The sequence below is a fragment of the Tenrec ecaudatus genome, chromosome 12 (assembly GCF_050624435.1).
Source record: "Tenrec ecaudatus isolate mTenEca1 chromosome 12, mTenEca1.hap1, whole genome shotgun sequence".
NCBI classification, from domain to species: domain Eukaryota; kingdom Metazoa; phylum Chordata; class Mammalia; order Afrosoricida; family Tenrecidae; genus Tenrec; species Tenrec ecaudatus.
This window is the reverse complement of record NC_134541.1, coordinates 107472329-107616507: the sequence shown is the minus strand read 5'-3', so window position 1 is coordinate 107616507 and position 144179 is coordinate 107472329. Positions and strand designations below refer to the sequence as shown.

At 49.7% G+C, this 144179-nt stretch overlaps 1 protein-coding gene across 1 annotated transcript; it reads right to left on the bottom strand.

The window, feature by feature from the left end:
• Positions 1-36984: 36984 nt before the first annotated feature.
• ADCY9 (adenylate cyclase 9) lies at positions 36985-134864 on the bottom strand. Its single transcript, XM_075564357.1, has 10 exons — positions 132925-134864; positions 70042-70232; positions 56717-56821; positions 55564-55781; positions 51307-51409; positions 50469-50677; positions 49826-49985; positions 48307-48455; positions 45968-46009; positions 36985-43855 (listed from the first exon to the last, which is right to left on the bottom strand). The coding sequence occupies exons 1-10, from the start codon at positions 134624-134626 to the stop codon at positions 42679-42681; spliced, it is 4056 nt and encodes a 1351-aa protein (XP_075420472.1). The 5' UTR covers positions 134627-134864; the 3' UTR covers positions 36985-42678.
• Between the last annotated feature and the right edge of the window lie 9315 nt (positions 134865-144179).

The following is a 144179-nucleotide window of genomic DNA, read 5'->3' as shown; positions in this document are numbered from 1 at the left end:
CATCATCTGGTGTCAATTTGAGAGGATTGCAAGTGAAGTGGTGGAGTCTATCAATCAAGATATAACCAATGAGGCCTCTATGTGGGCCTGGCCTTCCTCTGAGAATTCTGGGCACTGCTGTATTTTCCTGCGTGGAGGCGAGAGACACTTCTCTCTCTCTACTGACTTCCTTGAAGACTCGCTACTGACAAGGCTGACTCCTTGCAAGAAGACATCCCTGAGAAGCCACATGGACCTACCCTGATGCAGGCCTAGGTGCTGGAGAAGCCCCTTCCAGCGCTGAAATGCTTACGCCACTGGATCCAAAGACTTCTATCCACTGACCTGTGATTGTCCTGCATTTGGCATCATTGCATGTGTTTCATAAGTCTGAAGAGGACTTTATAGATTGGTATCGGACATATGGGCTAATATCAGACTTATGGGCTTGGACTGGACTGGGTTGGGATGCTTTCTTAATGTACAATTACCCTTTAAATATAACTCTCTCTTACACACCTATGAGTTTCCATGGATTTGCTTCTCTAGTCTAACACATCTACTTCTATTTTTTTGGGTCAGGGGAAATTCAATATTTGTCACTAACTTGGAACTTATTGGTTGGTATTTTGGTTGTCAAAGCCACTACAGCCACCTGCAAGCTATAGCTCCACAGGAAGAAGTGAGCCAGGGACACACACAGCCTGGGGCTCTCCCCATCCCATCTGACTTCCACTCACCACTGCTGATGGTGGCACCAGGTCACGGCGGAGTTTGAACCGTTCTCTCTAGAGTACCACACTGTGCAACAGTTTCTGGTTGATCGAGTTATAAAGTCTCTTATTTTTTTTCTGGAAGAGGTGTAAAGGTCATGTTTAAAGTTGTATAATTTCTAGAATCATTACAAAAAATAATAGTAAAAGCCTAAAAACCTGTCGAAAGCAGGTGCATAAACAAATGTGGGGGAGAAAGCTGATGGTGCCCAGTTATCAAAAGATATAGCATCTGGGGTCTTAAAGGCTTGAAGATAAACAAGCAGCCATCTAGCTCAGAAGCAACAAAGCCCACATGGAAGAAGCCCACTAGCCTGTGTGATCACAAGGTGTCGATGGGATCGGGTATCAGGCATCAAAGAACAAAAAATCTTATCATTGTGAATGAGGTGGAGTACAGAGTGGAGACCCAAAGCTCATCTGTAGGCAACTGAACATCCCCTTACAGAAGGGTCTTGGGGAGGAAACGAGTCAGTTAGAATGCAGTATAGCAATGATAAAACATACAACTTTCCTCTAGTTCTTAAATACTTCCTCCTCCACACTATTGTGATCCCAATTCTACCTTACAAATCTGGCTAGACCAGAGGACATACACTGGTACAGATAGGAACTGGAAATACAGGGGATCCAGGACAGATGAACCCCTCAGGACCAGTGGTGAGAGTGGTGATAGCAGGAGGGTGGAGGGAAGGTGGGGTAGAAAGGGGGAATCGATATGGACAACAGAAAAAGGGGGTGAAGGGAGATGCTGAACAGTGTAACACATGACAAAATAATAATTTATAAATTATCACGGGTTCATGAGGGAGTGGGGAGCAGGGAGGGAGGGGGAAAATGAGCTGATACCAAGGACTCATGTAGAAAGCAAATGTTTTGAGAAAGATGATGGCAACAAATGTTCTTGACACAATGGATGTATGTATGGATTGTGATAAGAGTTGTATGAGCCCCCAATGAAATGATTTATAAAAACAAACAAACCTGTCTAGAGAGCTCTGAAGAAAGACTGAAAAGGAAAACGTAAAGAGTGGTCTACATAGAAACACTAATAGGACAGCTGATATACCTCTCCTAGTATTGAATAAATATGCTTGCATGGTAACTAAAGGGATCACTCCAAAATCATAAAACATTTCTCTAAGTTGTACCCAATAATATGACATCTAGAGCAAATGTAGACAATTATGTCGATAATGAGATACATTCATAATCACAGTGGGGTATTCCGATGCACTTCTCACAGTGATTAATAGAACAAGAAATCAGTAGCACTGAAGATTGGAAAGAACACAGTTAACAAACTTGGCCTATAACATGTAGAACAGTAAGCCCAACAACTGAAGCATACGTTTTTCTAAGAAGATTCAATCTCTTTTAAAGATAAACTGTATGCTGAGCTAGAATGAAAGTTCCAACAAATGTCAAAGGATTGAGACCAAACAGATAATGTTCTTTAAACATGGTGTAAATACATTGAGAAATCAAAAACAGATATATAATTAGAAAATCTTTATAATGTTAAAAACACTACTTCTGGTTAACATACTACTAAAACACACTTCTAAATAAACAATGCATAGGTAATAGCAGAAATCAGAATGGAAATTGGAAGTTATTTTGAACTAAATTATAATGAAGAAATAGCATAGCACGTCATGTGGAATAAGGCTGATGCAAAACTTGGAGAGAAAATTATTTCCCTAATTATATATTTTAGGGAGTGAAAAGTTGAAATATAATACATCAAACATGTATTTCAAGAGATTAGGAAAGAAACAGCCAAACAAACACAAAAATTATAGACAGAAAAAGTAATTTAAAAGTATGATTAACTAAATATCAAGGAAAACATGTAGGTGAAGGGTTAAAAAATAAAGGAAAACATACCACAAAGTCAACAAAGCCAAAAAAAGAGAAGAATAAAATTGGTAAACCTCTAGTAAGAAACAATGCTAGAGATCCTATGATAGAATTTAGTGAGACCAATGGCTTACTTATTGCAAATATTTATTCAACAACGTATTTGGCAATGATACATATTTGTCAATCAATTACATCTGTGGAAAGAGATGATGGAGAAGCCAAAAATTACCACTAGTAACAAATCTCTCCTAGAGAGACACAATGAAAGCGAATGTAAAACAAATAGCGTGATGCGGTCAGAGGGAAGGAAGCAGCCTGGGCAGTCTCGGAAAAGGATCGCTGGAGGCCGAGACTTTGCTGCTGCTGCCTGCTCGGCACTAACACGCCTGTGGCTGGCACAGGCCACTCTCCAGGAATGAGCATGACCCCAAGTCTCACCGCCACTGAACAAAACAAACAGACTGCACAGCTCTCTGAGCTCTTCCCTGTCTTCCTGTAGGATCTGTGATGTTGGCTCAGAATGGCAAAGCTGGGTGCCCTGGGACAAGTTGTGCATCCTTTCTAAGCCGCGGTTTCCTCGTCTGTAGAATGGGGGCATCAGGGCTAAATACTTTCACCATACTTGTTCAATCTGCATGATGAGCAAATCATCAGAGTAGCTGGATTATATGAAAAAAAATATGTGGTGGGGGTAGAGTGAGGGAAAAAATTTTTAAAAATGTGGCATCAGGATTGGAGGAAGGCTTATTAACAACCCGTGATATGCAGATGACACCAGCTTGCTTGCTGAAAGTGAGGAAGACTTGAAGCCCTTGCTGATGAGGATCAAGGATGGCAGCCTTCAGTGTGGATGACAACTCAGTGTAAAGACCCAAATCCTCACCACTGGACCAATAAGTAACCTCATGATCAAGAGAGAAAAGGTTGAAATCGTCCAGGATTTTGTCTTACTTGGATCCATAATCAATGCTCGTGGAAGCAGCAGTCAAGAGAACAAAAGACAATTGCAAAAGGTCAATCTGCTGCACAGGACACTTTAGAGAATTGAAGACCAGGACGAAGGTGCGCCTGACCCATGCCGTACTGCTCTCCACGGCCTCACAGGCATGTGGACTGTGGACACTGAGTAAGGAAGCCCAAAGGGGCATGGGTGCATTTGAGTTGTGGTGCTGGAGAAGAGCATTAACAGGACCACGCACTGCTAAGAGGGCAAACTGATCTGTCTCCGGTCAGAGAGCTCTTAGTGGCAAGGATGGCCAGACGTCATCTTCCATACTTGGACGCGTTGTCAAGCGCGGCCAGCCTCTGGAGAAGGACATCGTATTTGATACAGTGGCGGGGCGGCCAAAAAGAGGCAGGTCCTGCAGAAGATGAATTGCCGATGTGTCTGCAACATGGGGCTCAAGGGTGAGAACAACTGTGAAGACGGCACAGGGCCACGCAGTGTTTCCGTCTGTTGTGCACAGGGTCGCTTTGGGTTGGAACCCACTTGACAGCACCTAATAACAACAACAACCACAGTATGGGGCTAGGGCTCAGATGAGTATATGGCTTGTGGTACACGGCACTAAGCGGAGGACTTTGCACCAAAGGACAGCAGAGGGATTGAATGGGAACGAGCCAGGGGTGGGTCGAGGTGTGACATGTCTTGAGAGGAGTGTCTAATAACATGGACTTCATCCCTTGACTCATTAGAAAGCAGCTCTGAACACATAATAGAAAGATGAGGTCACGCGACCATTTTCAGGCACTTAGTCATTAGATTTGACTGACACGTTCCCTATCCATAACAGGGCGTGGTTTTATCTCAGAGGGTTGTTGGGATGAGCAAATCAGAGCATCATTAATATGAGTTAAAAAGATTGGGTGCCCACGTCAACCCCCTTCCCCAGAAGAATGCACTACAGAGGACCGCACTGAAGACACAGCCCTGGGAGAGGGGCAGGTCTGCCCGGACCACACGGGACCAAACTAAGAGAGAGAAAGCGAGAGAAAATAGCATCCTGTCCCATGCAGCTTCGAGGACGATATTCCCCCTTGGAGCAGCCAATGTACAGAGAGGACTGTAGGGTCGGACCCGCCACAAGACATGACATCTCCTTACTGACCCACAGCACTCCAGGGGGTTATACTGGGGACACAATGCGGGAACTGTGCCTGGTCTGACGTCCCGCCCCCCACTGGACACCAGGGTGTAACACGAAGTACAACAGAGCAGCAAGTCCCCGAGGAATTCTGAAAATAGACTTCGGACTCGGGGGTCCAGGACTTGGCACTGTATCAGATCTGATCCGAATACATTCGTAAGAATCAGCAGACAGACACCTGGGACTATTCATAAGCTATTTCTTTTTCTTCATGTTGATCTATATAAGATAGGCAGGGATGTTAGACAGGGTTATCTAGAGAAACAAGACCAGGACATTTAGGACTTTATATCTATTTATGTAGATAGATATATACCATATAAGCAATAAACAGTTAATTAGTCTATAGAGCAGTACAAATGGCTCAGTGCAACTCACTTCCGTGAGACAGCTATACACTGGCAGTCCTTCAAGTCACAAGGGCAAGTCAAGGAAGCAGACAGCTGAGTCTTCTGTAGAACAATTCAGGCAATCTGTGTACAAGCAGCAAACAGCAAAGCATGTCACCAACCGTCAGCCAGATGACAGGGTCTGACAGTCCCCAGCTCAAGCAATGTATACTCTAATAGGCAGGCAAAGCAGGTCTTGAAGGAACCTCAAACTACCGCGACACTGTCCATGGGTTAGGTGTCCCACAGGTAGTGTAGCTCGCAAGTTGAGGCAGAGAACTAGCTAAGGCACCAGTGCACTGGTCTGATCATCAGAAAGCAAGAGACAAGAAAGGCAAGGCTCGCCAAGCCATTTATCTCTTTGCCCTTCAATTAAACTGCCCGTCAATTAATCTCACATGTGTTCATTGGCCAGATTGGCACAATAAACCTACTTATCACAACAGGATAAACAATCCTGAGGAGAAAACAATATTCTGGGGGGACAAGGGAGAGGAGGAGGTGGGGGAAAAGGAGTGGGGAGCCAACAAACCCAGGGACAACAGAACAAGATACCTGAAATCAATGGGGAGGAGGCAGAGAAATCCTGGTGGGGCTCGATCAAGTTCAATGTAGCCAAGAGGAAGTACAGAGAGTTGAATGAAGGTTGAACATGATAGGGAGATAGTAGGAAAGTAAAAGGAAATAGAGGAAAGAACTAGGAGGCAAAAGACATTTATACAGGTATAAACATAGGCAGGAACATATGCAAATATACTAATATATAATGATAGGGATACGGTCTATATACATATATTTTTAGGTTAAGTATTAAGGTAGCAGACGGACATTGGGCCTCTACTCAAGTACTCCCTCAATGCAAGAACATTTTGTTCTAATAACCTGGCATTCTGTGATGCTCACCTTTCCCTCACAATCGCTGAAGACTAAAAGGGTGCATAAGCTAATGTGGTGAAGAAAGCAGATGGTGCCTGGCTATTACAAGATATAGTGTCTGGGTCTTAAAGGCTTGAAGTTAAACAAGCAGCCATCTAGCAGGGAAGCAACAAAGCCCACATGGAAGAAACACACAAACCCATGTGATCACAAGGTGTCAATGGGATCAAGTATCAGACATCAGAAGATCCAAAACAAACCATTTTAATTGGAACAAGAATTGGAGTGGAGACCCAAAGGCCATCTGTAAACAACTGGACACCCCTCACAGAAGGGTCACAAGGAAGAGACAAGCCAGTCTGGGTGCAGTATAGCACCAATGAAACACACAAGTTTCCTCTAGTTCTTTAATGCTTCCCCCCAGTACCATTACCCCAGCTCTATCTTAAAAATCCAGCTAGACCAGAGCATGTACACTGGTACAGATAAGAGCTCTCGACACACAGAATCCAGGGCAGATAAACCCCTTAGGACCATTACTGAGAGTAGCGATACCATGAGTGTAGGGGAAAGTTGTGGGGAGAAAGAGGGAACCGATCGCAATGATGGTTGTACAAGTCCCCCACCAGGGGGACGAACAACAGAAATGTGAGTGAAGGGAGACAGCAGATGGTGTGAACTATGAAAATAAAATAATGAATAAATTATGAAGGGTTCACAAGGGTGGAAAGCAGGGGAGGGAGGAGAAAAACGAGGAGTTGATCCCAAGGGCTCAAGCAGGAAAACAAGTTTTGGAAACGATAAAGGCAACATATGTACAAATGTGTTTGACACAATTGATGTATGGATTGTTATAAGAGCTGTAAGAGCCCCACTGAAATGATTTATTAAAATTTAAAAAAAGATTGGTTGGTTGGAAAATATGGCCTCCACAATAAGATTTTACAAGACCAATTGCTCATTCACTGCAGATACATTTTTTCCCTGAACAACACAAATGATGACTGTACATATGGACCTCATGGGATGGGCTAGCCAAGAATCAACTGGACTCCGTCTGTGGAAAGAAATGATGAAGAAGCTCAAAATCATCGGACAGAACGAGGCCAAGATCCAGCTTTGGACGAGATCATCAAATGGCTCATACGCAAGTTCAAGTTGAAGCTGAAGAAAATGAGAACAAGTCCACGAGAGCCAAAGGATGACCTTGAATATAGGCCATCTGAGGTTAGAGGCCATTCAGAAACCAGTGACCAAGGTCCTGATGACTTGTGGGATATGTCACATCAAGTACATCCTAGAGGAAGAAAGCAAAAGGTCATTAAGAAGAGAGGAAAGAATTAAAATACAAAATGGATATCAGAAGAGCCCCTGGACCTTGATCTTGAACATAGAGTACTAAAACAAATGGAAGAAATTAAGAGGTGAATAGAATTTTTCAAAGGGTGAATTGGGATGATGAAATAAAATATCAGAATAAAATGTACAAAGACCTGGAGCTAGAAAACCCAACAGGAAGAAAATGCCTGACATTCCTCAAGTTGAAAGAGGTGAAGAGAAAAATTCAAGCCTCGAGTTACAATAATGAAAAATTAGATGGGCAAAATATTGAGTGATTCAGGAAGCATCCACAGGAAATGGGAGGAATGCACACAAAAAAAGTGGTCAGCGTTCAACTATTTCAGAAGGTAACACGGAATCAAGGACTTATGACACTGCAGGAGGACGTTCAATCTACATGGAAAAGGCTGGTGAGAACCAGGCTCCAGGAATCGACAGCAATCGTTGCGATATTTCCACAAGTGAAGGCAACACTGGAAGGGCTCACTCATGTATGCAGAAAATCTGGAAATTTGGCCAACTGACTTGAAAAGATCTCTATGGGACCCAAAAGAATGTGGAAATAATATCATTCATGCCACACACAAGGGAAAAACACACAGCAGAAATGTTGAAATGGTTGTAATACATCGACAGGTGGAACTGACAGAAATCCGATCTGGATTCAGAAGAGGATGTGGAATGAAGAGCAGCATTGCTGATGTCAGATGAATTTTGCTCAAAATCAGAGCATCCTAGAAGTATGTTTATTTGTACCTCTGACTAAGCATAGGCATTCAACTATGTGAATCAGAGCAAAATATGGATAACACTGTGGAGAATGAGAATTCCTGAGCACTTCCTTGTGTTCTGCGACACCTGTACATCGACCAAGAGGAGTCGTTCCAGTAAATAAGGACAACTGGAAGGTTTAAAACCAGGAAAGGTGTGCATTGGAGTGGAATTCTTTTTTTTTTTCAATCATTTTTATTGGGAGCTCTTACAGATATCACAACAGTCTGTTATACAATCACATCAAGCAGTATTGTACAATTGCTACCACAGTCAGCTTCAATTTCTTTCTTCTTGAATTCCTTAATATCAGCTCCCCTTTACCCCCTCCTTTCCCTACTCACCTCCCAGGAACCTTCATTTATTAATATTTTTTGCCGCATTTTACACCATCCATGTGCATACACCATGCACATGCAATTCTTTTGTTCACTCTCCGCAAGTAAGGTTATACAATCATCAATGCAATCGGCTCCCCACCTCACATGCTGTTCGCTCAGGGAGCCATTATGGAGCTGAATCCTTTCACTAAGCATATTCTCTGCCAGAAAACAGTCCAAGTAGCTAGACTGTATAAAAAGGTAACATCGGGAATGGAGGAAGGTTCATGAACAAGATAAGAGTATGATACAATCTTCCTTCCTGAAATCAAAGAAAACTTGAAGCACTTACTGATAAAGACCAAAGACAACAGTCTTCAGTATGGGCTTCACTTCAAATTAAGCAAAACCACCAAGCAAGCGTCCTTACAGTGGGACCAATGCGCAGCACCATGATACACGGAGAAAAACTGGAACTTGTCACAGATATTGCCTTGGATCTACAACCAACGCTTATGGAAGCAGCAGTCAAGAAATCACACTTGTTGTTTTGGGGCAAATTGCTGCAAAAGATCTCTGTAAAATGCAAAAAAGTAAAGATGGTATTAAGCCCACATGGAAGAAGCACACCAGCCTGTGTGATCATGAGGTGTTGAAGGGATCAGGCATCAAAGAAGAAAAAAAAAAATCCTCTTTCGTTGTGGCTCACTTTCCCACTGTGATTGCTGAAGACAAATGATGCATAAGCAAATGTGGTGAAGAAAGCTGATGGTGCCCGGCTATCAAAAGATACAGCATCTGGGGTCTTAAAGGCTTGAAGGTAAACAAGAAGCCATCTAGCTGAGAAGCAACAAAGCCCACATGGAAGAAACACACCAACCCATGTGATCACGAGGTGTCAAAGGGACCAGGGATCAGACATCAAGAAACAAAAAATCTTATCATTGTGAATGAGGGGGAATGCAGACTGGGGACCCAAGACCCATCCTCTTACAGAAGGGTAGTAGGGAGAAGACGAGCAAATCAGGGTGCAGTACAGCAACGATGAAACATACAACTTTCCTCTAGTTCTTAAATGCTTCCTCCCCACCACTATCATAATCCCAATTCTCTTTCAAATCTGGCTAGACCAGAGGATGTACACTGGTACAGATAGGAACTGAAAACACAGGGACTCCAGGGCAGATGATTCCTTCAGGACCAGTGATGAGAGTGGCATACCAGAAGATGGAAGTAAGGTGGGATAGAAAAGGGGAACTGATTACAAGGATCTACATATAACCTTCTCTCTGGGGAATGGACAACAGAAAAGTGGGTGAAGGGAGATGTCAGACAGTGTAAGATATGACAAAACAATAATTTATAAATTATCAAGGGTTCGTGAGGCGGGGGATGAGCGGGTAGGGGAAAAAAAGAGAAGCTGATACTAAGGGCTCAAATAGAAATCAAATGTTTTAAGAATGATGATGGCAGCAATGTACAAATGTGCCTGACACAATGGATGGATGTATGGATTATGATAAAGAGTTGTATGAGCCCCCAGTAAAATGATTAAGAAATAAAACGTAAAGATGTTATTTTGCGGACTAAAGGTGAGTCTAAGTCCAGCGTGGTTTTTTCAACCACAAAGGAAAAAAGGATACGGATGACCAAAAGTGAATTGTCGTATTTGTCCTTGGTAAATCAGACTGCTCTTTTGATCTCAGATGGCAGGTTTTTCTAAGGCCTGTGCACTTCCCCAGCAATGTTGTTCCCTTTATAGACTATCTATGCTTGGCTGGAAACTGAGCCCAGGGGACAAATTCCTTTCCAGACCTGAAGTATATCTCAAGGGCAAGGCTGTAAATCTTTGGAGGGACAGACAGCCTCATCTTTCTCCTGAGGAGTTGGTGGGTTTGAATGGCTGCTCCTGCCTTTAGAAGCCCCACACCTAACCCACAGCATGGCTGGGGCTCCTTGGGCCAGTCTACGAAGTTCAAGAGGGGTGTGTCTCTGCGTTGGAGTCAACTCAATAGCAAAGGGTTTTGTCTTTTATACTTTGGGATACAGCAGAACTGTGCTAAACAATCTGAAGGCACCAACTCCCTGAATCCTAATGCAAATGGTGGATTTTAGTCAAGAATCATCCATTCAGATTGGGTTGTCAGTCTTAGCACACGTATCACACAGATGCAAGGTGACGGTGATAAAAGCAACTGTATGTATGCTGGGGGGTGGGAGATAGAGGAGCTCTGTGTGGTCCATTCAACTTCCTGCAAGCCCAAATCACTCTAAAATAAAGAGAGTGGATTTTTTTTTAAAACCTAGAAGTAGTAGACCATTGGTGGGGGGTGATATTTAGGGTCTTTCAATGGCACAGTTTCTTTGACCCTAGGGTGCTCGATTTCCGGTTGCACTGAGCCCTGCATATTTCTGGCTGCTGCTGGTCTCAGGGAACTGGAAATGAATGTGCATTGAGTGGAAGTCTGCAAAGTGGGGCCACGTTGCCAGAAGCTGTCCATTTCAACTGATGTCACTTGCAGTAGCCCTGTCATCCTGCCTGGTTCCCGGCTCCTCCCAAGGAGTTTCCAGGGAGAAGCTGCATTGCGCAATCCACTCTCCTTGGAGTTCAGGGCAGGAGATCAAGTTCTCAGGTGATAGGGTGGGAAAGGTGGGAAGACCCAGGCATACCAACAAGCACCCTTTGCAGTGTCAGCTGTTGGCACTCCATCCTTGGCATGGGTGTCCACAGGCCCAGGGAGCAGGGTAGCTGTTGAAGAACAGCCCCAGGCAGAGGGTGGCCTGATAAAATTCAGAATGACCAGCTGAATTCAAATGTCAGATAATAATCAGTAACTATTTAGTATAAGTAGATCCCAGGCTAGGCACTGTTTGGGATATACTTGTTTGTTTGTTTTTTTAAAAGGTATTGGGCTGCTAACTGCAAAGTCAGTTGTTCAAACCCACCAATTCTTTGGAGAAAAATGAGATTGTGTGCTTCCGTAGAGATTTGTTGTCCTGAGAATCCGTCACCCTTTAGGTCTGGGACCCAACTCACCCAGGGGTTCAGTTTTCAGTCCAACAAAAGGCAGGTCTATGAGGGGAACAATAACACTAGCGAGATAGGTACACCTTAGAATCATCAACCATTTGAGATCAAACAGGTGACATTTGCCCAAGGACAAGTTTCAGAGGGTTCTGAGAGAAGGAGGAATGGAAACCGGAGCCGCAGGGAGGCAGCGGGATAAGCATGCAGGAGAGGGCAACCAATGACATGAAACAAACGTGTAGGAATTGCTGAATGGGAGAACTGATCTGTAAACCTGGACCTGAAACACGATAAAAAGTGAAAAGAAAAACAGAAAAGGCTCCTAGTCTCAGAAACCCTACATGAGTCAGAATCAACCCAGTGGCAGTGGTGAGTCCACTGAAAAACGACCCGTTGTCTATCTGAAACACGAATTTAACTGGGCGTCCAGTGTTTTTATTTGCTAAATCTGGCTTTCCCCCACCGAACAGAAAGTTCTAGTCCTGGATCTGTGATTTACCAGGGGTCGGAACTAAGGCAGGTTACGACTTGTGTTCATTTCCAAGGGAGGCTTAGAAGAACAGAGGGTTACTGACTCACCATTCTGGAGCTGGGAGTCTGAATCAGGTGCCAGCAGGGCGGGGTGTGTGTGTGGGGGGGCTCCCCAAGGGTTATAGAAAAAGTTCCTTCCTCGCCTCTTCCCATTGCTGGTGGCCCCAGGCATTCTGTGGAGTCTTCCCTCTGTTTCCTCCTCTTTGAAGGAACTCTGGTGGTCCCTGGAGAAGGACACAGTTGAGCATTGGAGTGCTAGCTGAAAGGTCAGAGGCTCGAACAAAGACGAGGCAGTCTTCTTCCGAGACCACAGCCAGTACATGCTATGGTGCAGTCAGAATGGACTCAATGTCAGCGAGTTTGGTTTGGGTTTATCTCCTCTTTCATTAGGACACCACTCAGATTGGATTATGATTCATCCTACTCCAGCTGAAGCCCTGGTGGCATAGTAGTGACATTCTGGGCTGCTATGCACAAGGTCAGTAGTTTGAAACCACCAGCCTCTCCTCAGGAGAAAGATGAGGCTTTCTACTCCTCTAAAGAGCTACAGTCTCAACAGATGCACAAATGTGCGTGACACAATGGGTAGATGGGTGGATGGCGGTAAGAGCTGTAAGAGCCCCCAATAAAATGATTTTTTCCCTCTTATCTCGATGCCACAATCTTTCAGTTTCTCAATTTATTTGCTCAGCCTACATATTGACTAAGTTTTGTGAAGGCATATGACCTTGATGCACGCCATTCCTGGTTTGTTTTTTTTTTAAACGTTTTATTAGGGGCTCATACAACTCTTATCACAGTCCATACATATACATACATCAATTGTATAAAGCACATCTGTACATTCTTTGCCCTAATCATTTTCTTTTCTTTCTTTCTTTTCCCTTTTCTTTTTTTTACATTTTATTAGGGACTCATACAACTCTTATCACAATCCATACATATACATACATCAATTGTATAAAGCACATCCATACATTCCCCGCCCCAATCATTCTCAAAGCATTTGCTCTCCACTTAAGCCCTTTGCATCAGGTCCTCTTTTTTTTTTTCCCCTCCCTCCCCGCTCCCCCCTCCCTCATGTGCCCTTTGTAATTTATACATCATTATTTTGTCATATCTTGCTCTATCCGGAGTCTCCCCCCCCCCTTCTCTGTCGTCCCTCTCCCAGGGAGGAGATCACAATGATTTTTTAAAAAAGAGTTACAGTCTCAGAAACCCCCAGGGGCAGTTGGGCCCTGTCTTAAAGGGTCACGATGAGTTGACATTGACTCAGTGGCAGTGAGTGAATTACTCCAGCATGACCTTGTGAACCCACTGCATCTGCAAGGGCACTGTTTGCAAACAAGGTCATGTTCCCAGGTGCCAAGGGTTAGGATTTCAACCTAGTACCCACTGGTGCTGAGTGGGAAGATGCAGTCGTCTTTTAAAAACTGATTATTAATTGGGAGTTAAATACCATATATACTTGTGTATAAGCGGAGTTTTTCAGCACATTTTTTGTGCATTTCTTGTGGTACCAACTTAGCTGCCTCGGCTGATATTCGGTTCAGCTTATACTTGAGTATATGCAGTATGTCATTTCATAGTTCAATCACATCAAGCAGAATTGTACAATTACTACCACTATCAGTTTACAAACATTCTTTTTCTTCCTGGACTCCTTGACCCTGTCTTGTTTTTGCACATAAAGTCTCAAACGGATCTATAGAGAATGCATCTTTCTGCCCACCATCATCCAGGGAGAAAGGAGGGTACACTGAGACACCGCCAGCGTTGGACCCTGAGCCGATGTGTCCAGGGAGAGCACTGGATAGAGAGGAACCAGAGACTACAAGAGCCCTCAGGGGTTAGCAGCACAACAGCATGAACTCGGGGTGGGGGTGGGGGGTGGAGAGGTGAGGGGGGGAAGAGTACTGTCCCTCCCTCCAGCCCAGGCCTCCCAGAGATTCCAATTCAGTTGCTTTGAGGCGGGGCCGAGGATGGACCTGTGAAATGCTCCCCCAGGTGATTCTAATGACTACTGGAGTCAGAGCAGACTACTCAACCCGCCAGGACCCACCAGAGCACAGACAAACCTTTGTTGGGAGAACAGCCAGCAAGCTCTTCAGACGTGAAGTTGGTGAGCCTTCTTCTCACATACTTGGGACATGCTGCCAGCAGAGAGCAGTCCCTGGAGAAGGCCGTCGTGCTGGGTTAAGTATCGTGGCAGTGACCAAGAGGACGCCCCTCAAGGACTGACACAGTGGCTGCAGCAATGGTGAATGAGTCCAGGTGGACTAGAGAAACAAACCCAGGGACACTCGTGTGTGTAAGAGAGCGCATTATATCACAAGGACTGGATATTAAGAAAACATTCCAGCCAAATCCAGATCACATCTATTAGGTCCGATATTAGGCCGTATATCCGATACCAGTCTGTAAATTCCTCTGCAGACTCATGCAGCACATGCAATGATGCCAAATGCAGGAAGATCCCAGGCCGGTGGGTGGAAAGTCTGTAGGTTTCTAAGTCGGTAAGACCTCGGTTCTTGGCTTCACACGAGGAAAGCATTCACGCCGAAGCCCGTTTTGTAATCCACGTGGGTTTAATGAAGGACAGGACAAGTGTCAGGCTTTACAGTCTTCAAAGGATTCAGAACTGGCCCCGAACAAGCACGTGGAAAAGACCACCCGTGCGCGTGGATCTTGGGGGGATTCCGGGAGGCCAGAGACCCAAGAACCCTAGAGGCAGAGAGCATGTGGGCCAAGAGGCTGTGGGCCACAAGTAGGCCCTGAGCGGGTTCATGTGTGCCCTCAGGGAAGAAAGACCCTCTCCCCTCTACCTGCCACTGACCACAAGCAGAGTAGAGAGCGTCCCCAGCCTGCTCCCTGCCTTTGTGCTAGCACACCCCCTGGCTGGGGGAAGGCGTGGTTGATGGTACTGGTTGACCCCATTGGCTGAGTTAGGCCCACCTAAGTGATATCATGAGCCCGGGCCTAGTTTGGCCTGCCCAGGTGTACCTCCCACCTGGTTTGGGGGCTTGAGTATGAGCATGCTCAGTTTGGGATCTTCATAGGTATCTAATGGCTGCCTGATTTTTTTCCATCCTCCTGGGGCCTTTGCAGACATGGGAAGGACCACCCCGTCTCCCAGCTAGTTACCTACCAGATCCAGTGGTTGTGGAAACATCTCAGCGCTGGCAGGGGTCTCCGCGTGGCTCCTCCAGCTCCAGGGCTCTGGCTGCCGGCAGCATAGCTCCATGTGACTTATCAACGGGAATGTGAAGCAGAGAGAGCAGGTGGTCTTCCTCCCAGGAGAAAAAGAGGAAGTTCCCAGAATCTTCCTGGCGGTTGTTACCTTGTGACCTGATTGACAGGCTAGCCTCCACCCCTACATTCTATTTATTACGTTGACATGAAATGATGTAACGACCACACATAAAGACATGGTGCGGATGGCGCAGGGCCGGAGAGATGCAGGGTTGCCATGAGTTGAACGGACTCTACTGGGCACCCACCGCCGCCGCCACCACCACCACTGCCACCACCACCACCACCACCACCACCACCACTACCACCACCACCACCACCACCACCAAGGCTCAGAGGCTGTGGAGGGATGAGGGCGGTTTCCATGGGTGGGTGAGGGTCGGGCATCTTCTGAGCACTTGGAAACAGACCTGCAGAGCCTTTCGGCACCACACCCCTTTGCTGTCAAGCCCAACCATCGTGACTCACAGCGACCCCCCCTCCTCATGTGTCAGAGAAGACTGCTCCGTGGGGTCTTTAGTGCCCCACGGATACTTTGGGAGAAGAATGCTGGTCCTTTCCGTTGGCAGCTGTCTAGATTGGCCCTTTGCCCCACTGAGGTACTCCCCTCTGCTCTGACCCATGAAGACACGAGGTCTCGAGAGACAAGGGGACTGAGAAGGGACCAGGGCACTCTCAGTATTTCCGATTCATTGCTCTTCCCACGCAAGACACCAAACTCACTGTCGTACCCCCACCCCCCAGCAATCTATTCTGAATCACAGAGACCCCGTAGGACAGAGTAGAAAACCTCCCTAGGGTCCAAGATTACACGCTATTACACTGGCCACACACATCTGCATGCCCCAAACGCTAGCCTTGTTTCTGGGTCTATTTGACCTGCTGATAAAGAAGAAAAAAAAAGGTACCTGTTTTCCCCTTATCAGCTCTAGTTTTTGAGATACAGAACCTACATCACATACCGCTCTTTAATCTGCTCCCCATAAAACACACCAGGATATTTTAATGTAGTCTTAGCTAGCCTGAGCTAGAGGAAGTGCACGCTGGCTTTATTTAAAGTAGTTTGTATTATACTAAATATTTACGTTGTTATACTTCACACGGTGTCCTTTGATCCAAAGATATATGTGAACAGTGCAAATTACGTGAATGTGAAGCTTCCCCCAAGTATCACATCCACATTTATTAGCAACCGAATAGCAGGCCGTTCTAATTTGTTATCTTACAGTGGGCCTGACACAGGACTGACTGTATAATCAGTAAGAAGCCCTGATGGCAAAGTTGGGTATGTGTTTGACTGCTAACCACAAGGTCAATGGTTTGAGCCCACCAACTTCTCCAAAAGAAAAAGAGGAGACTTTCTGCTCCCACCGAGATTCACAGGCTCAGAAACCCACAGGAGAAGTTCCACCCTGTCCTGTAGGAAGGAGGGTCCCTAAGAGTCATATCAACAGACTAGTAGTGGGTTTGGAACAAGAGAGAGTCAAATGTTCTGAAACCCACACTCCGTTGTTAAAATGAAAGTGTCCTGGTTTTGTTATAAGATGGCACAGTTCAGGGAACGCCCGAGCCATGAGGTGGAAATAGGAGGAAGGCAGCGCTCACATGGCTGCAAAGGCCGTGACGTCCAAGACACCTGTGTCTACCGCCCGGGGACTTGCTGTGGGTCATCCGATCACCTTCTCTGGTCACCAACAAATTCGAGTCCTCCAAGGACTCCCTGGCAGTAACCTGCTTGGAGAGGCGGCACCGGCTGAAAGTCCTTGGCAGGCAGAGGGGCCCGTGGACCCCCACTGGCACTTCCAGCCGGACTCCCACTTCAACATGAAGCTGAGTCACTGAAGTGCAAGTCCACTTCCTTGGGACAGCCCGGTTTCCCTGACCAGAAATGAGGAAACATCTCCTCACAGACGACTCTTCATTCCTGATTATTGGCCACAGGTAGAGTCGTGGGAAAGACAGTCAGAGTGGGCCGGCTGCTTCCGCCAACAGTGGCCGTAAACCACCATCTCCCTAGACCTTGTACTGCGAGCCCGGGTCAGGCAGGACTAAGCATACACATACATGCACGCACTCGAGCGCGCGCACACACACCCCCTTGCGTTGAAGGCCTGGATGTTACTATGCATGAGACACTGATTGAGTTAGGCTTTTGTGCAGCAGGGCACCTGTAAGAAGATAAGGGTGGGGTTTAGTCTGTCCATTAGGTTGCAGCTTGATGACCTCATTCAGAGGTGCCACCAAGATCAATGGCTCCCTGGAGGTGGCCACTTTCTCTCTGCCCTTACCTTCCTGTGGAAGAGCCACTCAGAGACTGGCGTGAACCCTGCCAGAGCTCTGTCATGCTTCGACCGCCATTGGTTCACAAGACTGCACCCACCAGCCAGTGCAGTCCCTGCAGTCGGCATCACTGCACGTGGCTCCGTGAGTCTGAAGAGAGGCTATGGACTAATATGACATCTTATTGTAAGGCTTTCTCTTACACATAAAAAAAAGATGGCACAATTTCTCCACCTGTGCACAGACACTCTGAAGAGATAAGTTAGAACTTTTGTTCTAAAAAAGCTTGGAGTCCACCTCGTCTCTGAAAATACTTAACATGAATTATCCATTAACTTTTGTGTATTAAAATGTGTCCTGGAAGGTTTATTGCATCATTTGAGGAAAAATGTCAATCTTCAAAATATTTCCAAATATTGTGAAATATTTATGAAAACACTCTAAATCGCCCTCCCACCTTCCACATATGTGGATTTTCTTATCTTTTTAAAAAAATTTTGAGCATAGGCTAATTAATTTTTCTGAGACAAGAAGGCAATCTTAATTAAACTTCACTTTTTCTGAAAATATTGTTTTTTACATATGTGGTTTTTCAGTGTTCTTTTTCTTTCCCACTCTTCTCAAGCTGTGTCCTGGCTTTGCAGTAACCAATTTGCAGTGTCTCTCTCTCTGGCACAGCCCTCCGTGCCAGCAAGAAAAGCCCACTGCAATCTAATCAGTTCTAACTCGCAGTGACCTTATAGGACAGAGAAGAACTTGGGTTTCCAAACTTTTTAATCTTTTCAATGTCGCAGAGTGACTGGTGGTTCGAACCACTGACCTTATGATTGGCAGCTCAATGAATAACCAACTAGACCACATGGGTCCATCTAGAACTTCCCTGGGAAGGATCTAACTCTTTTTCAAATATCTCTTTATCTTCTTATACTTATGCTGTAATTTGTGAGTCTGAATTCTTGTATTTAAAACTAGAATGGTAAATTAATATATTAGTATAACTCAGGGTGTCAAACTGGTGGCCTTCAAGGTAATTTTTTGTGGCCCGCGATGGTCTGAAATAAAATGAAAATAGAAAAAATTATTATGAAGAAAATAGCGCTTAGGGGAGATGGAGGCAATACCGTACAAACAACTCCCTCACTAACCCTTTAACTACTGGAGACGAGTATGCACGTGGCCCAGTGCCTTTCCTGGGAGCCTGTGGACGTGTATAAACGCGCTGACTCAGCTTCGGTGAAGTTTGGAAGTGATATGTCTGCCACTCTCAGTGTCACGTAATGTAAGCAGATCCCAATAGGGAAAAGGTTAAAAAGAGCACTCTGGGTTGTGCTGTTATGAATCAGATCTAGCGGCAGCGCGAGTTAACATTCTTAGCGGGAAGCCGTTAGGATTGTGCATCACGTTTGTCAGCTGTCCAACATCTTGTGTTTTTTATTAGTTACTTTGTTATATTTTCTGGTCACAACATAAGAGGTAAGTGAAAACTAGTAGGAGGAAAGTGCTGGCAAGTTTCAGGTAAAAAGAATCATTTGTTTTATAAATACATTAAATAAAATAAATATTTAAATAAAAGCAATTACATAGTGTTTTAATTATCCTATCCATATTCCTGAATCCTCACGTCAAAATATAAATTTAACAAAATTCATAAATGTGGTGTGGCCCGCGTGAATCTTGCCTGTTGCACCAAACGGCCTGAGTTTTAATTGAGTTTGACAGCCCTGGTCTAACTTCATAGTTGAAATCGCATGGACCATCATATCTGAGAAACTAAACCGATGCAGTCTAGCGAATGCAGTTTTCTGAATGAGTGCCCCAGGAACGGGCCTGCAAACCAAGACACCCAGAAAACAAAGTTTTGGTGGTTGGGTTGTGTGTACCGAGGGACTGGTGGGATTGAACCACTGATTTTGTAGTTAGCAGCTCAATGAGGCTCATTATGCCAGTCATGCTCCTCACCTAAGGCACTCCATCACTCCATCGTGTCAGTGCTGACTTATAAGGACCCTCTAGCAGGGACGAGAACTGCTTCTGAGGGTCTCCAAGGCTGTAAGACTTCATGGGCGCAGGCAGCCCATCTTTCTCCTAAGGAGTGGCCGGTACCCACACTCCCCCCCCCACCCCCAGGCACTCAAAACAGGGTCACTGCCCTCCAGTCGATGCCGACTCATAGCGACCCTGCAGGACGGGGCTAGAACTGCCCCTGTGAGTTTCCAAGACTAACTCACCGTTTATCGGAGTAGAAAGCCCGGTCTTTCATCTGCTTCACCCACCACCTCGCCAGGGCTCCCACCCAAGGGCTCCCCAAAGTCAGCCCACCCTCTCACGGTGCGTGCTCCGCGCTGGGGTGAAGGCAGCTGCCGTGCCGGCTGCACGTGTTTCCGTCCTGCTCACGGCCAGCGGCTGACGCAGATCCAAGCGCTTCTCTCGCCTTAATTTGTTCCAGGCGCCCGCAAACCCCGGAGCCGCCGAGCCCGGAAGGCGCATTCGGGACCCGCTCGGGACGGGTGGGCGCTGGGTGGCGGCAGAGAGCGGGAGATCCACTCCCGGGAGCCAGCGCCGGAACGTGGCTCCACCCACCTGCGGGAAGCAACTTCGTGCCTCCTGGGGGGCCCCTTCCCCAGCTCCCCCCTGCAGGGGTTCTGGCGCAGGTAATAACCTCTCGAGGTCCAACGGGCTGCCCTCACTGTTGCTGTTGCCTTTGAGTCGGTTCTGACCCATAGTGACCCTAAGTACAAAATACTGCCCCACCCTGCCCCACCCTACCCCATCCTCGCCACCATTGCAGCCAGTGTCAGTCCATCTCCCAAGGGGCTTGCTTTTTCCCTGGCCCTTTCCTTTACCGAAGGTGATGTCCCCCTGGAGGACATGTCTGTGGAACACGATGCCAGGTCTCGCCGCCGTTGCTGCTGAGGACCTTTCTGGCTGCACTTCGTGCAAGATAGTTGTGTTTGTTCTTCTGACGGTCCATGACGCCGTCAATGTGCCTCACCCACACCACAAAGCAAGGGCATCGACTCTTCTCCCTTCTTCATTTCGCGTTGTTCAGCTTTCGCATGCATGGAAAATACCATGGCCTGGGTCAAGTACACCTTAGTCCTCAGTGACATCTTCTGAACATTTTAATGAACAGTAATTGGAAAACATGGATTTGGTGATAGAAATGCAGTTGGACATCGCGTGACAAAATTTTGCAAAACCGATGAGTTGTTGATAGAAATTCCTTTCTTCAACAACACAAAAGGATACACATGGATTTCACCAGATGGAAGACACAGAAATCAAATTCCGTGGGAAGAGACGACCGAGAAGCTCAATGTTAGCCATTGAAACTAGGCCAGGGGCTGACTGCAACAGACCATCAATTGTGCGTATGTAAGTTCAAGTTGGAGCTGAAGGAAATGAAAACAAGTCTGAGAGAACCAAAATATGACCTTGAATCAATCCCAACTGAATTTGAAGAACATCTAACCCAAAACATTTCGGGAGTAGCAGATGAGCAAGAACCAATGGCACCGAAGGAAGAAATCCAAGCTGCACTGGAAGCAGGAGCCCCAAACAAGGCTCCAGGAGTTGTTGGAGCACCATCAGAAATGTCTCAACACGTGGATGAAATACTGGGAACACTTGCTCTCCTGGGCCAAGAGACATGGAAGACAGCTGCTAGGCCAGCTGACTGCAGGAGATCCATATTCGTATCCATGCCAAAGAAAGGTGACCCAAAAGAATGCCAGAATTATAGAACAATGTCATCGATAATGCATGGAAGTAAAATGTTGATGAAGATCACCCAACACAGGCTGCAGCTGGACATGGACAGGGAGCTGCCAGAGGGTCAGGCTGGACACAAACGAGGATGGGAAACAAGGGACGCCATTACTGACGACAGATGGATCTTGGCTGAAAGCAGAGAACACCAGAAAGATGTTTACTTGTATTGACCATGGAGCACAACAAACTATGAGTGGCCTTGAAAGGAATGGAAATTCTAGAACATGATATTGTGCACAGCAGCCCTGATGGTGTAGAGGTTACATGTTGGGCTGCTAACTCCAAGGTCAGCAGTTCGAAATCATCAGCTGCTCCTTGGGAGAAAGATCAGGCTTTCTACTCCCATAGAGAGCTATAGGATCGGAAACCCACAGGGTGGTTCTACTCTGTTCCATAAGTTCTCTATGGGTTAGAATTAACTTTATGGCAGTGAGTATATTGAACTCAGGCAGAACCTGCACATGGCTCCGGAGGCATTTGTGGGAACAGAACAAGGGGATACTGTATGGTTTAAAATCAGGAAAGGAGTGTGTTCAGGTGTCTTAGTCTGGGTACATTAGAGAAACAAATCCACAGAAACTTATCTGTATAAAAGAGAGTTTTATAAAGAGGGTAAGTGCACATCAAGAAAACATCCCAACCCAGTGCTGCCCAAGCCCACAAGTCCAACATTAGCCCATAAGTCTGACACCAATTCACAAAGTCCTCCTCCATCTCACAAAACACACGCAATGACGCCGACTGCAGGAGGAAAGCCGAATCACTGAACGTGTAGCGCTTCAGCGCTGGCAGGGGTCTCCACGAGTCGATGCTTACCGAGCCATTTATCTCTCCACCCTTTAATTAACCCCACATGTGTTTATTGGCCAGGTTGGCACAATAAACTTTAACTATCTCATCAGGGTTGTAGCTTCTCATCATATTTGTTCAATCTGTATACTGAGCAAATCATCAGAGTAGCTGGATTGTCTGAAGAAGAATGTGGCCTCACGATTGGAGGAAGGCTTATCAACAACCTGCCACATGCATCTCCTTCATAGCTCAACAAAAAGATCAACCTTGAGGCTTCTTTACGCCCCCTCTCATGACCCCAGCCCTGCCTTTCACTGCAGGCTAGACTGGAGCATGCACACAGGTACAGATAAGAGCTCCTGATGCACGAATCCAAGTCAGATAAACCCCTCAGGAACAGAAATGGGAGTAGTGATACCAGGAGGGTAGGAGAAAGGTGGGGGGGGGGAGGCAAGGAAGGGGGAACCAATCACAGTGATTGACACGTAACCACTCCCACACCTCCCAGGGGGATGAACAACAGAAACCATGAGGGAAGGGAAACAGCGGTTGGTGTAAGATATGAAAATAATAATAATTTATAATTTATCAAGGGGTCACAAGAGTGGGAAGGGGGAGGGAGGAAAAAAGAGGAGCTGATGCCAAGGGCTCAAATAAAAAGTAAGTGTTTAGAAAATGATGATGGCAACGTATGTACAAATAGACTTGATCCAATTGATGTATGAATTGTTATAAGAGCTGTAAGAGCCCCAATAAAATTTTTAAAAATTAAAAAAAAGAGAGTGATCAGTGGATGCATTGGCTTGGATAAACCTGTTGCCCCAGATCTCTTTAAAGTGCTGGAGAATAACCATGTCACTTGGAGGCTTCTTCTCTGGTACTTCGCTTCATTAAAAAAAAAAATTCACATGCCCTTCACTTCTTCCAGGAGGGCCTGAGGGGCAGCATCAGTAGAGAAATCTTGAATCTTTTCAACCAGCCCCACTCATCCCCAGATTAATCTTCTGTTCCTCATTTCAGAAAACCAGGATGCCTCCTTCTATTCTAATTCCATCATATTCCAAACCGGAGGGGTGAATGCCTGGCCACCTTGCCAGCTATGGAGAAAACTTGTAGAACTTCCGAATCTTTAGCTTAAGATTCAGAGATGCCTGCTCCCTCCCCACTCAGTGTAAAGGTTAGCTTCTCTTCATTACCTAAGGGAGGGATGTTATTAGATTGTGATCTAGGAAACACATGGACGATAATTGAATCCACTTTTAAAGAACTAAAGCAAAGGGTCAACACAAAGGGGAAGACCCTCAAGGAAATGAATGGACCCAGTGGCTGCAACAGTAGGCTCCAGACAACAATGGTGCGGACGGCACAGGATCAGGCATTTCCTTCTGATGGACCCAGGGTCACCCCGGGACAGCTCAACGCCTGTCATCCACAATAAAGGCATTTGCTATTTTATTGATTTTTTAGTTTATTGCTGTTATGGTGTTACTATTACTATGTGGGAAGAAAGATCACCCACAGTAGGAAGGAATGACAGGTGAAATCAGATTGAGGTGGAGTTTACTCAGTTGGCATAGGACGTGAGGTCGATTCTGACGCACGGTGACTCTATCGGACAGAGGACACTGCTCCATAGGGTTTCCGAGGCTGTAAATCCTAATGGAGCAGACAGGTTTATCTTTCCCCTGGGGAGAGACTGGCGGATTTGAACTGTCAACCTCCTGGTTGGCAACCCAGTGCTTGAACACAGCACCCCCTCTCCCCCAGAGATCCTTCTGAGGTCTCCACTCTCTGTGAACTGGACAAGCTGTTAGCAGCGCACCCCCACCTCCCCACTCCCCCTCCTGCTATAGGGGACCTCAGCAGAGGAAGTCTCTGCTATTGATCCGACCCATTCAGAGCCAAGGGGCTGCCCGGGTGTTCTTGTTGAGCCAACTAGCTCTGGATTGCCCTGGTCCCTGGCTGTGCCCAGGGCGTCCTTGACAGAAGAACAAGAGCCCAATTCGTCTTCGTACTTGAAGACTGGGGGCTGCCTGCCAACGTTGCCTTTAAATTTGAACGTTCTTATTTTCGCTCCAACATTTGTGTCAGGTTTATGGCCAGGGAGAGGATGAGGGAGCAGAAACCCAATGGCAAGTACTGAGCTGTGAGGGCTGGTTCTAGATCTAGGCCCAGGAGCACGCCAACATGTCTGTCTGGGGGTGGGGGCCATGAGTCAGATATGGCTTTATTGTAGAGCCCATCTTGGCTCTTGATGCTGGTGTGCTTCTACAGAGGCACCATAACATGCGTATTTGTTACAGAGACTCGTTGGAAGCCCCCCTTGCAACCATATGCCAGACAGATGGGTGCCCTGCTCACAGAGCATTGAGAATTCGAATGCATCCCACTGACATCCCATTCTCATGTCCGTCCGTCCGTCCATGCAAACGTTTGAAAGCCAGGAAATTAAAATGTCTGCCTCCTGACAGCACAAACTAATTTAATTGAAGAAGGGAGGGGAAAGGGGCTAGGCCTTTCCCCTCTAATAGTAAATCAAAATTAAAATGACCAGGCCTCCCTGCCATCAAGCTGATTCTGATGCAGAGTGACTCTGAAGGACAGGGTAGAAATGCCCCTGTGGGTTCCCAAGACTGTCACGATGGAAGTCGAAAGCCTCCTCTTTTTCCTAGGGAGCAGGTGGTGATTTCAAACTGCTGACCTCATGGTTAGTAGTCCAGAATGTAACCACTACACTACCAGGGCTCTTTCAATGAAAACGAAGACCCCTGAGAATTCTTCCTGACAATACCCTGATGCCGTGACATCTATCTGCTCACGGACTCCGTTGGCAGTTGAGCTGAGCTCCTTAGGGAAGGAGGCCTGCTGTCACAGTGGTGAAGCACTCAGACGCGAACCATCAGGTTGGCAGTTCGAACCCACCAGCTCCTCCTCAAGAGAAAGAAGAGGCAAGTGCTTCAGTAAAGATTTATAGTTCTGCAAAAAATCATATCAATGTGAATGAGGGGGAGTGCAGAGTGGAGACAAAAGCCCATCTGTAGGCAACTGGACATCCCCTTACAGAAGGGTCACAAGGAAGAGACGAGCCAGTCAGGGTGCAGTATAACACTGATGAAACATACAACTTTCCTCAAGGTCTTGAATGCTTCCCCTCACCCCACTATCATGACCTCAATTCTACCTTACAAATCTAGCTAGACCAGAGCATGAACACGGGTACAGATAAGAGCTGGAAACGCAGGGACTCCAGAACAGATAAACCTCTCAGGACCAATATTGTGAGTCGTCATACCAGGAGGGTAAGGGGAAGGTGGGAGGAGAAAAGGGGAACTGATCACAATAATCACATATAACCCCCTCCCTGGGGGCGGAAAACAGAAAAGTGGGTGGAGGGAGACATCTGTCAATGTAAGACATGAAAAATAATAATTTATAAATTATCAAGGGTTCGTGAGTGATGGAGGCTGTGGGAGGGAGGGGGAAAATGAGGAGCTGATATCAAGGGCTCAAGTAGAAAGTAAATGTTTTGAAAATGATGATGGCAACAAATGTTCAAATGTGCTTGACACATGGATGGATGGATGGATGGATTGTGATAGCTGTATGAGCCCCCAATAAAATGATTTTAAAGAAAAGAGATTTACAGTTCTGGAAAACACCCAAGGGAGCAGTTCTACTCTTATCTTCTAGGTTGCTGTTCGTCAGAATCGATTTGATGGCACTGGATTTGGTTTATTCGAGTATAAGATCCAATACTTGCTTGTTTGTTGCTTGTTTTTTCAAGTGAGTGTGAAAGCGCCACTGGTTTGGCTGCTCAAATGTCAAGGTGATGGGTGGTCATGGAACTGGTTGGCCGGTGCAGTGGCTCACATTTCAGTTACTAACCAAGAGATTCTCACCGCCATCGGTGGACGCTGACTCACCGTGACCCTATAGGACAGGGCAGAACTGCCCCTGTGGGTTTCTGTCTGTCACTCTTTACAGGAGTGGAAAGCCTTGTCTTTCTCTCACGGAGTGGCTGGTAGTTTTGAACTGCTGACCTTGCGGCTAGCAACCCAATTTGTAACCCACTACACTACAGGGTTTTTCAAAAGGTTAATGGTTCCAAACCTACCCAGCAGTGCCTGGCATTCTGCTTCTGTAAAGATTACAACCAAGGTAAACTCTATGGAGTGGTGACACGGGTTTGCCGTGCGCGGGAAATGACGTGCGAGGAGTTTGGGTTTGGTTTTGAATGGATGAGGAACTGTCTGGCGGAGCACAGCAGGAAGACACCAGGGCTCACCTGGAATGAGCAGTTCAATTTCCCGAGGACTTTGTGACTGCAAGTGGTCTCTGCCAGGACCTGGAGTTCCTTAAGGAGATGCGTTCTTAGGTTCACAGCAGCTTGATAAGTGGCTAAAAGAGAAGGTGGACGACGCATGGACCGGAGCGTTGACTAACGTGCATGTCTGCAGCTCTTTCTCTCTGGCCAGAGTTGCTGCTGCTTCTGCTTTTCTTACTCCTCCTCTTCTTCCTCCTCCTCCTCCTCCTCTTCTTCCTCCTTCTCCTCCTCTTCTCCTCCTCCCCAACCCCCTTTGTCCTCCTTGACTTTTTCTAAAATGTAACTCTTTGGTGCATTGGGTGAAGGCTTACCGGGCAGATCCCCTGTTTCCCAGCCCCCAGTGCATACATTGTTTCTTTCCTCCCCTTCATTTACCCCCCCCACCCGCACCCCAGGGACCATCACTTAGCCCACTTCCTCCATTTCCTGTTTCCATTCTCCCCCCACCCCCACAAATGCTGTTCTCTGGGTCTCAGATGGTTGACTGTTCTAAGGTCCAAAGTTTTCTTCTTTCTGAACTATCTCAAACTCAAAACCAAATTCACCGCCATCAAGGGGATGTCAGATGCCTAGCAATCCCGCAGGTGCAAGCTGTGAGTTTCCGAGAAGGTAACTCTTCACAGGGGTACAAAGCCTCATTTTCTCCCCTGGAGAGGCTGGTGGTTTCAAATTGCTGACCTTGTGATTAGGCCTCAGAACTATCTAAATGGGGGTCAAATTGACAACAGCCAACTCGAAGGGTGAGCTAGGGGGTGGCAGCGAGTTTATATTAATGGGACAGGACCATTAGGAAGAGGAGGGTGACACCTGTCGCAGAACTTGCAGAATGCCGTTCATACATTGTTGCATTGGTATATGCGCTGCTGGATATCTTTCCAGCAGCAAATACATGATTAAATTTTAAAAGTTACATTAATAGGTCTTTGGTTTTGATAAACCCAAAAATATGACCAAAAAATCAAACTAAAAACCAAACCAATTGCTGAGTCCACACTGACTCCTAGAGACCACCGTAGACTTCCCCCGGGGATCTCCAAGACTGCCATCTTTCGGAGAGCAGACGGCCTCATCTTTCCCACGTGGAGTGGCTGCTGGGTTCCACTGCTGTTTTTTGGTTATGGGCTGAGTGTATAAGCATCCAGAGCGCCCGTCTCTTGCTAAATAAGTCAAACCAAACCAAATCCACTGCTGCTGACCCAATCCCAACTCCTAGTGAGCCTCCAGGAGGGAGTCGAACTGCTCCCTGAAGTTTCCGAGGCTGCAGGTCTTTCCCGGAACAGAAAGGCCTTCTTTCTTCCAGGGAGTGGCGGGTGGGTTGGAACCGCTAAGCTTGTGGGGAGCAGCCCCCTGTGCCACCAGGGCTCCCTTGCTCAGCAGTTGAGCTAACCTCGGGCTGCCTCCCAGGAGGAGCACCACACCTGCCTGTAGCCGGCTGGACACCCCTGCCTACCCAGCAAGGGCTACAAATTCAAGCTCACGTTCAGAACCACCGATAGGCAGACCCTGCAGGAAACCTGACCTGACAGCACGAGGGGAAAAAGCTTCCTATGATTCCAGTACACATGAGTTTTCCAGCTCCCTTTCAGCACCCTCTTCAACCCTAGAAAACTAGCAGTCATGTTTTGGCATTCAAAGATGGGGAAATGGGGCCAGGGATATAGATCTACTCCGGACTGGGATATTGATCAGGGTGGGGTGGGGAGGGGAGAGGAGGGGAAGAAGACTGTAAAAATGAACTCTTTTCTTTTCTTTTTGCTCAGAGCAGTCCAGAGAAGACAAGGCTCCGTTCACTAGTGTTGGTGAGCGCATCCTTGAACCAACTGCAGCGAAGTGACAGAGGAAGGCCGCATGAGACAATGCGTGGCTGGGTACCGGAGACGTTGCCCAATACAGGGATACTTCGCCTTCCCTTTGGTGCTGGGGAGAAAGACCCCGGAAAGACACCCCCCCCACCCCCGGGGAGACAGGATTCTGTTTGAGAAGAACCAAACCAAGCACACTGCCAATTAGCAGATCTGACTCATCTAGGACAGGGTCGAAGCGCCCCCTGGAGCTTCTGAGACTGCAGCTCTTTATGAAAGTAGAAGGCCTCTTGGGGAGCAGCTGGTGGATTTGAACTGCCACCCTTGTGGTTATCAGTGCAAGACCTAACTCTTCTGTCACCAAGCTTGTTTGAGAAAAGGAGCTGCTGAACCCTTCTGTTCTGGGAGTGGCATTTAGGGGGCGGCTATCGACATCTCCTTTGGGCAGCCTGAGCCAGCTCCCCGATGGAATGGAGCTCAGGGTTGTAGTGCTTTTTACGAACCAGTGAGCTGATCCCAACTCAGAGCAACCCCATGGGCAGCAGAGCGGAACTCGGTCTGACCCCGCACCATCTTCACAGTCATTGCTGTGTGAGATGACGACTGTGCCAATCCGTCCAGTGGAGGGTCTTCCTCCCCCTTCCCCCCTCAACTGTACCAAGCACAATGTCCCTCCTCGTGACACGTACAAAGTCCCCGAGATAAATCCTCACTCTCCTCCCTACTCAGCAACATGCTGCCTGGGAATCTTTCAAGACAGGTACATTCATTCTTCTGGCGATCCATGATATTCTCATCTTCCAGTCTGTACCAACAGATCACCCAAAGGCATCACTTGGTCTTCATTCTTCCTTCTTCTTTGTCCAGCCAAGCACCATCCCAGGGATCCCCCAGATGAAAGTGCAACGGACCAGTCTGCAAAGCGCCCCAGGCCATGGAAGCAGCAGTCAAGAGATCCAAGGGCGCATCGCACTGGGCAAATCTGTCACTTTGAGTCCTCAAATACCAAGCCATGGTGTTTTCCTTTTTTTTGCCCTTTTCATTTATTTATTTTAAATCATTTTTGGGGTGGGGGCTAACACAACCCTTATTACAATCCATACACCCATCCATTGTGTCAAGCACATTTGTACATTTGTTGCCATCATAATTTTCAAAATATTTTCTTTCTACTTGAGCTCTTGGTTTCAGCTTCTCATTTTTTCCTCCTCCCTCCCCTCCCCTCTCTTCCTCATGAACCCTTGATAATTTATAAATTGTTATTATTTTGTCATGTCTTACACTGACTGATGTCTCCCTTCACCCACTTTTCTGTTGTCCATCCCTCTGGGAGGGGGTTATATGTAGATCATTGTGATCAGTTCCCCCTTTCTTCCCTTACCTTCCCCTTATCGTCCTGGTATGGCTACTCTCAATGTTTGTCCTAAGGAGTCATCTATCCTGGATTCCCTGTGTTTCTAGTTCTTATCTGAACCTGTGTACATGCTCTGGTCTAGCTGAATTTGTAAGGTAGAATTGGGGTCATGATAGTGGGGGGAGGAAAGCATTCAAGACCTAGAGGAAAGTTGTATGTTTCCTCGGTGCTATACTGCACACTGATTTGCTTATCTCTTCCTTGTGACCCTTTTATAAGGGGGTGTCCAGTTATCTACAGATGGGCTTTGGCTCTCCACTCTGCACTCCCCCTCATTCACATTGATAAAATTTTTGCCTGGGTCTTTGATGCCTGATACCTGATCCCATCGACACCTCATATTCACACAGGCTGGTGTGCTTCTTCCATGTGGGCTTTGTTGCTTTTTAGCTAGATGTCCACTTATTTATCTTCAAGCCTTTAAGACCCCAGACGCTATATGTTCTGATAGCTGAGCACCATCCACTTTCCTCACCACATTTGCTTATGCACTCGCTTTGTCTTCAGCGATTTTGTCAGGAAGGTGAGCATCATGGACCAGCAGGTTATTAGAACAAAGTGTTCTTGCACTGAGGGAGTACTTGAGTGGAGGCCCAATATCCATCTGCTACCTTAATACTAAACCTATAAATATATGTACATAGATCTATTCCCCCATCATCATATAGAAATATATTTACATATGTACATGCCTGTATTTAGACCTCTATAAATGCTCTTTGTCGCCTAGCTCTTTCCTCTATTTCCTTTGACTTTCCTCTTGTCCCACTATCATGCTCAGCCTTCATTTGGGTTTCAGTAATTCCTCTGTTACATTGCTCTTGATCAAGCCCTACCAGGGCTCCTACACCCCCCTCATCATTGATTTTGGATCACTTGTTGTTCCCTTGTCTCTGGGTTTGTTAACATCCACTCCTTTCCTCCCCCTCCCCCTCTCCCGTGTTCCCCCAGAACCGTAGTCTCATTGTTTTCTCCTCCAGATTGTTTATCTCACCTATCTTATCTAGCTAGACCTGCAGAGATGATAACATGCACAAAAAACAAGACAGAGCAAAACAAAGCAATAAAAGAAAAGAAAATAACAACAAAAAGAAAGAAAAGCCTGTAAATAGTTCGAGGTCTGTTTGTTGACCTGCCAGGATGTTTTCAATCACGTCATATGCAGGTGAACATTGGACATTGAATAAGGAAGACTGAAGAACGGCTGAGTTTGAATTGCGGTGCTGGTGAAGACTATTGAAAGTGCGATGGACCGCCAAGAGATCAAGCCAACTGGTCTTGCAAGAAACACAGCCAGAGTGCTCCTTGGAAGCAAGAATGGCGAGATTTGGTCTCGTGCACTTTGGGCATGCTGTCAGGGGAGACTGGTTCCTGGAGAAGGGCATCATGCTTGGTACAGTAGGCAGCCAAAAGGAGGAAGCTCGTCATGGGATGGATGGACAGTGGCTATAACAATGGGCTCAAATATAAGGACTGCAAGGAAGGCGCAGGACCAAGCGGTGTTTCCATGCGTTGTCGGTAGGATCGCCGCTGGCAAGCTCTAGGGATCAGAGTTCGAGGAGCCTTGCCGACAGATTCATTTTCTGGTAAATAATTTCAGTTCAGCACGTTCTTTACTCGAAGCCGTGCCATAGAGCAGATTGAGCTGCTCTGGCTTGAGGGTGAAACGCTCCCACGAGGCGCGTGTAACCGACAGTAGATGACAAGCTGTCTCCGGGAGTTGGAGACCACGTGGTTTGGTTGACATCGAGGCACAGCAGCCCTTCCTTCCCAAAATGACCCATCCTTTTTCTTTAAATGCATCCTTTGTTTCCCGAACAGCAAGACCTCCCCTAACAGAGTGCAATTCTGGGTCTCCCTGTCTGGACCGTTTCTGCCTTCTGATAAAGGGGAGTGGACAGGGGTGGGGAGCAAGACTGAAACTGGACGAGAGGGGGAACCCATCGAAGGTTGGATATATAGCCCCCCCCCCCCGCCAAGGGGACGAATAACAGAAATGTGGGTGAATGGAGACAATGGACAGTGGAAGATACGAAATAAGATAACAATATATAATTGATCAAGGATTCCTGAGGATGGGAGGGGTGGGGAGGGAGGGGGGAAAAGGGAGCTGATACCAAGGGCTCAAGTAGAGAGAAAATGTTTTGGAAAAGAGGATGGCAACAGATGCACAAATGTGCTGGACGCGATGAACGGATGGAATGTTAGAAGAGCCCCTATAAAATGATGCTATAGAAATAAATCAAAATAAAGACTGAAACAAGGGCGCCAAAAAAGAATGGGCCTCTCCCAGTCTGCCCACACACCCCCCTCACCCCCCCTGCTGCAAATAGGCTTCTTAAGAAAGAGAAGGCTCTGAGTGTTTGCAGCAGAAAGAGTGTCTTTTAATTGACCTTGATTCTTCTCTGTATTTCGTGACCAGGTGGGTGTTGGACCGCCCAGGTACAGGAAGCCTCCCTCTGCCTGCTGGTGAGATGTGCGCGGGTCTGAAGCTAGAACAGCCAGCTAACCAGAGTTCAGAACCGCTCCTGGGACAAACCTCACGGGCCCTCCCTACAGCTTTCCCTGCCTGACCTCACAGTCACTGAAACCGGGAAGGTGCTACCCTGTGGCGACCCCTGGACGAAGCACCCCCAGGCGTCCCCCACACTCGTTTCACCCTGACGGGTGCTCGGCAGACGTGTTCTGGGCACCACGGGGGCTCTGTGAGTTGGCATCAGGCCGCAGTGGTTCTCAACCTTCCGCATGCCTCGACGCTTTCAGACAGCTCCTCATGTGGTGGTGACCCTCAACCATACCATTGTTTTCGTTGCTACTTCATCACTGTCATTTTGCTACTGTGATGAATCGTAATGTAAATATCTGATATGCAGGCTCTATTAGGCAACCCCTGTGAAAGGGTCGTTCGACCCCCAGAGGGGTCGAGACCCACAGGGTGAGAGCTGCTGTCCTTATGGACTCTCACCTGGTCGTCTCCTCTCAGGGCCGCAAAGCCTCAAAGACCGTCTTGTACACATCGTGATGTCCAAGTGGGGATCCAGCTTCCTTGGGGTGCCCAGGCTTTGGGACTCCTCTGAGAGTCATCAACATTTCTGTTGGAAGCTGTGGTGTGAGAGGGTGTGTGTGTGTGTCTGTGAGTCCTGCCCCTGGAAACACCCCCCCCCCCCCCGTGGCACTTGAGGGGCAAAGAGTGACCAGGGACAGACCGGGAGCCGAGCATGGCCTGAGGTCAGAGCATGGGGGGCCTACACAGCAGTGGACCCCACCATTCGTGGGGGGTGTTTCTGACCCTGTCCCTCCCCTCTTCCTAGTCCAAGGACAGCTGGTGGACCCAACAACCACTGGCGGGGGCTAAGGGGACCTCTGTGTGGGTCTCCCGCTGGCACAAGAGTTTGGACAGCCCAGGGTGGAGGGTGAGGAGCCGGGCCAGCCAGCCCTCCCAGCTCACCTGCCTCTGGCTCTTTCACAAAGGCGTGGGGCCCTTGTTTCACGTCATCGCTTGCAGCCCCTCCACGTCGTACCATTGCGTAGCCCATGTCCTCCTGCACTTCCTGTTTCATTTCCGTCTCCTTCCCTAACCTCCGGACGCTTCTTCTCCCTGCCAGTGAATGGAGGCTGGCTCATGGCAACACTGGGGCTGCAGTGAAAGGAAGATGACAAGAGAGAGTGCGTCTTGGAAACCCACAGGGGACGTCTTCTAGGGGCGGTTTGAATTGGAAATTATGGATCTTGCTGAATTTGGTGTGAGAAGTTTCTTGGGGCTAAAATCAGAAGGGGTGTGGAGGCGGCTTTCTGAAGGTCACCAGCATCATGGGCTTATCTGGACTTGAGGGTGACTTAGGGTGAGGGGTCAGGAAAAGGGTCACCAACAGAGGGTGAATGTCACCACTGTCCACCAAGCAAGCCCAAGAGCTGACACCACATGGTTGGTGCTTTGGGGCTCTGGTGTCCATCCCAATTCCTGCACCCTTGGGTGAAAGAACAGAACTGCGCTCTCCGGTGTTCTAGGCAGTGATCAGCACTGCAGGCTAGGTGTTACGCTGCTAACCCCAAGGTGGTTGGTTCAAACCCACCAGCAACTCCGAGGGAGAAGGAGCAGGCTGCCTGTTCCTGTAAAGACTGAGAGCCTTGGGACCCCGAGGTAGAGATGGTTACCGCAAGTCAGAATCAGCTTGATGGGAGAGGGGTTGGCAGGGGATGGGGGGGGGGGGGTCAGGGACACAAGTTCACACTTTGGGAGTGCTGGTCAATATCACAGGGCAGTGACATGTGGCTACTTCTCTAAAATGGGCTTCATCTCAGAGCCTTCAGATCTGAGCCTACTGCCATTTCACCAACACAATGGGCCATTTGGGAAGGAAGTGGAGACATTTAGAAAGGAGAAGTTTGTCAAGGATTAAAGGCAGCTTCTTAAGAGACTTTCTCTGGCCACATGATTCATGCAACATTAAAATATTCTCATTTTTTAATCCTAACTTTGTGGAAAATTGCCTCAAATCCCTTTTCTTGGAATAGTTGCACTCTGTCTTCTGATGTTTTAATTGAGTTAGTTTTTCCTGAAACTTCCTATGAACCTCATCTTTTACTATTTAAAAACACAGAGCACGGCAAAAGACAGTCGGTTGGGAACCTCAGAAGGCTATAAAAGTCCAGGTGGTGAGGTGGAGTTTCTTAATACTAATACATCTTCTATTCACGCAACTCCCACCAAATGCCTGGGGGGGGGGGCAGGCAAACGGAGCATGGGAAACACTAAGAGCGGCTTGTGACCACAGAGAGAGTTCTGGGGACAATCAAGGAAGAAGAGGCACCAGTGGGGCACATGGAAACCCCCTGCCTGAAGTGGGGGGGGGCAGTAGAGACCATGCCACACTGCGACCAGCGGCCGAGACAAGCGAGGAGCAGTGCCAACACTGAGTCTGTGCATCAGAGCAGTGGGCGAACTTCCTGGGCCACGTGACCGAGAGGTGGAGGACCACTCGTGGCTGCTGGCTGAAGGGCGCTGCAGGGGGGCACAGAGTGCTTCCTCACTGCTTTCAGAGGCTGACAGGGGTCAGCCCTCATCATTGTATTGCCTGTGAGTTCTGTGTAGCTGTTGCGAAGGGCTATCGGATCCAGTAGGGAGTGCGAAAGGAGGGATGGTGGGCACCAGAACAGGGAGAAAGAAGGATGGAGGGTGGAGGTCTGTCTGGCTTCTGCCTTGTGGCATTCATCGTGGACTACAATAAAGACGGATTCTCCTCTCCCCTGGGGAACCAAAGGGGCTCAGATGTGGCCTCTGTTCTGAATCAGACTGTAAATCTTGGAAACTCAGTATACAATTAATGATAGGAATAGGAGACTATGGACAAAACACAGCTCTTCTGCACGAAATAAACGTTTCGATAAATCTATCATGCCATCCAGAAGTTTTTACTCATCGGGAAAAATAAGTATCCTCTTGGCAAATCAAAATTACTGAACGATGCAGAACAAAACTCCAAATTCTCATGGAACCCGGATTTTCTGGAGTCATGAAAGCTAGGTGAATCTCCAGAAGCATTGCTCTGGGAGAATATTTAAACCCTAAAGCAAAAAATGCCCCCCGAAGTCTTCTTAAAACCAAATAATAGTTTAGCTTAACTAGCAAAGAATGTCCTCCTTGAGCACCATGCTCTTTTAGGATCAAACTGACACTAGCAACCCCAAAGATGCCATAGGAAACTTGGTGCAATGCGCCGGGCTGGCCACATTGTGTTCTGTTGGCCATGGGGTGGCTGTGAAGTAGGAGTAACTCAGCAGCACGTCCACCTGGTACAAAGGCAGGTTTGCATCTATGGGAAGTGAGTGTATGGGCGGAAAGGTGTTCCCATGGCGTCCCGTGGCGTGGCAGTGGGGAGGGGAGGTGTAGCCGGCAAGGAAGACTCTCTGGGAGCTCTGGGATAAGGGTGGGGTGGAGAGGGGTCCTGGGTAGGGTAGAGAACAGCAAGCACCTGGGGGTTGATAGAGGTGAGTGTGTCCTGGGAGGGGAATGGATGTGCATGAAACCCCAAAAATCAGTGTCTGGTAGGCCCAGTTCTGCAAGAGAGAGGCTCCTGAGACGGAGCAGCCGGGGAAGCAGTGACAGCGGTGGGGTGGTGAGTCGTGGAGAGTTGCCTTGGGAAACCAAGGGAGACCTGAGCAGAAGGTGGTAGAAAATTTGACTCCCTTTTACTTAACCCCCTAAACACAAACGAATCCCAACGGTTGTCCTGGTTCATCCTTAGGGACACTGTCCATCTCCCTCCCCGGCTAGGAAGCAGGGCTTTCATGAGAGCAGAAGGTCGGAGAAAGATACAGCAAGAACAACTCTTTCAGAAGGCGCGGTCACTTCTGCCTCCACACATGCACAGAACTGAGATGGATCTGCCAAGGCACTTGGTGGACCGGCCCCCATCTCCTGTTCCAGTAAGGTGAGGGCGAAACTCTTCACTAGGTGTCTGTTAATCCTTTAAATCCCCACCCCACCCCCACCCCCGCACCCCACCAGCCAAATCACTCTCAGCCAACCTCTGAGACCACCTGGGCCCTCCTGGAGCTGACTACAATCCTTGTCAGGAGAGTGTTGTTTGTAAAAGAAAATATTTGCTTTCACGTGGAAAAGGGCAAAAAAAGTTTGCTCTTACATGAATCGGGATCTTCTTTCATTGAGAGAGCAACACAGCACTGGGAAGTGATCTTCTCTGGATATTTCTCAGCGAGTTTTTTCTCTTTCGTGCTTGAGTATTCTATGGGGCCGGGAAGAAGAAAAATAATTCCTAATGGGTTAGAAAATGAGACTAGAGAGTTACATATGTCCACATGGAGAAGGGGATTTCCATTTCAGATAGGTCAAGATTTTCTTTTGTTCACTAGTGGAATCCACTGAGGCCTGGCCAGCAGGAGAGGCCTGGCTTCCATGACAGCTAGTTCTTGGGGTTTTGAATATTCCCAAATATTGCCGCCAAATTACAACCTGCATTCAGGTGGCTGTGGCGGTATTTGGTTCATTGTATGTACTCTGCCAATACTCAATGCCAGCTGGGTGTAATTGGAAGAAATTTTGTCTTTTATATGGAAACATGCTCAGAATGATCTTCAAGAATATTCAGGTAACCCAAGCATGAGACATCCAATTGTGAAATATATATATATATATATATATATTTTTTTTGATTTTTTTGTGAAATATATTTTTGATTAGAAATGTGAATATCAATGAACAGCAATGAACACTTTCAGTCCAGTTTCCTTCTTCTGTTTTAATAAATCAGTTTATGGGGACTTTTATAACAATCCGTACATCGATTGTATAAAGCACATTTGTACATATGTTGCCATCATCCATTTCAAAACATTTTCTTTCTACTTGAGCCCTTGTTAGCCAAGTTCCTGATGGAGGGCCCAGAAACATGTGGGGATGTCATATTTAGAGATATTCAGAATTACAAAGTCATCACACCTCAAGTTAGTGCAGAGTAGGGGTTCCTCGTGCTGTATCAAGAATAAGGAGCCCAGGGAGTAGTAGTTATGCAGTGGGCTGCAAGGTTGGCAGTTCAAAACCACCAACCGCTCTGCAAGACAAAGACGGGGCTTTCTACTCCAGTGAAGAGTTCCAGTCTAGGAAACTCAAAGGAGGCAGGTCTACCCTGTCCTATAGGGTCACTATGGGTCAGTATTGACTTGATGGCAGTTGAGTAAAGCCGATCAAGACCATGTATCTTTTCCTAGAGAAAGTAGCCACAACTTAACATTGCCTTATCAAAGGGTTTGGCGAGTTGAGAGCAAGAAGCTACTGCTGTTGATTAAGGTCTCAGTCTGATTGCTTCATCCCCTTCTCGTCCAGAGCGTCCCGCTATTCTCCGTCAGAGGCCCAGATAGTGGCCCCGATATGAGGATTATTGTTTTGTGGCAAGATGTCATCCATACCAAAGGCTGAAGTCTCTGATTGGCGTCAGAATGCTCCGTAGAAGCAATGATAGACTTCATCGTGTGTCCTTTGGACGTGGTATTGGGAGGGATGGGTCCCTGGACAAGAGCATCATGCTTGATAAAGCAGGGGTCAGGGAAGAAGAGGAGAGCCTCGAGGAGATGGATGGACACAGTGGGTTCACACAGAACCAGGCATGTGAGGAGGGTGCCGGACTGGACAGTGTCTTGTTTTGTAGGCCATAGGGCTGCTGTGAGCCCAAATTCATGGATCGGCACACACCAACGACCTTCAGGCCCAGCAGGAATGAGAATTTCCCAAGCTCAGATCACTCCACTATTCAGCCCCAGCTCTATGGAGTCACGTCATAAAAACACGAAACTCATCTTATAGAGAAGCTGTCTAAAAATAGGCCACTGAGATGGTGTTAAAATTACACATAGATGGTGTGCGAGTGTACTTTTCTTTTTTAAAAAAATCACTTTATTGGGGCTCATACAACTCTAATCACAATCCATACATCCATCCATTGTATCAAGCACATTGGTACATTTGTTGCCCTCATCATTCTCAAAACATTTGCTTTCTGCTTGAGCCCTTGGTATCAGCTAATTTGCCCCCTCCCTCATGAACCCTTGATAATTCATAAATTATTATTTTGTCATATCTTACACTGTCTGACATCTCCCTTCACCCTCTTTTCTGTTGTCCATCCCCCAGGGAGGAGGTTATAGGTAGATCCTTGTAATTGGTTCCCCTCGAGTGTACTTTTTCTTAATCATTTCCTTTCATTGATCTCCTTCCCCAGTTAGCTTCCTCTTCCTGGTACTTGGACCTATTGCTGGGGACCACAGCGAGAGATTTCCATGGCAGAGGAAAAAACCACCACGTGGGGAAAGGACACTAGAGAGAACACAGGGGACAATCCTGGGGCTGGTGGCAGGAACGGGAGGGAGGCTACAGTTCTGGCTGCTTTAGATCCTGGTACCCTTTCTTGCAGAAAGACTCCTTTTCTTAGAAGGCCTTCTGTGTGATGGAGATGGCTATGCGCTACTCTCCGGAAGGTTCCTGGGGATGCCTGTGGCACAGCCCCGGGATGAAGGCCTGCCCGTGCCAAAGACAGGTGTTCTCAGGGTCAGTGACAGCGGAGCCTACTGGGGGCCCAGGTTTCTTGGCTTTTGCAGAATCTATGATAGAGCCTCCACTCTGAACACCTGGCTCACCAAGAAGCAGCCTGTGAGGGAAGACGCTCAGAGGTTCCTGGAACCAACTGACCATGGCTCCCTGTGGGTCAGGGTAAACTGCACCCCACAGTTTTCAATGGTTGAGGTCCCGTGAGCAGACCACCAGCTCCTTCTTTGGAAGATGGATTCCATCTGTGGGTCAATTCAAGTCACTAATCTTTTCTGGTCACCCAGGACTCCCTCGGGAAACCCTGGAAGATCTAGTTTGGCTTCAGGTTTGGAGGTGTTATGAACCCCCTAAACAAGCAAACCCCAAACTCATCGAGTTGATGCTCAAGTGACCGTATAGGACAGGGTGGACTTAGACCTGTGGGTTAGCAACACTGTGACTCTTTATGGGAGTAGAAAGCCCTATTTTCTCCCGAGGAAGTGGCAGGTAGTTTCAAACTACTGACCTTGCAGTTAGCAGCCCAACGCATAACTGCTCTCCCACCAGGAGATGGACAAATCCTCCAAGATTTGTGCAAAGCACCACTTTTGTTTTTCTGCGTGAGACTCCTTGTCTTTAAGTAGACCCTAAAACAGGCTGGTGACTGTCCCCCCTGCCCCAGAACCACTGTGACCTGGTGTCCCAGTGACTGCCAGGAAGGAGTGACTTGGAATGTCTTCCAGAAAGCCTACTTCATTTCAAATGAACCATTGAGTTGCATAAGTGAATTATAAGCCAATAAAACTTAAAAACAAAACTACTTTCTCAGTGGGCCCCTTCCCTCCAACTGCTGTGGTGAAAACTGACTCAGAAGGCCCCATGAGGGATGTCTGTCACAAGCCAAACGTGTTCCACCTTTTATAAGATTCCATGTACTTATGTAAAATACATTCTTCTCTACTAAAATGAAGGGCAGGAGGTATTTCCATGAAAAAGACACAGGCGCAGACACAAATCGGAGTTGGCTTTTGCTGTTGCTGCCCTGTTTTCCCTAGGCATGCTGGGAAGAGAAAGCAAGAGTCCTGGCCAGGACCACAAAGTGTGGCCGGGGAGAGCGGGTGACAGCGTCCCACTCGGAGAGGAAGCACCAGGCACCACGCATTGAGGCTGAGGAATATTTTAATGTCCATTTCATCAGTGGATGCATTTTGAAATGACTCAGAATTTAACAATTTTTAAAAAGAGCAAGAGCGAAAGAAATTTTGAGAAGGCCAACCAGCTTGTTCGTGCTCGCTAAAGTTCACATGCCAGGCAGGATGTGACTGCATTTTTTGTTTTGTTTTCTTTCAGAAGTCACCTGTCAGAGAAAAGAAAGTAAAAGAAAAGTCGATGTTTTCCTTGAGAAGTCTACAAATTCAAATGATAGCTGTTTCTCTTTGGGGATGAGCCGCTATCATGAGCCCGTACAGCCCACCCAGCCGTTTGGCTTTCCATGTTGTGTGCCGATGTGCAAGGGGCACGCCGCAAGGGGAGTCGGCATCCCTGGGACCATGAGTGGTGGTGGGAGGGGCTCTCTGGGCTCCTGGTGGGCTTGGTAACCCAGCTTTGACATTGGCTGGCGGGGCAGGATGCTATGTGCTTGTTGGTCATGTATGTAGACATAACATTTGATCAGATCTGGGGGCGAGAGGAAAGTGGCAACTGCCACTTGGAGCAACTATGTACACACATTCAACGCCGAAGTATTGCTTCCTGCCCTAAGTGTGAGAGATGTCGCCGCCTGGAGGACATGTCCTTGTCGCCGGCACCTAAGTCCACCTTCCCCCAGCGGCCACTTGGTGATGGGCGATATTCTGCTTTGAGGTATGTTTTAGGGTAGGGATCTGGGGGGCAGGGGCGGGGCAGAGTGTCAGCGTCGCCAAGTGGCCCAGAAGGGACGTGTATACTGGCCGCATCTGAAGGCTCAGGGTTTGTTTCTGAGTGAGCCGCCACCAGGGGTTAACGAAGCGGTGCCTGGGTCACCTGGAAAATCAAGAATCACCAACACCTTTGTGGTCGGGGAAGGCCAGCTCGACAGGGAGGAGGCATGTGAGGACTGCCAGAGAGCATGATGGGAAGAAGGGAAGCTGGTACACTTCGGTGGGAACTGGCCCAGCCCTGTGAACCAGGAGGGAGGGAAGGCAGGGAGAGATGACACCTCTCACACACCCCTGAACCCTGCTGGAAAGAGACCCCAGTTCCTCCATTCAAGGTAGTGTTTGCTAAGGATAAAAATGACACTGTGCTGCTGAAGACGAGATAGGTGCTGCCACCGCCCCACTAGAAGACCAACCAGAAGCCACCTGCGTGTCCCTTGGCCTGGCCGCGCTGTGCCCCGCTCTCTCCGTGCAGACTCCGGCAGCAGCTGGGTGGTGGGTGACACCGGGGCTGCTGCAGCTACAGGGACTGAGCAGCGAAGAAGGAAATGCCCAAGGGTGGGCGGTGAGGACCGCCGTCCAGAAGGGGCTTCTGAGCTGAGCGCCAGCATCAGCCTGGGAGGAACTGCGGCCAAGGGGGAGTGGGGGGCTGCGGTCGCTGGAGCCCAGCTCTCTGTGTCTGTCAGGCTCAAAGTGACAAGACACGATGACAGGCCAGTGAGGAACAGTGCAGAGGTGGGGGCACACCTCAATTGCAGCCAGATGATTCTGTCCCTAATACAGCCTAAATGCACAACAGGGAGAAGGCCGGCTTCCCCCCAGCTGAGGAGGGCACCTGGTGGAGATGGAGCAGAGCCACGCTGTCTGTCCATCTGTCCGTGTGTGTGGTTGTGTATGTGTTCCATTCTACATGAGAAGGGGGTAACAGTGAGGGTTTCCCACCCTGTCATGTACCTGACTTCTACCCTCACCCAGAGCCCTTCTGGCAAGGGGCAGCTTGAGGTGGCCGGATGGCTAGCTGACACAGGTCCTCTTGAGTCTCCCTGCTCTGCCCTTCCCAGGCCTCAAGGTGGCCCTTCCTTCTACGAAGACCCCCCACCCCCACCCCAGCTCAGCTCCAACCACACTCACTCACACATGCACACGCTCCCAGACAAATAAATAAATAAATAAATGCAACCCTCAGCCATTTATTGTCTCTCCCCCTCCCTCCCTCTCTGGCGAGGCAGCCTCCAAGACTACCACCAGCTGGAAGAATACTTAGGGTGGGGGCCGGGGGCACAGGACGAGCAACGGCAATGAAGATCCCTGAGGCCCGGGCTCATGCGCCCCATGGGATGTGACCCACTCGTGTTTGCCATCTGGGCCTAAAGCCACCTGGCACAGGGAGGAGCCGGAAAGGAGGGGGCACAGTGGCTGCTCTCTACAGAGCCCTGGCTGTGTGCTCACCCTCTCTGCCCGCTGCACCCCTCGGATCCTGTGCCCCTTGGATACTCCCTTCCTGGTAAACTACTGGCACTTTTTATCAGTTTTGGAAATGTAGGGATGTGTGTGTGCGCGTGCGTGTGTGTGTGCACGTGCATGCACCCGCGGGTTTGTTTATGTAGAGGGGCAAATCCATGTCTAACACCATCATGTACTACAGACAGGGAAAAAAGGAATCTCGGAAACATTATATTAGCCAAATAAACAAAAATAGTGTCTCATGAGAAAAAGCAATAAAAGTGACCTCTCAACCACAGCTCTGTTTGCAAAGACAAGGAACACCGGAGCAGTGTCACCCCACCCTCCACCCCTCTGTGGCCCTGTCCCTAGCCGAGGAGGCCAAGGCCAGCCCCTGAAGGCACTTGTATCCTCCACACTGCTGAGTGGGTGACATGGAGGCGGAGACGTCCCAGGCGGGTGCACGTGGGAGAACAGGATGGGGTGAGCCCTGGATGCCCGTGATCCACATGGTGCTCAGGGCTGGGGTGTGGACAGCACACTGCCTCTGGGTGGCACCAGGTGCCTGGGCAGATGGGGGTGTTTCCAGGAGCAGAGCACCGCGGGCAGCCTTCACGTGCTGGTCACACACCCTCCGAGACATTGAGCTTCGTAAGCTCGTCAGCCTCCTCCAAGTCGCTTTCCTCTATGGCTGCGTCCAGACGGCGCCTTTCTTCCCCGCGGGCAGGCTCCTTCCAGGGCCTCTTGGAAGACAGGTGGGTGTCCTTGGGTGGTGTGCTGGTCTCGGGACCCAGAGACGCCCGGTCCAGGGTCTGTACGGAAGGCACCAGGTTGGAGATCTCATCGGTGGGCGAGCGCCCAATGCTGCCGTCCACCTGGACCCGGATGTCCGGGGAGATGGACAGCTGGTGCTGGGGCACCACCCCATTGTCCATGCACTTGGGGTAGAGGTAGGTCTTCATCTGACCTTTGCCCTTGACGTTCACAGTCCCTCGGTAGTCGAAGTCATAGCCCATCTTACTCAGGGCACGGTAGCTCTCCTCGCTCACCTGGATGCGGCACTCCACCCCTGTGGTGTCCATCCTGCTGGCGATGTTGACTGTGTCCCCCCAGATGTCATAGAGCAGCTTGGTGGTGCCGATGACGCCCGCCGTCAGGGGCCCGTGGTTGAAGCCGACGCGAAGCTTGAAGTTGAACCACAGCATATTGTTGTTGAAGTCGTCCACCACCCGCATCATCTCCTTGGCGAACTCGAACAGCGTCTGCAGGTGCTCCTGCGGGTGGCTGCTGGCCTGGCACTGGGCCGTGTTCAGGCCCGAGGCGGCCATGTAGGTGGCCCCGATGGTCTTGATCTTCTCGATGCTGCTATAGTCGGGCTTGCTCAGGAGCTCGTCAAAGTCCCCGATGAGCTCGTTGAGGACGCGGTAGCACTCTTTGCCCCCCTCGTAGTTCTCCTCGTAGAACTCGCTGAAGTTGACGATGCTGGCGAAGATGACTCCGCCACTGTCGTGGTTCTTGGAGTAGGTCTGCGAGACCTTGAGCTGCTCAGCCACGTGGTAGGGGATGATGTTCCGCAGTAGCCAGTCAGCCTGGTCCCGCATGCTCTGGATCTTGGTGCGGTGGAGGTCAGCCTCGACATCGCCGTGGTAGTGCAGGCGGTAGCTGACTTCAAACTCTCGATTCAGGAACCACACCAGGAGCAGCAGGAGGAAGACGACGAGCAGAGCCTCCTGGCCAATCAGACTGGCCGGTTTCTGGCCATCATGCAGGAGGGAGCCATTGCAGGAGCTCCCCTGGGAACTGAGTAAAGGAGAGAAAGGACAGGCCCTTGTGAACGCTTCTCTGGGGGAGAGGAGGCGGCCCTGCCCATCAGGGTGTTCAGAGAGCCCCACCAGCCAGCAGCCTTCCGCCCCTAGGTGCCCCCGAGCCATCACGTCCATTTGTCTGGCTAACTAACCGTACAGAGTGGCTAATGTCACTAGCGCCTTTAATAAGTACTTATTGAAGAAGAAAAAAAGATCAGAGTGGCTTTTCAGAAGTTTTTAATGTCTTGATTTTCAAAAATTTTTTTCTTTCTTTCCCCCAACATTTCAGTTTGGAAACTTGACAGACTAGGAAAATCCTTGTTTCTCTTGAAAACAGCAGCAGGCTCGTAAAATAAACACCCTGCACCTGGACTCCTCAACCGTTACAATTTTGTCCTTCTGCTTCTCTGTCTCTCTCTCAAGTGACACTTCCCTACGTAACCAGCGCCACCACCATCTGCACCCGAGACCTGCGCTGATCCTTAAGAATGTTCTCCAGTGTGCGCTCGCTCCTTAGAGGGCTAGAACCTCTCTGCTTCTCAAATAACTCACGATTTCACAAAGAATCCTCATACATTCTCTACTCATATGAAAGCTGGGCAAAATACCAGTTCTCCCCACTCTGGGCTGGCTCGGTTTTGCCCAAACCTTGGAAGACAGCACTCAATAACAGTCCTGAAGAGTAGGTCCACGTGAAGGGGAGCCAATCCATTAGCACAAACGATGGAGAAGCCAGTGTCCTTGTGCTCTTACGGGATTTCAAAACATGGGTGCCACTTAGCCACCCGATGGACCTGTGGGCCACGCCATCTTCCAAACACCTGTGCGCGTGGGGCATGTCTGAGTGCGCAGGGAAGGATCTGTCCTAGTGTGGCCCCTAGAGGGGTGAGCTGGGTCACTGGAAAAGGTGTGCATTTAGGACTTGGCCAGGAAGTCCTGAACTGCTCTCCTGAGCAGCTGAACCAGCTTCGATACCCTTCGATCTTCCAGCCCGGTGTTTCCCAAAGTGCGCGACCCCCTCCACTCCCGGGGTGGGGGGAGTAGTGGTGCAACAACCCCGGGGGGCTGCAGAAGAGATGCCTACATTTTATCCTGGATAATGGGCTCTACTTCCAGTTTTTCATTGCTGGGGGTGGAGGTGTCAGTTTGTTTCTGAAAAGGGGAGCAGTAGGCCAAATAAATCTGGGAACCCGTGCTATAGGCCTTTGTGGAAGCAAACTGCTATATCGTTCTGAGGGGCAGCTGGTGGGTTTCGAACTGCCAACCTTCTGGTTAGTAGCCAACCGCTTAACCACTGTGCTACCAGAGCTCCTCCAAGGGCCAAGGAGCCGATACATTTTAGACACCACCAGAGAAGTGGCCTGTAGCAGTTTGTTCCATGTACTGGGCGTGCGCACTGCATCTAGGAATGATAGTTATCTAAATTTGCGAAGACTTTACAGTAACGAGAGACTATTTCATTGTCTGCCTTCTAGCCACATTGCCCTTTTTATCCATTTTTGCCAATCTGTCTACAGAGGTCTTAATTAGAATACAACATAAATCTGTTGTCAGTGCGTCGATTCCGACTCCTAATTTCCTGTCTGCTTTGATTTTCCTCTGTCTCTGTCAATAAGTTCCTCTTGCTGTGTGTGATTGTTTCAGAGACTCTGCCTTAAAAGTTTGGCAGTGATTCCAGTTTCTTTTCTCTAGATTTACGCCTGCCTCTAATTTTTGGAATTGATTTTAATGTTCAGAGCAAAGCAAGGGCTTAACACTGACCCTCTCCAATTTCCCGTCGGCCTTTTCTTTTCTTTCTTTTTTTTCCTCCCATCGGCCTTTTCAAAGAACTGGGGGAGCACCACGTCATTATCTCCCCTTGGCTGGCACATATGCTTCACGTCCCACTTAGATGTGAACTCACTCTGGCCATCACTTTATTTTCTCAGAGAAGGACGGGAACTATGATTCGATATTCTAACCAGTAGGGAGGGTCCACCTTCTCCGTTTATCGGGTGTGCGCACACGGTTTGTTTTATTGAAGACAGTTTCCAGAAAGGTTGGAAATCAGCACTGGCCACAGAGCTCCTCCCTTTCTGCCAACACAGGCTCAGGAGCTGGCGCTTACCTGTAGTTCTGGGTGGCATCGAGGTGCGAGGTCACCACGGAGCTGAAACGAAAACACAGGACAAGATGAATATAGGAGAGCAAGGGCGGCATTACACAAAGTGAGAGGAGCTTCGACAAACAGCTTTTCTGTTTGTTTGCTTGTTAATGCGAAGATAAAATTACACAGGTCAGGGTCATTTATCTAATAATTTGATAAAACCAAAACTTAACTCCCTTCCATGGGAGCCAATTCTGACTCTTGGTGACCCTTCAGGACAGGGTAGCGCTGCCCCTGTGGGTTTCAGAGACTGTCACGCTTTACAGAAGTGGACAGCCTCGTGTTTCTCCTACGGAGCACCTGATGGTTTCCAAGTTAGCAGCCCAAGGTTAACAGCCCAGTGCACATCAACTACGCCCCCAGGGCTTGTTAATTCATTAAGGAAGACCAACGCATAGCAGCAATACGATCTCTCAAAGGCCTTTTGACTGGCCATGAGAACAAGCTCAGAATGTAACGAAGCACTTGTTTCACTGGCTAAGACTTATTCACGCTGTCCTTTGGGCTGGGGACCCCATTCCCCACTTCCAAAGGGGGTCATTCCATCAAGGACATCTGAAGGCGCTGGCAGGTCATTGTCATGGGCAGAAAAGGCGCCCTGGGCAGAGTCCTGCTGACTTACGCCCACTGCCAGCATAGGCGATCATACACCTGAACGGTGAATGGAGCCGGGCACGCAGCGACACTAAGGCTGAATCCTCACACTTAGAAGTGATGATGGGTCTGGGTGCAAGGCACGACGCTGGCACTCCCTTCTGGAGGCTCACTGTGTGTCTGCTGCCACCTGAGGGGGGACTGTGTTCACAGGCATCCAGTCAGCTGAAAGAGGTCAGAAGCCACAAAGCCAGAGTTGCAAATGCACAAGAGGCCAATGGGGCGCTCAGCAGGGACTGCGATGGCGGGTCTTTTGGGAGGTACATTTTCCCAAGAGGAACTTGGGCACTGCAGGAGTTAGTGCGCGGCTGCCCAAAGGTCAGCGGTTCAAATGCACCAGTCACACAGTGGGAGAAAGGCAATGGCGGGCTGCTTCCTCAGGGAGCCACACAGCTTTGGAACATGGAGGGCAGTCGCACTCTGCGCCCTGGCTCACTATGCATCGGAAGCCACTCGGCAGCAGCAGAGTTTGGTTTCTTGGGTCTAGGTCACCAGCCCCCGGAGTCTAGATCACCAAGGCGCCCTGGAGGGATCTGAACCACCAAGCTTTGGTAAGCCACCCAGTGTGCTCCGTGTCCTGACGTGACATGTGCTGAGGGTGATTTTCAGTACGAGCTCCATGTTGGGGCAGGCAGTAAGGGCTACAGAGTGTTCTGGCCAGGGCTTTGACTACGACGTCATTTCTCCCATGTGCCTGCGCGACTCTACGACGAAGAGCAAGTTCCAGAGCCTCTCTGACATCCACGACGACCCTGTCTTTTTATGGCCGTCTCTTTTCTTCATGTGTGAAGTTCTTGAACCGACACGTCACGAGGTCTTCCTTAATCAGTTCAGTGTGTCCAGTATGTTCTTGAGATGGGAGAGACTCAGACTGAGAAGACTTGAAGGGCTTGCTGATGAAGATCAAGATGGCAGCCTTCGGTCTGGATTATAGCTCACTGTCACGATGACTGAAATCCCCACAAGTGGACCAAGAGGGGACATCAGGAAAAACGGGTGTTGTCAAGAATTTTGTCTTGCTTGGATCCACAATCAATGCTCATGGAAGCAGCAATTTAAAAGACATGTTGCATTGGTAGGCCAATCTGCTGCACAGCCCTCTTTAAAGCGTGAAAAGCAAGGATGTCCCCTTGAGGACTGAGGCGCACCTGACCTAAAACATGGCATTTTCATTGCTATGACCATATGTGTCTGAGGTGGGCCACGAAGTAAGGAGGACTGAAGAAGCATGGGTGCGTGGGGACTGAGGTACTGGCAAAGACTGCGTTAAGGCCCACGCACTGCCTATAGGACAAGCACATTCGTCTTGGAAGAAGGACAGCTGGAATGCTCTTTGAGCAAAAGATGGCTAGGTTTCATCAGATGTACTTGGGAGGCCAGGGGACCGGTCCCTGGGAAGGGACGTCATGCTTGGTAAAGTACGAGGGCAGTGAAAGAGAGAATGACCTCTGACAGGGGTAGTGACACAGAGGCTGCATCAAGGGGCTCAAACCCAAGAACAATTGTGAAGATGGCACAGGACCGGACAGTGTTTGCTATGAGTTGGAATGGACTCAACAGACCGAAGGACAATAACAGCCCAGAAGAGCACGCAGGGCCTAGAGCTAAGAGGGGTCAGCACGGCCACGTGTCACGTGACTGCATACCTGTCCGGGCACAGGGAGATGTAGAGCAGGAGCAGGGGCCCGGCTCCGACGACGGTGGCCAGTGAGGACCGCATCCAGGAGCTGAGCTGGCAGAAGTTGCAGTACTGCACGACAGCGACCAGGACAGCCGAGCACACAAACATGGTGAACTGCAACGAGACCGGCTGTCAGCACCCTGCCCGTCACCGCCGTAACTGCAGACGATGGCTTGTCCACTGCTTGAACGCGGGGGGGGGGGGGGGCCCTTTCCACCCCCACACCTTGCAGACAAAGCCACGTGGAAGTCCTGGGCCTGGGCCTGGACCTGTGAGTCTGACTCTGGGGAAATAGGCTCTTTGACGATGTCTTTACCCCAAATTCCTCTGACTCGCAGCAGATCTACAGGCTAGAGTAGAACTGCCCCTGTGGGTTATGAATCTTTATGGGCGTGGAAAGCCTTGTCTTTTCCCCACGGAGTGGCTGCTGGGTTCAAAATGCTAACCTGTGGTTAGCAGCACGGCGCCTGATGACGTTGTGAGTGAAGGGTACTGTGAAGCCAGGTGGGCCCTATTTCAACGCCAGTCGTATCCTTACAAAGAGACACAAAGGGACGGTGGCCACGGGACGCTGGAAGCCAAGGAACGAGTGAAACCAACAGGAGCTGGGGGGCTGAGGGGGGTGGGGGGATGGAACATGGAACAGAGTCTCGCTCAGAGTCTCCATGGGCATCAACGAGGCTGACACCCTGGTCTCTGACCCCTTGTCCCCAGGGCTGAGGGACAATACATTCCTGTTCTTCTAAGCCACCCAGCGTGTGTGTGTGTTTCAACGTTTTTTTATAGCAGTCCTATGAAACCAACACACAGGCATGCCTTTATTCCTGTGTAATGTACAAATATTGCTGATGGCACAAAATGGCTCTGCAATCCACAGAAATTCTTCCCGTTGGCTGGCCAGGAGTTTGAGGCAGAACCCACACTTCTGCAGGTCAAACACGCAGAGCTTGAACGTGCAGGCTCACACTGCACCTACTAGTTTCTCCTGTGCCCGCTAATTTGGTGGAAAGGAGTCCTGGTGGCGTCATAGGTAAGCACATTGGTTTGCTGACGCAAGGTCGGCAGTTCAAACCCACCAGCCACTCTGTGGGAGAAAGACCAGGCTGTCCGCCCCCGTGAAGAAAGGCTCATGTCCCCTGTGTTGTGGACACAATCCTATTTGGAATCGAGTTTCCTTGGTTATAGTAATGCGGCCATCTCAGTGTGGGGTGTGTCCCACACCAACTCGCTTTTGAGATCCAAAGACAGCACATCTAACACAGAGATGAGCAAACACAAACAGGGAAAGACAGATGCCACATGGAGATCACCAAGGAGCCAACAGAGGGAGAGCCCCACCCCTAGAGCCAGTGCCCTGGACTCAGAAGTCCAGCCTCCTGACCTGTGAGCAAGTGAAGGAACTTGTGTTTGTAAGAGCAAGCCCCTTGCGATACATCTGTCAGAGCAGCATCACCCACAAAACCCAGCGCGAGGCCTTCACTTACATGGATGTTTGTCTCAAACTCAGTGGTGACGTGTGAGTAGACGGCGAGGGCGGGGAGAGACACCAGGATTGCTCCAATGAAATGCCGAGGGAGCCAGCCAGCTATCCACTCCAGCAGGCGCTTGGTGCATGTCATGACGTCCTCCAGGAAGAACACCATCCTGTCATGGGGCGAGAGGCTGAGCATGCGCAGGGGCGCTGTGGGTGACTAAGGTGGGCCACCCACCCACCCCCTTTTGGGAACTGGATCACTGCCTGCAGTATCCCACCCTTTGCTTTCAGTAGATGGCTTCCTGCAGCTCATCAGACACTGTGCTCAGGGCACTTGTTATGTTTGGACTGTGGGTTTCTACATGGCACTTGTGACGGCTAATTTTCTGTGGCCACTTGGCCAGCTCGGATGCCCAGCCATCTGGGGAAACACAAATCCAGGGGTCGTGTGCAGACGGCATTGAGCCTCCCGTGGGGAGGAGGTCCATCTGTGTCTGTGGAGGAAGGAAATGGGGCCCCGTGCCCTGGGATCTGCCTAGAGAAGCCAGGTGGCAGTGTTGCAGGTGGGTGGCTCTGTCCCTGGTCCTCAAACGGGAAGATGGAGGTGGAGGTGAGGTGACCCTTACCGGGTGACCGTCCCGGCCAGCCTTTACCTGACGGAGACGATGAGGGAGAGCAGCTCCAGCAGCAGGGCGGTGCCGAAGATGGCCAGGGCGGCGGGTGGCGGGGGCAGGGAGGTGGCCCCGTACTTCAGGAAGCAGGTGACTGAGAGGACCAGGAACACGGTGGCGGACAAAAACACATCGAGGAGGGAGCTGAAGGTGGCACTGGCAAACGTCTTCACGGGAGCATTCCTGATGACCTGTGGGGGCAGGGGCAGGAGGCAGGGTATGAGGCAGCCGGGCCTGCGACTCAGACAGGCACGCAGCCCTGGCGGAGAGGGGTCTAGTTGGGGGCAGCGTGTGTCCTCTGGTGGCAGTGGTATCTGTGCTGACAGGGAAAGGAGGGCAGGAGGCACAGCCATCGTGAGTGAGGCCTGCAGCAGGTGCAGTGGGGACCAGTCTGACGGAGGAAGGCAGAGGTCTCCTGGGCTGTCTGTCCTACTGCAGAGGAGAGCTGCCCGGGTGAGATGCCCATGGCAGGTGCGTCTGGTGGCAGGTATATGGGTGAGACACTGGCAGGACCAGCACAGGCCTTTCCTAGCTCTCTGCCCCCCCGGCTGTGTGGGGCCTTCCAGGTGGGGGCACAGCAGGGAGGGGGCTGGGAATAGACCATCCACAGAGGGAAGGGATCGGGCAATGACAAGGCTGGGCTATCTGATAGGGGAGGACAGAACGACTTGGTCTCCTTGCTTTCACACAGGTAAATTCATACACAGATGCGACTGTGGGGGACCAAGGCAAGCCTTCCCCTCCTGGTCAGTCAGAGGAAAAACCCACATGGGTAAGGTTGTGGGGACCCCAAACAGAGATCTGTTGCCACGGGGCACACCTCCTCTTGGTAGCTGGTCCTGTACGTGCCCTCCAGCTCCCGGTCCAGGAAGTTCAGGCTGAACTGGTTGATGGGCGGCTTGAAAAAGTAATCTTTCATCAGGCTGGAAGAGACAAGGGTACACCGGGTCAGCACCGAGGAAGAGCCGGGGTCCCCGGCCAGGCCCTGCTCGCAAAGCCTCTCAAAAGCCGCACTGGCGAGTCCCTCCTAAGAGGGCTGCCCTCCTCATCCTGGACAAACCTTTATGCGCTAAACACTAGCACATTCCGTGTCCTGCCACCAGCCCCTGCTGTGTGACCTGAGTCACTAGAGCCTTGCTGCCCAACACTCAGGGTGAGAAGGGGTGTCAGTGGTGGGCACGGACTAGGAAGCTGAAGAAGAGTCAATGCGTTGGGCTGAGGGTGCTAGGGAAGCCAAGGAGAGGAGCATGGCCTGCCAACAGGGCAGACCCATCTGCCCCGGAAGAAGGCCGGCTTTGGAAACTAGGCTGGCGGGACGTGCTGTTGCATCCTCGTCAGGGAAGGTCAGTCCCTGGAGAAGGACCTGTGATTGGTGAGGCAGAGGGGCAGCTAACAAAGGGAAGTGCTTCAACAAGATGGGCTTGTCCTGACACCAGGGGCTCAAACAGGAGAACAAGGGCACAGGGCCGGCAGGGCTTCCTTCTGCTGGAGTGGAGCGGGAGGAACCAGACCAAGTGCTGAGCTGAGTGTGAGCCTGACAAGCAGCCGGCTCCGGCACATGTGCTTCCACAGAGCCCAGTAGCACGGAGGACACACTTACTCTGTGCCTAAACTTGGAAGGAAAAGAGAAAACCTTCCCCGCGTGGGGGGCCACACTGCACCTGAAAGCCGGACGCACAGTGGGCGTGCGGTGACAGTCTGGTGGCAGAATCAACACTGCTGCACAGACAGTCCCCGGCTACTCACCATCCACGTGACACGCAACTCCTATTTGCCTTGTAAGCCAGTCTGTGATGTCTATAGAACTAAACAGGAACAGACCCCCAGTTTTATAACTGGGCAGATTCAGCACAGTGTCCGCAACGGGAAAAATTTCGTGTTGAAGTTCTGGAATGGGAGACTTGGGAGAGGCAGAGTGGGCCTTTCAGGAGCCTGTCTCTGAAGAGTGACCTGTAAGCACAATGGTCGGCAGCCATTGTAAGGCAGGGCGTCGCCACCTGTGAGTGGGGCAGCTTTGCCCTGTGCTCACCACCGAGGGCAGGTGATCTGGCTGCTAGGTAATGCATATGCTGGTTAGTCTTCCATCAGGAGAGACGAACATTCCAGCAAGGCTCTGACCCCTGGTTTTCCCTGTCCCAGCATCCTTACAGTTTAGCTTAACTTTGAAAACCTGGCCGGGGTCTGCCCCACGAGGCTTCCTTGGCCAGGAGTGGAGCAGGCAGAGCCGCGGGAAGGGAAGCCCTGTCCCGGGCAGAGCTGCTCTGTGCTGTCCTCTTCAGTACCAGGGGCTCGGCTTTCGGGCGGTGGAGCAGCTCCTTTGGGAAAAACCTGCCCACAGATAGTAAGTAGGAACTCTATGCAAAACAGAACCCCCGCACCACCACCCTGTGATCTGAAGGCAGCACTAGATAGTCGCCCCAACCCCACTCAACCCCAGTCTTCTTCTTTCTGCCTTCAGGTCCATTCTGACTCATCGTGACCCTGGTCAGGTGGAGACTGGAGCGGAGCTACAACTTGGAAGGAGACAGCACCTGCTGAAGTTCCCGTGTTTTATATGGTTTGTCCAAGGAAAGGCATCAGTCTGGATCATAAACAAAGTAGCTAAAACTCAGATAGAAATCCCACAGACTTAACGGCATTGAAAAACCAAAAACTTTAAGAGCCTGGGCTGACCAGAAACAGAAAGCAGAGCTTCATCACAGGGGCTTACACAGAAGGTGTTTCAAGGAAGGGGGAAACGTGCAGATACGAAGCAGGGCAGGAACGTGGTGCTGCGCAGTTTCCCCATCACCACAGTGCAGCGGCTCATTCTGCTAAGGCAGCATTTCTCAACCTGTGGGTTGCGACCCCTTTGGGGGTCGAACAACCCTTTCACAGGGGTTACCCGAGTCATAACAGGAGCAAAATTACAGTTACGAAATAGCAACAAAAACAATCTTATGGCTGGGGGGTCCCCACAACATGGTGACCCTTTAATAGGGTCGCGGCCTTAGGAAGGGTGAGAACCACTGCTGTCAGGGCTGCCTTCATGGGGAAGCCATTCTCCATCCACCCTGTGGCCCTGATCTTGCCCCTTCAGACTTCTTCTTGTTCCCCAAACTCAAAGAACATGTCAACGGAGCAGGAGTTGAGGCCTTCCAGGAGGCCACGTTGCATGAGTCAAAGAGCACGGGGAAGGGTCAGAGGGAAATGCTGCTTCAGAACCGTATAGACTCGGGGGGAGGGCGCACTAGCACTGACTGCGAGCACACAACTCATTTGAAAGGCGATTTAACCACGGGGCGGTGTGGAAATGTTCTAAAATTGATGTGGTAATGGTCGAACTATTGACTCGTAAGATATGTAAATCCTGTGCCAATAAAACTGTTCCAGGGGGAAACTGTACACACTTAGATGGAGGACGTGCTGAGCAGCAGTGGCTTCCCATTTTGATATTTGTGCTTCATAAAGGAGTCTGTGAATTTGTACTGTTTTTGACTCAAAAAACCCAGGCACAACCCACCGCAAGGGAGAAGGAAGGGCATTGTGTAACGATGAGGGGTCCATTTGCCAGGGCATCATAACCATAATAAATATTTATGCACCAACGACAGAACTCCAAAACACGCACAACACACTCTAGCAGCACTGGACTGAGCCAGCACCAACACTAACTATTCCAGCACACAGCAAAGGGAAGACCGCTTCTGAATCTTTCCATTGCATCAGGGCGACGCTGATCCCACACCCAGGCAAGTCACCACCAGAAAAGGAGATTCTAGAACAATGTCTCTCACTAATCAATCTCATTACGAGGAGGGCTCTTTGGCGAAACAGTTGAATCTGGAGCGGGACAAGGAAGGTATAAGTTGAGGTTGTAATATCTTTTGGGGGCTAGAAAATAAGAAATTTGTCTCAACAAATGATGGGAGAATGTGTCCTAAGAGCAGTCATCCTAATGGGGCTCTTGAAGGCCAAGGCTCGGAAATATAATAGGGAGCGTGGTGAATTGCAGACAGCCCCTTACAGGAATCGTTCAGGTTGGTGACGGATGGGTGGAGGGATAATGGATAGAGAAGGGTCTTCTTTGCAGTGCAACGCCAAATGCTAAGTGGGCAGAAGTGCCACGGTTGGGAAGGCACCATTTGGATCGTTTTAGGCAAGACTGGCCAATGGATCTTAAATGCAGGGGCATCTAATGAAGAACGGGCGCTTACATGATCTTCAGGAATCTTCCGACAGACTGTTTATTACCTCTAAGGAGAAAATAATAATCCCGGCTTGGAGAACTGGACCGCATGTTCCCCCAGTTGATCACACTCAGCATCACCACTGAGGTGTCCTACAAGAACCTGAGAAGAACCCAACCTCACGTTTGCAGTATCCTGGCCACACCAATGCACAATCGTAATCCTATGGCAAGGAGACACTTCACAAATGCAACCCCATCTCCTAGATTTCTCCAGAGCGTCAGCATCATGGACCACAACGAGTGGCTGAGAACTAGAAGTCTGAGAGGCATGGCGACTGAGCACACTGCGTGACCCGGGGCTGATGGGGGCCTGGGCTGGAAGGAACACAGTGCTGGGAAGGCCTCTTTGGCTGACTGATTAACCTGAGTACAAGTAGATAAATATTGGATCAGGGCTCATTTTCTTGAATTTGACCACATAAATGTGATCGTGTAAGAGAACATCCGATTGTTTTTCACAAAACACACGCAGAGCTATGATGTAGGATGTAGCTGACCATCAAATGGTTTATAAAATGAACTTCACGTATGATGAGGCTTCAAAAAGTTCATGGAAAAATGGGATTAACTGCTAACAAAGGTTTTTCCATGAAGTTTTTAATTCCCATCGGGGATAGTAAGGGAAAGAGAACAATTCAACAGAGTTAAAGATTAAAAGCTGGGGGTTCTGAGCAAAGGTTTTAATGGGAATTCTTTCTATTTCTCTGGGACCGTTTCTGATTTTGAAATGACTTCACGCTAAAATAAAATAAGATGCTGACAATAGAGAACAGACCCTTGGAAGCACAAAGGTAGGGGCTGGAACCTGCCACGCTTTACTCTTGAGGAGCTTCGCTTCAATCTCACCTGTCTTCTTTGATGACATCAACAAAATGAGCATCTGTTTTCTCCCGGATGTTCTTGAATCTCAGTGGAAGGAGAGCAGACTGGTCCAAGCTCACCCCTGCCCACCGTCCCTTTTCCTGCAGAATCTCACACAGGGAGGTCTGACTGTTGGTGAGCTTCTCCTCTGGTGGAGGGTTTAGCAGTCCGTTCTGGGTTTTGGAATTAGGCCCTCCAGAAGCCTGCCTCAAGACAAGGGGGCAATAAACACAGGGGTTAGCGTGTAGGCATGAGCCAACACTTCTTTCCACCTCCAGCTTCTCTGCCATCCTGGTATCCCACTCTCCCAGCAGCAGGCTCAACTTCACAGGGGCCAGCACCTTAAGATCTCTGTTCTCTACCCTTCTACCTCTCCCCCTTACCATCTCTGCATCTCAAGGGTCCCCGCAACTAGGAAGGTACTATCAGGGAAAGAGGCGGGGAGGGGGTTGGGAAGGACGCTGACAGGAGTCAAGGCCCTAGGACAGAGCTAGCATTCCGGAGAGCAGTGCGGAGGGCTCCTTGGAGGAGGGAGGATGGGGCTAGGGAAAGGAAGCCTTGAGCTGAGAGGCTGCATCTTAAGAAAAGTTGGGTAAACGTCGAGGATTAGATTTCCGGCGGGACTAGTGTCTGTGAGAGACGGCCCACAGCTCCTTTGGCAGAGGACGACTGCGACGCAGTTTCCCTAGGGAATTCGGCCTTCGTAAGCGGTCTTGAAAAAGCTCACGAATCTGGTCTTTACTTTGCTTTCCACTTGGTTCCTGGCCCTGGTCTCAAAGTCTCCAGAAGTCCCACTGCTGCTTGCTCTAATTCCAAGCCCCTCATCATCTCAAAGGACGGCTCTTCTTCTCTTTGCACATCTGCTTTCGATCGTGTTTTGAGCCCCATGTCTAGCTGTTTAGAGCCTTCCCTAACTTCCCTAATCCGTCCGTCTTTAACCTCTCACTCGCCACAAAGGGAGTCAGTTGTATCTCTCCATCTTGCTATGTATTCATCTACTGAGAACTCACAGACCTAAGAGGCATGGAGGCATGGGTGGTGTTGTTCGCCCAACGGAGAATCTGAGCAGAAAGAATGTCACGCGGGTGGATGAGTCAGGAGAGGAAGATATAGGAAGTCACGGCCATAAGCGTGTTACCTTGGTGTTGTGTTTATGGTCATCTTGGCAGCCATTTTGTACAGCGCCTCCTTCTGCACCAGCTTCAGATTTGGGAGCAAAGGTAATTCCACACGAAGGGCAGGTCTACAAGAAAAACACAAACCATCAGAATTGACTCGGAAAACCCAGCCACTAGACATGACTCAAGCAAATCCCCCTGTGCTGCAATTTCTGTCATCCGGGGTGATGGAAATCAACAGGAAGGCTTGCCTGACCACCCAAGGGTGAGTCAAAAGGAAGCCAGGAAAATAAAAACAGAAACACACAGTCATACAAATGCTCATAGCAATATTATTCATAACAACAACAAATGGGAAATAACTCAAGTGGGTCAACAAAACGTGGTATATCTATGCAATGGAATACTATTTGGCCCCCAAAAGGAAGGATGTACTGATTCAGGCTACAACCGAGGTGAACCTGGAAGACATTGGTCTAGTGAAGGAGTCAGTCAGTCACAAGATGTTGAGAATTGGCAAGTCTACAGATAAAGGAAGTAGACGGGAAGTTGCCAGGGGCCGGGAGGAGGGAAAGACAGGAAGTGACTTCTACAGCTATCACAAGTAAAGCTACACTAAAAAGTAAAGCCCCACGACTGTTGTGTCATTTTTGACTCATCGCCGCCCTACAGGACAGAGTCGAGTTGCTCCACGGTCATCTTTACAGAGGCACATGGCCACATCTTTCTTCCTTGGCACGGCTGGTGGGCTCACACGGGTGACCTTTCCGCCAGCAGCTGGGTTCTTTAGCCTTTGTGCCACCAGAGCTCCTTCTTGGCTATCGCAAACCAGGATCGACCTCAAACACATCTATGTCAAAGGAATATTATCAGGGAAAAGTGAGGAGATACACATCAAGAATATCAAAAGTATGCTAGATCATCTTCATCAGGTACACCAATTTTAACCACTTCCTATAAGACACACTTGAGAAGGATTACATGCTGGCCCAATGAGAAAAGAGAGCGGAGATTGATTGGTGATGTCTACCATGGGCAAAGAAGCAAAGGGGTGGAAGCACATGTCTGCGTATTTGCCACCCTTGGCTCGGCACAATGGCTGAAGTGTTAGCGAGTGCTCAGTAATTTGGTGTTAATTATTGTCTCTGGTTATTAAGGTGGTTCATGTGGTAATGCCATATCCATGATCACAGGTAGGACTACGAAACTTGGTATCTGCTCACAGGCCCCCACGGGCTATTCTAGAGACATCTCTTGGCATCAGTTTATTTCTCAGTGCCTGGTCTCCTCAAATACGCTTGATGCTCTTTAAGAACAAGCCGTCTGCTCTCAGGTGCTATATTCCCAGTGGTGAAGGGATGATCCAACCTCTTGGACGCTAGAGGGCGCACTGAAGACAGGTAAGGGCTGCCCTCTCTGGCACCTGCACCCTCTCTGAAGGACACAACTTCAGACACTACATCTTCTCTCTGAAGGCACTGCAAGGTCAGTGGGGACTGGGAGTGCCCTGGGCGGCTGGGGCCTGGGCTGGTGGCCTTTACAGGTGGGCAATGCAATGCTGTCTTCACACTGTCTCTGGAAGGCAGGGGTTACCTGGCTTGCAAGCCTGCTGGGAAGGAATGGTCAAATACAATAAGGGAGGTCTTATTGAGCTACCCTCCCCCCAAAGACCCTCAGGATGAATCTCTGAGTGGAGAGGTTCAAACTTGGGGAGGAGACCGTGCTTGGGAAGTTGGAGCTCCTCTGGGCCCTGATGGGACTCACTACTCACTGGGCCCTCCCTGCACAGCTTCCTGCGGGCATGCATATCCAGGACATTCCTCCAGGTGCTGGAAAACATGACTGCCCTTCACCTGCCACGGTGACTTTTCCTTTTTTGCAGTGAGATTTTACTTATTAAAACTCTAAAATAACAAAAAAGGAAACCGTCTAAAGAATGTCCTCTTCCCTGACAGGTGTTGGCTTCTCTCTTGGTGTGTCCTCCTGGCTGTCAGTCAGCAGTGACCTTAGTGTCAGGACCGTCCCTGCCCTACCGAGGTCGGCTGGCCTGTCTTTCCCTCCTTTGTCTGGATTAATTTTGCTTTGGGTCATAGCTTCTGAAGAACTGGCTCTGACCTGGAAAAGTGGGTCTGCCCCACGGAGTGGCCTCTTCAGTGAGAGGGCCTCCCTGGGAGAAGGCGTTGGGTCAGGTCTGGGGAGACCCTTTCCCAGAAGCCGAGCTGAGAAATGCACTGGCCAGCAGACAGGCCCGCTGCAGAAAAATCTCAATGACGACAGCAGTCGCTGCTCTGGTGGGGGCACTTCTGGGTGCTGAGAACATGCAGGTGGACCAATGCAGCTCACGTTAGGGGCTCAGGCCTCCTCAGGATGGCGCTGTGGAGCAAAATTGTCCCTTCAGCGGCCTGAGGCGCACAGCTCCTTATTGGCGGGCTCGGCCTCCAGGGCTGTCGGCCCCTGGTCATCACCTGGCTTGCAGTGGTCTCCTTCCCTGGATGAGGAGGACCCAGAAATACCCCTGCCCCATACTCTCCCACGGAGGCTCAGCAGTTAGGGTTGTTTTCCTCCTCCTTTTGGGCAGCACCATTGGCCCAGGGGTCCCGGGGAGGCACCCTGGTTAGTCGCTAAGGTCTCCCAAATAGCACGAGTTCCAGGCAAGGGCTGCTGGCGGGGGCTGGGCTGCCTGGGCCTTCCTTGGAGAACACCCAAGAGCAAGCCCTGTGTTTCCCCAGCTTCTCTGCACCCTCATGCACAGGGACGTGAACTTTGGTGGGAAGTCTGTAGCTGTTTCTCCCACACGCCCGGTCACATTTGCATTTGTTTCTTCAACACATCTCAATCCAAGCCCCCTGCGGTCTGTTCAACATGCCTGGCACACGGAGCGGGGAAATGGCAGGCCCTCCCAGACGACTGCGCTGAGCACTAGGAAATCATGCCGAAGCCAACAGCTGTCCCTTTCCGTAACTGTCAGAAAAGGAGTCAGGAAACTTCTTCTCTGAGAAACGAGAGCAGAAGAGATAGCCGTAGGCCGGCCGGCGCAGAACATGAATATTGAGCAAGATGTCATTCTACTAAGTGCCCCTTGCTCCCGACCTCCAAACTCACGCGGAAAGTGGCAGACAAGAACAACGCCGTGGTAACAAGCACATCCGACAGGACTTGGCCTGCCACACGCTAAGCTCTTTGCTCGGATCCATTGATTGAGTCTTCACAGCCTCCCCAAGAGCAGGTCTGATGCCCATGGAACCCAAGCAGAGGAGAGAAGGGCCTGGCCCAGAGTCGATGCCAACTCCTGACAAAGATCTGTGCTCCTCAGGGCTTTCCGAGCCAGATTTTAAGAAGCCGATCCCCACAGCCCTTTCTCTCAAGGAGACTCTGGGTGGACTTGAAATGCTAACCTTTCAGTGGAAATGATTCGCACTACCCAGGGGCGTTTGAGGCCAGGCCTCAGGGCCCTAGGTCATCAGCCCATGTGTGCAGCATCTCTAAATGAACAGACTTCCTCTGCTGCCGCGTGAGGAGGGGGAGCCTCAAAGATCCACCAGAGCAGAGTCAGGCACTCTTAGATGGGAAAGCCAGTTTCTTGCTGTTGAAGCCAACGGACTAGGCACAGGAACTTCAAGACAGATAGCATTTTCAAACAAAGTATTAGGGAAGCATGGTATTAGTGGACCAGAGAGGAACAAGGATAACCAAGAAGAGCCAAGACATCCTGGGGATGAGAATGGGAAATGACTGGCTGAGAAAGCTGGCTGGCAGCTAAATAACAGGTGGACAGACGCATGCCTGTGAAGGCCAGGCACAGGCTTGGAGGCCCGTGGCATCAAAGCAAAGCACATCCCTCTGGATTCACGACCTCACATGACCACTGAGTTGAAGATCTGAGACCTGTCACGAAGACCCAAGTCAAGAGGAGATGAAGACGGCTGAAAGGCAAGGGCAGGGTGCTCATGCTGCAGAGCTATCCCACCACAAGGCGAGGCAAGAAAGCAGGTGGCATTTCTGGTCATTTCATGTATGTGGCATGCTTCCCGCCCCCATTAAACGATGTGGGGCGGATCTTTCCGTTTCGGTTCATGGGTGTGTATTTTCATGCTTGAGGTTTTGAAACAACTTTAGACTCACAGAAGATCAGAAAGAGGGTTCCTGTTTTTCACCCACTTCTCTTAATAGCACTATCTTCCATAATCGGTCCGGCTAGCAAGACCAAGAAATGGACACTGATTTAATACGAGTCACTAAACCACGGGCTTCCTTCCGATTTGCCAGTTTCCCTCCTCAGGAGCTTTGTCTGGGAGAAAACAGGTGTCAAGGTGGCTAGCCTTTGAGTCTCAGAATGATGTCATTTGCCTCCATTTTCTGTGATCTGGTGTCATTATGCTGTGTGCTAATGAGGTGGGCTTGGTGGCTGTTCGGTTGATGGGTCAGGATACAATCTATAGGATTAGGTTGTGGTTTGAGTCCATCTCTTTTGACATCTAAGAGATGAAACAAGTGAGCGATCAGAGGAGCAATCATCACAGGGAAAGAGCCACCAAGAAGGATGAGCTGTCCGCGGAACATGTCACTGGACCTGGGTCCCTGTGCTGGGAACCCCCCAGACCTGGGAGAAGGCTGAGCCAAGATACCTGGAGATCTTCACGTCAGACCAGGCTCACAGAAGCTGGGAGGAGACAAGGGCCTGTCTCCTAAACGGTGAGCAAGAGAGAGAGAAAGCCTTCCCCTTACAGCTAAATCCAAGGTCTGACTTGAACTGGGACAGAAAAGCAATTTTGTTTGTGGCTGCAACCTACTTGTGGTATTTCTGTCCCTAGAAAACCAAGGCAGCCCTATCTACTTAGTCTTCTGGAGTCGACAAAAATGTCTTGGTCTGTCCCTGTCTTCAATAGCCTGGACACTTGTGTAGAGAACTGGGGGTGAGGGGTGGGGGAGGGGGTGGGTTGTAGAATGTCACCCCTGCTCCACTTGAGTCTACTTGATGCTTTCTCATCATTAGGTTGAGGGGAAGGCTTTGGGTGGGGTGGGGCACTCCACAGAGGTGCTAAGCCCTCCTCAGTCTATCCCATCAGGGGTATCTTCCAGTGGTGTGACATCACTGGTGTCTAGCAGAGGTTTCCACCACTGGACAGTTACCACGGTTCCTTTATAAGGAATACTAATACTTGGGAGAGAGATGCTTTGAGGCACTTACATACACTAGTTTGGTGGCTTTGTTTCAGTTTTAGAAATTGATTGGAGTTTATCTAACACATACGATTTGCGGATCAGGGCAAGATCTCTTACGAGAGAGTCGAAAATGGGCTTTGTTGTATCTGAACTAGATGGCCGCTTGTTTACCTTCAAGCCGTTAAGACCCCAGACACGATATCTTTTGATATCCAGGCACCATCAGCTTTCTTCACCCCATTTGTTTCTGCACCATTTGTCTTCAGCGATCGTATCAAGGAGGTGAGCACACAATGAGACCTCAGATGCGATATCTTTTGATAGCTAGACACTACCAGCTTTCTTCACATTTGCTTATGCACCCACTTTGTGTTCAGCGATCATGTCAGGAAGGTGAGTACCATGGAATGCCAGGTTAATAGAACAAAGTATTCTTATATTGAGGGAGTACTTGATTAGAGGCCAAGTTTCCATCTGCTACCTTAATACTAAACCTATAAGTATACACACAGATCTATTCCCTCATCATCATATAGAAATATATTTACATATGTACATGTCTGTATTTAGACCTCTATAAATGCACTTTGCCTCCTAGTTCTTTCCTCTATTTCCTTTGATTTTCCTCTTGTCCCACTATCATGCTCAGCCTTCATTTGGGTTTCAGTAATTCCTCTGTTACATTGCTCTTGATCAAGCCCTACCAGGGCTCCTACACCCTCCTCATCATTGATTTTGGATCACTTGTTGTTCTCTTGTCTCTGGGGTTGTCAACATCCACTCCTTTCCTCCCCCTCCCCCCCTCCCGTGTTCCCCCAGAACCGTAGTCTCATTGTTTTCTCCTCCAGATTGCTTATCCCACCTATTTAATCTAGCTAGACCTGCAGAGATGATAATATGCACAAAAAACAAGACAGAGCAAAACAAAGCAATAAAAGAAAAGAAAATAACAACAAAAAGAAAGAAAGAAAAGCCTGTAAATAGTTCGAGGTCTGTTTGTTGACCTTTAGGAATGTTTTCTGGTTGTGTCTGATGGGGTGCCATGCCCTGATCCCAAAGCCTACTTTTCGTATTCCCTGGAGACTTTGTTGCTCTGCTCCCCTTGTTGTTCTGTTGCACACCCTTAGTGTGGGGTCAGAGCAGGCACAATTCCTGCACTGTGTCTCCAGTGTTGTCCCCCGTAGCATTATGGGTCAGTGAGGGACATCGTGTCTTGTCTGGTCCTATGGTCCTCTCTGTGGATTGGCTGCTCTGAGCAGGAACATCATCCTAAGGGCTTGGTGGTCCAGGATGTGCTCCACTCTCTTCCTCTCTCTTCATTTTATCCTGTGTGCTCTGATCAGACATGTCCCTCTCCCTGAGCTGTAGCTTCAGTGCTGTCCTCTGAAGTGAATTCTTCGGGGGGGGGGGGAGGAGGGACTGCCCACGTAGTTGGGATTGGGGCTGGCCTAGCAATTCAGAATATTATATATAATATTATTCACCAAATTTACATATTTATATAATGCAAAGGTGCCCTGTGCCCTGGTGGCATAGTAGTTTCACATTGGACTGCAATTCACAAGGTCAGCAGTTCGAAACCATCAGACACTCCAAGGGAGAAAGATAGGGCTTTCTACTCCCATAAACAGTTATAGTCTCAGAAACTCACAGGGGGCAGTTCTCCCCTGTCCTATAGGGTCACTGTGAGTTGGTATCAACTCAATGGCAGTTAATATAGAATGTATACAGGGGAGAAAGATGAGGCTGCCTGTCCCTGTAAAGGTCTACAGTCATTATAGGGTAACTCTATGTGGTAAGTAGGAGTCAGAATCAACTTGATGGCAGTAGGCTTGGTTTCTGATTTATAAACACACACACACACACAAACACCAAACCCACTGCCACTGAGTCAATTCTGACTCATAGTGATCCTATAGGACAGAGTAGATCTGCTCCTTAAGATTTCCAAGAACGTAAATCTTTATGGGAACAAACCACTTCTTTTCATGTGCTGCAGCTGATGGGCTTGAACCACTAACCTTGCAGTTAGCACTCCAACACTTAACCCACAGCATCCCTTACCTATATGTCTAAAGTATCTTTCCAAGGATTGTTATATAATACAAACATACACATATATCTGAGATATGTATGTGTGTATATATCTATCCTAAGTGAGATAATATATTTAATACTGGTTTTTTTTTGTTTGTTTGTAGTTAGTTCAAGGATCGTTTGTTGGCCTTTAGGAGTGTTTTCCAGTCCAGTCTGTTGGGGCATCACGCCCTGGCCCCAAAGTCCACCTTCAGCATTCCCTGGGGACCTCGCCGCTCCATTCCCTTGCTGTTCTGTTGCACCCCTTAGTGCTTTGCCTCAGTGTGGCGGGATCAGATCGGGTGCAATTCCCACACTTACTACTGTTTTATTACCAAGCTTCACTCTCAGTGAATTTCTTTCTAAGTCACTAAATAATTAAATATTCATCTGTACTGTCAGCAAGGAACTTGTGATTCTCTTAACTAGGTCAGCTTTGGTTTTTTGTTTGTCTTGTTTTTTATAAATCATTTTATTGGGGCTCATACAACTCTTATCAATCCATCCATACATCAATTGAATGAAGCACCCTTATACATTCGTTGCTCTCATCATTCTCAAAATTCGCCTTCCACTTGAGTTCCTGGAATCAGCTCATTTTCGTTTTTTTTGTTTTAAGTTGCTTCTCTGTCATTTCATGTCCATCCGTCTTCATTTAGATCGGATATAGTTTCACAGATATCACACACATATATATCATATATACACATACACACAAAGGGCTCTTAGATATTATACTTCAAACTGGGGACTTCTTATTAAATTGTAACACACAGACAGAAAAACAAACGAATCACAAATGTGTAGCCATCACTTGTGTAAGGAGCACACCCGAGCAAGGCCCAGAGGCTCCCTCTGCTCAAGGGCTGGATCCAGCATCTTGACTTGCAACACCTGGGATCAGCTTTGTCTGTGCTTGCGCTGGGATGGAGAGAACGTGCAGACTGTTTGACCGGGGCCTGGCTTCTTCCTCTGAGCGATCTGCCCCCGGGGATACTGGGGGTGTCCTCACGGTGCGAAGAGGATGTGGTGTCTGAAGAGGACACACCTCTCCTTCCACTCTACTGTAGAGGATTTGGAGAGTGCCTGGTGTTTGCTGGGAAGGCACAGCCTTGGATTCTCTTATGCACATGACAGAAGAAGGAACAGAAGCCTATCCAATAGTGCATGTGACCTGTAAGGTAGGGCCCTGAAAGGGCTTTCAGGGTTAAATGCAACCATAGAGTGAACCAGGCAGGTGCTTTTCTGGGAGGCGTTGGGATGGACTAGGATGTCTTTCCAGCTCAGATGGACAAGTGACTGGGATTAATGTGATTAGAAGGATGTCATGCAATTAGAAGGTAAAGTAGAGGGGCAGCGAGAACTGAGGAAGGCCTTTGACAAGATGGTTTGATACAGTGACGATGGTGCAGGACCAGGCAGGTTTCCTTCTGTTGTACACACGGTTGCTATGAGTCGGAACCAACTCGATGGCACCGAACAACAACACTGCAATGACGAGTTGTCCAAACCCTGGGTTTCCATTGTCTTTGTTTCAGAAGACGTAGGCCAGCCAATTCTCTGGATCCTGGTAGCACCGGCCCGTTCATAACCATGTTACTCGCAAAGAGTTGCCGCAGAGCAGGCGTCAGACTCCTTGTTGCGTGTGCTTTGGGCGCACCTGGCCCCTCTGAAGGTGAGTCAGGAAGTACTGCCACCGGGGCTCCAGTTCACACTGCACTGGTTTATTTCAAACACAGGGTGTTCAGCACGTCTTCACGCTCAGCGGCGGCTGCAAGCACGTGCTCTTGCACAGGAGTGACACACTCCTCTGAAGTCTCTTAGGGGCCTTCAAAGAGTATCCCATTAAAACAGTGGCTCCCCGTGGGATCTGCTGGGCCAGTTACAATCAAGGCAGCGAGGTCAGCTCCGAAGGTTAGAACAACTGCTGATTTGGATCCTAAAGGGATCTCGCCCCTTCAGACTTCTTTTTGGTCCCCAAGCTCCAAGCACAATTCAAAAGAATACAGTACCGCTGTTTTGAGATAGTCTAAATGGAAGAGCACGGAAGTCACAGGGCAGGAAGGGGAAATGGAAACAGCGCCCTCAGAAGGGGTAGACCTCAATGGAGATACGTTGGGAAACCATAGCTCTGTTCTGATATTTTTGTCTAAAAAAGGCACTTTTTGATTTATGCTCATCCAACAATGGTTCACCTTTGAAAGATGGGACCTCCCTCCAGATGGAGCTCGTAGGGAAAACAAGGTCTCCCCAGGTGACTTGGCAACTTTGTAAGCACACCAAAGAATCTCCCTCCCACCTTCTCTGCTCCCAGCGTGGTAGAGCCCATTCTCTGCAGAGACTGAACTTCTGTCCCAGATCTCACTCCACATCCACTCCATCCTCACATCCCACGGGGCCGTTGTCACCGTGACCACCTCACAGTGGAGAACTGTGACCGAGTGACACCAAGTGACTTGCTCCCAGTCCCAACACGGAGGCTTCGAGAGGCACCTCCGACCTCAAGAGGCCCCGGACGCCGAAGCTGCTGTCCGCAGCACTGACGGGGTGTTCTTCTGTCAGCTGCTCATCCCGTGGCTCTCTCCTTGACCCTGCCCCCACTCGGAAGAGGTATATCCTTGCACACTCTGGTTTGGTTCTGGGGTCCCTTCTGTATCATGAAATGCCAAAGTCTTCCAAAAGATGAGAAACTTTCACCATCGGCCACTCTAACCAGCCAAGACCAGGGTGTGGAAAGGGGCACTCTCTGACCTATGGCCTTAAGACAACAGCCTTGCCCTTTGATAGCACCACCGTGCTTGGACTACTGTACGATCTTCTCCTGGAATTTTCCAGCTATGCTCGAGGAGGAAAACTGGAAGCATCTGGGACATGCACAGCATCAGCACCCATCTTACCTACCGCCTCGGGTCTGCACATCGCAGCCCAGGCTTCCAAGGTCAGTCCTTTTTATTCTGGCTCCTCAGCGCTCCCCCTCCCTCCTCTCTCTCCCCATGTCAATAAAGAAGGAACCACTTGAGCTGAAAGGATGCCGTTGTTATCTACCGTCTGTCACGCACTGTGCCAGGCACTTGGGAAACATGTTAACACATGGTCTCTCAAAGCACTGGAGAGAGGGCCCCTGGGAAGCAAGACCCCATCTAGCATGGTGTAGACTGTGGTGAGTAGTACCTTCGCCACACGAGCCACAGGCAACGCATTCTGTTCCGTGAACATTTAGTTAGTGCCTCTGCCTGGCTCTCTTGGCTTCTGGTGTGGAACTCCCTCCACCAGACTGGCAGTCTCCCGATAGGGTCCCACGGACTGGCCCTGCAAAGTGCAGTTGGCTAAGCAACTCTGTGGCCAAAGAGGATGAGAAATGCAGTGTGCTAGCGCCACTGGTGCTTACACGCTGGGCTGCTGCAGGGCAGTGAATTCTTTAATGTGGCTCTTCTGGAGAAAGTCTCTGTAGCTCCCACCAGACGACCTGTCTCCTGCGTGAGTCTGGTCAGAAGGTGGAGGAAGATACTGATGGAATTCACCTGTGAGTCATTGCAAATAGGATTTCCTGGAGTGTCATCCTATTGGTTAAAACGAGCCCTCTGAGCAGCAGGAACCTCCTGGGTTCAGATGACAACTACACCATCAGAGGAGCAGCAGCAGCAGAACCAGGAGCCAGAGCAGGAAACAGAGTCGTGGACCTTGAGAATTCACGGAGCAAATTAAGATGAGTGTGTTTGTGTTGCAGTCTGGCTGTGGAACGGGGTGCCTCTGGGCATGTAATGGGGGTACTTGGACTTGCTGATCCACAGAAGTGGAGCTGAGTGCCTTCAGGCTGAGGCTCACTGAAGTTGAGTGTTTCTGGGCACTTAATTCAGGGAGCTGAGCTGAATGGCTTTGGGTCCAGGCTCCTAGTAAAGTGGAATGTCCCGCTGAACATTATTTAGCAGAAGTGAACCTTTGTAACCTGTCCTGGTAAACAACTACCCTGAGCATCTCTCACTGGCCTTACAACTTGTTGACCCCTTAATAAACTCTTTAATCACACATGTTGTCTGTTTCTGTGTAGTCACTGCAACGAGCATTAGAAGCCAGAGAAGTAAAATAATTAAGGCATTACAGCTGCAATTTGAGACAACTAGTTTCTCTTCGGGAGAAAGATGAGTCTTTCTACTGTTCAGAGAGTCAGTGTCAGAAACCCGCAGGGGCAGTTTTACCCTGTCCTATCGGATGGCTGTGAGTTGGCATCGACTGGAGGGCAGCGAGGGCTCCCTCAAGCAGACAAAGGCTCTGACAGCAAGGCCCATAGTAAAGGAACCCTCCTGACGAGGCTCATGCAGAATTCCCAAACGCACGACCACAGAGCACGTCTGAGACTTATTTGTACCCCGAGAAAGGGCAGCTGCTCAATGAAGCCGACATGGAGAACCACCGCATCTTCAACAGGACAGGTGCGCAGAGGAAGGTAGAGGAGGCGCTTATAGGAACCCACAGGAGAGTGAACTCTGGCTGGAGGGAGCCAGAACCAGAGTCAAAGACCCTGGGAAAAGCCTGCCTGGAGTTGGCCCACAACTTCAGCTAGCCCGGAACGCCAGCCTTCGCACGAACACCGTCACGGCAGCAACAAGCCAACATCACGCACTCGTGGCACTCAACCCCTTGGAAAATCTGAACAGGCAGCTGGAAGACTCGGTTTGGCGCTGATGCAGCGAGGGAGGTGTAACTACTGCTATGGTGTGTGTAAACTGTTGAACGGGAAACAAATGCACCCTCTGATCTAAATCACAGTAAAAATGAAGAACAGGTAATATCTGAAAGCAGACTACCAAACTACTCTGAATCTGAGGGAAGGCTTGGTATGCCAGGTGGTCATCTTCCCAACTCGGGCTTTTAATTCCTGACCACTCACTGGTCACCCGGGCCTTGGGTCTGCGGGGACTTGTAGCAGCTTGGCCAAATGATTCTCGCTTCCTGGGGCTGCCCTGGTCTCAGTATCTAATCATCCCCGTACAATGTCGACCAGACCAGACTCACTGCTGCCGACTCACCGCGACCCCTAAGGATGGAGAACTCTCCGAGAAGTTTCTAAGGCGTGTCTCTACCAAGCTGATGGACACATCTTTCTCCTGCAGAGTGGCTGGGGGCTCGAACAATAATTTTGGAGGCTAGCAGCCCAATGCTTAAACCGCTCTGCCACCAGGGATCGTAATCCATGCAAATGCCCTGGAAATTAGACTTTCAGAAGCAACCATCTATCCTTCACGGAGGGGGCAAGCAGAGCCTTCTTTGAGCACCTGGTTGCAGGTGCTGATTCTGGGCACTTTATTCTGATGTTGCAGCAATGCAGAGCGGACGTAGGTGCTGGGAGATCTGGGTTCCAACAAGAGAGGCCAGGGGCTCGTGGCCAGCCAGCCCTAACTCCGGGAATTCTGCTGCCAGTGCCCACCCACAGTGGGGAAGATTAAAATACTCATAAAACACTGGATTCTGGGAGGTCTGCCAACAAGGCATGTGGACAGTCCCGCTTGCTTCTCTACCAGTGTGGGGGCCCTCAGCTGCTGGAGAGTCTCCTCCCACTCGACGCACCCTCGTGGGTGAACAACTGTGCTCCACGGGCTGTGGGTGGCTGAGTTCTCGAAAGCAGTGCACCAGCCGTTCTTCCACGGAACCCTGGGCTAGGGTCAGCTTGCCAACCTACCTCCGGCTAGCAACCAGTTACTTCTCTGCCCGGGCCACCAGGGGCTCCGGTCATAATTAGGAGACATGAGAGGTTGCAGAAAAACAGAACAACTACTGAGTCAAGCGCTCAACAGAGAAGTATCTGTACTCCATGGAGAGAGGGAAGAGACGGAGGTAAATGCCAGGGGGCTGGCAAAGTCCATGGGAAAACAGAAATGAAAAGAACATGGGGCTTTTCCACAGACTTTCTGAAGCCCCCAGAGGTCCCCAAGAAAGAAACCAGCAGTGTTTCCAACGCCAGATACCACTAACTTTCTACGAAAAACTTTGGAAAGCCAAAGGGAAGGGCGTGCACCGACACAAAGGCTTTTGAACTTGTCACGTGTTCCACTGCGGGATTCGTGTAAATAAAGTTGCAAAATGAAACAAAACAAAACAAAAAACTAACCTTAAGGTTATCAAAGGTTTTGCCAGTCTGTGCCAAGTCACTGGCACTCCCTGGAGGCGCTGTCCCCTGTAACCTAGGGCCTGAAGACCCCTGGGAACCGCCAAGGGCCTCGAGGCCAGACAGCAAGGCCTCTGAGCAGCTGCAATGGGACTCCTTCGCTCTCTGACCCGATATCAGGTATGTCTTCAGACCTACGGACAAAAGTCACAGTCAGCACAGGTGCAACAAAAAGCGCCGCCCTGCTGGCCACAGAGGAAGCGCTCCTGCAAAGCGGAGGGGGAGGTGGAGAGATACACCTGTCATCCTTATTGGGGACTCCCTGACCTGGTCGCAAATGCTTACTTACAGAGTCACGTTTCCTAGGAAGGGTGGCTGCGTGGTACCTTTGAGGGTCCCAAAGAAGCATCACCGGAGTCTTCCTGAAGGGGCCAGGAGGCCTCTGCGAGGGCAGCAAGGCAGGGCCGGGTCCTGGGTGTGTTTTGACCTGACCTTTACCAGGGTGGGACTGGGAGTGCAGATTCCTGTGGAAAGGACGCCCCCCCCCCAGGGTCTGAAACCCTCCCCGATTGAACGGACTTGTACCTCGTATGCCTCATCTATCTGTTTGGACCAAGCACTCGCTTTGGTCAAGATGAGTTCTACCTGTCGTTGATTTTTATCACCAAAATCCCATTAAAAAAAAAAAGTCAGATGGCCAGTTCACTTGCATGGGTACCATTCTCCTCAGGGGCCGAAGGTGACACAGGTATGTCCCCACTCTGGAGATTCTAGAGACCTAGCTGTGCTGGAGAAATAACAAGCCCACTTCTTTTGTTCCTTGAGGTCTGAGGAGAACTGTGCCCATGGGCTTTCTGAGCGTGTGAGCCTCACAGAGGGAGACCGCCTCATCTCTCTCCTGCTGAGCGGGGGGGGGGGGGGGGGGGGGGAGGGGGCGCCCACTGTCGCTCTCTGCCAGCAGCCCTGAGCGGCAGCCCACTGCCCACAGAGGCGCATGTCATCATGCGCGAACAGGGCGATCCCCGCTCCGTGAACGCAGCGGGGAACTTGGAAGGGGAAGATGACACGCAGGTGAAAGCACTCACATACCCATCTACTTTCCCAGGCTCTGAGTCACTGACAGCAGGGAGGCCACTTTGTTATTTCACCTTGGGAGAGACGGTTTTGAGGTCTCTATGCTGGCTGGGCCTAGTCTGCCTTTCTCAAAGATGTGCATGGGGAGCCTTTTCCCTGGCCTCTGTCAGTCTGGAGTATGGTCGGCCAGTCACCGAGGTAGGGGGACAGAGAGGGACCAGGGAGAGGGCCATGTGCTAGAGGTCCAGAGGCCACTCAGCCCTCACCTCCTGACACCATGGTGGGACAGCTTCCCACTAAGGGGGAGGACTTGCCATGCCTGCCGTTCTCTGGCTGGCTCTCACCACAGAACAATGGTCCCCACTGCCCCTGCACCAGGATGGCCCTGGACACGGACAAGGGCAGATAAAGATGGCCTTAAGGTTAGGGGCTCAAGGCCTCTTAGGTTCTCAAAGCCAGGGCAGATCCTTCATCACAGGCACTGTCCATTGTGCCCTGGGCAGCGCTGTAACCGGGAAAGGCTGAGAGGGCGTGTCAGCACACAGAGCTCCCTCTGTCTAGGGAGGTGCTGGCCTCGCCTTTGCAAGGGAACAGACACAGAACCTGTCCCCACAGTGGGTGGTCTGAGGAGTCGTCATCCCTGAGATGAGGCTCTGCCATTCAGGGGCCATTCGGAAGCACCAACTGTTTACCACACGTTGGGCTGGGGGCTGAGAGGACCAGAGTGCCCACATCAGCCATGACCCCACCTGGTGGGACCCAGACAGCTAGCAGCTGTGCTAAGCCCCGCAATGAGGAAGTGTGGGTGCACTGGGAGGCCGCCCCTCACAGAGACAGGGTCAGGGAACATCTCCAGGAGGAAGGGAAATAAGTGAGAGGGCTTCAAAAAGCTTGGGGGGAAATGAATGAAACGATCGTGGAATTTCCCCACAAACTGTTTGAAATCCTCTTATGTCATCCCTGGGGATCTTCTCAGTCTTTCTAGGCACAAAAGCATCCGTGGAGAGCAATCGTCGGTCCACATCGGTGTCTAGCTTGCGCTTTCCTTGCGGGGGTCCCTGTCTTTAGTGAGAACTGTCTCCACAGTGAGCAATGTGAGGGGCGCCCGGGTGCACAAATTGCATGGTGTCCATGGTCAGCCCCACTGGGGATGACATCAGGTTTTTCTTTGTTCTTGCTTCCTGCTGGGGAGCTGGACTTAAGGGGACGGGAGGGGTCGGCGTGCTACAGTAAGGCAGAAGTGCGCTGGGCATTATGAAAAAGGAGCCTGGGAGATGAATCAGGACTGGGCTACTTAGCTTGAGACTTAAGAAAGCATTAAGCCAAGAGGGTCGATGTGAGATGAGGATTCAGTGCGTAAGCAAGTACACATGATGCTGGGGTCCATGGCCACCAGATAGAGCTTAGCAGCCTGAAGGTCAAAGGTGGCAAACCAATGATTTGTTGTTGAGAGTATGGTAAATGGGAGAAAAATACATTCATTTTCTTAGTAGGTTGTTGTCGGCAATTGATTTTAAGCCTGAACAGCATGTATGCCTTTCATCTGCTAAACTTCACAGAAGCTACAGAAATGGGGGGAAAGACAGTTCCTCCCGTGAGCCTCATGATGGGAGAATTTGCTGGTGGCTGGATGTGTGGGAGGACCAAAGCTCTCCCTTGTGCATGGCTGGTGAGAAGAGTGGAAGTAGAGAGGAAAGAATGACCGTCCTGGTCAGTTTTAATTGGACACTTCATCAGCAGGGCTCTGAATTGGGAAACAGCCTCAACCCTCAAGAGCCCAGGACCCAACTGTCAACTCACCAGAAAGGGAAGGTTTGAGAACAGAGAGGCTGCTTTCAGATGGGAGCCTGCAGGTTAACCCCAAACATCACAAACAGCAAGAAGCTGGCATCACTGGCCATTGGAGAACATACATGTAAGAGAAGCAGATTGTTGGGCGAGCTCGCAAACACCCTCAAGACACACGTTCACTTGGTGATGTACTTTTCCTCCTAAGCAGGTCTGGAAGGGCCAAGCAGGGTGAGACTTTTTCCGGTTAAAATGTGGTCCATCGATAAAGAAACTACAGATTCAAGGTACTCTTGTTCTTAATCTACCAAGTAACCAGGCAGTACAGAAGTCTTGAGGCTAAAGTTCTATGCGGCAAATGAAAAGTTTTGCTACAAAACAACAGTCGCCTTTCTTCAACAACAGTGTCAAATGGGAATCTATTGTTTCTTGGCATCTCTTCCATCTGGGCCTGTCCCCTTCTGGAGACAATGTTTCCATCTCTCCAGGCCTTTCTGAAGAGCTCTGAGCTCTTCAATTCACACCCTGCCAAACAGCAACTGGGCACAAGAGGAATCCAACCGTGCTTCCTTGAAATCGTCTTTGAAGTTGGGGAACAAAAAGAAGTCTGCAGGGCAGGATCAGGGCTGGAGAGGGGGTGGGTATGGTCTTCCAGTGAGATTCATTCTCCTCAGCCAGCTGTGAAGACTTTGAAGAATGAGCAGGGGCATTGTCATGCTGGAAAAACTCCCTCGGGTAGCTCTCTTGGCTTCCAATCGCACTGGCTCACCAATGCAGTTTTCTGTTTTCTTGAAGCTGCTTTGTAATAAACCTCCCGGATTGTCAAGATGACCCCCTTTTGAAGTCCCCAAATTCAGTCACTCTCACCTTTTGCGCTCACCCTTCTGCCTTGAATTCATCTTGTTGATTGATCTTCCTTGAAATACTTAATCCATCTAGAAATTGCTGTTTTACAGGAGCAGCATTTCCTCTACACTTGTGGCAATGTTTCAATGATTTGGGAAGAGGTCCACTGAATTTTGTTAAAAATGTCATGTTACTGATATATTGTCAAAAGATGTGTACGAGCCCCCCAATAAAGTGATTAATAAAAAAATCAAGCATAAGTTTACCATAAAAATATAATACAGTCACACATTACCTAAAGAAAGAAATGTCATGTCAAGGGGTGGAATCATTTGGAAAAGCCTATCAACAGTGGCTGTAGGACATGCAGAGCACACAGAATGGCTCTGGATGATACACGTAGAAGTTGTAGAACTGGAGATGGTTTGTTGTGTATATTCTTGCCACAATTAGAAAAAAGATTACACGAATAACACTGAGTACAAGGAAGAAGAAAATGTTCTAGAATTGACTGTGGTGCTAAGTGTACAACTTTTCTTGGTATGATTGAAGTGCACAACACGTGATGTGATAGTAAAACTTTGACAAAATGTTATGTTAACCCTGACCTCAGAAGCATTTTCCCTGCCCCATGGCATAAAAGTGTCCTTTTTCTGTTTGTTTCTTAAAGTCTCCCTAATGAGGCTAAATGGGAGCCATAGTGGTTATGAATTAGGCTACCAACCACAAGGTCAGCTCCCGGACTTTCTACTTCTGCAAAGAGTTACAATCACAGACACTCACAGGGGAAGTTCTACCTTGCCCTGGAGGCTGGCAAGGAGTTGGGATCCACTGGTTGGTAGTCAGTTTGGAGTTTTGCTTAAGGATACTGAGACAAGTAAGCTAAGTGTACGATTCAGATACTTGTCTCAGCCACCACAGATCTCAGGGCCAGGTCTAAACACACCTGGTTTGGAATGAGTCCGTGCACGTGTGACTGCAGACCCGAGGCAATGCTTTCTGACTTAGCCATGTACTTCACAATCATCCTTTGCTTCTGCTTAAGAAGGGTAAAGGCTTGGTGGAAAGTAAGACCAAAACAAGTCACTTATTCACCATTACAACACTGCTTGGGTCTAAATCTTTCCCACCCCCAGTGAAAAAACAAGGTTGGGCTGGTTCTGGGTGCCCTCAGGAAGCCCTTTGGCCTCAAATCAATTCCTACTCATAGCTGCCCTGCAGGACAGAGAAGAGCTGTCCCCTAGGGCTTCCATGGCTATAAATCAGTGCTTCCCAAAGTAGACCAAGCCGGCTCCTGGTGGGCACTACTGGAACAACCTACGGGAATTGCAGACGTAGATCACTACACTTTACCCAGATTATAGGATAGAGTACTGCAGTTTTTCATTGCTGGGAGGTGCTAACTGCCCCCACCCCCTGAAAAGGGGGCAGCGGGTCAAATATGCTTGAGAACCTATGCTGCAGATCTTTACAGAAGCTGACTGCCGCACCTTTCTCCACGGAGCTGCTGCTGCTTGGCTGTTAGCAACCCCGTGCTTAACCCAAGTCACCAGGCATCCTTGTTGCACTTTGTCCTTGAGGATAAATCACAATCTGACAGTGAAACACAAGCTCTCTTTCAAAAATGAAGTCCCGAGCCATCTAATAAAGGCATATTTGCTCACACATGTGTAAAGAACAAGAGGCAGGCATCTGGCCTAATTAGCTGGATCTGGGGAAGTCTACAGCCCGACAAAGGGGTTTTTAGGGGGACAGGTATGCCCACATGTTCTACACCTGGGTACTGGACACTTGCTTTCTGCACCAAGCTCTCCTCTTCTGGTCATTCACTGCCATCAGGGCTCAATGTAAGTCACCTGTGTTCCTGTGGATTGCCTGGCTGCAGACTTTATACCTGACACTGTAAATGCGACACTGCTCACGGCTGCATCCTTGAATATGGACAGGAGGCGAGCCCACAGGTGACGGCTCCAATCTCTTCAGTAGTCCATTTCCCTCATCTCCAAAAAAAACCCTTGAATTACCGTGCAATAGCATGGGCCTTCAAAGGCTACAGAAGTGAGTTATTGGGAAGAGAACAGTTGACAAACCTGTAATTACCAAGCCAAGCCTACTGTTGAGTCCATTCTGGTGCAGAGCAACCCAAGAGGGCTGAGCAGAAGTGCCTGGAGGTTTCCCAAGGCTGGGACTCGGTACAGAAACTCTGCCTCTTCTCCTTCCTTGAAGTGGCTGGTGGGTTTGAATTGCCCCACCTTCCAATTATGAGCTCACCGCTTAGCCCAACAGCCTGCCCGGAACTATGTAATTCATTCATTTCCCCACTTTTTAAAAACAATTAAATCAAATACTTACGGAGGGTTAGGGCCAGGCTAAGTACTGCGAGAAACAAACAGACAAGAAGGGACTCAACATGAAGACACTGCGTGCAGATGGAAACTTTTCTCCTCGCTTAACCCCTCGGCTTCAGCTTGCTCACCCAAAGCACTGCCAGCATCATTGCTGTCACGGGCAGGCGTGAGGGTTAGATGAGTTGACGCATGAGGTGCTGAACGCAGGCTTAGCACAAAGGTTAGATGAGGGCTAGTCTTACAATGACCAAACGACTTCCCGAGGGAGCTTCAAAAAGAGCGTGGAGAAATGGAATGAAACGATAATGAGAATTTCCCCCACAAACTTTTTGAAGCCCTCGTGCACAGGAATGAAGGCTGTGATCTTCCCACTCCGCTTGCGGACCACAGAAGGTCCTGGGCAGGGTGAGAGGAAAAAGGAGAACTACATAAATTCAAAATCATAAAAAGGACCAGACTGGTCTGATAGAGACCGGAGGAACCCTGAGACGGTGGCCCTGAGACGCCTTTCAAACCTGGCACTGAGGTCACCTGGGGTCGCCTGGCAGCCAAATGACAGGCCCAGCAAGGGAGCAGCAACAGCCATCAGGAAGAGTGGCCCGTGAGCCCACGGGCGGCCTCGGCAGCATCTGCAGCAGTCAGGGAGGGAGGGTGACTGGAAAATGGGGGAGCTGCTCCTTGGATGAGTGGGACCAATGGCACAAAGCAAACTGCTGCCCTGTCCACTTTCTCTCAGGCTACAAGGAAACAAACTCGCCGACCGTGTGTTGTTGTTTGAAGTTGTCATCTTTGTTCTGGTCCAAGGATTCAGAGAAAAACCTTGACAGTGGGCAGGCCACGTGAGCTAGGAGTTGAGGAAGAGACAAAGTGACAGGAGCAGCCAGCAGCCGTCAAGCGGTGAGAGGGGGAGGAAACAGAGCCCGAGACAGTGGAAGTCCTTGTCTGAGTGAAGAGCTGGGGTGCAGTGTGGCACCAAGGAAACACACATCCTTCCTCTCATTCCTGAATGCTTCCTCCCCCGGCCCCTCCCCACCACCGTGACCCAGTTCTACCTCACAAATCCAGCTAGACCGGAGTACACACATTGGTACAGCTGAGAGCTCTGGACATATGGAATCCAGGACAGATACCCCCTCAGGTACAGGAGTAGGAGTAGCGATAGCATGAGGGTAGGGGGTGATCAGGCAGGAGGAAGGGGGAAAAAGGGGGAACCCATCACATGGTTAGATATATAGCCGCCCCCCCCCTTAAGGGGATGAATAACAGAAATGTGGGTGAAGGGAGACAACAGATAGTGTAAGATACAAAATAATAATAACAATATATAAAGGATTCACCAGAGTAGGAAGGTGGGGGAGGGAGGGGGAGAAAAGGGGAATTTATACCAAGGGCTCAAGTAGAAAATGTTTTAGAAATGATGATGGCACCATATGTACTAATATGCTTGATACAATTGATGTATGGAATGTTGTAAGAGCCCCCAATAAAATGATTTTTAAAAAAACAAATGAAAAAGTAAAATCAGGAGGAAAAAACAGATGATGCTTTGCTGAGGAAGCTCTAGGAAAAAACTCAAAAGTACCGTGGCGTAAACCAAGGAAGGGCTTGAAGTAATAATGTGCGTGGGCACGCGCACACACACACACACACACACACACACACACACACACACACACACACGAGAGATGAAGCTGCAGGAGGGCGGTGAATCTGGGACAAGTGACCAGACAATTCAAGGAGAAGAAAAGGAGCTGAGTGTAGCCAGTGTTCTGAAAGGAACTTCAGGACTGAGGAAAGGCACTTCACCGTGAGTTTCAGAAAACGGAGAAAACTGAAGTTCTGAGATCATTCCCAACAGTTTACGAATCAGATGCAAAATTAAACCACTGCCATCAAGTGATGCCACAGACAGCGACCCCAAGAGCCAGGCGGAAGGTCTCCACACAGTCCCCAAGCCTGCCATCTTCATGGAAGCAGACTGTGGGATCTTTACCCAGAGGGGGTAGCTGGTGGGTTTAAATCCACTGGGCTTTCAATTAGCAGCCAACGCTCATTAGCCCCCCACACTGTCGGGGCTCCCTACCTGACCAGAAGCAGAGAGGAAACAAAGAGATTTAGAACAGAAACCGAGTAACCCCTACCAGATTGTTAGTCACCTAGTGGCAATCTGGAAGGCCACCCCACATGCAGGAGCACGGTGAGTCACGCCGGAAGGAGAGACAGCAGGTGCCACAGACCACACTCCTTCCCCTGGAGACCCAGGAAGTGGCTTGTCAATGCGAAGGTTTTTGAGAGGTGCTGATTTCAGGGCAGAGCACAGATGATGAGTAAGCAGATTCCAGATAGAAGAGAAATGAAAGATTAAAATTTTAATAATTTGAGACTAAATAACTAAAAAACAAAACAATTTTTAAAAGGAAAATGTACTGAAAACAGAAATAAAGCAATGTGATGTTACATTAAAGAAGTCAGTGATGAAAAGCCACATATTACATGACTCCATTTACATGAAATGTGCCTAACACGTAACTCTGTAGAGACAGTTAGATTAGTGCTTTGCCAGGGGCTTGGGGAGTGACTGACTGCTAATGGGTACGCGTTGCTTTTGAGGTTATGAAAAAGTTTGAAAAGAAGACTGTGCTGATGGTTATATGACCATGACTACATGAAAAGTCAGAATTAAACACATTAAATAGACGAACTTCATGGTGTGTGAATTATATCTCAATAGAGTTATTTTATTTTTTATCATTTTATTGGGGGCTCATAAAAATCTTATCACAATCCATACATAAATCAGTTTTATAAAGCATATCTGTACATTGGCTACCCTCACCATTCTCAAAACATTTGCTCTCCACGTATGCCCCTGGCATCAGCTCATTTCCATCCCCACGCCCCCCTCCCTCATGAACCCTTGATAATTTATAAATTATTATTTTGTCATATCTTACACTGTCCGACGTCTCCCTTTACCCACTTTTCTGTTGTTAGTCCCCCAGGAAGGAAGTTATATGTAGATCCGTGTAATCAGTTCCCCCTTTCTACCCCACCCTCCATCCACCCTCCCGGTATTGCCACTCTCACCAAGGATCCTGAAGGGATCATCTGCCCTGGATTCCCTGTGTTTCCAGTTCCTATCTGCACCAGTGTACATCCTCTGGTCTAGCCAGATTTGTAAGGTAGCATTGGGATCATGATAGTGGTGGTGGTGGGAAGGAAGCATCTAGGAATTAGAGGAAAGTTGTATGTTTCATTGTTGCTACACTGCACCCTGACTGACTCATCTCCTCCCCACGATTCTTCCATAAGGCGAAGTCCAGTTGCCTACAGATGAGCTTTGGGTCTCCACTCTACACTCCCTCTCATTCACAATGATATGATTTTTTTTTGTTCTTTGATGACTGATCCTTTCAACACCTCGTGATCACACAGGTTGGTGTGCTTCTTCTTTGTGGGCTTTGTTGCTTCTGAGCTAGATGGCCGCTTGTTTACCTTCAAGCCTTTAAGACCCCAGACGTTATTATCTTTTGATAGCCGGGCTCCATCAGCTTTCTTCACCACATTTGCTTATTCACTTGCTTTGCTTTCAGTGATGGTGTCAGGAAGGTGAGCATCATGGAATGCCAGCTTAATAGAACAAAGTGTTCTTGCATTGAAGGAGTACTTGAGTGAAGGCTCAAAGTCCATCTGCTACCTTAATACTAAACCTATAAATATAAGCACATGAATCTATTTCCCCATCCTCACATATAAATATATTTACGAGCTATTTCTTTTAAAGAAAAAAAGGGAGGAGAAATAGAGCTACACGAACTCTGACAAGAACGTCAACAGTTCAGAGATTTAGAGAAAACAGAAAAGCCAGTGAGAAAGACTGCCCTTGGGAGTTCAAGGTAAAGGAGAGGGCAGTGGCAGGTGAAAGAAAAACATTAAAAACAGAGGCTCAGAAATCGATAACTTGGTAGAATGGGGATGGAAAAATACATAAATAAGAAAAAAGGCTAAAACGACCTTGAGAAAGGAAACATTCAGGCACAGCCAGAGTTCTGAAGCCTGGAAGAGATGAAAGGATTAAACAAATAGAAAGTTTGACCTTCGTGAGATATCGCCAAGAATCATCAAACTTGCAACTCTCTATTGCAACCTTGTCCAAAAACAACCTGGCTTTCTTAGTAGATTGCCAATACAGTAAGGGCTGCGGACTCCCTGCGCCAGCCTCCCGCTCCACACCCACACCCTGCCGCTACTGTGTCCCTGGTCAGAGCAGTTGACAGGGGAACTGATCAGTAGTGCTAGCTGGGCACCATGTAGTTCTTCTGGTCTCAGGCTAGAAGCAGCTGGAGTCTGTGTGGGTCATTATCTTTGGTTTCCTTCTGGCAGGAAGAGATCAACAATTACATCTTACATCGCCACTTGTAAGCTTTTAAGACCCCAGGTGTTCCTACCAAACTGGGATGTAGAACAGTGCTTCCCAAAGTGGGCGATACTGCCCCTGGAGGAGGATGGAACAAGCCCCCTGCCCCCCTGCTGCTGCAGCAAGAGCAGACACCTACCCTTTATCTTGGATTGTGGGCTATACTACAAAAGATTTTCATTGCCAGGGGGTGCGCTGAGTAATTTTTTTTTTAAGGGAGCAGTAGGCCAGATAAGTTTGGGAATCTGATGTAAAACATCATCTTCAGGAACTATGGTGTGCCAGCTGACCCAGATGTGCTCCAGACTGTGGTTCTTAGATTTCAGGCCCAGTGACTCATACTCATTTTAAACTGTATCGCATGATTTCTGACCGTTTATAAAACGAACACCTGCACTCTCTGATCTTTCACACCCATTAAGTGCAACACATGTACTAAAACACAGTGCTGAACATATTAACCTCCTGTGGGGTTCTCTGACCCCACAGGGCCCAAATGTTTACCCAGGCATGCAGCCCTCATACTAATAGGATTTGGCAAGTGTGGCTTCAGCCCAGCCACCAGGTGTTTCAGGAAAGGACTGACAAACTGGCTTGCCCTTCTGCGGGTGCCTGAGCCCCAGGCACACTCAGGAAGGAGGTAAAATTTAACTTGGGTCACTGCTGCCAAGCTTCCCTGGTTAATGCTGCCAGGTTTCCTCTGCCTTCCCACCAACCAGCTGCAAAGACATGTCACTGCTGTGGTGGTAGCGCAGATGTTCAATCAGCACCCCTGTTCACTCCACTCGGCCCACTCCACACTGGAGGTCATAGCTGATCACTGTGCCCAGTGCACCCTGTCCCCTGATATGAATGCTGGGGACAACAGCTGGTTCCCAGTCACATCTGGGAAAGCTCTGTGGTGGGAATACCAGTCAAAATTTCTGAGGAGCCTCCACGTTGGATGATTCCAGGTCAACCTGTACCTTATTTGGGGGCAAGGAGCCTGGGTGGTGTTGTAGGTTAGAAGTTAGGTAATTAACTGCTAGATCAGCAGTTCAAATCAACCAGTCACCCTGAGGGAGAAAGATGAGGCTTCCAGCTCCTGTAACGATTGGCAGTCTCAGAAACCCACAGGTGCAATTCTTCTCTATCCTGTAGGATCACTGTGAGTTGGAATTGATTTGATGGAAATGAGGTTTCTATTTAAGTCTCTGGGAGCTGCCTGCTTGTTCCTGTCAGATTCGCACCTGAAATTCCCTGTAGGGCCCACACGACCCTCTCCTGGAAGCCGGACTGAGCCACAGCTTCTCAACCCTGTTAGCCTCAGTGGCTCCCTTTTGTGACACTGATGACAACCCTGAGTCACGGGAACCAGGCCCAACACACAGGGCTCCACACTCCTCCAGCTGAGCAGCCTTCCATTAAGCTGCCCTGGGGTGTAGACAGTGGGTGCCCAGGGAGCCCTAGCAGTGTACCAGTTAAGTGCTCACTGCTAACTGAATGGCTGGAAGTTAGAATCCACCCCGAGATGACATGGAGAAAGATCTGGTGGCTGCTTTCATGACGAGGACTACCTTGGAAACCCCATGATGCAGATTTCCTCTGTACTCAGGGGTCTGGATGGTCAAGGCTGGGCCATGACTCTCTGGTTTAACAGGTAACACTCCTCACCACAATCACCCCCCTCCATGGAGCAGAGCACCAACGCTGGAGCTTTGCCAGTGGCTGAGCAGATCTATGTGGTTATGCCTGAGGGCACTTCAAAACGCTCGTGCACAGCTTCCAGTGTCTCTTCATTTTTCCATGAACCTTTTGATGCTCCCTGGATTTCAGAATGGGGGAAGGAGGGAGAGTGCCTCAGGGTAGGTTATAGCTAATGATGACTTAATATATAACAGCAGTTCTCAACCTGTGGGTTGTGACCCCTTTGGGGGGTCGAACAACCCTTTCACAGGGGTCGCCTAAGACCATCAGAAAACATATTTCCGATTGTCTTCTTAGGAACCAAGACACCACTCCTCTATTCGTCTCCAGGCAGGTCCACCACATGCAGATACGCCCACATATGAGTACCTGGCGGTGTGAAGACTGTTACCCATGCTACACCATGCTTCAAGACAAAATTTCATTTGTCATTAGAAATTAGTATTTCACAATATATAATAACATTGTTTTTGTGATTCATCACTATGCTTTAAATATGTTCAATTTATAACTTGAAAATACATCCTGCATGTCAGATATTTACAATACAATTCATAACAGTAGCAAAAGTACAGTTATGAAGTATCAACAAAAATAATTTTATGGTTGGGGTCACCACAACATGAGGATCGCGGCGTTAGGAAGGTTGAGAACCACTGATATATAATATGAAACGATATATGGCACTGATATTACATACTAAGGAATTGTTATGAAGTAGATCAGAGTGTGTTGGCATAGGGTAACTGACATGCTGAATCACTCAAAAGTTGGCCTTTCTCACTGCACACGAAAGCCCCAAGGTGCACATGCGAACCTTCTCAGGACACCCTCAAACCTGCGTGCATGGCCAGACTGCATCCCACATACTTTGGCCATGTCCTCAGGAGGGGCCCGTCCCTGGAGAAGGACAATCACACACAGCCAGAGAGAAAGCACCTTCATGCATGCAGAGTCCACATTTCTTTCTTTGCTTCTCCTCAGGATTGCACCGATGGGTCTCCAATTTCCCATTTTTCACCTCAAAGATTCAAAGGGTGCCAAGCCCCTTTGTCTTTACCAAAGACATGCCAACTCCAGATAATCCTGATCATCAGGATTGAAGCCCTAACCTTTTCCCTCAGGATACAGGATCTGCTCCATCTACCTTCCTTCCTTCCCTTTCACCCACTAGGATGGTTTCACTCTGGGATGGCCAGACAAGATGGCACACAGACCAGGTGACGGGGCTTTAGGTCGTTTTCTGTGGTTATGTGACAAACCTCTGTCACCTTCACCCTCTTTAAGCACTCAACACCAATCTATGTGGGATCCTGGTCGCCAGGAGTTGTGTGCGCGCTTATGACTGACTTAGTCCACACTGACCCAGTACCTTACAGCAGAGGCCTATGCCACCGAGGGCTGCCCGGTGTTGTGGAGAAACTGAGGCTGCAGTGAAAGAATATGCAGACAATCAACTGGTATTCAAAAGAGGAGCTGACACCCAGGGCTTAAATAGAATGCAAATGTCTAGAAAATAATGACGGCAACCTAGGTACAAATGTACTCGATGCAATTGATCTTTGGAGCACCATAAGATGATCTTTAAAAAACAAACACCTTGCTGAATTAAAGGGGTTTTATCATTTCCCAAAGACCCTAAAAGGGTGTTCAAAGGATGATGTAACATTTAAGATAGTTAACAATGTTAACTAAGATGGACCAGATGCCTGCTGATTACTATAACTAAATAAATATTTACAATTTGAAAAAAAAGTTCACAATTGGCTTAAGAATTTCTGCTCATCTTTGAAGGCTTGAGAGAATGATTCTATGAAGCATCACTGGGGAGGGAGAAATGGAATCAATTGGGCTGGTCCTCACAATGCTTCTTAGAAGCAAGGATGGCAAGACTTCAACGCAGGTACTCTGGGTATGTCATCAGGAGGGGCAGTCGTTGGAGAAGGACATAACGCTTGCTGAAGTGTGCCCATGAAAAAGAGGAAGGCCTTTAACAAGAGGAACTGTCACCAACGATGGGCGCACGCAGCAACAACTGTGAGGACGTAACCGGCCAGTCGTGGCGTCATTCTGTTATAGCTAGATAGGCTCCCTGCGTGTTGAGACCAACTCAGGGACACCTAACAACCACATACACGCCCACAAACCTTTCTCCCCTCCGTCCTCTAGGGTAGCATCGTTCTCCAATGCTCTAAACCCAAAGGCTCCATGGACTGGCTTTCTCTTCCTCTCCCTTAGCATCAAGCCCCATCAGAGCTACCTGCTGAATTTACCACCTTCTCCCCATGCCCAGGGTCGGAGTCTCTATTTCTCCTGTTTCCTTGACCATCCTTCGATAGGAAGATGGGTGACGAGGCCATCTCACGTATTTGGGCAGTGTAATCAAAGAAGGGCCGGGCCACTCCCTGGAGCAGGACACCATGCTCTGGAGTCAGTGAGAAGAGGACGAGGCTTGAGGAGGTGGACAACAAAGGGCACATACGGAAGGCCCAGGCAGGGTTTCCTTCCGTTGTGTGCAGGGAAGATTCGAGTGGGACCCAACTTCAGTGTATCTAACAACAACAAATCTTATGCCAGAGGTACTATTACAAATTAATCCTCACAGAACAAAGCAAACACTCTCGTGGGCCTCACAGATCCTCTCACTGTCTGGCCCCAGGCCACCTTCCAAACCCCACCTCTCAGGTCCACGATCCTCATCTCTTCCTAATGTATTTTGGGGTGCTGATTCCCAAAGGCCCCATACATGTTCACACTTACAGCACGGATAGTGTCTCCTTGTCTTGTTAACTATTCCACTAGTTTTCTAATACTTCTTTTAAATGTTCTACTAATTTTCCGATACTTGTCTTTGAAGTGTTCTACTAATTTTCTGATACTTGTCTTTTTAAATGTTCTACTAATTTTCCGATACTTGTCTTTGAAGTGTTCCAATTATACTTAAAGGTTGCTTTTAGCTCAGGAATCCCGACCAGAAAATTAAAAGCTGTCTTTTTACTAAAAGGAACAACTGAGATTAATGTGCCTTTTCAGACACGTAACCCCAGTGGCGCCTCTCGTAATATCTAAAATTTTGGTTTGTGAAGGAAGCATTCCATAACCCACTAGATCTGTAGTTCTCAACTTTCCTAATGCCGAGACCCTTTAAAACAGTTCCTCATGTTGTGGTGACCCCCCAACCATAAAATTATTTTCGTTGCTGATTCATAACTGCAATTTTGCTACTGTGACGAATCGAGTGACCCCTGTGAAAGGGTCGTTCGACTCCCAGAGGGGTCGCAACCCACAGGTTGAGAACCACCGCACTAGATAGTCTTTTTCTTTGTTATGCTCCAAGACAAAAGAACAGCTCAGTGGTCCTGAATTGCCAAGTGTTTTTAAAAATCTAGGTTTTGGCACATTAAGCTATATAATTAATTACAGCTCACGTTAAGTAGCAGTTAATGCATTGGGCTGCAATGGGCAGTTTGAAACCACCTGCTGCTCTGAGGGAGAAAGATTAGAATTTCTACTCCTGTTAACTCCAGTAACTCCCAGGGACAGTTCAACCTTGTCCTGTAGGGTCCCTGTGAGTAGGAACTGACTTGATGGCAATGCACTTGGAGCTGGGGTGGTGGTGGTGGTGGTGGTGGTGGTGGTGGTGGTGGTGGTGGTGGTGGTGGTGGTGATGGTGGGTGGTGGTGGTGGTGGTGGTGATGGTGGTGGTGGTGGAGGTGGTGGTGGTGGTGATGATGGGTGGTGGTGGTGGTGGTAGTGGTGGTGATGGTGGTGGTGGTGGTGGTGGTGGGTGGTGGAGGTGGTGGTGGTGGTGGTGGGTGGTGGAGGTGGTGGTGGTGGAGGTGGTGGTGGTGGTGATGGTGGGTGGTGGTGGTGGTGGTGGTGGTGGAGGTGGTGGTGGTGGTGGTGGTAGTGGTGGAAGAGGTGGTGGTGGTGGTGGTGGTGGTAGTGGTGGAAGAGGTGGTGGTGGTGGTGGTGGTGGTGATGGGTGGTGGAGGTGGTGATGGTGGGTGGTGGTGGTGATGGAGGTGGTGGTGGTGGTGGTGGTGGTGGTGGTGGTGGTGGAGGTGGTGATGGTGGGTGGTGGTGGTGATGGAGGTGGTGGTGGTGGTGGTGGTGGTGGAGGAGGTGGAGGAGGTGGTGGTGGTGGTGGGAAGTGGTGGTGGAGGTGGTGGTGGTGGTGGTGGTGTGTGTTGTGTCTCCTCTCTTTGTTTTCATGTTCCCTTTATCTAGAAGCCTCCGCACCAGGAAGAAAGTAGAAATGTCTTTTCACTCTGAGTGTTATTGCTTTGTGTCCTGCTTGCTCTGCTGTTTAAAAAGGAACTGCTCATTACAGTGATGTCCAATCAAGCACACATTTAAGGCATGTCTGCCGGGTGGAAGTTACTGATTCCAGGTTAAACAAAGCAGTAACACAAGTCACTCTACCTGTTGATTGGACTGTCTTTAATGATTATCCTGTTGAGGGCTTTCATGTCCATTACCTTACTGGATTTTCCAGTGAGACAGGTGAAATTTCTGGGCCTCCAGTAGAGACGGATACATCTCCATGTTTAGTCCTAAGTCGGTGGTAAATTTTCACCCCAAACACAGGATGGGAACACATACAAGAAAAGGCAGAAAATCAAAGCACAAAGAGTAAAATCATACATGAGGCATGGAAGACCCCAGGCAGCATCAGAGTCCCCGAGGAAGAGCAAAACAAGAAACAAAAACCCCGCCTCCTGCCATCGAGCCCGTTCTGACTCATCATGACTCTACAGGGCAGAGCAGAACAGCTCCTGACTTCTGAGCCTGTAAGTTTTTATGGGAGCAGGCAGCGGGCACTTAAGCCACTGAGCCACCAGCACTCCTCACAGCAGGCCCTTAAGAAGCCAAGTCAGGCAGAGGCTCATTCTCGGTGAGCAGCATGCCCCTCCAGTTGTCCCTGTCTGCATCCCCACCAGGCTGTTTCCTTTCAAAAGGCTGGACCCGTCTACACTTTTAGATTTGCTGCCAAACTCAAGAAGAGCTGGATGGGAAGAGGCTGGCAAGCCCTGGAATCACAAATAAAGTATGAGCAAATCCTATTATTATATTCTTTGATGGCACCGCTAGCTCTAGGATGGGTTGGGCTTTAAACTAAAACATCAGTGGTTTGAACCTACCCATCACTACTTGGGAGAAAGACAAACAGTCTCTGGTTCTGCAAAGATTTACAGGCTCTAAAACCCTATGGGCCTATTCGACTCTGACCTAGAAGGTCGATATGAGTCAGAACTGACTTGATGGTAGAAGGGGAAAATATTCTCATTCTCACTGCCATTCAATCAAATCTGACTCATAGCAACCCTATAGAGCAGAGTAGAGCTGCCCCGGTGAGTTCCAAGGTTATACATCTTTATGGGAGCAGAAAGCCTCTTCTTACTCCTACAGAGCAGCTGGTGGATTTGAACTGCTGAGCTTGTGGGTATCCGCCCAGCTGGTAACCCATGATGCTTTCTGAGTTTTAACTTAAAGGTTCTTTTTGCTTTCATTAATAAAAGGAAAGAGGAAATCTATGTCTGACTCCGCCCCCCCCTCCATTATTATCTGACCAGATTTCACTGTAATTGGAATTCGTGGAATAACCTCCTGTTTACTTCTTTCTGAGGACTTCATCCTTCACACCATGACTTCAGTCCTGGCTGACTCGGTGCGGATAGCATTTAATCTTAGCTAAGTTCCCAGAGGGCCTGTGTTCACTTGTTGGCTGAACCACACTTCCTCATTACCAGGCTCTGTAAATGTTAATTTCTTGGAAGAGTGGGGACAGACATATAGTTCTGAGTGCATAACATGATTCCCAAGAGAATCTGGAAAGCCGAGGTCACCTCCTGACACCTGTGGACCAACCATACACACAATGGCCTTTCCAGGGCAGAAAGTGACTTTGCCAGTCACATACCTTTTTTCCCAGATACATCATGGTTGGGACATGTCTTGCTTGGGTCTGCTCCTGACCAACGGTGTACACTTTAGGCCAAAGTGACTTTGCTTCCCAATGCTTAACCCATTGTGGGGCCAGGGCTTCTTCCTGGCTTGTTGCTGATGGCAAATTATTTGAGAACTGAGACTGTGCCTTGGTCTGCACAGGCTGGCAATAAATACTCATTAACATCGATCACTGTGAACTAATAGGCTCTTCTTCATTGCAGGGCCTGAGCACCTCTCTGGACCAAGTCCTGAACTGAAGCAGCTCTACTTTCAGATTCCTTGAGGGCATCTGAGGGGAGGCTGAGGATAAACATAAAGTGGCTCCTAAGAAAAAAATGAATACCTAGGTAAGAATAAGGAGCCCTGGTGATGCTGTTGGGTAACTATGAAGTCAGTGGTTCAAAACCACCAGCCGATCCTCAGAAAAAAGATGAGGCTGCTTGTTTCCATACAGATCTACAGGCCCGGTAGAAATCAAGTAAGAAATGTGGGCTTTGTCCTTTCTTTTAAATGAGGCTGTCTTCATTGAAGAAAAACACTGCCTCCCAAGCTCTTACTCTACCTTAAGAGGGAGGAAAATGTGGATGACAACTAGCTGTCGAAATCCTTCCAAGTTTGCGATCTGCATTACTGATGTAGCACCTGAGCGGAGCTTGGAGCCACTGCCCAGGATCACTTGCATGGCCTGCCTCTAGAGCAGTGGCCTCAGCCTTCCTGATGCTGCCACCCTTTCACACAGTTCCTCATGTGGTGGTGACCCCAACCATAAAATTACTTTTGTTGCTACTTCATCACTGTCATTTTGCTACTGTTATGAATCAGCAACCCCTGTGAAAGGGTCGTTCGACAACCCCCGCCCCCAAAGGGGTCGTGATCCATAGGTTGAGAACTGCTGCTCTAGAGCTATAGAGAAGCAGGTTTCTGTTCCGGCCATCCATCTATCAGAAAAGTGAAAGGAAAATAAAAATCTGTTGCTGGGGTGTGTGCATGCATTTTAAACACCGATGATCTAAGCAACCAACAATTACTTCTACTCTTCTAGAATGAGCAGGCCGGTAGCTATTTTCAAGGCAATGTTAAAGGTGTGTACTGTGTATAAAAACAAAAAACACAAACTCGCTGCCATCGAGTCTGATGCCAACTTAAAGCAGCCCTGCAATACAGGAAATGCCCCTGTGAGTTCCTGAGACTGTACCGCTTTACAGCAATAGTCTCATTTTTCTCTTGAAGAGCAGCTGGTGGTTCTGAACTACTGACCTTGCAGATCGTCGCCCAACATATAACCACTATGCCACCAGGGCCCCTAAAGTGTGCAAAGCAACCCCAAATCCATTGCTCCTGGGTCCATTCGGGCTCCTGACAATCCTGCCGGGCAGAGCAGAACTACTCCAGAGTTTCCATGCAGAGCAGCAGTGGGTTCAAGGTGCTGGCCTTTTGGTTAGCAGGTGAGTGCCCAGCCACTGTACCAGGAGGGTGTCTATGTAAATGTGCATGCTTTGTGAAAAATACAATTGAAACTGTTTTGACAGCTCTTTAATCTACATGTAGTACATCATCTCCCTCTTCATCTCTTTGGGGAACCCTGGTGGCACAATGGTTGGGCTTCAAACCAAAAGGTCAGCAGTTCAAAACCACTAGCTGCTCCACGGGAGAAACAGTTACAGTCTCAGAAACCCACAGGGGCAGTTCTGTCCTGTCCTATTGATTGCTAGGAGGTGGGATTGCCCGGATGGCAGTGAGATTGTTTTAGGGTGTGTAAGCATCTCTTTATTAGAGGCTTCAAGAAATTAAGCTCCACTACAACTCAATAATGATAAACTCAGGTGAGTTTACCCAGTTATCGTTTATTCCCTCCAGGTAACAACTAGGAGACCACTCTGAAAGTGATCACAATCGAGGACTCTGGGCAGAGAGAAAAATGTAGACCAAAACTCAAAATCATTGAAACAAAAAAAAAAGACTAGACTTTGGGGTCTCACAGAGACAGGTGGAGTCCCTCAAACCCGGGCCCTAAGTCACCCTGCAAACCTGGAGCAGAACTCACCCCGTGACTCAACTTATAGTCAAATAACAGATACGCCTATCCGGGGAACAACAAGACATGCAGTCAGAAGGGCCCTTTCTTCCCAGGGAAGAAGCTCTGAAGGCAGGAAAGGTCAGAGAAGGGCAGATGGACACGGAAGCCCAGGGAGGAAGTGGGGAGAGAACTGCTACCTTGTGGGGACTACAACCAAGGTCATGAAACTAACTCTCTATGAGCTGCTGGGTGGGAAACCAATTTGCTCTGCGAACTTTAACCCAAACCACAATAAAAAGTTTTTAAAAAGGAAGTCTTCAGTTTTTCATAAAGCTGACTGGCTCAACAGAGAACCTTCCTGTTTAACCAGTCTGAAAGAGGAGGCTGTCTGCGCCCATGAAGACTCACAGTGTTGGCGACCCGCAGGGACAGTTCTACTCTGTCCTACATGGTTTCTCTGAGTCAGAAATGACTTGATGGCAGTGGGTTTGGCTTGGCTTCTGGCACACACAGCAAGACTGTCAAGCCGGCCCTGGAGCAGCAGTTCTCAACCTTCCTAATGCTGCAGCCCTTTAATACACGTCCTCATGCTGTGGTGACCCCCAAGCACAGAATTATTTTCGTTGCTACTTCATAACTGTAAGTTTGCTACTGCTGTGGATCGGGCAACCCAGATTGAGAACCACTTGCCCTAAAGGGGTCATTACAGGCACCCCAAACAAGAAAGTGAGCATCAGGTCAAGTGAGCTGCATGCAGGCCTTGGGGACTGGTTACATGCAGGGGCCTGATCAAGTAAGTCGATCCACTGAAGACAGTGGAAGCCTGGCTCCTTCATGCCGGCAAAGGACACTGCAACAAGGGGGAGAAAGCCAATCATGTGATGCTAGACTCCAATGGACATGCCATTCTTACAAAACTCCACACCTTTTCACAGCGCCTTGGTCCACTTCATCGACTGCAGTCTAGTGTCAGCCTCACTTCTGTTCACGTAAGAGATCATGGTTTTTGCAACTAACTGGAGGGATGGACATGTAATCAACAGATAGGTGTAGAACTACAGATGCATGTAGGTAGGTACACAGGCATATATGTGCACACAGCCTGTGTGTATGAAGGGACCACAAAAAGCCAGTGGGAAAAAATGGAACAAAATGATGATGAAAATTTCCCACAAACTTTGTTACCCCTCTGTGTAAATGAGAACATGGATATGTCTGTATATGTGTGTGTGTAGAGAAACATACATACAGGTGCCTGTGTATGTGGAGGGATGTACACACATATAAGTGCTTTATGTGTAGGAGTACATGCATACACACATGCATACATGTGCCTGTGTGTAGAGGGATACATGGTGGTGTGCATGCATACATACATTGTGCCTTGTGTGAAGGGGCACATACATACATATGTTTTGTTTTCTCTTACCTGTGCCTACTAAGAAAGCCTAGAAGCCCAGAGAGCCCAGGAGCAATGACCATACTTTAAGTCCAGAACTAGGTTTCAAAACCATTCCAGGATTAGAGCCAGGAAAGGTCACAATGAGCCCAGAGCATGCTATGCCCAGAAGTGAGGGCTTTCTCCAAGAATGGGGACATGGTGGAAGGGCACAGGAGCCCACTTGAAGGGGGTTCCCACTTGGCCGAATCTGGCATCGAAATAAATCATAAGAGGATTGGCTTGTAACACAGTACACAAGCCAGCCATGTGTGGCTGTGTGTCGGCTAAGTGAGTGAGTGAATGAGGCGGGAAAGCTCTGCTATCGAGTGAGATAGTCTCTGACGTACACAGGAGATATGGCTGAGCTTGAACACCACCATTTGACAGGCATTATGGTTAATAGATTCAAGCAAGACGATCAAAAGTAGCTAAAGTTAGCGGGTAACGGCTTACTGAGGGCAAAAGGGGAAAAAGATTAATGAGGAATATGATATTTATATACAATATAGTAATAGGTAAATAAGGCGCCCCAGTGGTGAGGTAGGTTAGGAGTTGGGCTGCTAACCACAAGATCAGCAGTTCAAAACCAACAGCTGTTTCTCGGGAGAAAGCTGCTCCTCTTTCTGCTCCCATGAAGAGTTCTAGCTTAGAAACCAATAGGGGCAATTACTCTGTCCTATAGGGCTGCTATGAGTCGGAAGGGGGACTCGGTGGTGTTAATCTCCCAGAGAGGAAACTACGTCATCATCCTAAAAATGAGAGAAACCAAACCAGGTGCTCTCTCTCGTGACAATACGCTTCTGTGTCCCTTCCTGCCAAGACCACACGGCCTGGGCCTAGCCAGGAGGAAATGCCAGGCAACTCTACCTCAAGGGACATTCCACTGGTCTGTTCTTTTGTAAAGTGTCAAGGTCACAGGAGACAAAGGCTAAGGATCTGTTCTCGATTGAAAGAGTCTGAAGAGCCATGACAACCAGATGCAGTGCAGGATCTTGGTCTAGCCCTGGGATCACAGCAGACAGCTCCCATGGCACCTGGAAGAGGGCTTGTAGATTTGGTGACTGAGGTGCAATGGCTGCTTTTATGTGGCCTTTCTCACCATGGTAGTTTAATCAAATGCTTGGGTGGTACTATGCAAATAAGATCCTTGTGGACTACCAAGGCACTGGAGAACTTGCTAGTAATGCAAAGGTGTGTGGCACCCTTGTGGGTGTGGGACCATGCACATAAAACCCAAATGAAGGGATTGGTCCATTTTTCATCTCACAATGAGTCCTCCCAGAGGTGGGGGTGGGGAGCAGGACATCCCAACCATTACAAAAAAGCCAGGACTAGAACATATGAACCAGGGATGTCTGCACTGAGAACCTCCTAGACCCAGGAGACCAAAAGAGAGCTGTAATGCCAGAGACACCAAGAGACAGCGAGAAGACGAGGCTGAGAAATGGAGGCAGCAGGGGAGACCAGCAATAAACATGCTCTGGGCTTCTAGGCCCACAGAGAGAGAAGAGTGCCTTCAGGCAAGAGGCTTCTTGGAAGAGTGGGGTACCTCTGGGCAAATGGCAGGGCTAGACTTGTTGGCCCCTGCGAGAGAGAGCTGAGTGCCTTTGGGCTAAGGATTAGTGGTGGAGTAGGTTGCCTGTGAGCACTTACTGGTGGCACTAAAGAGCTTTGTCCCACTTGCGTGAGCAGGGAAGAAACCAGGCTAGCCCATGAGGCACAAAAAGCCCAAGGGACCAAAAGTGTCAAAGGCCAGAGGCTGAGGGCCAGAGATGCCAGCCTGTGGGCACGGCTGAGAAGCTGTCCTACTGAAAAACTGTTTCCAGAGTCATTTCTGACACTGCACTGTAACCCAGTCCTTCCCTAAGAAGCCCCATAATCGGGAGTGTGGCCTGCAGGGTCTGTGCGGACACTGCAGCAGATGATCAAATGCAGCAGAGAAGCGGAGAAAGATGTGGGAGGGGCAGCTGGAGTCAGAGTTGGGAGAAACGTAGGAGAGAGGAGATACACCTGGCCTCGGCCTCACAGGGGCCAGCCCTGGGCTGATGCCGAGGGGATGTTTGCTCCTCCCCCCTTGAAGTTAGAGGGTTCAGCTGCTTCTGCAAGGCTGCTTCTACAGCATCACTTGGCTGATTTACGTGGCGGTTATGAAAACTCACTGGCAGGGAGTTGGTTCCACGTCACAGCGACCCAATAGGACAGGGCAGAACTGCCCTATGGGTTTCCAACGCTGTAACTCTTTATGAGAGTTGGACATGCTGTCAGGAGAGACCAGTCCCTGGCGAAGGACACCATGCTTGGTAACGTAAAAGGGTAGCAAAAAAGAGGAGAGTCTCAAGGAGATGGAGGGACCCCGCGGCTGCAGTAGCGGCTCAAGCACAGGAACAGCAGTGAGGACGGCGCAGGACCGGGCAGTGTTTTCATTCTGGTGCACAAGGTCACTAGGCGGCAGAACTGACGCGATAGATCACAGCAGTAGCCTGGTGGTGCTGTGGGAGCGTGTCCCTGTCATAGGAAGTACATGTGGGAGTGTTTAGGGAACCCTCCTAGGAAAAAGCCTGAGGGTACTGTGGGCAAAGTGCTGGCTGCTCATTGGAAGGTTAGTGGTTCAAGCCCGCCAGCTGCTCTGCCAGAGGAAGATGAGGCAGCCTGCTTCCATTCAGATTGACAGTGTCAAATGTGCAGAAGACACCTATCTGCACTGACTGGCAAAAGGAGAACAATGTCTTCCGAGTATCTTGTTGGAAATAATTAAAATTACGCAGAGCCTTCACAGAAAATACATTTTTTTAAAAAATTCAGGCAGTAGAACAAAAGAGCCCCAGTTTTTCAGCCAGGCTCAGGCAGAAACAGCAGCAGGCAAGCCTCCGCCATGGGCTTTGCATGGGCCCCCACCTGAGGTCTGTTTGAACAGCTGGACCAGGGCAAGGTCATGACAATGGCCAATTGTGCAGGCAGCTGGCTCTTGAGTATCAGGAAAGGGCAGGAACTGGCAGCCTGTGCTTTGATGTTACCCTTGCTTAGAGATTTAAAAATCACTTTTTAAAAAGTTGCCTGCCACCCAGCAAGGTTGTTCGATGATGCTGGATGGCAGAATCTGGGTCCCAGCCAGCAAGGCCCATGTGCAGAACATGCGGGCAGCCCCTTCCTCACCATCCTCCCCTGCCCCCGACCCTCGGTGCTCAACAACACTCGTGGCAGGAGTTCCTGGCGAGGGCCAGGCCACACAAGAGCCGTTTGCTGCCTGGTGCAGCCAGACCAAGGTCACCTACAGGCTTTGGGGCCACTTTGAAGGTGGTCTTAAGACAAATCCTGGCCCTGGAGCACCTCCCTGGTTCCTGGAGTCTCCATATGGTTATGGAACCTGGGCTACACACATAGCTGTCGCCCATCGGGAGTGCCCTGTGGCTTCCAAGCTGAAGTCCAGAGGCTCAGGCCTCCTGGTGAAACACAGGCTCTTCAGCCTTCATGCCTGGCCTTCCAGGAACATGAGTCTGCCTCAGCCCCCAAAAGCCACTCAAATGCACTTCTGTATGCCAGCACCCAGTCCTGTGCTGGTGGGCTTTACTCCCCCACCTTACACACAGCACTTAACCATTGTGTCATGAGGGTGCCCACCCACTGAGATGACGGAGCTGAAGGTACAAGGTCGTCAAGAGACATCTGGGACTGCCAGGAGTGGGAAGAGACCAGGACAGATATTCCCTTTCACAATAGTATATTGCCATCACTGGTACATGGAGCCCTAGCGGCAACTCGGTTAAGCACTTCACTGCTAACCAACCAGCAGGTCAAACCCAGCAACTGCCCCAAAGGGAAAAGGCGTGGCTGTCCACTTCACCTTGGAGCTCTCTTGGGGCAGTCTGCCTCTGCTAAGAGCCAGTCGATATGATGGCGATGGGTTTGGGGTGTGACTAATCATCCACCTGGAAGTGGAGATGTCTTACATAGAACGCATCTTGTCTGGCTGTTCCTGTTGGGTTTGGGGAGCCTGGGAGCGGGGGGGGGGGTTCACCCAGAGCCTCATTTATTATATTCAAAGGAAGTGACTGCCCATCTCTTTATCCACAGGAACAACAGTGACACTCAGGCGACGAGCAAGGCACCTGAGTCAGATCGCAGTGCGAGAGGGACCGTATCCCCAGAACCAGGATTCGCCATCCCGGGTGCTGGCACTCGGACGCATCTGTGTGGCCCCTGCTCTTCGAGTCAGAAAGGAAACGAAAATAGAACAGGAGAGACAGGTCAGCACTGGAAACAGTAGGCCTTGGCATGGGCACACCGGCTCTGGAGCCAGCCGGAACCACGGCGCCTAGAGAGCTCAGCTGCCGGAGCTGCTCACGTCCTGGCGCTGCTGTAAGGATGGCATTAAAATTTGACCCTGATGTGGGCTGTATGAACGTTTATTGACTAATGCAACAAATGTGATCTCCTTTCTCCTACTTACAAGGTTCCCCACTGGCTTCAGGTGGGGCCTTGTTTGGATTTGCTGGCTGGCAGCTCCCCCCAAGAGCTTTCTCTGGACAACCTCCCTGCCAGGGCTGCCTTCACCAGCATCGTGCCCGATCACAGTCCCAAAGTCTCTGAAGCCAGACCCTGGGCATCCGTGGGGATGGCCACTCGGATCCCGTGCTTTCCTGTTTCCTGCTTTCCACACCATATTCCAAACCCAAACCCACAGCTGTCTGGTCAATCCTAACTCACAGTGACCAAAACAGTAGAGTACAATGGCCCCATAGGGCTTCTGAGACCACAAACCTTTCTGGAAGTAGACGGCCTCATCTGTGGAATGACTGGTGGGCTCAATGCATAACCCTTGGCACCACCAAGATTCCCTTCCACATCCTGGCAGCGACTTTTTCTTCCAAGGGGAGAGGCCAGCTTTGAGATGGCAGCTGAGTAGGGGGTTCACACAACACTCAGGAAGTCATCGTCATCTTGTTACCTTCTACACCTGCCTCACCTGGCCCTGCTCTGGTTTTGGTCTCAACACCAGCCTCCTCTTAACCTATTCTGTCCCAGCCTGTGAGGCCGCCCTATTCCTGCAAGGAGTTCCTGACTCCACATGGGAGCATGATCCACACCAAAGCTTCTGTGAGCATGTACACGTCCCATTCAAATTCTGCTCTCCTAGGGACACCTGAGCAGGAGCCGCGTGGCACAGTGGGGGTTACGTAGTGGGTTATGTAAGATGAGCAGTTCAGACCCACCAGTTGCTCCAAGAGAGAAAGATGAGTCTGCCTGCTCCCCCGCCAACGTGAAGGTCTCAGAAACCCGCAGGCAGGGGCAGTTCTGAGTCAAATCGACTTGATGAGTTCACTTTGGACACAGTACAGGAGAGATTCCAGATTAGGAATAAATGAGGACAGGGACCATGCGAGGCTGGAAGGAGAGGAGAAACACAGCAAACTCCCCTGGGATCGGAAACGAGGCCAGGCCACCCACTCTCACGGCTGCAGCTCAGCATTGCGCTGCCAGTTTTCACCAGAACAATCAGGGGAGCGAAAAAAAGAAAGGGCAATAGATTTGAAAAGAAGAGGTGAAACCGCTTTTACAGATGACATGACCCTGAGGGTAGAAAATCCTACAGAGCTTTAAAACACAACAAAACCACCGAAAAACCTACTAGGACCACGTTTAGCAGCCTCACAGGATACAAAGGCCAACATCCACAGTTCGACTTTATTTCTATCTAATCGCAATGAGCCATCCAAAAATGATATTCAGAACAATTTCCTGGATGAACCCCTGAAACCAGGGCCCTGAGATAATCTTTAAAACTGAAACCAAATATGATCCCATCATCATCTTAAAGCCACATGGTAGCTTTTAGCTTCACTAGTGAAAAAGGTCTGCCTTGAGCATTATAGCAGCCCTGGTGCCATAGTGGTCATCCTTGGGCTGCCAACCTCCAGGTCAGCAGTTCAAACCTACCAGCTGCTCCTCCAGAATAAAATTAGGTTTTCTACTCCCGTAAAGAACGACAGCCACAGAAATCCACAGGGGCAGTTCTCCTCTGTTCCGTAGGGTCACTGAGTCAGAAGTGACTTGATGGCAGTGAGTATGCCCTTCTGTTGTTGAACACGATGTTCTTTTTCAAGATCTCTCTTTACTGGATGAAGCTGACTCAGCACGTTGAACGATGACATAGGAAAGTCCGGGGCATAGAGACTGACATCAGGAGCGGCCCACATAGCAGAGAGGCTCTTCCTCCGGGAGCAAGGAAAAACCTTCCCCTAGATCAGTGGTTCTCAACCTTCCTAATGCCATGACCCTTTAATACAGCTTCTCATGTGCTGGTGACCCCCCAACCATAAAATTATTTTTGTTGCTATTTCATCACTGTAATTTTGCTACTGTTATGAATCGGGTGACCCCCAAAGGGGTCTTGGCCCACAGGTTGAGAACCACTTCCCTAGAGCCTGGCCCTCTGTCCATCCTGGTGGCCTTCAGAACCAGGAGAGGAGGAATTCTCATTTGTTGGAGGCCATATGGTGGTGTTTGGGTTACAGCAGCACCGAGAACACCCTTCTTTTTTTTTTAAAGCATTTTATTGGGGGGCTCATACAACTCGTATCACAATCCACACATAACATCAGTTGTATAAAACTTATTTGTACATTCGTTACCCTCATTATTCTCAAAACATTTGCTCTTCACATAAGCCCCTGGCATCAGCTCCTCAATTTCCCCCTCCCTCATGAACCCTTGATAATTTATAAATTATTATCTGACACTGTCTGACGTCTCCCTTCATCTACTTGTCTTATTCGTCCCCAAGGAAGGAGGTCATATGTAGATCCTTGTAATTAGTTCCCCCTCTCTACCCCACCCTCCATCCACCCTCCCAGAGTCACCACTCTCAGCACTGGTCCTGAAGGGATCATCCACCCTGGATTCCCTGTGTTTCCAGTTCCTATCTGTACCAGTGTACATCCTCTGGTCTAGCCAGGTTTGTAAGGTAGAATTTGGATCACGATAATGGCAGTGGGGGGCAGCATCTAGGAATTAGAGGAAAGTTGTATGTTTCACCATTGCTACACTGCACCCTGAATGGCTTGTCTCCTCTTGCGACCCTTCTGTAAGGGGATGTCCAGTTACCTACGGATGGGCTTTGGGTCCCCACTCTGCACTCCCCCTCATTTACAATGATATGATTATTTGTTCTCATATCAGGGAGGTAAGCGCCCAATGATATGATTTTTTTGTTTCTGATGCCTGATCCCTTGGGCACCTCGTGATCAACCAGGTTGGTGTGCTTCTTCCATGAGGGCTTTGTTGCTTCTGAGCTAGATGGCCTCTTGTTTACCTTCAAGCCTTTAAGACCCTAGACGCTATATCTTTTGATAGCCGGGCTCCATCAGCTTTCTTCACCACATTTGTTTGTGCACCCGCTTTGTCTTCAGCAATTGTGTTGGGAAGGTGAGCATCATGGCATGCCAGTTTAAAAGGAGAAAGTATTCTTTCATTGAGGAAGTACTTGAGTGGAGGCCCAATGTCCATCTGTTACCTTAATACTAAACCTATAAATATATGCACATAGATCTATTTCCCCATCCTCATATATAAATATATTTACATATGTACATGCCTTTATTTAGACCTCTATAAATGCCTTTGCCTCCTAGCTCTTTCCTCTATTTCCTTTGACTTTCCTCTTGTCCCACTATCATGCTCAGCCTTCATTTGGGTTTCAGTAATTCTTCTCGTTTACATTATCCTTGGTCAGGCCCTACACCCTCACCACTGACTTGGATCACTTATTGTTCCCTTGTCCCTGGGTTTGTTAACACCACTTCCTTTCCCCCCACCGCCCCGTCTCCCATGTCCCCCCGGAACTGTTGGTTCGTTGTTTTCTCCTCCAGACTGTGAAAGAACACCCTTCTATTGTTATCTACACCCAAACACCCTGGTCAAAGTACTCACATAAACTCTCTGCGGTGCTCTCAGATCTAACTGCAGGAAACACCCTTGAATGCTGCCATTTCAGGGCTTGAATGCTGCCATTTCAGGGCTGGGGGTGCTGACTTTCCATCCGCCCAGTCCCACCCAACCTGATGTCAAACACCAGCCCTTCCTTCTACTCTTAGCCCCCACATATATCAGAGGTGGGTGGAGAGAGAAAGTAAAGCCTGGTCCTTTTCCTTCTTCCTTCTTATGAGAGGAATGAGAGTCACATTCCCAAGGCACCTTCCACCTCCGACAAGTGTTAAATCTAGAAGAACAGGAGGAACCCACATCACATCTGTGAAACAACCCCACCCCCACAACTCTGGCAGCTGTGTCTCCACTTTAGGCTGCTTGTTGCCTGGGGCACAACTTGAGATAGAGAAGGTGCCCCTGTCCAACACTGGGTCAGAATGTCAGGGTTGAAGGGGCCCTGGTATTGCACTAGTTCAACCACTCAGCTGCTAACTGCAAGGAAAAGCGAGCAGTTCAAACCACCAGCTGTTCCAAGGGGCAAAGATGCGGCAGACTGATTCTGTAAAGATGTACTGCCTTGGAAACCTTAGGGGCAGTTCTGCTGCGTCTCAGAGTGGCTCTGAGTCGGAATCAACTCCCCTGGCAAGCAAGGACAATGAGAAGTCTGTGATGGGCCACTGGTCGTTTCCATCCACATCTCCCTGTAACAACATCATCAACAAAAACACGGCCACTGAGTCAATTCTGACTCATAGCAACCCTGCCAAGAAAAAAACGAAAAGACTCACTGGCCATCAAGTCAAATCTGATTCATAGCGACTCTACAGGTCAGGGCAGAGCTGCCCCCTGTGCGTTTCCAAGACTGTTATAGGAATAGAAAGCCCCAACCCACAAAAAAGTTTTTTAAAAACTACATGATCTCAAAGTCCTAGGAGATTTTACCTCAAATAAGTTAGAAAAAATAAAATCAAATAAAACCAACACTGGATTCCATCTCACGGCAGCTCTGCATGACGGGAGAGAGCTGCTCCTGTGGGTTTCTAAAACGTTAACTCTTTAGAGGGGCAGACGGCCTCCTCGCGCTTCAGAGGTTGGTTGGCTCCAACTGCTAACCTTGCTCATAATAGACCACGCTCTCCTCTCCCTGGACCAACAACAATACCACGTTTAAGAAGATGGATGAGGTCCTAAGGCTACTAACCTTTCCATGAGACTCGTGGAAAAGGTGGGCAGTACAATCTTAAAATAACACATGATTCATATTAAGAAACTGGCCGCGAAGAGATTCCTGTTTGGGAGCAGAATTTCAAAGATGCCCCATTTCAACATTAGCAGGTCCATCCTAACACCCTCATTTACATACAATTCTAAGAACGGATTTCCTCTCCCATCAATTTCTATTTTCTGGAGGTGAAGGAAAGTGTGTGTGGGTGTGCGTTTAAGTATTATTACATCAAAGCAAATGCAATGTGACCATCAGTTTTCTTATCTTGTATACAATGAAACTACAAATCATCAGCTAAGATGGGGTTGGAAAAACTGTGGCTGACGCCCAGCTCTCAGGAAAGAGAGCTTTCAAGACCTGAAATGACAGCTTAAAAAGCCCATTAGGATAATGGAATGGCCTTGGAAGGCAGGGAAGGAAAAAGAAGCCAAGTTACAAGCACAAACTGCCTGCCTGCTCAGAGCATGGTTTGGGGTTTTTTTAAAAGCAGTATTCTGAAGACAGATTGGAATCATATTTATAACCAGCATTACCAAGTGAGCACAGCAAAATATGGATTTTAAAAATCTTTCTTGGATGGTGGCTGTTTTTTGTGATGGCCAAGCTGGTCCCTTTCTTTCCCCACACTTCTAACAGCGAGCGTGACCTCCCAGCGTCCTTCGCAGCACAGCTCTGCAGCAGACCAAGATGCTGGCTGGGCCCGGGCCAAGCCTTCTGGTTCAAATCAGGACACTTATCGAATGGAGGCACTTATGGCCCAACTGAGTCACTCCTGCCTGGGCGGCTATGCCAATGTGAGCGCGGATGCACACCTGCTCTCAGGCAATCCTGAGCACCCAGGCGGGGTAACCTGTGGTCCCTCCCGAGCTGCTAATGGAAAGGCTGGCAGCTCTAACTCATTAGCCACTCCACGGGAGAAAGATGAAACTGTCTGCTTCCATAAAGAGTTACAGCCTTGAAACCCAGTTCTACCCTGTCCTATAGGGTTGATATGAACTTGACAGTGGTGGGTTGAGCTGGGTTTTTAGAAGAGAGCTAGCTACCACCCCACCCCACCCCCACCTGCTAAGAATTCCCCAAACCACCAGTCTCCCAAGAGGTTTCACATGGGTGGCGCAAAGGGCTGAGGTGCTCAGTTGCTGACCAGAAGGTCAGATGGTTGAGGCTACCCAGAGGCTCCGAAGAAAAGGGGCCTGGCAATCTACTCCTAGAAATGCAGCCAGTGTGGAGTGCAGTTCTGTTCCCCCCCACACAGTCGCTCTGAGTCCAGAGTTGATGCCAAGACACTGTCTTCTGGGCCTTGGATCAGGCGGGACGGACCTCTGATGGCCTTGTGGATTACACATTCAGATGCTAACCTCAAGGTCAGTGGTTTGACTCCACCAGCCTCACCAAGAAAGAATGATGAGGCTCTCTGCTCCTGTAAATATTTGCAGTCTCAGAAACGAAACCCACAGGGGCAGTTCTACCCTGTTCTGTGACCTTTATGGTCCATAGGAGACTCCTGAGCTGATTTCCTTCCTTGTCTGAACCTGGGAACACCTCTGAACCCCGTGCAGCATCCCAGCAGGGCACAAGCGCCCCCACAGACACACCAGTGGAGCCGGGCTTGAACAGAGGGCTGGGAATCAGATCCAGGACCACTGCCTGAAAGATGAGGCTCCAACCCCTCACTGGGCCACTGCTGCCCCCAACCCTGAGGGCCAGCTGAATGCAGAAGGGTGGACACGCCCACAGGGGTAGGGTGGGCTTTGATTCTGGCTGGCTTCTGTGGCCTTGCTGACCATAGGAGAGATCAAAGGCCTTTCCCAGTGTCCTTCAGGAGTTAAGTGAACGGTCAGCCAGCAACGAGCCCGTCAGCAGCAGGCCAGTATTTCCTTTATTATGGCTATTTCCTGCACTTTGGATCACCCCTTCTTCCTTAGGGAGGGTGCCTGCACGCACACACATGTGAGCATGAGCTCTGCGCACGCACACGTGCATGTTCACTGGCTCAGACAATCTTATTATAGCTCATGGGAGTGGAAAGGCCCATTTTCAGGTTTCACAATTCAGTTCACTCAAAAGAAGCAAGAGACACAAAAACTATACAGGAAAGATTTTAAATGCCTTTGACTTCCTACCTGGAAAATCTAAGGCCATCGGTGGTGGTGGGGTTTTTGTTGTTGTTTATCAGAACCAGGGAACAGTCCCTCAAGTGGCCAGTTCCAAAGAGTGATAACATTTTCAGCTGGACCGTGTCTTGTAATGTTCAACTTGAATTCAACCTACACCTCAGGGTTCTGCTCCTATCTGTTTAAACAACAACAATTCCACAAGCGTGTGGCCACAAAAATCTTGTGCATGCACAGAGCAGCTGTCATCATGATAGCCCAATGTGGGACCAGCCCAAACATCCATCTCCTGATCGATGAACACTGTGGTGGATCAGTACAGGGGAGATGGCTCATCAACAGGAAAAGATGGACCACAAACCATGCAACAGCATGCACGGACCTCAGTCACAGTAACTCGGGTAGTCCTCATCTGACCACATGCGCCAGTCACCACCATCCTCCCAGCCCCCCCTTCTCTTTTCTTTGTCTTTTTGGTGGGGCTACGCCTTGATGGACTATGTAACAGCATGGAAACTCATGATTTGCTGATATCATCACTCTCAGATGCCATGTTCTCAAGCCCCCAAGACAAACAGAGATTAGATTTAGAAAGATGCTGATAACAAGAGGTAATCATAATGAAAATGAAAATCAGGTTTTAAATGAGGAATCTGCCTCCTGCACTGTGGTGTGGCTGTGGTTGGGTGTCATTCTGAAAAGGGCAAAGCCACAGTGACGCTGGAAACGGAGCATGAGAGGACTCGGTGAGGTGGTGGGGACACTGAATCTGGCTGTGGTCGTGGCTTCCTCAGGGGCTCCGGTAACGGTGGTCAGCAGCCCAAAGTGTCAACTACAACACCTTATGATCACATACATATAAGCATATGGTCATGGGTTTCATGTAACCAATCGTTGGCTGTTTTCAGATTTTAATAAGGAGTCCTGGTGCTACCCAAAAGCTCAGCAGTTCTACCCCAGCAGCTACTCCAAGGGAGAAGGGTGTGGCAGTCAGCCTCTGGAACAACAGCCCCTGAAAACTCCAGAGTGGGTCGACTCTGTCCTACAGGGTTGCTGGGAGTTGGGGTCAATTACAATGGCAGTGGGTTTGGGTTTTGAACCTACATGAATCTCTTTCATGTAGAATGTGCTGTAACCTGTAATGCGGGCAATAAAAAAATGCCGCCCTTGTTGGTTATGACTCCGAGCGACCCCATGTAGGGGAGAAGCCAGCACTGGCCAGTTCTGCACCAGCCTCACGGTCATGGCTCTGTGAGCGTCCGTGGTTGCAGCCGCCACATCCGTCCATCCTGTGGTCACAGCTTTCAAAACAGCCACTGCAGCCTCTAAACCTCTGTAGACCCGCTTGCTGCTAGGACTCGTCCTCTCTCCAAGAACATTCCACGTGGCAGCAAACGGCCACCAAAAACCATACACACCCACCTATATCCTCTTTAACACGCCTGTCCTAATTCGAAATTTCATTTTCCACCACCTGCTTGGCGACAACAAGCAAACCTCCCAGAAATGTTCCCGCGGCTACATCAAAATATAGCAAGGTCCTTCCTATCTCTTCCTGGGCTTTTCTCCTACTTTCTGGAGAAGGGAAGCATTTCTAAGTTGATAAAAACAACGAACTAAAATTAGCCAGATGAGGACTAAACTTTGACTCATGGTAGGAAAAACAGTATTTTTTAAGTGGAGAAATATTTATAAGTCCGTGCTTCGTGAAAGAGGAAGAGAGACGTGCTGTGTGCTGAAGGAAAGGCCTGGGTAAGGGACAGAGTGGGAAGTGGGGGGCAGGGGGTGAGTAAGGGAGAGAGCGGGGTTGGGAAGAAAAGCGGCTTCAAGTTTGTGGGTCTGGGCACTGTTGTCCTTCATCTATTTCCTCACAAATCAGAGTTCAATAGTCCTTAAGTAATCTGTTCACTCAACCTGCCACCCAACCATCGTCAGTGTGTCGTGCCGTGGGGACTTGCGGGTTGCCATGGTTCTGGAAGCTCTGCCACCAGCACTGCAAACACCAGCAAGGTCACCCCTGGTGAGCAGGTTTCAGTGGAGCTCCTAGACTGAGACTAGGAATAAAGGCCTGGCAATCTATTTCTACAAACTAGCTAGTGAAAACCTTTGGCCCACAACAGAACATTTGTCTGACTTACCTGCCCTGGACAGGTCATCAAAAGGGGGAGAGGGGTCAGTTACCAGAGCCGGTCTTCTTGCTGGGTGGCGGAGACAGCTGGCGAGGTCAAGGGAGACCCTGGTTGACATGACAGCCTCAATCGTGGATTTGTGGGGGTGACGAAGGACCAGTCGATGCTGTGTTTGGTTGCACATAACACAACTCTAACAGCTTGGAGAGTCTCTTCTTGTTTTTTAAGGCGTTTCATGAATGGCAAGTGCACTCGCCTAAATGACAAACCTCGAAGAGCTCTGGCTGTCTGCCTCTGTGTTTTAATAATAACCCTTCAAATCGACACTTCCCTCACGCTGCCTCTGCTTTGGCTGCATCCAGGGGCTACAGGAATAGTTTCAAAAGAAACTTAAACAGGGAGAAGACACGACAACACCCGAGTACCTGAGACTGGATGCTGCTCTCTGTGCGTCTACGCATATGCCGTCGCGCGGCAAGCTGGACAGACGGTCAGCATAGGCCTCAAAAACTCACACGCACTCAATGCCATCGAGGCCACTCTGACTGGGTGCAGCCCCTAGTGCAGAGCAGAGCAGAGCAGAGCTGCCCATCTTTATGGGTGCCCTAACCCTCATCTGTCTCCGGCAGAGCAGCCGGCGGATTTGAACTGCTGACTTTGAAGTTAGCAGTCCAATGTATAATCCCCTGAGCCAACAGAGTTCTTTATAGCACAACACCTTATGTGCAGATCACGACCATCAAGACGAAGGCACCACAGATTACTCAGGTACCAGCACAACCGCTGCGTATGCGAGAGACAGGAGACGCATGTGTTCCTGGCACACCTCTGTCCGGCAGGGGTTTAGGAACCTTATGGGGCCATAGAGATGCGTGCAGACCTCCCTGCATGCGGCTTTGCAGCTTCTGTGTTATTTCCACACTGAAGGCCTGTACTCACATTTCACACTCGGCCATTGTGCTATCGCAGGCTTCACAGACTCAGTCCAGTGGACACATGACTACTTTACGCCTGGGACACCCAGAGCCCATGCGCCTCACTTTATTATGGCCCAGAACGGAGTCTGCAGTCTCCCCGAGGCAGTGTCTGGGAATGCAGTCTTGTCTACCCATCGGCCCCTCTCTCCACTTAACACCACTTAAAGACAATGCTGCAAAGAATTCTCGTCAGACACGATAAGCAGATCGGCCTCCCTCTGTGCAAACCTAAGACGGGCTGGCTCTGCATCAGTCAAGGGCTGGCTGTGCACAGGACACTGCCCATCTGGCAGAAGCTGCAGCCGAGAGTATGAGAAACAGGTTTGGTCAAGGTTTTTGTATTAAAGGTGGGTCAGTGGGCTCTCAGCCATCACGTGCAGGTTAGAAGGCAAGGTCTCTTCAACACAGACCACACCGCTGGAACCTCCCCAGGCACAAAGGCTCAACACCTTGCACTCCACATCCCAGCTCCTGTTGCCAGACCTCCCTCAGCTTGGGGAAGAGGACTCGTAAGAACCCACTGCAGGGAGCAGGGGTGGGGAGTTACTGGCCCATGACAGGGGTGTGCATTCCAGGTGGGCAGAGCAGCTAGATGTACACACTGTAAAAAGGTCCCCAGCGGCCCAAGTGATTTGTCTCTACTGAAGGCTGAAGGCTGACAGTTTGAACCCAGCCAGAGGTGCCGCAGAAGAAAGGTCTGGCGATCCACTTCCACAAAGAAGATGCCAAGAAAAGCCTGTGGAGCACAGTGGGTCACTGGGACTTGAAAGTGGCTCTGCGGCAACTGACAACAATGGAAGGAGAAGAGAAGGTCACAAGGCCCACCTCATATGCTTCTTCTGTGAACCTGCCAGCCACTGCCATGCAGTGATCCCACATGGCTGCCACCTTGTAGGGCAGCGTGGAGCTGCCTGGGAGTGCTCCCCGATCTTTCCAGGAGTTTCATACTCTCACAGCCCCCCACTTGAAGAAGCCTGAATCGGTGTGGGGGTCCTCTCTCCAACGCACCCAGGAAGACAGACAGACACACATACACACACACACCCCACCACCACCACCCTGCCCCCAACCCAGTGGATGAAGCAGGGCAAGTCCAAGCCAGTGATGATTAGGACGCAGAAACAGCCTGGACACTGCTCAGGGCAACCAGGGAAAATTCTGTGCTGGTGAAAAAAAGATGTGTGTGAGGACACCCTCTTCTTTACTGGATGTCCGCCTGTCACCTGGAATGGCCGCAGCCACTTTGTGCCATGAGGGGATGCAAGAGACGCCATCTCCCACGTGGCCAGGGTGGTAGACAGCGAAGATAGGAAGCACCTGGGTGCCCAGAAAACATTATCAAACCTCTGAATTCATCCCCCCAAATGGCACAGTCAACTACTGGTGTTTGTTTCTCATTCATGTTTGACCAAAAAGATGCCAACTGATAACAAATAAAACCAAACTCGCTGCCATCAAGTTGCTTCCAACTCATAGCAACCCTGGAAGACAGGGCAGAATGAACCCCCGTGGGTTTCCAAGACTAACTCTCTGTGGGAGTAGAAATCCCTGTCTTTCTCCTGAGACACAGCTGGTGGTTTCAAACAGCTGACCTTGCAGTTAGCAGCCCAGCATAACCACTACACAACCAGGGTGCCTGCACCAACTGATAAATGGCGTGCTCATTTGGTTGACAAAGGAAAACTATGGATAATCACAAACGCACAAAGGGGAGGTCAGAGTCTGTGGACAAATGGAATTAAGAGATCACGTGGTTCCTTGAGCAGCTCCTTCCCCAAGCCCCTAGCCACCTATGGCAGCTGCTCACCAACTCTGCCCATGGGTGAAGTCCCGTGATGGGGACCCTTCCACATATGGTATCTCCCACGTAGCACATGACCCATCTGCACCGCAGCCCGCATCAGTGCGCCCTTCACTTTTACAACATAGGAATACTCTCTGGTATGGACTGACCCACTAGTGTGCCCATACATCTGTTGGTGGACAGCTGGGCAACTCCTGTCTTAGGAATACTGGGCACAAGGCTGTAACGAACATGTGTGCACTGGGTTTGTGTGGCCCTGAGTTTCCCAATCTCTTGGGTCTACCCGCTAGTGGTGTGTGTCGGGGGGTGGGGTGGATTGTGGGATGTTGCTGGTTCAATAGATAACTCCATGTCTGAGGAGCAGCCAGATAGTTTTCCAGAGGGGCTGCACCGTGTCACATGCCTACCAGTCATGTATGAGGGTACTCAGCGGTGGGTTTGAGATACGTCATCCTTGTCCCCTCCCTCTGTAGTAGGGATTCGAGGGTGGTGGTGAGTGGATGGATGTGAGCAAAGGTGTCTTAAAGGACACACAGTGAAAGGACACTGTTGCAGCACAGCAGGGCAATCTGCAGGGGCGTCGTCTCCCTGGGGTCTGAAGGTGGGGTCCCAGCACGCTCTGAGTTCCAGGGATCTCCTGAGAAGCGACCCTCCTTCCTTCTCTTGGGCATTCCGACCTGTGGACATATGGGCTTGGGCAGTGCTGGGACCCTCATGGGCTAGGGGAACACTGGTCATGGTGATCATAACCCCGGGCACTCCATGGGGGCCAACTATCTCTGAGTAAGCTGTCTTTTGTTGAGCTGTGTGTGTGTGTGTGTGTGAACTGACTGGGTGAAGGTTCACAGAGCAAATCAGCTCTCCAGCCAATTCACCCTCACTGTTTGTCTCACTGAATTCAGTCCCCACAGTGCAACACCCCCACTTATCCCACTTCCATCCCTCCTCCTTCCTTCTGGTCTTCATCCTGAGGTCGATGCTGCTGCCCTTGGGTGCACGTGGTTGACTAGTCTGGGCCTCCCAAGCGCTCCTGTCCTCTTTGGGGCTTACCTTTTGTTGGTCTGAAACTCAGCCCCGAGGGTGAGTTCCATTCCAGGCCTGACTGGCGGCTAAGGGTCACCATTTCAGGGTCCCCCAGTCTCTAGCCGACAGTCAGCCTGAGCTGTGTTCCAGTCTCCTGCCACTTGGGAGCCGTTTGAGATTTGCAGGGAGGCTGTGCTAGAAGTGAAGTGTGGGCCCTCCTGGACAACCAAAGCCCTGATACTGACAAGGGGCCATAACGGAGGCCCCGGTTGATGGGGGGTTTCCTGCCTGCAGCTCTAGGACCCCTGGTGGAATCGTCATCGACCAGTTGCTCCACAGGGGCAGAAGAGGCTGTCTGCACAGGTAAAGATTTGCAGTCTCTGAAGCCTGACGGGGCAGTTCTACGCTGAGTCAGAATCGACTTGAGGGCAGTGGGTTTTGTGTGGTTTGTTTCTTGGTCTTCCACAGTCCTGTGGGTTTTGACCATGTTTTGACACCATGCCCTGTGTCCTGTTTCATGACCTAGAATAGAAGTCGCCTGTGCTTCCCCTGCCCGCCCCTCCCCCACCTCCTGCTCGGCTCACAGTCCCTGCAGTTCTGCCTCTTCCAGAACGTCACGTGCTTGAAGTCACACCGCAAATGGCTTTATCTGGCTGACTTCTTCCATTTGGCAACGTGCCTTGGAGGCTCCTCTGTGACTCTTAGGGGCTCCTGGTGGCGCAGTCGTCAGGCACCTCGCTGCTTGCTCAGAGGTCGCAGCTGCAGCCCGTCTGCTGCCCTGCAGGATAAAGCCCAGGCGATCTGCTCTGGTAACGATGATGGGCTTGGAGGCCCATGGGGCAGCTCTGCTCTGCCCTGCAGGCTCACTGTGAGTCAGAATCAACTGGAAGGGAGTGGGTTTGGTGTTGTCGCCACCACTTCTGGTAACTGTGGTATCTTGGTAACTTCTAAAGCAAAACCAAACCAAACTCAGTGCCATCAAGTCGGTGTCCCGTGTGGGTTTCCAAGACTAACTCTTTATCGTTAAGAGGGAGTAGAAAGCCCCCCCCTTTCTCCCCGGGAGTGAATGCTGGTTTCAGTCACTGTTTAAGGGAACCTCAGGATCAAGGTTGCTGACCCAGAGGGGAATCTGGCCAGCTTAGCTCCGGGGTGCTCCAGCCACACACTGTGAGCATGGCCACTCAGCCCATCTGTCCTGGCTCACTTAGCCTCTGCCTTGAATGGGGCTGGCACTGTTCTAGAGAAGTCCATCTCTTCCCCTCTCCATCCCCAACCGTGTCTGACACTTCATTACACTGACAAGTTTACAAAGTACTCCTTGTTTTAACTACAGGAAAACCAACGGCCATGAACTCTAAGCTGCTGGCCATGTTGGGGAGCCCAGCTCTCCCAGTACCCAGTGTTTCCACACATGCACCACCTCCCGCCCCCCAAAGATTCTATATTAAGCCCGCGTGTGGGAACAGTGCTGGCTGCAGAGACCGGCCCACGTCCCCTGTGCTCGAAGGACAGCTGGCGCGAGAGCGGGTGTCCCTGGCGGGCAGGGAGCCTCGTGGGCTCGCTCGACCCCACAGAAACCAGAGGGGAACCTATTTTTATCCTCACTGTGTTTAAACAGTCTGAACCCACTGGGAAACGAGTGTCCAAATGGGGTGTGTGTGTGTGTGTGTGCATCCACATGGAAATAGGCCTTTTTAAAGCAAGCGTGCCCTGGATACTGTTGATCAGACATACAATCCCAGAGTTGCCAAAGCCACTGCCAGCTTGAGGCCCACGGGTTCACAAAAGAGAAGCCGGTCCCCACACCCGCTCTACCTAAAATCAAGTGTGCTCCTGATTGCGACATTGTCCCGGGAGAACAGGCAAAGCTGTGGTCTCAGACAGGCGCCACAGAGGCGCCACGACCCCCACTGAGCAGGTTTTCTGTCACATCTGAGCCCCAGATGTGACTTGTTGCTGGGGCCTTCCTACAAGTGCTTAGTTTAGGAAGTGGCAGAGGGTCCAGAAAACATTCAACGGAGTGGAACAAAATTCTAAATCATTAAGAAACAAACAAGCAAGCACTAAAACAGGTGTCCTGGCTTACAGAGACAGGTAGGACCCCCGAGCCTAAGGCCCTTCAGGTCTGAGCTGAACTCACCCCTGAGCTTCACTTCCAGCCAAATGGCAGACAAGTCTGAGAGGCGCACCGTCTCGCTGGGAAGGACACTGCTCCTCAGAATAGTCACCCATCTGAGACGGAAAATGGGCCCTGTGTCCCCAGGGAGAGAGCTCAGAAGACAGGAAGGCACACTCCAATGGTCAACACAGGGAGGAAGCGGGAAGAGTACCGTCACATCGTGGGAATGTGAGAGCTGCCACACACACACAAAGAAGTTCAACAGAAAATGGCCTCAGGGCCCATGGGTTCGATTCCAAGGTATAGAAGGGAGCTTCAAAAGATCATGGGAAAATTCCCTCATCTGTTCATTCCATTCTCCTGCAACCTTGTTGAAGTCTTTTCCTATTCCCAAAGCTTGAAGTCGGGTTTTCAAACACATACTTGCATGTGACTGTTCTCTGCCACACCACTTACAGGAGCCAAGAGGTGGCAACAGCCCACATATCTGTCAACTGGGAAAGGGATAGGCAAGCTGCAGCCTCTCCACACTTTGGTGCTGTGTTTCCATGGGGGCAGTGCTGGAATGCTCTGGGTGGGGGGCGGGGGGAGGCAATAGAATAAAATGCCTACATTTTAACCTGGATTGCCGGCTGTGGGACAAATGTTTTGAATTGCCTAAATGACACGGAGTAATTTTTTCTTCCTAGAAGGGGACGGTAAGTCAAATATAATTTGGGGAGCCTATGCTTTGGAGTATTACTCAGCCATGAAAAAGGATGCAGCTATAACATGGACGAACCTTGAAAACATTGTGCTGAGTGCAAGGAGCAGCCCACAAAAGGCCCTGTACTGATGGTGTGTCCAGACAGGAAGTAGATCTGCACTTTCTGGGGTTTGCAGGGAAGAGAGTATGAGGGGCTGGTGAATCAAGGGTCCTCTGTGGGGGTGACAGAAGTGTTGAAATGAGGCATCAGGAGATGGAAAGAAGGGGTGGTGGGTGGTGGCAGACTGTGACCCCTTAGAACATTTCTGCCATCGTCTGGACAGTCTGACCTCGGAGGAATGGATGGTCTTAGGGAAGGCTGGTAAAAGCCAGCGGGAGCAGCCAAATGCCGGCCTGAACTTCAGCCGAGAAGGCAAGAGAGGCCGAGATCATCCTGAGACATCTTACCATGAGGGGTCTCCATGGCAACATTAACCCTGACGGAGCAAAGACAAAGCGACCGTCTTCTGAGGTTTGGGCCCTGATCAGGCAAGCCCACAGTTCCTTAGGGACATACCTGAATTAAACCCTTCACATGGGAAATTGACGTCTTTATCTGAAAGAGGGGGTGGGAACAGACTCATGACCTTAAATCAGTCCTGCCATCAGTCAAGGTGCCTTTTCAGGGTACCACGCCCCTCATGCCCACCAGACAAGAGTCGGGGAACCAGCTGCCTTGTCCCCCACCTGCACTTGTGCTTCCTCCCCTCCGGGCACTGGGCCTCTGCCTGCTGCTGCTGCTCACAAGGCCTGCAAGAGTCCTGGCCTGTGTGTCTGGACCAACGAACAGATGGGAACTGGCAGCACTGGCTGAGGGCATAGGACGAGGGTAGGAAAAGACAAGGCTGTCTCCTCCGGTAAAGACCGACATCCTCGGAAACCCTAGGGAGCAGTCCGGCTCTGAGCTACAAGAGTGTAATTGCATTATGAAAACGTCAGGAACTGTGTGAGGAGGACCAACATGGGACACAGAGACACTGGCACAGGGCTGCTGGGAAAATGGTGCAGACACACTCACCAGAGGCAAGGTCACCAGGAATCTGAAAACACACACACAATCTCTGCCGAGCGCATTGAAGCAATGAGCAGTAAGTGAGCCGTGCCGTCACTCGGCTTCAACGCTGCTGAAAACAGATGTTAGTAGTGGGGAGGTACTAGGGAGGACACATTACCCCCATTTAATGCTGACCAAACACCTTCGGCTAGGTGAGCACTTCACAGAAGAGGAAACACACTCTGATGGCTTGACTGACAGGGTCCAGTGCCTGGCGAGCAAGTGATGGAACCAGCACTGGGTCCATGCAGGCCTGGCCACAAAGCCTTTTCACACCACACACTCGTGTGTTAAGCGTACAATCATGCAAAGGTGTTACAGAAGAATCTTGATCAACAGGGAGAGCAATGTGGAACAGAATCTTAAATTCTCAAGGAATCCAGACTTCATGATGCCAAGGAGGTTGAATGAGTCCCTGAAACTACTGCCCTAAGGTCATCTTTAAACCTGGAAGCAAAGCTATCCCCTGGAGGCTTCTTTGAAACCCACCAACAGCTTTGCTGCCCAGAGCACTGCGCTCAAATGGGCTACAGCAACTGCACGGAGCCCACTAGACGCTCAGGGGGCAGTGCATTTGTGTTCAGGGGGAGGAGGGACAATTCAGAAGAGGAGACAGTGGCTGCACAACCTGCAGAGTGCCATCAGTGTCACGGAGTTGCACCAGCAGAAACAGTTGAGCTGGTGTCCGTTCTGCTGTGCACATCCTTGATGACAATAGAAAAGTTGTAATTTTTTCGTGACATAGGGAACCGAGATAGATCAGATAACAGCAAGGAGACAAAGGAAAATCAAGGCCCCAGCTAGAATCTAATCACTGATCTAGAAGCACACAAGGGCCGAGGGCCCACGGCTACAAGGCCTTTCTTTGCTGAAGGGCTCGGAAAAGGAAGCCAGTGCAAAGGCGGACTTTTCATGGCCACCTCTTATCACAGACCCAGTGTCAGTAGTTTAAGGTGGATGAACCTCAGGGGCTACCATAAACACCAGGTGAAAGACCAGGCTTTCTACCCCTGGGAACCCACTGGGCAGGTCTGCCCTCTCCTTTACGGTCTCAAAGAGTCAGAACAGACTCGATGGCAATGAGCTTGGTTTGGTCATAAATACACAACAGGGCTGGCTGGTCTGGGTGCCTCTCCAAATACTGAGCTTTGGGGCTCCCACAGGGTTTCTGAAATATTCTGGCGTCTTAGATTTGATTACTAAGCCAACTAGCACTCGAGTCCAGAAGTTATGGCAAACTCATCTCTTTTAGATGGATGACAAACCCCCTCCAGTTTAATCCAAGTGTATTTTTAATATTTAATGTGCTCTTTAAATACAAGTTAGAAAGATCCTGGAAAATATCGAACCACCATTTCTTCACTTTAAAAGAATCGGGCTTATTACCACAGAGTTAATTCCGAACCATAGCAATTCTAGAAAGCACTGCTCTGTCAAGGTTCTGAGACTCAGTCTTCCAGGAGCAGACAGCCTCATCTTTCTTCCTTGAACCGCCGGCCTTGCAGTTAGCAGCCCAATGCTTAACCCACTATGCCACAGGACCCCTTAAAAGAACCATAACTCACTCTCACTGCCAGCGAGTCAGTTCCAACTCACAGCAACCCTGTAGAACCCTGCAGGGTGAACCTGCCCATGGGGGTTTCCAAAGCTGTGAATCTTAGCAGAGGCAGGAAGCCTCATCTTTCTCCCCTGGAGCATCTGGTAGGTTCAGAACTGCTAACTTTGCAGTGAGCAAGCCAGTGCCTAATCCGCTACATCACCAGGACTCAGGGTATAAAACAATAATGTAAAAATGAAAGCAATCCATTCAAAATCACTATACCAAGAGCACAAAATATTACATAGCTATATATGGTCACATCTATATATATATATATATATATATATATATATATATATATATATATATATATATATATATATATATATATATATATATATATATATATATATAATTTACTCTTCATGCTAGAAACGATGCCACTGGTATTTCAAAGCCCCCAGGTTCATCCAGAGTGAAGGTTTCGTTAGAGCACCCAGACTTGACAAGGAAGAGAGGCCTGGCAATCTACATCCCGAGAGAGCTCCTGGATCACAGCAGTGTATTACCCAACGTAGTACAGGCAGGGAAGTGCCCTAAGCTGGAAGGGCCTCAGCACACACAACAGTGACAGCAAGGGCCTCGAATGCCAAGGGCTGGGCAAAGTTCTGTTTGGTTTCGTGTGGGGCCACTATTTGCCACTTAACAACAATAGCTCTTTAAGAAGTGTCTGCTTAAATTCACTTGCCCCAAACTTTGTCAACCCTTTTCAAAGACCATTTTGGAATGGAATCACAGTTTGGAAGCCTCAAAGAATCAGTCCTGCACCTTCGAAACGCCAATGCCCCCACCCCTTATACAGCAAGTGTTTGTCTTCACCTTCCCTCCAACAGCCACAGGTGTCTCTTGCTGCTTCCTTACCCCAACAGAGCCGCCCTCCCTGCCCTCTCCCTGCCTCAGGGGCACTCGCACACACTAGAAGACCCAGGTTCCTGCCCGCGCACACCAGCAGAGCAGAACCACTCGGGGATCCACACACCTTTCTCAGAAAACATTCCACCACTATGCTTGGGTTCGCCAAGCATTTTCAGATTTGCAAAATGCCTTGGCTATTTGTAGTGGAAACTTTTATCGATTACTTTAAAAAAGCATCTAGTTTGATCTTTAATCTACGGGAAGAGGCCGACTACACCGGGAAGCTGATGCCTGCGGACCTGGCACACACACAAGCACAGCCTGCAGGATACACACGGGGAACAGTGATAACTGTGTAGCCAGAATGCTCCTTAGGAGCAGGCATGGCGATGCTGACTCACATACTTTGGCCATGTGATCAGGAGGACCGGTCCCTGGAGGGGGACATCAAGTTTGGTAAATTGGAGGGTCAGTGAAAAGAGGAAAGCCCTTCAAGGGGCTGGACTGCCACCGTGGCTGTAACAGGGTAACAGCTGTGAGGATGGGGTAGGGCCGGGCAGGGTTTCCTTCTGATGGACAGACCTGAATAGACAGCACTTAAGAACAATGAAAAAGGCCACTGCCCATCCACCAGTCCTTTCAAGAACTAACCTTGCTCAGATAAACAACAAACTAGCACTGAAGGTCTGCCTGCCAAGATGTGAGACAAAAATCCAGACATCACTTCACTTCCAACCACAGAGGAAGCTAATGTGGCCGCTTCTTCCTTGGCAGCGCATTAGAAGACACGCAAACCTTCTACAGAATCGGGTTAATCTCACCAGATGTTTCTTGGGAAAGTCAGCAAAATACCTCCCCCAATTCTGGCAAATTTCAATAGGAATTGGCACTTCCCTAATTCAGCCATCACAGTTAAGCTTTGTGAGGTAGCTACGTCTACAGCAGCATCTAACCATCTCCAATCCACGTTTCTGTTCTTTCTACAGACTCACGCTATCAGGAGGAACCAGCCCCTGGGGAAGGGCATCGTGCCAGGCAAAGTGGAGGATCACGAGCAAAGAAAAGAAGATTCCCTGACAAGATGGATTGACAAAATGGCTGCCAAGAATGAGTTCAAATCCAGCAACCACTGTGGACGCGGGGCAGGCTGGGCAGTGCTTCGTTCTCTTGTACCTGGGGTCACCAGAGCTGGACTAACTTCATGGCACCTAACAACAACAACAATATACTCAAAAGAAATCTACTTTGGGCTTGTGGAAGGCATTTTGTTCCATGTACTGAGACACAAACTTTCTCCAACTTTAAAAAATTGTCTTTTTAAAAAAGCAAAACAAAACTGTTCTAATGTCTTATTGATGCTTATTCAGAGCACACTCAAAACTCAAACTCACTGTCAATTCTGACTCAGTGTGACCCTACAGGACAGGGTAGAACTGCCCGTGTGGGTTTCTGAGACTGCCACTCTTTTGAGAGTAGAAAGCCTCATCTTTCTCCCATAGAGCAGCTGGTGGTTTCGAACTGCTGACCTTGTGGTTAGCAAGTAACCAACTCGTACCCACTACGCCACCAGGGCTCAACAAAACATTGCTTAAAGATGGACTTCGTAATCCTTCGACGGAAACTGTATCTTCAGGGTTCACACACTTGATTCTGTGCTTTCTGGGGAATGAAGCAGGAACCTGGGAGGTGGGAGCGGGCATGAGGGGATAAAGCTGTTACAGGAGAGCTTGCTTAAAGGTTCCTGAAGCAAAAGCAAATAGCCCAGAGCAAAGAAGCAAGTGGCACAACGATTTCTTAAAGCAGACAAACTTGAAAAACATAGGGCTCCTGGCATGGGTTTATTTAAAGGAGGGCAAGAATTCCCATGTTCTAAATATAGACAAATGACTATGTTAGTAAAAGCTAAATAACAGGTAATAAAAATAGCTGCGTCATCAAGAAAATTAGACTTTATTTAGAATGTTCTCGTTTCATGAGGGAGAGGAAGGGTTTTACACGATAAAACCAAATGTTTGAATCAGTTAAAAAAAGAACAAAAATGAGAGGATGCCTGATTGACTAAAGGCGAAACCCCCCGACTTTTGAGAAAACGCGACCATCCAGAAAGACTCACTGTCGTTGGTATTTCTATCTAACAGCCTATCAGCGAGTGTGGTTTCATATTCAGCCACAAAGCTTCCTGCTAGGGAACTGGCTGGGAGCAGGGAAAGAGAGCGGAGAATGCTAGTAGTTAATGCCTAAGCAAACTTAGAAAAGAGGCCAGTTGTTTAAGGAAGAAAAACACAAACGAACCCACTGATCCGTAGGAAACATTTACATCACGTTACAATTCGGTGTTTCATCTCATCTCACCTTACCTGGCAGAACAACTTCCGGGCGCTAGTGAAACTGACAAGGCTCAGTGCTGGCCAAGCTGTAGTATCCGATAATGAAATAGTTTATTACTTCACCTTCTTTTCAAGCTATCTGCTTAAACAGCTGATGCCCCCCCCCCCAAAAAAAAGGAAAAGCGTTCCCATTAACTAGACAATTCACAGAAAAAACATGGTTGTCCATACAAAGGAACATGACCTGGCCATGAGAAGAGCTGAAGTAATGGGAATAGAAAGTCATTCGAGCCGGCAATCCTTCTGCTGAGTATCCTCAAGAAGCAAGAGTCGAGGAGCTGGTGCCAGGGGCTTAGGTGGAGAGCAAATGTTCTGAGAATGCGTGCAAGGAATGTACAAATGTGCTTTACACAACTGATGTTGGAAATGTGATAAGAGTTGTATGAGCCCCTAATAAAATGATTTTTAAAAATCGGAACAGGAAAAGAAAAAGAAGCGTCAAAACACAAACAACAGGCAAGTGCACAGCCCTCTTCAGTGCAGCACTGTTCACAATAGCAAGAAGCTGGCAACCAGCTCAGTGCCTCTCAGTACAGCACGGATACGAAACGCGGGCCGTACACACGGCGGAGACTATGCACCGCTGAACAACCAGGACGGACCAGGAAGTAGCTCGTGGCACGGATGGACCTAGAGACCATCGTGCTGAGTGAAACTGGCCGATCACCAAAGAGAACTTTTACAGAAGACCAGGATTATACGATCACACACACACACACACACACACACACACACACTTTAACGTAACAACAAGCAAATGAAGACTTCCATACTACACAGAACAAACGGGTAGTGCAGGGAAGAGAAAGCAGAGGGCTAGACTATTGATGGGGTTAACTTGGATGAATGGAAGAAGGGAGTCCACAGAGGGAGAAGAGAAATCAAGGGGCAAGGAGATGAAAGGGAAGCTATTGGGTGGTTCGATTAGTAGTTTAAAGTGTTGAATATCTGAAATGTAAATCCTCACCTAATTTGCAATAAAAAATTAAAGAATAAAAGGAGAAATAAAGTACTTTGAAATTTGCTGAGTGAAAGAAGCCAGCCAGAAAAGATCCTTTAATCTCTGATTCTTTTTACCCAAAATCTCTTGAATAGTTAAAATTTCACAACAACAGAAAAGTAGACGGGAGGTTAGCAAGGGGCGAAGAGGCCTTGGAGGAGAAAGGGGGGTGACTGCTCATGAGCACAGAATTCCACAGAATGCTGTAACACCGACTGTGGTGATGGTCCCACAGCTCCAAGACTGTAGGAACAGCCCTGAGTGACCCACTTGATGGAAGGTGGCATCTCTCTCGGGCTGTCGCCACCACCTGTCTGTGGGTATTACTAGACTGCTGGCAGTTCAAATGCCCCACAGGGTCACCCAAGGTGGACTGGTTCCAGCAGAGGCCCCAGACTAGGAAGGCTTGACGATCTACTTTCAAAGACTAGCCAGGGAAACCCTTATGGATCATACCACCACGCTGCCCAGTGCACGGGCAGGGCTGGGTGAGGAACCCTTCTGCTACACGAAAGTCACCAGGAGGCAGGGTTGGCTTGATGCCACTGGCAACAAACAATAACAACAAAGCTGCCAGTCATTTTAAAAATTTTGTTTTTAAAGAAAGACATTCTGTGTAATAAGTTGCTCAGCTTGTCTCGTCAAATCAAGTCAGTACTAGAACCTGTTACTCACTGCCACCAAGTTGATCCTAACTCACAGTGACTCTATAAGACAAGGGAGAACTGCTCCTGCGGATTTTCAAGACAGTAGCTCTTTATAGGAGTAAAAAGCCTCCTCTTTCTCCCACAGAGCAGCTGGTGGTTTCAAACTGCTGACCTTGCAGTTAACAGCACAATACGTAACCACTATGCCACCAGGGCTCTCAGTATCCTGTTTAACCAACCCCATAAATGTGTTTGGGGTTCCCCCTACCCCTTCCTTCCATGATTTCCTGCCTCTCTGTTCCTCCTGTCTTCACCTCCTTCCCTGGCCTCCTCGTAGTCTTCAAAGTCTTATTCTTTGGTGTGAAAACCACCTTTCATTTTCGCTTATAATAATGGTGTCATTAAATATTTATCTTCATCAGGATGACTAACTTCGCTAAGCATAATATTCTCAAGTTTTGTCCAAGACTTGTGGTGTTTAACAGCGTCATCCTTGTAATGTTCCACTGAATGTATGCGCCAGAGTTTATCCAGTCCTCTGTATTTGGAGTTTTGGGTTGGCTCCATCTTTTTGCTATTATGGAAGTTACTGCAATAAACACAGGTGTGCATATGTTGTGTTTTATTTCCCTTCCTTAGGGTATACACCCAGTTGTGGTAGTTACATAATCTGGTGTCAATTTGAGGCTTGAGGGGATTAAGAGTGAAGGGGTGGAGTCTACTCTGTCAAAGAGATCATAACCAATGAGGCTTCTATGTGGTCATGGGCTTCTCCTGAGAATCCTGGGAATTCCTGGATTTCCTCCTTGAAGGTGGGAGACAGAATCTCTCTCTCTCTCTACTCAGTCCGTTGGAGACTCTACTGACAATGCTAGCTCCCTGATAGACGCTCTACTGACAAGATGCATGGATTTCCGCCTGGGAGCTGGAGAAGCTACATGAACCTACCCTGATGCAACCAGACCTCTGAAACCGAAGAAGCCACATAGAGACCCCTGCCAGCGCTGAGATCCTTCCAACGACACTGGATCCTCAAGACTTCCAACCCACTGGCCGGTGATCCTCCTGCATTCAGCATCATTGCATGTATTTTGTGAGTCAGAGGACTTTACAGATTGGTATCAGATATATGGGCTAATATTGGACTTATGGACTTGATCTGGACTGGGCTGGGAATTTTCTCAATATTCAATTGCTCTTATATATAAAAACCTCTTTCTTATATACGTATGTGTGTCTACGAGTTTGTTTCTCTAGTCTACCCAGACTAAGACACCAGTATAGGGATTGCAGGATCATACAGTAAATTATATTTGCATTTGTTCAAGGAACAAATGGCTAATTTTCCAGAAGAAGGCAGGAAAGAGGCATATGCCTTGAGTAAAAGTTGACATGGAAGCCTGGGTGTTAAGGGGAGCAAATGCTGCCAGAGGAGTAGATGGAATTGGAAATCCAAGCGCCACTAAATAAAGCAACACAGCGACCAGAGCCGGGACAGCCACCGTTTCTCCCTGACCGTCAGATGCCATAGGAGCACAGCAAGGACCTCAGGGCCACCCTCTCTGGCCCTCGCAATGCCTCTTGGGAGCCAGCAAGAAAAGAGTGATTTCAGTTAGTCCAGCTGAAACGGATTGTGAAATCTTCGTCTGTGCCAAGGAAAGCCCTCGCAATATATTTTTTATTTTCCAGTTTCCAAGGTAATCCTGCAAGGGTAACCGCCTAGCTCCCTGCACACTCGTCTGTCCCGTTGGTCATAGGGACAGAAACACAGAACTCCCGCAGGTCCTGCACCACAGCTGCCTCTCTCAGGTGAGAGGGCACACGTACCCAATGATGGCACTGTCCCTCAGAACCAAGAGGTATTTACTTCCTTTTCTGCTTTGCTTATTTTGCCAAGCATACAAGTTGTGATGCAGGGTCCATTTCCCTGGGTGCCTGTGTAAGGGAGAAGAAGAAAACCAGGTTGACACCTTATATGGCCCCTTTATGTCGTCCACGAGGAAGCCTTGGAACAGGGATGGCCGCTCACCTTTCATTATGAGGTCCAAGAGAAGCCCTTTCCCAGGTGCAACCATTTCTAGTCCCTCTGGGGAGCCCTCGGGGCATGACGGTTACAATTCTGGTTGCGAACACCAAGGTTCACAGTTTGAAACCACCAGCTGCTCCTCGTGAAAGGGACAGGGCTCCCCCATCAAGAAATAGTCTCAGAAGCTCACAGACCCTGTCCCATAGGGTCGCCGACAACAGTGAGTTTGGTTTGGGGTTTCCCAGGTCTTTCCTGGTAGCCTGGAATAGGAAGCATGCAGCCAACAGCCCCGCAGACGTGCCAACAGCAGGAGCAAGCTAGCCCTGTATCAATGGCATCAGCCAGAACATGACTTAGCCAGTATCTGCTTTGTGCCAACACAGTGATGTTCTTTTCACTGACAACCAACCTTCCAATTGTTCTCCATATGTGTGTGTGTGTATGTATGCATGTGTATATGTACATATTTTCACTCAAACAGGAATGGAAGCATATGTTTGTTTTAATATTGTTCAATTCCTATTTTCACCAGGCCATTTCAAAAGTCTCTCAGGCTTCCAGGACCAGCCGCCATGCCTCTACCAATAACCTACTCTAACATCAAATCCAGGTAATAAGAAAACATGGGTCGATTTTATGAGTTGGAATCGACTCAGTGACTCAAGACAACACACAGGAAGAGTTATTTATGAAGTTTATAATGTCACCCCGCTCACACACAATGATCAATTCTGCAAATCTGAGCTCCTTTAAACTAAAACTCTCTCAGGTATGGTCTAGAGCTTAAACAGCAGAGCCAAGAAACCATCACTCCTTCATACGGAGAGCAGGTGCCACCGCTTCCTTTGCCAGGAGACCAGGAAAACTGGATGGGACCTGGCTACCATCACTGAAAAGTTTGATCAGAGATTTCACTGGAGGATCCAGCTCAAAAGAGGGAAGGTGCAGAACAGAACTGCACCTTCTCACAGACTCAGACTTCCTGAAGCCACAGGGCTGGATGAACTCCTGAAGCAATTGCCCTGACATCACCTTTCCAACTGAAATAAAACCCAGCAATAGTTTATCTGAACTAGTTAAAAAGTCTGCCTTGAGCGTTCTGTACAGGATCAGAGTGACCAGTGCAACTCAGTAGATTAGACAGACAGGAGTCTTAGGGTTTGAGGGGGAGGCGGCCTGAACAACAACGCAAAGGACACGGTCAGTGCCATGTAAAAACTGCTGAGCCGGCGTCTGCTTTGCTGTGTGGATTCTCAACAAAACAATTTAACTAAAACAAAAACAACAGAAATAATAAGAGGGATTGGTATTCTTTCCCAGGCAGATTCACACCAGAGCTATCCTTAGGGAACCATGGGGGATCTTGTTCACACCCTGTGACATGCACTCCACAAACATGAAGCAATTGTTGCCAGGGGGTCTCCAGTACCGGCTTTATGCACCTGCCCATTGACCAAAACAAGCCCATTTTGACAAAAAAAAAGAGAAGATTCTACAAAATGCATTTTCCTTTCACAAACCTACTCCACATCTTAAATTGCTCAGGTGCAAGACGAACGTCAACATTAATGGCAGCCTGGGGAGGAGAACTCATAGCGATCCTAAGGATAGCAGAGCACTGTCCCTGTGGATTTACAAAACTCTAATTCTTTACAAGAGTGGAAAGCCTCATTTTTTCCTCCTGCAGAGTGACTGGTGGTTTCAAACTGCTGACCTTGCGGTTAGCAACACAATGCATAACCCATTAGACCCCCAGAGGTCCTATGAATCAGAATTGACTTGATGGCAGTGAGTTGGGTTTTTTGGGGGGATGAGGAGTATCAATGTTCTCTGGAGGGAAACAGAGCTCAGGGATTGGGTCACAGACGGCAGAGTAATGCCTCGACTTTGACCCTCAAAACTGTGTCGAGTACATAAAGCCGATCCACGCAATGACGCAGCAGCCGTATTTAAACAGCCTCATGTGAGAAACTGAATCGTGAGTGCGTGGGATGTCCTTCCCTCTCCAAACCAGATTGCAAAAAGAAAAAAAAACTTTAAAAAATCATGCACAGCAACGCCACCATCAAGACAAATGATTCAAAAGCGGCTTTCGGTACAGTTTATTTCTTCGGGAGGAACAGAACCTACTGGCATTAAGTGAAAATCCTGGAAACGATGCAGCCAGGCTCTCCTGGAGCTTTGCCCAAATGAAGGCGTGGCTGGCGTTTCATGGGCATGGGGAAGGGAGGGGGAGGCAATCCAATGAAGAGGTGCCCTCATGTAAGTAAGGCTGAAGACCCTCTCAAAGTCCCCATCTTAAAAAGCTTAAAAATTATGACTGCCTCTGAATCATTCCCGAGGGAGCCTGGCATACTAACTAGCGAGTTACGCTTGGAGCTGCTAACCACAAAGTCAGCAGTTCAAGAGCATCAGGTGCTCCATGGGAGAAAGAGGAGGCTTCACCCTCTCAGAGACCCACAGGGACAGTTCTACCTTGTCCCACAGGCACACTGTGAGCCAGAATTGACTCTCGATGGCAGCGATTTGGATTTAGAAGTCATTCCAGTACATGTTTTCTGGGCCTTAAACACACATGTGGGTTTCAATCATCAGGCTCCCCTCCCTGGGCCCTCCCCTTCTCCTGGGTCAACCACTGGTCTGTTTGTTGCATGCCAGCTGCTGCATTTCTTCTACCTTCCCGTTTGTCCTAGGTCAGTGTTTGGGGTGTGGTTTCCTCAGCCTAAAAGTGCCTGCAGGTGTGACTAATTGTAATAGTCTTTCATTCATTCAACAACCATTATTGTGTTTGTAACATAGTAGAACCTGAGAAAACCGGTAAGAGAAGGAAAAACGCAAATCTGTTTTCACTAAAGTAAGTAAAAGAAGGGGTTGGGGTGGGGGGGTAGCAAAGCTGACCCAAGCACACTTCCATCGAGCCAACTCATAGCAACTCCAGAGTAGGAGCCTTAGTGGCACAGTGGTTGTCTGAGAACTGAAAGGTTAGCCATACAAAACCACCAGCCCCTCTGGGGGAGATGGGTAGGGCTCTCTACTCCAGTAAAGAGTTGTAGGCTCAGAAAGCCATACAGGCAGTTCTACTCTGTCACCATGAGTCAGCATCGACTCGATGGCAGTGAGTGAGTGTCCAACCCCACAGAACAGAGGTTCTCCATGGGGTTTCTAGGACTGTAGGTCTTTAAGGAAGCAGACAGTCTCATCTTTCTCCCCAGGAGCAGCTGGTTATGCAACCCACTACCGTGCCAAGGCTCCTGCGGTGAGAATGCACCCTGTCAAAGTCAGAAAAGTTTGCAGAACCAGAAAAATAAGGCAGCCCAGCCTAGTGCCAGTCCTCACTGGTTTCGTTGACTCAACTGTGTCCAACGCTATTTCCTGACCCCGTGACCTGATAAAGGAGCCCTAGTGATACCAAGAGTTAAGCAGCAGAGTGCCAACCAAAAGCTGGCAATTTGGGCCCACCAGACACTCTGGGAGAAAGATGATGCAGTCGACTTCCATAGAAACAGACAGCTACAGATACCCAGTATGGCAGTTCCACTCGGAGTTGGAATCCACTCGAGGGCAGTGGGTTTTTGGGGTGTAATGACATCAAACTCCACCAGGTCAAAAGATTGTGCAGACTAGAATTTCCCAAAGTGGGCGATACTGCCCCCTGGAGGTCTGGGATGATCCCAGGCTGGACGCAGAAGCAGATGCCTACACTTTATTGAGGTGTGTGTGTGTGTGTGTGTGTGTGTGTGTGTGTAGGGGTGCTCAGTCTCTCCCCCCCCCCCACCACTGCCACCAAAAAAAAGAGATAGTTAGCCAAAAAAGTTTGGGAGTAGATGGTATGGAGATGGTGCAAACGTCGGCAACTTTTTGTTGCCCAAATCAGCTGATCAAGTCAGTGTGAACCCAACAGCAAGGGATGCAGCAATAGACACAACATAGAGAAGATGCTGGAATTCTAGCTTGGTGGAGATAACAGTTCGGGGAGCCCGGGTGGAAAGGAGAGTGGCAGGCTCATTGCACTGCCTGGCTCCCAGGAGCATGAACCACAGCAAAGCCCATAGGCAGAAACTTCAGGAGTTGGGCCTTCCTGAATCTTTCACAGGAGCCACAGGGATGGGGCTTGCCAGGTTGGGAACTAGTCCCCACTGAGTGCACACAGATTGTCTACATTTTATTGTTCTTGACCACCGCTGACCAACATGCGGGTGCTTGTCCACAACAGATGCCAAGAGGAAGGTGTCTTAGAAATGCTGTCTCTGACCGTCCTCTTCAATTGTCCAATAATACTTCCAGGGATCCCAAAGGCACCGAGATCTGCTGGCGTGTGGGATTAAGCATTCCTCAGAGAAGCACGTAAGTACTATTCATTTCCTCCTCGCAGCCTCCATCCCTCTGAACATGCACGCCCACAAGCAGAACTAACGAGGTTTTAGTAGCTCTCATTTCGCTCCACTTTCAAACCTGGGTAAGGATGTCTTCAGCGACTGCTGGGTCATTCCACAAGGACTTCCAGGAACCCAAGACAGGATGGGTATGACCACTGAAAAGAACACTCACTCTGAAACAAGACTGAAATTCAGCAAACAAGCCCAAACCCAAGAATGTCTCTTGATTCTTGAAGGAAGGTCATTGGCTGTTGAAAATCCGGCCAAGAAGGCCAAGAATCAAGTGACCACAAACAAGGTAAACTGCGCACGGGCTGCCCCGTATGCCAGGACTTCTCAAGAGCACACAAGAAAACACAGCAGCACTTGAGAACTGGACACTCACTGCCATCAGGCCAAGGCCAACTCCTTGTGACCCTGCAGGACAAGGGAGAACTGCCTCCTTTGAGTTTCTGAGACTGGAATGCTATGAGAGTAGAATCTTTCTCCCTTGGAAGGGCTGGTGGTTTTGAACTGTTGACCTTGAAGTTAGCAGTCTGATGCATAACCACTATGCCCCCAAGGTTCCTCATGAGAGCTAGAAAGAACCCTGCAGAAGGGTGGCTGCAGTTTATGCTGCTGCTGCTGCTGAGTAGGCTTCAGATTCACTAACCCTAGCTTGTCGATCCATTCTGCACTGAGTTATATGGTAAGTACCTCTAAGTACCTGTGTGCATTTTCTCAGCTGTGTGCCTGGTGTTTTCTGGTAGAGCCGATGAATGGGTTCACAGGCCACAGAGTAGCTTTTCTGAGCTCTGTGACCCCAGCCAGTTACCTATTCTATCTGTGCTTCCCTTCCCTTAGTTAAGGGGCGGGGGGTGGGGGAGGGGAGAAACAACAAACAAACAGAAGTGACTGTCTGCTTCACACAGTTCAAACTCACCATCCCACTCTGAGACAGAAAGGTGAGGCTGTCTGCTCCCAGAAAGACTTAGAGTCTTGGAAACCCAAAGGGGCAGCTCTGTCCTATAGGGTTACTATGAGTCACAATCGACTCGATGGCAGTGGATTTTGGTTTTGTGTCCCCTTTAGGCTGTACACTCCAAGAAGGCGGGGGCCGGGCTGAACTTCCAGCTCCTCGTCCTGGCCTGCCGAGTTGTGGGAAGCCCAAACCCACCACCACCGAGTCAACTCCAACACATGGTGCTCCTATATGGGGCCTCCTAGACGGTAAATCTTTACGGGAGCAGACAGCCTCCTCTTTCTCCCATGGTCAACGGCTATTCACTAGCTGCGTGCTCTCAGAATGACAAGCATGGAGGTGAAACAGCTGCTTAGATCAAACTCGGCCACGCCCTCCAGTCGCAATGCGCAATGCCTCAGCTCTGGGAGTCTGAAACAGCCCAGAGCACTCATGCCTGAGTACCCTGCGGGGTAGAGGGGGACGGATCGGTAAATGAGAGACCATACTTGGCAGCTGCGACCCAGCCAAGGCATGCTATCAGGACCTCTGTGTCCTGGACACTTGCCCTTCTTTTTAAACCCGAGATGCGGACACAATCACAGTCCTCGGTATGGTCTGGGTCACGGCACAGGACACACGACGTGCAGCAAATGGAGAGTTTGGGGAAGCGGCAATGGCTTTGTGCAGTCTAGGGTGTGCCCCCCGCCCCAGGTAGAAAACCACCATCCGTGTGCCTGTCTGACAGCTCGGGAAAGTCACTGTCACCAGTGCAGAGAACCTGGGGTTTCATACCTTTCTCCTATGTGTTCTGTTCCCCGCCGCCCGCCCCCTGGTCCAATGCTACACTCCCACTGCCCCTCTAAGACACCTGTTCTCCCAGCCGAGGGGAACGGAATGGGCCTACAGCAGGGCTGGGGAAGTTTTTTTCTTCTGCCAAGGGCCATTTGGATTTTTATAACATTATTCACAGGCCATACAAAATTATCAACTTAAAAATTAGCCTACTGTACGAGTATTTGGTCAAACATTTAATGAACTCGCTCCTAATGCGATGGCTAGAACGGCTTCTCTTTGATGAGTGTGTGACGTGAGCTGGCACTGATGATTTGACGGGCCTCATACAGGCCCCTACCCCTGGCCTTGGGGATGCTAAGCATTTCACAATCAGAAGACCAGAAAATGCTTGGGGGAACACAGCAGAACTTAATTCACAAGAACAAACTAGGTTTCTGCAGCAGCTAGTTTTATGAGCCATTTTGACGGGCCCTGGCAGGGTAATGGGTTACACATTGGGCTGCTAGCGGTTGTCAGTAGTTCAAAACCACCAGCCGTATTGTGGGAGAAAGATGAGGCTCTCTCCTCGCATGAAGATTTGCAATCTCAGAAACCCACAGGGGCCAGTTCTAATCTGTCTTACAAGGTCACTGTAAGTTGCTCGATGGCAGGGGGTTTGGCGTTTTTCTCCCACCCAGAGCAGTTTGGCTGGCACAGAGTACCAGATACATCCACAAGAAGACACCCACGAGAAGACACCCAGGCAGCTGTTGTGACCAGCTAGCTCTCCGAGGCAGCCGAGTTCCTCGTGTTCCGCATTAACCTCTGAGCCACCCTTGACTGTCAATCCCTTCCTGTTCTGACAACTCATGCCTCAGAACAAAATTCCTTCCCAAAGTGCTAGTTCCTTTGGGTGGCTCACAGTGTCGGAGCCAACGCCAACGGGAAGCGAGGCCTCTCAGCCAGCAGCCGCCTGTCCAGTGCCAGTGACAGAGTGGAACTCATTGGAGATTCCAGCCTGGAAATCGCCGAGCACAAAGAGGCACGCTCCCCGAGTGAGCGAGCCTGGGCACACTCAGACACACGGCGGGAGTCCTGTTGGGTGTCTCTTCAAGCCACACGTCCACAGCAAAGCACCTGGGCAACACTGACCGTGAGAAGGAATGCATTTGCCACTCGACCCAGGCTGGCTACTCAGTCAAAGGAAAACCTGGAACATGCTGAATGGCTCTCTGCTCCTTCTTCAACGCTCCCCGACGCAGTAGTCAACGCCCTCAGCTGCTAACTGAGAAGGCTGGGCTCAAACCCACTAACTGCACCATGTGAGAAGGATGTGGCAGTCGGCTTCCATAAGGACTTCCAAAAAGAAACAAATTCACTGCCTGGCCCACTGCCCAACTGGTGTTGATCAAATTGTGCAGAAACCAAACCAAACCCAACTCATGCCATTGAGTAGATTCTGACTCACAGCGACCCTGCAGGAACAGCATAGATCTGCCCAGGTGGGTTTGCAAGACAGTAACTCTTTATGGGAGCAGAGAGCCTCATCTGTTTCCTGAGGAGCAATTGGGGATTTCAAACTCCTGACCTTATGGTGAGCAGTCCAGTGCATAACCACTACGCCACCAGGGTCCCTTGGGTGGGAACAGGTGGTCCCAAAGTGCTCAAAGCAAGGGCAGTACCTGAGCAAACAAACTGCACCCACACTGGCCCTTGACAGCAGACCTTAACGTCAGCTGACAGGCCAGACCTGAAAAGAAACCTACGTTGTTCGGGTTTTTAGCCCCAATATTAGACAGCTGTTGGCATCAGTGGTCCTGGCAGGGGGCTGATGAAAATTCTTCTTAAATGCTACCTAGTAGTAAAAAAGTAAAGAGAGGCCTGGTGGCACCGTGGTTCAAAGTCTAGCTGCTAACCGCAAGGTTGGTCTGAACCCCCCAGCTGTGCTGTAGGAAGAAAGTCCTGGTGATCTACTCATGTGCAAGTCCTACTGTCATATAGGGTGGCTGTGCCCAGTGCTGTAGCGGGTTACTCACTGGACTGCTAACCTCAAGGTCAGCAGTTCAAAACCACCAGCCTGCTCCTTGGGAGAAAGACAAGGCTCTCTACTCCATAAAGAGTTAACAGCTTCAGAAATCCACAGGGCAGTTCTACAAAGTGTCTTGTTTTGTTGTCCAAACTGGCTTCATGAGAACCTGCAACTTCAGTTTTGTTGAACTAGTTTTAAAAAAAGTCTGCCTTGAACATTTAAGAATGAACTATATGGGATCAGACAGACTCAAAAGATGACCCAGGACCCTTAAGGCGCAGTGAGCTGTGTTGATGAGGGAGGAGACTGAAACAAGGGGGTGGGCAGGGTTGTCCTACTGGAAGGATGTCAGTCAGTACATCACACATACAGAAACAGTTAGATTAGTATGCTTTGCTGTATTTTGTTCAACGGCAACAAAAGAAGTAAAATCTCAAAGGCAAAGAAAAGGGATCATGGGTTTCTACTCTGTCACATGGAATCAACGCCACAGCTCCTGGCACCAGAAACTTCCTTTCACCCTCCAGGATGGGTGCCAGGATCCTTGACTCCATGGAGCTCCTGCAGGGGCACCTTTAACCCCACTATCAGCAGAGGCGCCAGGAGGCAGTGTACAGGGAAGTGAGCTGCCCACAGACCCGAGACGGAAGGCTAATAAAATCAACGTTACCTATCTAAACGAAGCCACACGAGTAAACAGGGCCTGTGCTAATATTTCTATTGACGATCAGCCTCCGACTAGAGGATCCACTAGGCAGGTGGGAGCAGGGAAGTCCTGCGGCGGCTCTAGGGCCGAGCACTGCCACAGAGGTTTTCAAAATGCACTCAAGGAAGCAAAGCATCTAAAACCAAATTTTTTAAAGGACCACTTACTTATGCTTTCTTCTCCCTTTCCCCACCTCCCATCCAGGACTCTGACATTTCATTTCTGAATCCACTGGGGGGGGGCCTCAAAAAGCTCATGTGGAAACTACATTCCGTTTTAATTCCTTTTTCCCCCCACAAACTTCTTGAAGCCCTTTCATACAATGCACAGATGTTGAAAGGATTATTTGGTTTATCGAAGTTACAGAATTTGAGGTTTTAAAAACATGAATGAATGAGAGAGAAGAAACACACTTTTTTGGGGGGGAGGGACACTAGGGAAACGTTTAATCCATAAATGGAAAGCAAAGTTACCCATAAACTGATACACACACACATCCAAAAAAGTCATTTCAAAATATTCAGTGGTTCGATGATTTCTAAACACACTTAATGATTACACTTGCCTTTCATTTTTGAAATTCAAATAAAGTGCCGTACAAAGTCCAGCTTATGAAACGGGTGCTGCTCTACCGCGGCCTGACACACCTGATCTGATGCCATTCCCATGCTCCAGGACCAGAACCCCCTCTCTCGAGTCCCAGAGATGCTGAAAGGGTTCCAGCCCCATTCCCACACCACAGCTACCTTCCAACTGGACTCAGGGGCCGGCGGCACCCTCTTAGACAGAAAGACAACTGACAATAGCGTCTTTCCAGAACCTTGGGTACTTGTCAAAACAACACTTGAAACTTCCTGCGTCGAGGGGAATGACTGTTTCGTGGGACCCCATAATCCCTGTCCACCAGAAAAGGGAACATGGAATGCTAACTCAAGGGGAGAAGAAAGACCACATTCTTGCCAGATAACACAGAAATCAAGAGCCCGGGGAACTCCCATCACCAACACAAGGAAGCAAAGAGGCATTCCGCACAGGATTCAACTGTAGGCCGGCCAGCCGGGCCAGCCCCAGCTCCACCCGAGACCCTGATTTAACGTCTCCTTCTCCTGAGGGGGTCCTATCCTGAGACTTTTAATTGTGCCCTTACTGCCTTATCTGAGCACCACACAACACAGTCCAGCTTGGCAAGTCTCGGCAGGTAAAAATCAAGGTGACTTTCTCTACAGCCTTTAAAAACAGATATGCCCCTTGCCCCCCTTGGCGAAGCTGCAGTCCAATGTGAAGATTTTTAAGAAAAGGAGGCATTAGAGCCCCCACCTAATTCACAATGCAAGAGTTAAAAATACAACTTAAAATTTTAGAATAAAACAACAATTTAAAAATACAATTTCTTTAAAAGAGAAAAAGGAGGCAGGAGAATTATAGCTGATTATTTCCATTCCTATTATTTATCCAGCCCTTCCCAGACACGGGTCAAAATAAGAAAGGTAAAAAAGTGATAAGTCACAGCCCAGTGAGGACATCAAGAAGAGCAGGGAGGTGCTTCAGACCGGGGACAAAAGACCCTGATCCCGCCTGAGGGGTTGGAGGGGCCAGATATAAACCTGTGTCTAAGGGGGTGGGTGAGGGTGGCCTGAGAAGTTCAATGCTGACAGCTGAAGCTGCACACAGGTTAAAAGTTAAAGCAGCAGTTCTCAACCTGTGAGTTTCGACCCCTCTGGGGGTCGAGTGGCCCTTTCACAGGGGTCGCCTGATTCATAACAGTAGCAAAATGACAGTGATGAAGTAGCAATGAAAATAATTTTATGGTTGGGTGGGTCACCACAACATGAGGAACTGTATGAAAGGGGCGCAGCATGAGGAAGGTTAAGAACCGCTGGCCTAAAGACTCTGGCAAAAGGCAGTGGGCACTTGGAGGTTTAGAATCCGCCTCATTCTCCAAGCCCTACACAACAGAGCTGGCTTCCTCCTCTCAAGTGGAACGATCGGTGCCTTTGGGTTATGGGGCTGAATGTTGACCAGACCATGTGCTTCCAGAAGAAGCACATCTCTCTTGGCAGCATGCTCCCTAGGAGCGAGGATGGCAAGATTTCGCCTCGTGGACTTTGGGCATGTGTTCAGGAGAGACCAGTCCCTGGAGAAGAACATTGTGCTTGGTACACTCAAGAGGCTCAGCAAAAAAGACCTTCCATGAGATGGGCTGAGACGGTGGCTGTACCCATGAGCTCAGCTAAAGCAACGACTGTGAAGTTGGCACAGGGCCGGACAGTGTGTCATTCTGTTGTACACGGGTCACTTCGGGTGGGATTGACTCACTGGCTCCTAACAACAGCAACAACAACAACAGTTTGACAATAAAGAAAATGAGAACTAGAGGGGGAAAGTTGTCATCTTTATCATTTTCTTGCTTGCTAAAAAGCAGAGGGAAATGCCTGGGGATGGGGAGGGTAGGAGGAGGGGACACAAGCATAAGCAAGGAGCTGTTCAGGCCATTTTGTTGGTGCCCTGGAATCCCGGCAAAGGCCATGATTCAGAAATGCACTGCAGAAATGCTTAGCTAGTTGATGTAAGTCGAGAGGCATCTTCAAAGTTAGCCGACCTTCTAGAGGTCCCCCTGAGGTCAGCCCTGCTCTCAGGGTCACTTTCTGCAGGGTGGCAAGAGCTGGGATATCTGATTCCCCAGGAGAGAAAACAGACAAATGCACTCCACACCTCCCACCCTCCTCCCTTGGAAGGCAGCTCTAAACAAGGCACCCGCCTCGCAAAAGAGACCTGTGTTTCTCTGATCCCTCCCACCCTTTCCCCGCAAAATTAAAGGGAGGTGGGGAGGGAAATACAGGAAGCCCGGGCACAATGCGTACCTTTCAATTGGTCGGCCACCACGCTGGGGCCCAGGCGTTCAAACACCTTCCCATCTTCCATCTCGTAGCGGTCGTCCAAGTACTTGGCCGTGGCCTCGGAGATGTGGACCTTTCCAGCCACGCCCAGCTGCTCCATGAGGTTGGCCAAGTTCACATCGTTGGACCACACATCAAACTTAAACCTCCGCATGCCCAGGATGCCGCACAGGACGGTGCCCGTGTGCACGCCCACGCGCATGTTCACCATCTCCTTCTTCTCCTGGCAGAACTGCTCGATGGCCTTGATCATGCCCAGGCCCATCTCGATGCAGCAGTAGGCATGGTCGGGGCGCGGCTCCGGACAGCCCGCCACGCAGTAGTAACAGTCGCCCAGCGTGCTGATCTTCTCGCATTTGGTCTCCTCGCACAAGCGGTCGAAGCGGCCGAAGAGGTCGTTCAGGAGGCCCACCAGGGCGTGCGCTGACTTGTTGGCGCTCATCTTGGTGAAGCCCACGATGTCGGCGAACAGGATGCTGACCTCTTCGATCTGCTGCATCTTGAACGGCCGGAAGGCGATTGGCCCCTTCTGGATGGACGCCTTCTTCTTCCGGTTCTTGGGGCTCGACGTGGCGTGCCTCTTGACGGAGCTCTCGCTCTCGTCGTCGCCCTGTCTCATGAGGTCGTCGGCGATGATCTGGGGCATCACCGAGTGGATCATCCGCTCCTTGAGGGCTTTCTCCACTTCCAGGTCCTTCCCGTGCATGATGGACTGGCCCACCTTGAGGAAGGTGCTCCGGGACCTCACCTGGGACATGATGAACAGGTGGACCCCGATGGCGTGGATGCAGAGGTGCAGCAGCGCCCGGCTCAGCAGCTCCCAGGGCAGGGCCCGGGGAGCCAGCGGTGGGTAGCAGGCGGCCTCTTGGAAGTAGTGACCGAAGGTCTCAAAGAGGATGGAGTAGGCCACGCCCAGGAAGAGGCTTAAATACAAAGGCAAGTGCATGACGGTGTAGAGCAAAAAGAGGACTTCGATGCACATGGAGAAGCTGCCCACTTGGGACAGGCAGGTGACTGGGGGGCCGGCGGCGGCCCGCGTGTGATTGGAGCTGTCCGCCGGCCCCGAGAAGGGCGTCCAGACCTGGAACTGCACAGCCAGCGTCAGGGCGAACACCAGCAGGGTCAGCGCCAGCGCCGTGCCCACGTAGTGGCGGGCGTACAGCCTGCTGAAGGTGAACAGAAAGAAGGCGGCGCACACCACCAGGAAGCAGAGCGCGGGGGCCAGCAGGACCACCAGCCGGCTGCGCGCCTGGACGGCGAAGTAGCCGCTCCAGAGGAGGCAGGCGACCGCGAGGTAGAAGAGCGCGTAGCGGAAGCGGCGCCGGGTCTGCGGGAAGCAGCGCTCCATGCACGCCTCCTCCAGGTTCACGGAGTCGAACTTGGGGTCCCACCAGCGGCCGGAGGCCCGCTCGAACAGCTGCGGCAGCTTCTTGGGGCGGCGCGGGCGCCCCCCGCCGCCGCCGCCCACCCTGCGAGGCCCGCCCCCGGAGTCCCCCGAGCTGCTGCAGCTGGACGAGATGCTGTACTTGCAGTGCTTCGCCTGGCCGCCGGACGACAGCTGCTTGGGGTGGATCTTGACCCGCACGCTGCTGCTGTCCCCGCTCGAGTCGCAGCTCACCTCGGTGCTGTGGTGATGCAGCAGCTGCTGGTGGGGCGGGGAAGCCATGTTGCCGCTCCCGCCGCACCTCCTGGTCCGGGCCGCCGGGACCTGACGGGGACACGGCGCGAGGGAGGCGGCCGACTGGCCCTGGTCGGCCCGGCCCGCGGCCACAGACCTGGCGGTGCGGGCTGAGTGTGGCGTCTCCGTGCGTCCGCCCGCCGGCCGCCTGCGGCTGCGACTCGGCTCGGGCGCCGCCTGTCGCTCCCGCTGGGCGGCGAGGCCCGGCGCAGCCCCGCTCGGGCTCAGCGCTCGCGGCGCGGCGGCGAGCAGCGCCCCATGCTGCGCGGGCGGGCGGGCGGCGCGCGGCCTCCGTGCGTCAGGGCCCGCGAGGAGGCGGCCCTCGGCGGCCGCGCGGCGCCCCCGGCTCTGCCCGTCGAGCGGGGCCTGCTCCCGCAGCCACCGACGTCGCCCCGCGCGCCTCGGCCGACCCCGAGCTAGAGATGCTGCCGCGGCCGCCGCCGCCCCGCCCGCCGCCGCGGCTCCATTTCCGAAGAGCCGCCCCCTCCCCCGCCGCTGTCACTGACAGACGCGCGCCCGCCCGCCCGCGCCGCCCGTTGCCCGGCCGCAGCGCGCACGCGCGGCCCGCGCGCGGCCCCGCCTCCGGGAACGCGCGGGGGCGGGCCGGCGGGCGCCGCGGGAGCGCGCCCCGAGCGCACCCGACCGGCCTGCGGGCCACCTTCGGGAAGCTGTGGAGAGACCGCTCCTCCCCCCGCCCCCAGCCCCGGGAGGGGCCCCGAGACCCGCGCCGCGAGACTGGCTATTTTAAGAGCGGCGGCATTTGGGGAGCGCCTTGGCCCTCCCCCTCGGACCACCTTTGTGTCCATCGGAGTTTTCTCCTTTGGGACGCCCCTCAGGGAGTTAGGCAAACGTGCCCCCCACATCCCCCCGCCCAGGCGGCCCTGGAAAGCGGGGCTCCATGACCCGCGCCCCCACCACTGAGGGTTTTGCTTTCCCACCGTTTACCTACTTCCTCCTCCTCTCCTTTGCCAAGGGCAACTCTCCTTCCAGACTACGCGGGCCTCTTGAACTTGGTCTGCAGCAGGCAAGCCCGCGGCTCGGAGTAGAACTGTCCCGCCTGTCCAAGGCTGTCATCTTCATGGACGCTGGTCGACTCCTCTCCCCGCTGCAGAGCGCCACAACTGTTCGGCCACGGGGCTCCCCTGAACACCCTATAAAACTCATCCACTGCCATCGAGTTGATTGTGACTCGTGGCGACCCCATAGGACAGAGTGGAGCTGTGCTGTGTGAGTTCCAGGGGCTACCAGTCTTTACAGAAGGAGGAAGCCTCCTCTTTGTCCCTGAAATGCGTCTGCAGCATGCAAACGCACTCCCACACCCGCCTGCCACCCACCCTGCCCTCTTCCTCTCCCCACACAGCATGGTGCCTTGTGAGAGCCAAGGGGCTCCTCCGTGGTGCCCTCATCTACCAGGCCCGCGACCAGACCACACTGCTGACCCCAAATTAAAGGAGGCAGCGCGAGCGTCCCTTTCCACCGCGGCCATGCTGGCACACGGTGACCCAGTAGGACAGAGCAGTCCTGCCCCTGTAGGGTTCCAAGACTGGCTCTTTCCTGAAGCCCCATGTTTCTCCCTCAAGCTGAGCATTTAACCACTGCACCACCAGAGCTGCTTAACACAACTTCACACCTGCCCAATGTGCACATCCAGAGGAAATACCAGACCATCGCAAATGGCAAAAAGACTATCCTCTGCAGAAGCAATATCGACCAATCCTCATCCGAACCGTCAAGGTCAAAAAAACAACCAAGAGTGAGAACCAGTCACAAATTGGAGGAGTCTAAACGAGCCTAGGGAGCCCTGGTGTCGTAGTGGTGAGGCGTCCAGGTGGGCACTGCAGAATTCGCAGTTTGAAACCACCATGTGCTACACAGGAGAAATACGGGGCTTCCTGCTCCTGTAAACAGTTTCAGTCTCGTAACCTCACAGGGATAGTCCTGCCCTGTCTGAGAGTGTGACTGTGAGTCAGCACGGTTTGGTGGCAGGGAGAGAACAGAGCCACATTGGAGGGTAACACAGTGGTTAGGGGTTGGGCTGGTGAACGCAAGGTCAGCAGTTTGGAACCACCAGCCATTCCTCGGGAGAAAGATGAGGCTCTCAACTCCCATAAGGATGTGCAGTTTAGGGGACCGGCAGGAGCAGTTCGGCTCAGCCCCACAGGGTTACTCATCCACCGAATCAACCCGATGGCAGAGTGTTGAGTGGAAAAGGAGGCTTCGTGCTGCTGTCAGGTAAGCACTAGCCTGCTAACTGCAAGAGCAATGGGTCGCCCACCAGCTGCTCTGTGGGAGGAAGATGAAGTCATCCATCTGCCCCCACAGAGCTTTAGAGCCTCAGGAACCCTGGAGGGCGGCTAGGCATCAGAGTCGACTCAGTGGCAGGAGGTTAAGCAGACATGGATTTCATTGTTGCTAGCAGCACCAGTCCGGAATTCAAACGGCATCAGGCCAATCTGCCACCAGAAAAGACTATTCAAAGTGTGAAAGAGGAAAGTGTGCCTGACTCGAGCCACGGTGTTCTCCATGCATATGTCTCCCGGGCGTGCAAAAGCCGGGCAGCACACTCGGAAGACTGGGATCAGTGCACTGAATTCCGAGGTCGGCGACGGATAGCGAAAGCACCAGGAGTGCCAGAACAAATCTGTCTTGGAAGAAGTACAGCCAGAATGCCCCTTAGAAGAGAGGGTGGTGAGACTGCTCATCTTCTTAGGGGATATTAAGGAGAGACCAGCCCTGGAGGAGGACACCATGCTTAGTGAAATAGGAAATCCACTCAAAGTCAATGTCATTGAGTCACAGTGACCCGAGAGAATTGGGTGGAACTTCCTTGTGGGTTCCAAGACTGTCCCTCTTTATGGGTGTAGAAAGGGCTCATCTTCCACAGAGCAGCTGGCAGCAGCCCAACACGTAACTCGCTCCTCCATGAAACCGAGGAAGACCTTCAGAAAGAGATGGACCCAGTGGCCACAACAATGGGCTCAAGTACAGTGACAGTTGTGAGGAAGATGCAGGGCCAGACCGTTTTGTTCCGTTGTGCACAGTGCCCACCTAACAGCACCTAAAGACAGCAAGAAGACATGAGGGTCTCTAGGGGAAGCTGATGGGTAGGCTCGTCCACCAGCCTGAAGATGGGGAGTGTGAACCCACCTGGTTGCCTCGGAAGGCCTGCTGATCTGTTGTAGCGATGACAGCCACGAGAGCCTACAGCAGACAGTGCCACGCTTATCACATGGGTCACGCAAAGCAGGAATCAACAGCAGCGGGCTTGGGTTTGACCTGGCAAAAGAATGTGGTACACTGAGCAAAAAGGGGTAGATGATCCGGTCCACAAGGTAGACATGGGCTTGCTTATGCTTACCCACTAACCGGTTCACACTTTTTCACTCCAATGATCGAAGTCCAGGAGGTATGTTTAAGGCCCAGAAAACGTGCACTGGAATGGCTTCCAACACTGAACTCACTGCCATTGAGTCAACTCTGACACCTAGCAACCCCATAGGACAGCGTAGGGCTGTCCCTGTGGGTTTTCGAGGCTGCAACTCTTTACAGGAGTAGAAGGCCGCATCTTTCTCCAGAGCAGTAGCTGCTGGTTTCGAACTGCTGACATTGTGGTTAGCAGCCCAACACATAAGGCTCCTAACAAGATTCACATACAGTAAACGGTGTTTAAAGAGAAAGATGAGGCTTTCTAGTCCTGTCTCAGAAACCCAGCGGGGAGCTCTACCTCGATGGCAGTGAGAGGTAAAGGGTATGTGCAAAATCTCTTCTTTTTGCAACTTTTCTTTAAGACTAAAATTAATTAATAATAAAAGAAACCTTTGGGGGCCATCAATTGCGCCAAGGGTGCTCTCGTATCTCATTTTTACAGATGACGCAACGGAGGCTCAGTCCAGGAGCGTGTGCCCATGACTCAAAGTCAGCAGGTGAGGTCATGAGCATCAGCTAACAGTTACTGAGTGCTGTGTAAGTGCCAGAAATGGCATGACCTATTTTGCTCCTTACCACAACCCTCCACGGTGGATGTATTGTCTTTGTTTTAGAGATATGAAACTGGACACTGAAGAGTGATGAGCCCAAAGTCATTGGGAGACCGCATGGCACAGATCAGATTCTTAACCAGATCTCTGATCTCAGTCCTAAAGCCACAATGCTCTGGATGCTCTGTGATCCTCACCTGCCCTCCTGGTCTCCTACACCGCCCTCCAACCCTGCTCAGCAGGAGGTCCGTGAGTCACCACTGGAGAAGTAAATTCCCCTCAGTGTCACACCCACTGCCCCCAGTGGATTCTGATTTACAGCGACCCTGTAGGACAGGATAGAACTGTCCCTGTGGGTTTCCTGGACTGCACATTTCTACAGGAGTAAAAAGCCTCATCTTTCTCCCTCAGAGTGGCTGGTGGTTTCGAACTGCTCACCTGTCAGTTAACAGCCCAATAAGTAACCGACGACACCACCTGGGCTCTTTCCAAGAAAAAACTAAATTAACGCACTGCCATGAAGTCGATGCTGACTCAAAGCAATCTTATAAGACAGGGTAGAACTGCCTCTGTGAGTTCCCAAAACTTCTTTACAAACGTCCTATCTTTCTCCCAAGGAGAAACTGGTGGTTTTGAACTGCTGACCTTAAAGTTAGCAGCCCAACTCATAAGCGCTACGCTAAAGCAAACTAAACACTGAGTTACCAAAACCAGGCTATTCTGTTTCAGCCCAGGGAGCTATTGTGTAAGGCGGTGTTGTTTGGGATTTGGGGGATGGGGTGGGCAGTTGTGGGGACTTGTGAGTGGGTGGTGGTAGTGGTAGGTGGGTGTGCAGTCAATGCAGAGGAAAGGAAACTCGTGTGTTTATGCTTTTCCCACCTGGGGAGACAAGCTCAGTCTCTTGGATGGAGGGGCACAGGCAGGGAGGGGTGGGAGCTCAGCAGGGTCGGAGCCGTGGCACCTTTAAAATTTTTTCTCTAAAGAAGCACATCTCTTGAGTGGAAAGAGGGAGATCCTGGAGAGGGGTGTGGTGTGGCAATTGGTGGTGGGGAGGGGAGGGGAGAGAAGCCTTTAAAAAAAAATTTTTTTTAAAGGAGACAGGCCCAGGGAAAGATGATTGGCATGGGCAGGCACCACCAAATACCCATGGCCTCAGCATCTGTGCCTGATCCCAACTCTTTAGAAAACCATGCTCCATGAGTTTTCCCTGGCTCCTATCCCTGACATTGACCCTATCCTTGATCCTAACCCAAATCCTGTCCCTGACCTTAGCCTTAACCCTAGCCCTAACCCTGACCTATACCAACACCTAACCATATCCCTGACCCTAAATCTAACCCTGATCCTGACCAGTGGAGCTGAGACAGAAGAGAAAGTTGTTGATTTTTGCTTAAAATAGTCCCTGAGACACCTGAAGGGGCCTTGGTGAAGCACTTGGCTGCCCGCAGTGAAAAGTCAATGAGCACTGGACCCAACAGCTGGTCTCTACTCACCTGGAACAAGCAAAGAAGCCAGAGTCCTGAGGAGAGGCTGGCATGTGGGTAAATTGCCTCCTTCAAGAACTGCCTCCTTTGCCCTGAGGCCAAAAGAACTGGAAGGTGCCCGGTGGCCATTGCTAAACCTTTGGATCAAAGATTCTCAGGAAGAATCCTGATCAAAAGCGAAGAGATGTGGCGAGAATTTCAAAAATCTTCATGGAGGCCAGACTCTCTGGAGCCACGAAGATGGGTCAGACTTCTAAATGACTGCTCAGAGATAATCTTTAAACCCCAAACCAAAAATATCCTCAGAAGAATCCATAAAACCCAACGCCACTCAGCTTAAGGAGAAAAGAATGTCTGCCTTGAGCACTGTGCTCTCTGAAGCCCTCTCTAGAGGGGATCCAAGTGACTGCAGCAACTGGAAAGATTAGATAAGAAGCTTAGGGGACAGGGAGGTGATGTCCGTGGGGAAGGAACCACTCAGACAAGCAGGGTGGGGATGGTTGCCCAATTCAAAGCATGCCGTCAATGTCCCTGAATTATACCTGCAGTAGCTATCAGATCAGTGTACATTGTACCGTGTGTATTCTTAACCCAACCCAAATCCACCGCCATCAAGTCCCCCCTGACCCAAAGCAGCATCTCTAGCAGGCAGAGCAGAATTGCTCCGTAGGGTTTCTGAGACCTTAAATCTTTACAGGAACAGAAAGCCTCATCTTTCTCCCATGGAATGGCCGGTGGGTTTGAGCTGTGGACCTTGCTGTTAGGAGCCCAATGTGTAGCCACTACCCCAGGGCTCCCTGGGCATTCTCTACTCACTGCCATGATGTCAATTCCAAATCATAGTGACCCTCTAGGCCAGGGTAAACCTGCCTTCGTGGGTTTCTGAGACTATAACTCTTTTTAAAAATCATTTTATTGGGGCTCATACAGCTCTTATCACAATCCATACATGCATCAATTGTGTAAAGCACTTATACACCGTTGCCCTCATCATTCTCAAAATTCGCCTTCCGCTTGGGTTCCTGGAATCAGCTCCTCATTTTCCTTTTTTCCCTTCCCCTCCCCTCCCCGTTCCCCGCTCCCTCATGAACCCTTAATAATTTATAAATTATTATTTTATCTTATCTTACACTGCCTGGTGTCTCCCTTCACCCACTTTTCTGTTGCCCATCCCCCAGAGAGGAGGTTATCTGTAGATCCCCATGATGGGTTCCCCCTTTCCCTCCTGGTATCACCACTCTCACCGTTGGTCCTGAGGGGTTAATCTGTCGTAGATGCCCTGTGTTTCCAGATCCCAAGTGTACCACTATGCATCCTCTGCTCTAACCAGGTTTGCAAGGTAAAATTGGGATCATGATAGTTGGGGTGAGGAAGTGTTTAAGAACTAGAGGAAGGTTGTGAATTTCATTATTGCTACACTGAACCCCGAGTGACTCATCTCCTCCCCACTACCCCTCTGCAAGGGATGTCTAGTTGTCTTCAGATGGGCGTTGGGTCCCCAATATGCGCACCCCTCATTCACGATGATATGATTCCCCCACCTCCCCACCCCCGCCTTTGGTGCTTGAAACCTGGTCTCCTCGGCCCTTCATGATCACACATGTTGGTGTGCTGCTTCCATGTGGGCTTTGTTGCTTCTGGGCTAGATGGCCGCTTATTTCCTTTCAAGCCTTTAAGTCCCCACTTTGCCCGGGGCTGTTCCGAGACAAAGGCGCTAGCTCTGTTGTTCTGAGCCATGCAACACTGAGATCTCTGGGGAGGCTGAAATGCCCCTCTGTCCTCCCGCATCCCAAGGGACTTTTTATTGAGCCCTCTGGGACACAGGAAGGAACTCAGACAGGTAGTCAAGTCTCCCCAGGCAATTCTAATGATTCTCTCTCTCTTTTCATGGTGTATGTAATTGATTTCCATCTGTGCTGCCTCTGGCTCTTGCGCATCTGCCCATGTCTTCCTCTTCTTTACTGATGTGGAGTTTGGGGGGCTGCCCTTCTTATTTGAGCTTTTGTCGGGCAGTTTCATTTTGTTGTGCATAAGGTCGCTATGGACCAGCACCCACTCCACAGCACCTAACCACAACCATTGCGATTGGGGTGAAAGTTGACCGAGCAAATTGGTTCTCCATCCATCTCCAGCAAATACCAGTGCTCCCCCCCCACTTCCGCCTGGTGTGTACATTCTCCATAAGCCTCCTCCCCACCCCATCCTGCCTTCTGAGCTTTCTCCTGGGGCAAAGGCTGCCCTCTGATCGCCCAGGGTTGATTGATCTAAAGAGGGCTGGGCATCATCCTGGACAAAGGAGAGCGTGAGCAGGAAAAAAAAAATTAAAAAGGAAGCCCCTTCATGGCGTGAGATGGATTGACATGGCGGTTGCACCATGACACCGACTCTCAAGGAGGGCGCAGGACCAGGCAGGCGGTGTTTGGTCTGGCCCGTGGTGCCTCGGGTTGCGGTGAGTCAGTAACGGACTCCAGAGGCACCGGACACCAGCACTCACAAGCTTGTGGAAGAGCATACCCCCAGGAGCTCGTGCTTCAGACGCAGTGCCGAGGGGGCTGGCTGCCATGTGTGGCAGCCGTCTGAGAGAGTGGGTTCCAGGGAGGCTGTGGCAGGCGAAGGAGGTAGAAACTGGATCCTTTCCCAGTGCCTCCTGAGTCACCACCCTTCGTTAGAGTAGCTCGTTATTTTCTCCGAAGCCTCTTCCCAGAACATGTGCCACACCCATGTGCGCAGAGGAGCACAAAATCCTCTCTCTCTGCCAAATGCAGACACTGGGGATTACCTGGTAGTTCCTACAACGGCAGCATGTGAGCCCTTCCGCTTAGCCACCGGCTGCCCACTGGGAGGACCAGAAAGGCAATTGAACAATGGAACAGAGTTTCAGATTGTGGTCTAAGTCGATGCTTGCTTCTGCTCCTCCAGGAATGGTGCAGGATTCCTTGGCCTTGGCTGGAAAAGGATTCCCTTCTGTGTAAGACGACCACCCATCAGAGACCTCTTCAGCGCTCGAAGCTTCACCGTGGCTCCTTCTGGCTCAGACCCATGGAAGTAGGCAATGGGTGGTTGGGTTCCCATTGGACTGATAGAATCCTGCCCTCCTCCAAGGACCTAAATAGATCTGTCTGGAAATACATTAAATGCAGTGGAAGCAACTTGGTAATATTTTAATAATTTAAAATCTGCTCATTCTCTTAGAAGGATTATACTTAATGCCCTCTTGCTTTATGTTTCATTTTAAATGAGCATTAAGGGAAGGCAGTATTTTAATCATTAACTCTGCTCACACCCTTATCTAGAGGCCTGTTAACCATGTTGTTTTTTTTTGTCTTTATGAACTTTTTTCTACTCTCCAAGGTATTTTGTTGTCGTGTCTTTTTCTGATGAGTCAGCATATTATATTCTTGCTTGTCAAAATACTCCTCGATTGGGGGCTTTGAATTGGTAAATATTCATGATGGGGGGTGGGGAGAATGCATGAATCCATTCTGTGTGACCTCAACCCCCTAAATTATCTGCGGTCATTTGTATACTTACATAGGATATAGAGAGACGTGTTGAACAGTAATTGTCAAGTCATACAAATGGTTCTGGGTGCCTTTGTGGTCTTTGATTTTCAGTTTTCTATAATGCGCTCAAAAGCTTGAAGAGAAAAAAACAAGTCGTTTTTAAGACTTGCATGGAGTCTGCACTGCCTGTAGAATAAAGTTAGCTTACTGACACCCCCCCCCAAAAAAAAACCCCCAAAATTATATGTCTCCTGATCCAAAAAGGACCAGTGCAGTCTGGAAGAATTTTCTAGTCAACTGAATGTTCTTCATCTTAGGTATTAGGGCATGTCATCAGAAGAGGCCAGTCCCTGGAGAATTACATCACATTTGGGAAAGTAAGAAGGTCTGAAAAAATAAAACAGGAAGCTCTTCAACAGGATGGATGGATGTGGTAGCTGCAACAACGGGCTCAAAGGTCACGATCTTGGTGAAGCTGCTGCAGGACCAGGTAGTGTTTTTGAGTCTGTTGAGCCTGGGGTTGCAGTGAGTCAGCACCGGCTCAATGGCACTAAGAACAACAAGGATGACATCTGTG

Coding starts and splice junctions, on each gene's coding strand:
- ADCY9 (XM_075564357.1), bottom strand. CDS start 134,626: ATGGCTTCCCCGCCCCACCAGCAGCTGCTGCATCACCACAGCACCGAG. Junction 56,822..70,041: donor AAACCTTTGATAACCTTAAG/GTTAGTTTTTTG, acceptor TTTTTCTTGTAG/ACCTGCCCTTCGTGTGGAAT. Junction 51,410..55,563: donor GATGTCATCAAAGAAGACAG/GTGAGATTGAAG, acceptor TGTCTCTTCCAG/CCTGATGAAAGATTACTTTT.